General features: G+C 36.1%; 5 protein-coding genes and 1 pseudogene across 6 annotated transcripts; 3 read left to right on the top strand and 3 right to left on the bottom strand.

Annotated features, from left to right (window-relative positions):
* The first annotated feature begins 25322 nt into the window (after positions 1-25322).
* On the top strand, positions 25323-31237 carry LOC135151476 (phytochrome B-like; annotated as a pseudogene).
* A 23152-nt stretch (positions 31238-54389) lies between these two features.
* On the bottom strand, positions 54390-55047 carry LOC108212358 (uncharacterized). The gene is made up of 2 exons (XM_017384082.2): positions 54970-55047; positions 54390-54872 (listed from the first exon to the last, which is right to left on the bottom strand). Exons 1-2 carry the CDS (start codon positions 55045-55047, stop codon positions 54390-54392), a joined length of 561 nt encoding a protein of 186 aa, XP_017239571.2.
* Positions 55048-59344: 4297 nt separating this feature from the next.
* On the bottom strand, positions 59345-60534 carry LOC135151477 (protein MAIN-LIKE 1-like). Its single transcript, XM_064089937.1, has 3 exons — positions 60499-60534; positions 60231-60380; positions 59345-60037 (listed from the first exon to the last, which is right to left on the bottom strand). The coding sequence occupies exons 1-3, from the start codon at positions 60532-60534 to the stop codon at positions 59345-59347; spliced, it is 879 nt and encodes a 292-aa protein (XP_063946007.1).
* Positions 60535-62298: 1764 nt separating this feature from the next.
* Positions 62299-77461, top strand: LOC108215282 (protein LAZ1 homolog 1). 2 transcript variants are annotated; one of them, XM_017387708.2, is made up of 11 exons: positions 62299-62442; positions 62578-62671; positions 62762-62996; positions 63104-63160; positions 63775-63883; positions 72548-72732; positions 72827-72915; positions 73075-73330; positions 76257-76502; positions 76605-76925; positions 77043-77461. In XM_017387708.2, exons 3-10 carry the CDS (start codon positions 62781-62783, stop codon positions 76896-76898), a joined length of 1452 nt encoding a protein of 483 aa, XP_017243197.1. In that variant the 5' UTR covers positions 62299-62442; positions 62578-62671; positions 62762-62780; the 3' UTR covers positions 76899-76925; positions 77043-77461. The 2 variants fall into 2 exon arrangements, with proteins under 2 accessions (XP_017243197.1, XP_017243199.1); XM_017387710.2 differs by having other exon boundaries at positions 62303-62442; positions 62762-63006.
* A 1198-nt stretch (positions 77462-78659) lies between these two features.
* Positions 78660-81297, top strand: LOC108212359 (wall-associated receptor kinase 2). The gene is made up of 3 exons (XM_017384083.2): positions 78660-79637; positions 79755-79928; positions 80003-81297. The coding sequence occupies exons 1-3, from the start codon at positions 78752-78754 to the stop codon at positions 81187-81189; spliced, it is 2247 nt and encodes a 748-aa protein (XP_017239572.2). The 5' UTR covers positions 78660-78751; the 3' UTR covers positions 81190-81297.
* An 899-nt stretch (positions 81298-82196) lies between these two features.
* Positions 82197-86680, bottom strand: LOC108214997 (probable methyltransferase PMT24). The gene is made up of 9 exons (XM_017387291.2): positions 86503-86680; positions 84834-85886; positions 84610-84759; positions 84145-84415; positions 83942-84052; positions 83614-83788; positions 83033-83305; positions 82741-82935; positions 82197-82595 (listed from the first exon to the last, which is right to left on the bottom strand). The coding sequence occupies exons 2-9, from the start codon at positions 85845-85847 to the stop codon at positions 82367-82369; spliced, it is 2418 nt and encodes an 805-aa protein (XP_017242780.1). The 5' UTR covers positions 85848-85886; positions 86503-86680; the 3' UTR covers positions 82197-82366.
* Between the last annotated feature and the right edge of the window lie 30880 nt (positions 86681-117560).

Here is a 117560-nt window from a genome sequence, read left to right on the forward strand (position 1 = left end):
CAAATCATTTTCAAAAAGGGGTCTTGATCAAAGACATGTTATAAGCAAGGGTGTTTTCAAAATACAAGTGATTTTTCAAAGTAAAGGATGTTATTAAGATCGGGGTTCCAAATGAGATAATTCAGTTTAATGTGGGGTATCAAGTTCTCATTATTCATCAAAGGACTATTGGAGTATAATCATGTGGGTGTAGGGTAATAACCTATGAAAAAGGTAATTCAAGTATTAAGGGTATTATTGGAATCCAAAGTTATGATCATGAGGGGTGATGAGGTAATTCAGTTCTAAGCAAACAGTAATTCAACGTCCACAGGGTATACAATCACAAAGCAAGTATAAAGGAAGAGTTTCACTTGCCTGGATAAAGCTTACTAAACTCCTGTATAGATGCTTCTAGGGGTTCCTTGCCTGGCCTCCTACTTGCACCTATAATTAGTAGTATCCTCGTCACTAACTACCCTTTCGCGTATAAATATATATATATATATATATATATAATATATACATATATATACAATATACACTTAAACTTAATTAAAACAAGTAGCATGATCATCAAGTAATACACATAGCAAGTAAGGCATGGTACTTTATCATTTAACTATTATCACTTAAGAATCTCTAACTACACCTAAGTCACTTAAGCATTTAATCAAGTAACACATAAGGTCTAAGACCAATACCTCCTAACTATACTCTACTGACCTCAATTTAACAATTTAATAGTAAGGCACTCTTGTGCCCCACTACCCAAGACTTACAAGTGAAGTGCAACCTAAGTGACTCACTAGTATGCTTACCTTGGCGACACTTGTGTGCCTTGGTAAAAGAATGCATCTACACTAAGTGAATTGACTTAAACTAACTTGCACTCTCTAATATGACTTAACACTAACTCATGGACTCAATATGAGGTCAAGGCCTCACTGATGACACACTCAAATGCAATGCATCCTAAGTTGGTACTAGAATGTGACTCCATGTGTGACACTTGTGTTCTTTAGTGGAAATGAGGCATCTCCACTTAGGGTATTGACTCCAAACCAATTTCTAAAGGTTGACACAATCTTAAACTAATATTATGAAGTGGTGTGACTCAAAGGCCTTGCCTATATGGGTCCTTAAAAACTAGTGTACCAAAGTGACCATTCTGCCTTGGCAGTTTGGCACCTCTTGGGGGTTTTGGCAAAAACAAGTGTTTCCACTATGTGCCTTGGTAAAATTGTGACTCTACTGGGTACTTAATACTTAAATCTAAGTTGTGCACTTGGAATGACACCAAGGCCTTGCTCAGGCCTCCTTGGGCCTCTAAACAAAGTTGGCACAGAGCACCCTGCCCTGCTGTGGGGACTGCCATGAACTTAACAACTTGAGACTCACTAAACTCACTCACTACACCAATCCAGTGACTCAAATAGCTTCCTAATACTCCCCTAAGCTCATCTAAATCAAGGCCCCATGAGGGCCTCATCATTGACAAGGTGTTAACCACTCAAGGACACAATTAATCTTAAAGTGCCCTGTTCTGCCCTATACTCAAAGATGTGTGTGTGCATCTATGTAAATGATGGTTTTTATGACTTCTAAGGCTACTGGAGACTTGTATACATCAAGTCCCAACTCCAGGAGACTTGGGCCTATGGGGGCCTAAGCATGACACATCTATTTCTCATGGTTTCTAAGGTGCAAAAAATCTGCCATGGTGTGTGTGTGTGTCTCCTTCCACCTTAACACCCTTCAAAACTCCTCAAACCAACAAACCAAGCCACAATCCTATGCTACAATATTCATACACCTACTGACTAGCCACACAAAGCAAGATATTACCAAATTTAACCATCCAAGAGCACAAAACCGAGGCATAAATAGAGGTAAAACAGAGCAGAATTTCAGGGAGCATATATGAGCAAATTTTCGAGTATATCAACATGGTATTCACATAATAGCTACTGATTACTACTAGATATCATCATACACACCATAAACTATCATTTTAACACTTAGAACATGGCATGCATTACTCAAAAATCACATACAAAACTCAATTTCAAAGCTTAACACTCGGTTTTCAAATAACTCAACATGCATCACTAGAGTTTCTTATACATAGCTTTATCTCATCATATAACATCAAAATACTAACATGCAAGGGCTGAAATCACACCAAATTCTTACCAAAGCATCACACCCTTCGAATATACAAGAAATCAAACTCAAAAACCATCAAAACTTTCAAGAAACCAAACCATTCCCTCGGCTCTCTTTAAGTTCATTGCCGAGGGTGATGAACAAGTGCTTTTTGGCTAAAATGAGATGTAAAACCTCACCAAAAACACAACAAGATCATCATTTAGGAACCTCCAAAATGGTGACTCTAAATCCACAAGGATCAAAGCCCCATTTCGGCTCCAAATCAACATGCATTACAAGTTTCTAACCTCAAGTGAAGATGCAAGCTTAGAGAGTGAAAGTCTTGGCCTCCAAAAGCTTGAAATGAAAAAGAATGGAAGAAAATGGTGGAGAGAGGGGAGGGTTTAGAGATTCAGCCGAGAGAGAGGGTGAGGGAGAGAGAAGAGAGAGATGAGAGGAGTGGGTTTGCTTGTTGTTGGTGTAAATGAATATGTGAGGTGTGGAAGCATGTGATTATTTGTTTTCTAGTGTTTTGACTTGACCAACTAATGGTAGTGGAGTGTAGAATGACTTGCTTGTCCTCTCTTCAAGTATTAGTGTAAAATGCATGCAAGGATAATGTAGTCTTTTGATAATTAATAAAAGTGTGATTAAAAGAGTATTAAAAGAATGAGTTTTAGTAAATAAAGTACAAATCGATAAATCATGAAATTAATATCACAAATAATATGAGATTTTAGAAGTTTAATAAAATAGTTTTCACAAATTTTGGACAAGAAATGAATTTTAAAAGAAATATTACAAGTAGAGCTCTAATAGTCACATTTCACATAAATATAAAACACGAATATAATACACGTAAAACCTCGAGAAGAATATATACAATGAAACGCTATTTTACAAGCTAAAGTTTATCGGCTACTCGCAATTTAATAAATATCACTAAATCGCATATATCTCTACTATTATTTAATCGGGTAACGGCAACGATCACATTTATTAATATAAAGTCAAAACCGTCGCAACTAGTAATATTATTTAATCGCGTAGCGAGAATTATTCGTCAAATAACATATAAGTACATTCTAACGACATACGAAAGTCATGTAACGATAAACGAGTCAAATTCACATAGTTTGGCAATTAAAACACGAATTTTAATATATCACCAAAATGAAATACTGTAATATATATAAGTCAAATATTACAGGCGTTACATTAAAGGTAAATCCACAGAACACACTGTCACAGAAGAAGGAATTGGAAGAGAAAGATCCAACAAATCATCAAAATGATGATGATCAATCTCAGAGGGGGGCTTCTCCATGAAATCCAAAGATGGAGAATTTACAAGTGTGGTGTGAATTAATTCCACATCCACAGAAGAGGTTGGGGATTGTGTTTGAGTAGTAGAGATGGTAAGATCATGAATATGGGTGATTTGTTGAGATGAAGAAGGGGGCTGTGACTCCACATTTATTGGAGTTACATCAATCTGACTTTGAGAAGTTACAGGCATTAAATCCAGAATGGATGCCTGTGTGTGTGCAGAGTGCTTAAGTTTGTCACTTCTCATCTTCTTTCTCCCATAAGCTTTGATTGGTGAAGAAGTGGTGTCCCTCCCCCTTTTTATCTGTGTCCCTGGTTGGGGACTATTTTCAATAGCAACATCCTTTTGGGAGGATGCTGCTAGGGATGTGCTTACTTCCATATTAACATCTACAGTCTTTTGGGAGACTGCAGAGTGGCTAGGCTGGTCAGCACTCACCTCTCCATCCTTATCCTTAGGGCTTCTTTTATGTTCACCCTTTCCCTCCCCTTACAACCTCCAATCACACTCCCCTCAGGTTTGTTTTTCTTGGATTTTACAACAGATGCCTTTTGGGAGGCACCTGAGGTTGGTTTAAAAGATTTGGTTTTAGAAGGTTTTGCCACTTGTGTGGACTGTTGATGGGCCTCTTCAACAGCCCTGATGGCAGAAAGCAAAGAAGATGAGGGTTGAGAAAGAGTAGTGGGAAAGCCATGTACCTCCTTTTCTCTTCCAGGCTCCATGGTTGGCAGGTACACCACCTCCAAGGAGGGGTATAGATTCATCCTAAAGAGATCTTTAAAGACTCTCTTTTCCTGCACAAAACTGGGAAGCTTGGCTTCCTTGTTAGTGATAACCAGCTTTTTATTGAGATGATTAGCCAGCATCATGAGAAATCTAACATAATAAATATTCCTAGGTCTACCAGTTTTATCACCTAGTTTCTCCCCAATTTCTTGGATCATCAAACCACCAAAGTTGAAATATTCATTAGTCAAGTACATATAAAGCATTTGTAAAATCTGGGAAGTAAGAGCATTAAAATTACTAATTTTACCAGAGAATGCCTTAATAAATGCATCACACAAATAACTCCATTCTCTCTTAAGACCTCTTCTTTCTATTTTACCTAAGGCATCAGTTGGCAAAACATAATTCATGGCATTAAGTAAATTAACCAACTGAATATCACTAGGCAAAGATAAAACAGTGTCTTCAGGAATCTTAAAGCATGCTTTCATAACATCAGCATTAACAGAATGAATTTCATTATTAATAGAGAAGGTTAGAGTTTCATCCTCACTATTAAACTCTGCAGAGGTCCACATCTCCTCCACTATTTCATGGTAGATGGTAGGAGCTTCAAGCATAGCATGAGAGAGCCGGCTTGATTTGATGAAGTTCATCATCTTGTGGTATTCTTTCTCTTCTACCGCCCCAGTGTCAACAAATGACGCGAAGTTGTTCTTCTCATAGATGAAGTTTGTTGGTGAGGAGTATTTCTTCATGGGCGCCATTGCAGTTACAGAAAAAGCTTGAAGAAAAATTAGAGCTTGTTTTTGCACATAGAGTGAAGAGCAGAGGGTTTATGAATTCGAAAGAGTGAGATGAAAAGAAATGAAAATAAATTAAAACACTTAAATACTTTCTCAGAAAATTGCTGTGATTGGCTGAGAAATTACCGTTGAGAAGAAATTACTCTTATTGAACTCTACAAAAATTACACACACGATTGTGTGTATAAAGTAGGAGAGAGACAAGAGAAACTTCAACGGCTCAGATCTGATAATGCTTTCAACGGATGAAATAAGCACCTCTTTAAACTTCCTATTCAACTGATGATGATCAGTTGAAAGTAATCTCAACTGCTGTCATCAGTTGAATGAAAATAAGACAAGAGGATATTGTTTCAAACATCAGTTGAAACAATTTCATTAGTTCATCAGTTGAAGTATTACAGACTTTGTCCAGAATTATAATTAACTTAATTTTGATAAATTAAAATTAATCAAATTCTGGCTGCCAAATTACAGAAAAATTCACTCTAAATTAGGAGAAATTTAACGCATACCTAATTTACTTACCAACCTTGTGAATGTGGATTCATCAAGAGGTTTTGTGAAAATATCTGCAATTTGTTCTTCACTTGGAACAAAATGCATTTCAACGGTGCCAGCCATCACATGTTCTCTTATGAAGTGATATTTGATGTCAATGTGCTTGGTTCTTGAGTGTTGAACTGGATTCTCAGTTATAGCAATAGCACTGGTGTTGTCACAAAATATTGGGATTTTTGAGAGATTTAAGCCATAATCAAGTAATTGATTTCTCATCCACAATAATTGTGCACAACAGCTTCCAGCTGCAATGTACTCAGCCTCAGCTGTAGAGGTTGATACAGAATTTTGCTTTTTGCTAAACCAAGAAATCAATCTGTCACCAAGAAATTGACATGTGCCTGTTGTACTTTTTCTATCAATTTTGCATCCTGCAAAATCAGCATCTGAATATCCAATTAGATCAAATCCAGAGTCTTTAGGGTACCAAATACCAAGATTTGGTGCTCCCTTAAGATATCTGAATATTCTTTTTATAGCAATAAGATGTGATTCTTTAGGATCAGATTGAAATCTAGCACAGAGGCATGTAGAAAACATAATATCTGGTCTACTAGCTGTCAGATATAAAAGAGAACCAACCATGCCTCTATAATTAGAGATGTCCACAGATTTCTCATTAGGTCTTAACTCTAATTTGGTGGCTGTTGGCATGGGAGTCTTAGCTTCTTTGCAATCCATTAAATCAAACTTCTTACGTAGATCATAGATGTACTTAGTTTGATTTATGAATATACCTTCTTTTACTTGTTTAACTTGTAAACCAAGAAAGTAGGTGAGCTCTCCCATCATGCTCATTTCATACTGACTTTTCATTAGATTAGCAAACTTCTTGCAAAGTTTCTCATCTGTAGAACCAAAAATTATATCATCTACATAAATTTGAACCAGAATAAAGGCACCATTTACATTTCTGTAAAATAGTGTTATCCACAGTTCCTCTGGAAAAATGATTATCTAACAAGAATTGAGATAGAGTGTCATACCATGCTCTTGGTGCTTGCTTAAGTCCATAGAGTGCTTTTAATAAAAAGTAAACATACTCTGGAAATTCTGGATCTTCAAAACCAGGAGGCTGACTGACATATACCTCCTCTTCCAGTTCACCATTTAGAAAAGCACTCTTGACATCCATTTGATAAACTTTAAAGTTTGCATGAGCAGCATAGGCCAGGAAGATTCTTATTGCTTCCAGTCTTGCAACTGGTGCAAAGGTCTCATCAAAATCAATTCCTTCAGACTGAGAGTATCCTTTAGCAACAAGCCTTGCCTTGTTTCTGGTGACAACTCCATTCTCATCCACCTTGTTTCTGAATACCCACCTTGTTCCTACAATTGTTCTGTTTTTAGGTTTGGGTACCAGCTTCCATACATTGTTTCTCTCAAATTGATTTAATTCTTCTTGCATAGCAAGGACCCAATCAGCATCTTTGAGAGCATCTTCTATGACTTTAGGTTCATCCTGTGAAAGGAATGCACTATACAAACACTCATCTTGAGTTGCTCTTCTTGTTTGTACAGATGCATTTGCATCTCCAATAATTAGCTCAAAAGGATGATCCCTTGTCCACTTTCTTTGTGGTGGAAGTGATTGCCTTGATGATGTGGCTTCATTGTTGAAGTTCAAGTTTCCATGTTGGAAAGCTCCCCCTAAATTTGACATCTCATTATTTCTAGACTGATTGAAATTTTGAGACATTCTTTCAACTGATGATCCTTGAGGTGTTTCAACTGATCCCTCCAATGTAGTTTCAACTGATGCTTCAGTTGAATTTCCAATAGCAGTTGTTTCTTGCACCAGAGAGTCATCAGTTGGAACATTAATTCCAGGATTAATTCCAACATTCTGAATAATGTCATCACAATCATCATCACTATCATACAGATCACCTTCACCTTCATTCTCAAATATGAGATTATCATGAAATCCTTCATCTGAGAATCCTTGAATCTTCTTATCATCAAAAACTACATGGATTGATTCCATAACAATGTTGGTTCTCAGATTGTATACTCTAAATGATTTTCCATTAGAATATCCAACAAAAATAGCTTCATCTGCCTTGGCCTCAAATTTTCCAAGATTTTCACCTTGATTTCTTAGAACATAACACTTGCATCCAAATACATAAGAAAGCTAATTGTTGGCTTCTTTCTTTTGAAGAGTTGGAAGGGAGTTAGATTATGAGGTTTGGTAATTAGTGAAATGTTTTGAGTAAAACAAGCAGTATTCACAGCTTCAGCCCAAAAATAGGTTGGAAGTTGAGCTTCATTAATCATGGTTCTTGCAGCCTCAATAAGAGTTCTATTCTTCCTTTCAACAACACCATTTTGTTGTGGAGTTCTTGGTGCAGAGAACTCATGAATAATTCCCTCTTCTTCACAAAATTCTTTCATCACAGAGTTCTTGAATTCTGTTCCATTGTCACTTCTTATCCTTCCAACTTTGACATCTGGATTGTTGTTTAATGCCTTGATATGATTGATGATGTTTTTCCCAGCTTCATCCTTAGAGTGCAGGAAGAAAGTCCAAGTAAATTTAGAAAAATCATCAACAATCACTAGGCAATATTTCTTTTTTGAGATGGACATTATGTTGACTGGTCCAAATAAATCCATATGCAAGAGCTGAAGGGGCTTCACAATTGATGAAAGAGATTTTCTTTTGAAAGAGCTTCTCTTTTGCTTTCCAAGCTGACAAGCTCCACACAATCCATCTTTGGAGAATTCCAGGTTTGGTATACCTCTTACCAAATCCTTCTTAACTAACTCATTCAAGGTTTTGAAATTCAGATGAGACAACCTCTTGTGCCACAGCCAACTGTCATCTGAGCTTGCTTTACTGAGAAGGCAAGTGATAGATTCAGACTTTACAGAATTGAAGTCAGCTACATACACATTTCCTTTCCTTTGTCCAATTAGAACCACATTGTTGTCATCTCCTTTAGTGACAACACGGGCTGCAGGAGTGAAATTAACTTTGTAACCTTTGTCACATAACTGACTGATGCTAAGCAAGTTGTGCTTAAGACCAGACACCAATGCAACTTCATCAATGATGACATTCTCTTTTGCAATCAAGCCATATCCCATAGTATATCCTTTGCTGTCATCTCCAAAGGTAATGCTAGGGCCAGCTTTCTCCACAAACTTTGTGAGCAGGGAAGAATCACCAGTCATGTGCCTGGAGCATCCACTATCCAAGTACCACAAATTCTTCTTGTGGTTTCCCTGCACACATTTCACAAACAGATCAAGTTGATTTTGGTACCCAAATTGCTTTGGGTCCAGATTTGTTAGTCTTAACAGCTTTTTCCTCATTCTCAACTTTTCCCTTGGATTGAACTGGTTCAATCTTTGGTTTTGGTTGAGAGGTTGGAATGTCAACTTTGTTCTTAAACACAGGCCTTTGAGGTATGCATACATTGTTCATGCCATGCAAATTTGAATGGAATTGAGGCAAGTTAAAAGCATTGAAATATGGATTGAACATATATGGCATGCTTGGATGAGAATATGGATTGTGAGGCAATAAACCAGGCATCATATTCATGGCAGATAAATTCATGTGAGGAGCAGATGTCAGAGATGTCATAGGAATAGGCAAAGATAAATTAGGAGCAGTCACAGTTTTACAATTAGCAGATAAATGATTTACACTACCACATTTACTGCAGGTTTTCCTAGGAGCACTTGCATTGGGAGTGTAATTGGTGTGCTTGTTAACTCCTATTGTACCATTTCTATTTCCCTTCTTCTTTTTAGTCTCTTCTGATTTATGCTCATTAGCATCCAACTTCTTCTTGTTCTTATTACTGGAATTAAGAGTGCTGTTAACACTATCACTTGTCTCAGAAGAACTATTCTCACCTTTAACAAAATTCTTTTTAATGGGACCATATTTCTTGTTGAGCTTCTTGAGAACTTTCTTGTCAACTGGTGAGTTTTTGTTCAACTGATGACTCTCATCAGTTGAGACTTTGTTCTTCAACTGATGATCATCATCAGTATTCTCATCACTTGAACTGTTCTCAGATATCTCAAGAACTTTCTTATTCCTTTTCCATTCATTCTCCACAAAGGTTTCTCTACCTTGCATGTTGATGATATTAGTGGAAACATCTCTCCCAGATTTCCATTTGGCAATAATCTCTTGTTCCTTATCAAGCTGTTTTCTTATGATCTCTTCTCTTTTCAGAACAACCAAGAGATCATCTTTGGCTGTCTGACACTCAATTTTCAGTTTCTCAAACTCAATAAATTGAGCTTCTAAAGCACTGTTTCTGTCACTAAGAAAGGTGTTAGCTTCTTTAATCCTACTATTTTCCTTAGTGAGAGATTTTAAAGAAACATGCAAATGATACAGTTCTGTAGACATTTCATTTATGGTAGCATTGCATTCATCTTTAGTTAACTCAACTAGGTTTGTAGTGAATACCTGACTACTGCTTCCAGTGTTTTCTTCTTGATCTGTGGAGTTGGCCATTAGAGCTAGATTGACAAACTCCTCCTCTTCATCAGAATCATCTCCAGCTGCCCAATCATCCTTTGTGATGAATGCTCTTTCCTTTTGTTTGAGAAGTTCATAATATTTCTTTTTATAGTCAATGTTTTCACTTGACCTCTTCTCAACTTTAGGCTTTTTGCACTCATTTGCAAAGTGACCTGCATTCCCACAATTGAAGCACTTGAATTTTGATATGTCAACCATGCTTCTATCAGACTTGGGATTGCCTTTGAATGATTTTGCAGAATTGAAATTCTTTTTGAATTTTAGTTTGGAGAATCTTCTTGACAGGAAGGCTAGATGTTCATCAATTCCATCACTTTCTTCACCAGAATCAGCTACATCTTTCTCTTTTCCTTTTACTTTGCTTGACTCTGAGCTTTCTTCTTTGACCAACTTCTCAGTTTCTTCAACTTGAGACTTTCCTTTGTCCTTGACAGTATCATCAAGAGATGCAACCAAAGCCACAGATGAATGTCCTTTCTTTTGGCTTTTCTCAATCTCTTCATCTTGCTCCATTTCAAGCTCATAAGTCTTTAAGGTTCCATACAGTCTCTCTAGAGTATAGTCTTTGAACTCTTGTGTATTTCTGAGAGAGACTGTCATAGGTTTCCATTCTTTGGGAAGAGCTCTTAAGAACTTCAAATTTGAATCATTAACTTGATATACTCTTCCAAAGAGCTTTAGACCATTTAACAGTTTTTGAAATCTGTTAAAAGTATCACTCAAACATTCACCAGACTTGAAATGGAATGACTCATATTGTTGAATCAGAAGCTACATTTTGTTTTCTCTTACTTGCTCATTCCCTTCACAGATGGTCCTGATGGTGTCCCAAACTTCTTTGGCACTTGTGTAGCTGATAACACTATCAATCATTTCTTGATCCAAACCATTGAACAGAAGGTTCATGGTTTTCTTGTCCTTGTGCACTTCTTCAGTATCTTCTTGAGAATACTCATGGATAGGTTTTGGAATCATTTTACCTACCATGTCTTCACCATCAGCTCCCATACTGGTGCAGACCTTCATTGGGACATGGGGTCCTTTTTCTATGCAGTTCACATAGCTTTCATCAATGGACAACAAATGCAAATGCATTCTCACTTTCCAGTGAAAATAGTTGTCTTTGTCAAGAACAGGAATCTTCACTCCAGCATCCTTCTTTCCCATCTTTCTTTAGCAGTGAATACAATCTTTTACGAATTAAAAGATTCAAGGAACAATACACCTAATCACAGTAAAACAGGAAACACCAAGTATTTAAAAATACGGGTGGATTGAATGATCCACCCGTGAGATTTTATATAGAAGAATCTGTGGATTGATTACAATTCGCACAGCTGCTGGTTCATCACTCAAACAAGTTCTAACTCTCAGATTTTTCTCTCAAGTAATTTGAACAAGTTCAACTGATGCTTCTAACTTGGTTATATACTCCAAGTTTTACAAAGCTTTTAGCTAGATTACAAAATGCACTCTAATCTAAAAACAATGCTGCACAACTTTGTCTTATGTATGTTTTCTGAGATGTCTTCATCTTTGACCATCATCTTGATTTGATCCAGATTGCATTGCATAAGTTAAGTATGTTTCTGCTTCTTTTTTATTTTCCTAATCAGGCTTCCATGTTTATTTTAGTGTAATTCGATCCATGTGATTTGTCAGGCTTAAGCTCTAGTCGCTTTCAACTGCTCTTTTGCTCCATCAGTTGAAGGTTCAGGTTGCTTTCAACTGCTCTTGACTTTATCAGTTGAATGTTGTGCTAGGGTCATCGGTTGATCGAATTACAAACTTTATCAGTTGAATGCTGTTCCAGTCTCATCAGTTGAATTCCTTAGCATCATCAGTTGAACACTTTGTCTTCAGTTGAAAGCTTGGTCTTCATCAGTTGAAACATGATCCAGTCTTCATCAGTTGAACAGTTACATCTTATCTGTTGAATATCCTTCACTTAGATGAAATTACATGGCATTGGATATTTACAATTAGCCATCCTATTCTACCCATCCGTTGATAATTCCCAAGAATAAGAAAAATAACAATTACAACTGAAATTTGATAAAGATTCTAAATAAGATATGTTACAAAATGTTTATATTATCATCAAAAATTATTGATTCCTAACATTCCATCTTAAAATTCTTGAACTCAGTGCCATTATCACTTCTGATGATCTTTACTGCATCTTTAGAAATTTTGTCCAGTTGTCTGACATGCTCAATTAACAGAGATGATGTCTCATCCTTGCTGTGTAGAAAATATACCCAAGTATATCTGGTAAATTCATCAACAATGACCAGAGTATATCTCTTCTTTGCAATGGACATTTTATTTACTGGTCCAAAAAGATCAACATGAAGCAGATGATATGGCTCAAGAATTGAGGACTCAGTTTTACTTTTGAATGAAGACTTTCTCTGTTTTGCTTTCTGACAGGAGTCACAGAGTCCATCTGGAGTAAAAACTGATTTTGGAAGTCCTTTCACAAGATCTTTCTTTACTAGCTCATTTATATTGTTGAAGTTCAGGTGAGATAATTTCTTGTGCCAGTTCCAGCTTTCTTCAATACTGGCTCTGCCAAGTAAACATATTGCAGAGCTTTCAGAGTTTAAAGAGAGCTTGGCTTCATAGATGTTCCCATGTCTATATCCTTTCAGAACAACTTTTCCAGTGCTTTTACTAATGATCTCACAGTGTTCTTCCAGGAAATCAACATGATATCCTCTGTCACAGATTTGACTTATGCTCAGCAGATTGTGCTTAAGTCCTGAGACCAGAGCTACAGATTGAATGATGACATTTCCAAGATTGATATTGCCATATCCCAAAGTTTTCCCTATGTTGCCATCTCCATAAGAAACATTTGGGCCAGCCTTCTCCACAAAGTCTGATAGCAGGGCTTTATTTCCTGTCATATGTCCTGAGCATCCACTGTCCAGAACTAGGATGTTTTTCCTGTTGCCCTGCAATCACATACACAACTAATGATTAGTTTTAAGGACCCAGACTTGCTTGGATCCTTTGTTCTTGTTAGGCAGCGGAAGATTTATCAGTGTTTGAATCAGAGTTTGTGCTAACAGACTTTTTTACAAATTTTGAACTAGGAGAATCAATCTTTTTCTTCAAAGAAGGTTTCAATTCATAATAATCATAGTATAAACTATGGTATTCCTTACAAGTGTAAATGGAATGCCATAAACTACCACAATGAAAACAAGGATTTTCTGGTCTAAATCTAGTATTCCTAGTCTTAACTTCTGATTTGGGAGACATAGCATTTATGTCCTTATTTTTCCTGCAAAAAGAAGCAAGATGATTAGGATTACCACAATTATGACAAGTTTTCCTAGGAGCATTTGGAATAGGCATATAATTGTTGCTTCTGTTAATTCCTACCTTCCCATTTCTATTTTTCCTAGGTTCCTTAATCCTGTTTTCTTTCTTAACCTCCTTGAGCTTATGCTTAAGCTGTTTCTGAGTCATTAAACCAATATTGACCTGTTTAGGAATATCAGTCTTTGATTTGTCCTGTTCCTTTGATTCTGCAACAAATCTTACTGGTACTACCTTAGGTTTTTCAATTTTAATGGTTTCTTGTTTATATGACTCAGCTTCATTTTTATCAGTGTATCCTAAACCTTTCTTCCAGTTTCCACTTTCTAAGATATTCTGAGTAGTCTTTCCTGAGTTAGTCCAAGTTCTGATTATCTCTCTTTCCTTAACAAGTTCTGATTCAAGAGAAGCATTTTTCTTTAAGAGTTCATTTTTAACAAAAACAGAGTCATCTCTTTCCTTCTGAACTTCTAGCATCTGAACTAGTTCTTTCTCAAGATAATCATTCCTTTTCTTAACTTCTAAGATTTCAGATTTTAATCTATCATTTTCTAAAGTCTGATCTCTATAACTGACATGCAAAGTTTTAAGGAACAGTCTTAACTCAGTTATATCTTCAGTATCAAAGGCAAGAGTGGAATGAGGTACCTTAGTTTCAACAGTCTTAGTGCTGTTGTCCATATTTGCCATCAAGGCATAGTTGACTTCTTCCTCTGATTCTGATGAGTCTGCCCAGCTTCTCTTCTTTGTGATAAAGGCTTGTTCCTTTTCTTTCTTGGCTTTCTTACACTCAGTTGCAAAATGGCCTTTCTCACCACAATTGAAGCAGGTGTATTTAGACTTATCAGCTTTTCCTGATTTTTCTTCTTTGCCTTCATTCCTTTTGAAGGCCTTCTTATCAGAGTTTCTGTCTTTCCTTGAGAACTTCTTCCCTTTGTTGAAGTTCTTGCAAGCCATCTTCTTGAAGCTTTTCACCATCAGTGCTGCCAGCTGCATCATCTCAGTATCACTGTCATCAGAGTCTGAAGGTCTATCAGTGTCTGAGTCATCATCAGAGTTTGATGACTCAGTATCAGACTTTTTGACATGTGCTTTTCCCTTGCTTTTCACAGCTGTTTCTTCTTGATCTTTTAGAGCAACTGGTTTGGGTTTCCCACCATGTCGTTTGCTCCTTTGCTCCATTTCAAGTTCATAAGTTTTCAATCTTCCAAAGATATCATCCAGAGACATCTCTTCAAGATTATGATTGTCTCTTATAGTGGTTACCTTCAAATCCCACTTTTCAGGAAGAGCAAGTAGAAATTTGAGATTTGAGTCTTCCAGATCATATTCTTTATCCACTAGAGATAAGTCATTCAGCAGCTTGACAAACTTGTCATAAAGATCAGTCAATGATTCACCAGTTTTTGAATCAAAGTGTTCATACTCTTGAGTAAGTATGGTCCTTCTGTTCTTTTTGATGGCTTTGGTTCCTTGACATCTGACTTCCAAAGCATCCCATATTTCTTTTGCAGTTTTGCAACCAATCACCCTATTTGACATAGCATTGTCAAGAGCACTGTGCAATAAGTGTTTTACTTTTGCATCCTTACTGATTGATGAGATGTCCTCAGGAGTATAGTCTTTCTTTTCTTTGGGAATCATCTTCTGGGGTTTATCTCCAACTGCAACAGAGCGCTTTGTTGGCATGTTTGGACCATCATAAATCCTGTCCAGGTACTCTGGATCTGTAGACTCCAGAAACATAGCCATTCTAACTTTCCAGATAGGATATTCAGATGCCCTGAGGACCGGAATCCTAAGTGACTCATATCTACTGTTTGAAGTTTGTGATTTCTCAGACATGATTGTGTGAATAAGATCTCACTGTAGGTATATCAACAGAGCTGGCTCTGATACCACTTGTTAGGCCGAATTAACACACTATATGAATCAATATAGTGAACACAATCAATAACAGAACACCAGTATAAGAGAATAATTCAACTAAACTCTTATTCACAAATCACAGTAGCTTACAAATAATCTCTTAGTGATTTATATTTTATCACTAAGAGCTGCTAGGTTACACGAATGATATTCAATTGATAACTCATCTAGAGTAAACCCTAAGCTGTGATTATATACACAGTTTCACGATATCTACTGATTGATTTACAATTATCTGCTTCCTAAAATAATCTAATCAGTAGCTATCCTTTTCCTGTTCTGATTTGCATAATCTCCTTGATATTCTCCTTCCTTGTTTATCCAGATCTTCTCCTAGAAATCAACCGCCTGCAAACTCTGATCTTCGTTAAACTCTGATCCAGCTGGCAGTCGTCAAACTCTGATTTCCAGATAAACTCTGATATTCGATTCTGCACACTAAACAAGTTAGATACCAGTGACATCATCAAATATGTAACATAGTAAATATTTTATTTGTCTCGCATGCCGAAACTATACGTACTAAGACCCTGGAATTTATTGATACACTAAGAAATATAATAAAAAGCATATTATCATTATTTATAGGTTAGGACCTAAAGCATACCGAAAATGACCCGGAAAATGATTATATTGTATTTATGATTTTCAAGTTTTTAAAGTTACTTAAAAAATACGGTTGTGCTTCTAATATATTTTTATGCTTAGTATAGACAATTCAACTGACTATTAATACAAGAAATATAAGAAATATTAAAAAAATAATTTAAAACAACCCATGCAAAGCACATGCTTTGCACGGGTTGGAAAGCTAGTTATATATAAGACTAGTAGTTTAATAAACAAATTGACTAATTATTAATTTAAAACAAATGATTTTCTACTATATTAAAAACTAAAATTTATGTTTATATAGTTTTTAATATTTTTTTAATTTTTCCAATTATAATACTATATATATGTATATATTTATTTGAGTAAAGTTTTGATTAATTTTATCCTTTTAAATTCAAATTCAAAAAATAATTAGAAAATTATGGTGTATTAATTAATAAATAAACAACTCATTGCAACTTTTTTGCATAACACTACATTTTAGTTGTAATTATTGATTTTTCCGATAGTTTTCATGCATGGGGAAATATTATTCAAATTTGCAAATACACAAGTTTTTATAACAATTTGAAAATTTTGTTAACTCTTCTTTACCAGCATTATATAGTTCTTAATAATATCCAAACTGCACTAATGTTACATTGCATTCTTTTTATGCTATGCTTTCCATGCATGTATGATGTACTCAACTATCTAACTCTGTAAACAAAAATTGAAATTCCATGATTTGGATGATTGGTGATAGCACACTACACCATAGATTGGCTACTGCAACCACATTTTCAAAATTTTATCAAAAAACATTGCTATTGAGAGATGAGTTCATCCAAATACCAAGGGTTTTTAATGGCATTGCAATAGAGTTTAAAAAAGTTGCAATAGCGGTGAAAAATATTGGTGGGAGTTTAAAATACATCCTATTGCAATGCAGTATGTACACGTTGCAATATATTACAAATTTTGGGCCCAAATTTAGGTGGGCTTCCGAAAAAAGAATTAAAAATGAAGCGCGCTTTCTATTGCTTTCTCGGCTATCAAATAAAAAAAAAGAAAATAAACAAAAACAAGAGAGAACTAAAATAGAAACAAAACTCATGTCGGGCTTCAGACAAGACAGACAAGACAAAGCTGAGAGTATACACTGGAGCGCTCGGAGGTGTGTGGAGCTAAATCAGCTGTGTGGAGAGAAGATTAAAGCTCTTAGTGTGACATCCCTCAAATCCGGGGGTCTGGATTTGTTGCCACTAAAAGAAAAACAATTTAAAACCTATAATTTTTGAAAGAGAGTAATAATAGATATTTCAATACCTGGATATTTACAAAGGGATTTAAATTACAAACCCGATTTTTTTTATAAGGTTTTGAAGAAAGACAATTTTGAACCCCTAAAACAGGATCGCATCCAGGTTCAGTATTGAAATTAGAAAACAACCAACCCGATCTCTGATGTATAACTTAACCAGTTAGAATCCTTGCCGCTTAGCATTACTCTAATGGCGCAGTCTAATCAGGTAATTCATCTCTGGCCTTAGCTGAAAGGTTTAGGATTGAAAAGCAAGAATGAGCCAAAAATGCTCAGCAAGTTCTAGTAGTAAAACAGCTTGTATAAAGATAGTTTGCAAGGGTGAGCTATGAAATGCTCAGCAGTACCAATATGAATAAACAAGAGATATAATCGATGTAAAACAGTTTATAAGAGCAAGAGTATAGAAATCATGCATGCTTTGAATATAAATCAGCAAACCATCATTTGATATATAAACTAGAAATCAACTTTTAATAGGATGCTGTAAAATTTGATAATCATAAGGTTTAGTTCCAAATCACTGGCATGCTATAACAGGATTTAGTCTCAAAATGAATTGTCAGATATAATGGACGCTAACAGGTGAAGATAGCTGATCAGTCTATCAACACCGGACGGCGACGAGGCCATCACGAATGAATGTTCCGGAACCTAAAGACTAGCTAAGTCTTTATCACGCTGGATTAAGGGGTTTAACAATGTGCACCACCCGACTTAGCTTCTTACGCAACACATGCTGGGTCGTTATCAAATAACAGAACCTCTTACACAGCTTCAAATAGAGATATTTTTTCCATTTCCAGTTTTCAGTTTGACTCAAATCTATTATATACCCTTTTCAAAACCATTACATGATATTCATGAATCAATACCATGTCTCAAAGAATTATACCACAGGTTTAGCAATGATAATCACTAAACATTTTCAGAATTTGAATCTCACTCGGGATAGATAATCTTATAAGATACTATTCTCCTAAAACATATTTTAAAAGATATCGAAATCCATAGCAACAGCGGAATACGTACTTAAAACATTTGATATTTGACATGAATTCTTGCTCTATGATAAACATATATAATCTGAACCATAAAGAGTATGGTCAAAGGCACTTGAATTATATCAAGAAAGTTCCAGAATATTTGCAGAAAAGGATTTGAAAGAAATATCACTTGAACAATAAGTGAAGATAGGGATACTTGCACTTTCAAATATATAAGAGAGAAATGGGAATACTTGCCTTAAATCTGATTCCTCACTCATAGCTCAGTCCCATCTTTCAACTCTCACAATCTAGCATATCATAACCTCTGAACAATCTCTGGCTATACTTTATTCTCAATATAGCTTTGCTTCCTCGATTCATTCCTTATTCACTTTGTAATACCATTTGAATTTTTGAACATCTTCGAGCGTACACGTCTCGTCCAAATCCTTTACGTGAATAAGATAATACTATGATCACTAAACAATCTATCGCATATACATATCACGTATATCGATACTCACTTATATATTCCTTTAAACCAATTAGATATCACTTAACACATAATCATGCTTTGACTCTACCATATAGTCAAGTCATATTCCACATAACCTATTACAATTCAATAATCATATAGGTCCCATCGAAAATCCGACAGCGTCTCGTCTATTTAAAAGACTATCCACCTGTTAACCTGTTCTAATCAACAACCAATCAATCAAATCAAAGTTCCATCAACCATATACTTATATCCAACGTCAATCAAGACACAATGCTATGCCTCCCAAATCATTTATCGTGTCAGAAATGAACACGTAATCACATAATTATCAAGTCATAGCAATTAAATCACATACTACCTATTTATTAGCACATAATCACATTCTAGACTCGACCATATTGTTAACTTATATTAGATTAAACTTTACAAGCTTCAATCTCTCTTTCATTTCGCTCAATTCTGAATTACAGATCAAAAGTTACGACCAAAACCGTTTCCTGACTCTTCTATCGGCACATAACATGTCAAACAGATAACAGACAATACATTGCACATAAGGTTTCCCATCCCATATATTGTCAAATAAAGTCTTGGGTTGAAAATGATTTTTCGGGAATTTTCTGGAATTTTTAAATAATTTTTAGAATTAAAACAGATAAAAGAATCAAGTTTTGAATAAATAATCAAGTCCAGATACTCGAAACTTGAATTAAAATCATTCATAAATAATTAAAGAACCTCGAACATATTTTATAAAAATAATACAAAGCTCGAAACTATTTTTCAGAATTTTAAATCAAAAAGAATAATTAACTCCAATTAGTTAATCAATTAAAATCAATTAATAATTAATCATATTAATTAATCAATTAATATTTAAATCAACTCATCAATTAAAATAATTAATTACTAATTAAAAATATTTAATAAACTAATTTCGATTTATTTTTGAATAAAGAAATGATTAAAAAGCATTTTTGAAATCAAAATAAATAAATAAAAACAATTTTTGAAAATTAAAAATAAAAGGGTTAAAAGTGTACAGTTCTAAAACTTTGCGGCCAGGGTGGTAGGTGTAAGTTTATGAAACTTGCGTGTACTCACTGTGTCTTTCCCAAACTATGGGGGCAGAAATGGTAATTAACCATCCACCCAGAAACACTCGGAAAGGTGCAAATTTATAGAAATCGACACCAGAAACTCGATTGTGTGCTCAGTTTTTTGAAAATAAGCGGCCAATCGGCCGGCAATCTCATCCAAAGGAATCGCCGCCGTCGAGCTTCGCGACTCCGGCGAGCTCGGCTCCGGGCTCCACTAAATCTAATGATACGAACAGGTTCCTCTTGATCTTCTCTTTCTAATGGTATTAACTACAACCACCCCGAATTCCTAGATCAAAAACGCCTAATTTTCAATTGAAAAGATTCATAAACATTCAAGAACACAACCTCAAGAATCAAACCAACTTTTCGAGGTGTTATTAAACTCAAAAATCGACATATGATATACCAAATCGACGATAAAAATACATACTACAACATGGAATCATCAAAACAACCAAAACAAATCATTTACAAAAATTCATAAATAAATCATATAACTTCGAAATTAAAAAGCTTGATCCGTGAAAATCTGTTGATACTGCACTATTCTAGTTGATAAAACTGGATTCTACGCTTCAATATCTTCGATTTGACTATTCATACGCCTCCATCGGATTCCAATAATATCTTCAAATCCTCGTTTGATTACGAAGAAGACGAAGAACGCAACTCGTTTTCTCTCGATATTTGTGAAATGAAACCGATGAAATGACTATACGTATGAAATAAAGCTATAGAAGGTCTATTTATATTTACGAATAATTGATACCCCAATGGATCATATCGGACATAAAATCAGAATACTTAATAGATAAGTATTAATAAAACAGATTCGTTCGGTACCGATTTTTGAGATAATCATCAAAATAGAGTCTTTTAAATTAATGATTGGTCTGCGAGTACCATTTGAAGATATTTTAGTAAAAAGCAATATAATAATCAAAATATCCGGTTTGCACGTATAACGAAACAACGAGATAATTATTAACTTTAAAAATACTCGCAAAGTCACGCCGGACCAAATACGGGGAAAACCGTACTCCGGATTGAAAAAGTTAAAGCACGAAAATTGCTCGAAATGTACCAAATAGCATAATGGCGAAATTTTCCCGGAAGCCCCCCGAGGTTTAAAAATGCTAAATAAATGATTTTAAAATAAGTATTAATTAAACTCTTAAATCAATTATAAAATCATATAACTCATAAATCAATATGAAAATATCTAAATAATCAATATTTTATCCTGAATGTATGGAAATTGAAATCTCTCAAATACGAACACATATAAGCAGCCGATTAAATAAACCAGGTAACACATAATTCACAAAATTCATATAATGTCACATATCAATCTTTTAAAACAATTATATGAAATTCAGTTTTGAAAAGACAACCTGAGTTGATAATACAATAACCCGGAATTTAAATATAAATTTTGAAAATTAACTAAACTGGAATAAAGTATTAAGTCTTATTCCCTTCCTTGAAGAAAATCATTTTTATAATAATAAATAGATTTTAAAAATTCGTGTCATTACACCTAGGAGATTGTTAACAAAGCTGTGTGAACGGGTATGTGCTTCTCCCCAAATCTTGTTCCCCCAATCTGTTGGATTTTTGTTTGCTCAAATCTGTTCGATTCTTTGTTGTTTATCTTGTAATCTTGCTTAATTTGTCTTCTCTCTTGCTTGTTTTCACTCAACCCGGTTTTACGGAGTTTTTTCCCCTGGTTTATTTGGGTTTTTATTTTTACATATATGTGTTAATTAGGGCTTCTAGGTATGTTATAATTTTACGTATTTGCGTTAATTAGAACTTTTTGGTATGTTTTTGCAGAAGTACTATCAAAGTTAGCTGCTCAAATGGAGGACAAAATGAACAAGAAGCTGGAGAAGATATTGGGAAAATTGGCTGAGCAGAATCCATCGCTGAATATCAACGTGAAGGAGTTGTTGGCTGTTGCTTTTGTTGAGGGCGAAGGCGAGACTGGCACAGATGGAGAAGAAGGAGTAGAGCAAGGAGTAGAAGAAGAAGCTGATGCATGACTTTGGATGTGAAGATGATTAAATTAACTAAGAATATTTTTGTCTGTGTGTGTAATTAACTTAGGAACGCACATGTGCACACTTTAGCCTTCTTTTGCTTGAACTTTTGTGTTTCTCTGTTAGACTTGGTAATGTGCTCATGTTGGAAAAGCAGTAATATATAGGACTATTGTACTGTTTGTTGGCCTTTTGGTTTGGCGAATGTTGGATTGTGTTTTAATATACCAATTAAATTTGGTGGTTGTTAATGAAATGTAAAGGTCATGCCAAATTGTTTTGGTAAATTCGCGTTACATTAGAAGGGTAAATAGTTGCTATATAATTCAAATTGGTTGCTATAAAATTCAAATTGATCAAAAAAAGGTAGTTACTGCAACCAATATAACAAAAACTAATTCTAAAACAGAGTTGCCATAGATATCGTAAGTATTGCAATGCTATTATATGCGTTGCTGTATTATTAAAAATGTTGCCATTAGCTGATTTTGCAACTACAAAACTGTGTTGCAATATAGCCCCAAATTAGTTGCCATAAGGCCCTATGGCAACCAGACCAAACATAACGCCTAATTTTTGCATATTCGTTGCCATATACCTTATTGCAATGGATTTGTGCCATATAGCAATGATTTTTTAGAGTTGCAGTAACCAATCTATGGTGTAGTGGCAGAAATGTTTAGGTAAAATTTCACTGCAAACAGGTATAGTTTAGAAGTCACAGAAACCACATAACAAGCACATGTCCAACACATCGAATTATAAACATTTTAAAGAAGTTGGATAAGCGTTCAAATCGATTCATCTACCTATAATTGGTACGATATGTCTTTATTGTGAGCTCTTATATTTGGTTACATCATTTCAAACGAATTCATATAAAATTAAGTATTCAGTTAGCCGGCGCAAGGCATGTTCCACAATACAATTTGTAAATCCAAAAATTGTCTTAATATTTTTTAAGAAATTATTTTTTGCTCATTAAAATAATGTGTCAATTATTAAACACAACCAGAGAATTTTGTCGGCGCTAAGACCCTCAAAAATATTATAAATCTAATTAAACATGCAAAATTCAGTAAATAATGATTTATTCGGAAAAATAATTCGGAGAACCCACAATTCTCAAAATCGAAGAATTTTCTAATGCTTGCATTATTATCAAATTCTCCAAAAATCATAATCAAAAATTACATAAATAATGATGACAAAAAAACTTCACACTTGGAAACTTGTAACGAATTAATAAATATCTTATTTGTCTCGCATGCCGAAACTATACGTACCAAGACTCTGGAATTTATTGATACACTAAGCAATATAATAAAAAGCATATTATCATTATTTACAGGTTAGGACCTAAAGCATACCGAACATGACCCGGAAAATGATTATATTGTATATATGATTTTCAAGTCCTTAAAGTTAATTAAAAAATACGGTTGTGCTTCAAATATATTATTGTGCTTAGAATAGGCAATTCAACTGACTATTAACTGATTTCTAATTATGCTTGCGCTAAGCGAGCTCCCAATAAAATTTTCTAATTATTAAAATAAAAAAAATTACGATTTTTAACATAAATGGCTAACTTTATGCCAATATGTAGCAGTAAAAAAAACAATCCCATAAAATATGATGACCACACTTAATCTTCTTAACTTGTATAGTGCCAATAATCGATAATGAGGGTTCGAATTTGTTTAAAGTCAATAATGAAAATCCGGTTTAAAACCCTGCCAAAAAGACCATAGATGTTTTAACATATATTTTTCTTCCTTTTAAAAGTAATTTTTCAATTTTTTTAACATATACGTCATCTTACAATATTATGTTATTCTAGTATATTTTACAAGGATTATTGACGAAAATTTATAATAATATATTTAGTAAAAGAAAAGACTAACCGATCATTTAATAAATTGAAATATTATTTTCGCAGTTCTTCGTATTTATGATTGTATAACATGATCGATGCCCTCCAACACTCCTGGCATTTTCTTATATGAAATATTATTGACAAATATTTGGAAAAAGACATAATCAACGAAGTTTTGATATTAGAGATTTAAATTTATATTTGTTTTAAATTACTACTTGATTACTATTCATGTACCAATAAGCCAGGGGTATAAAAATTTAACCAAATCAAATATATTTGGTTATATTAGTGAAATAATTATTATATTTCTATTAATAGTAGTAAAATCTACTATTTATTAAAATTTGGATAGTTGATTAGTTATTTAAGTTTTTTTCAAAAAAAAATAAATTAAAAAGATATTAATAAAACATGTATTTTGAAATTTTACATATATAAAATTTTATTTTATCATTTTAAATATTTAAATGTTATTTCCTCCATCGGCTATCTTTCTATTCGAGCTCAACAATAACAAAATCTGCAAGTACAGATTAATCCTTGCAACACAGATTTACTGGATTGAATAGATCTCCAATGTAAATAAAATATATATGCGCCACAGTAGGAGTAGCAGTTGTTGCATAGTCAGCCCATCTCAAATATTTTCTTAATCTGCCCCTTGAAGTATGGTACAAACTTGAAGCAACTCCTACTCCAATCAATGAAATACGGTTCAGATTATTTCTGCATCATATCAAATAAGGGAGTAATTAAAGCTGCATCCAACCAATATAAAGAGTGTGTACGATATGTGACAATAATGTCAGAATATAGTAAACCATACCTGGGGGTTTTGTATCCCAGAACCTCAAAAGGAATTGATGTGAGCACATTAGCAATTGTTTCTGTAGAGTTCCTGTCACCTGCAACAATAGAGAAGAACCTGTTAGCCGGCGCTTAGAGTTTTTATAAAAAATCTGTACGTCTTCCAATTATATTTAAGACATACATTTAGTACTATCGTCTTGCAGTACTAAAGTGTAATGTAGATGATTAGTTTTAGCATACCATTAGCCGTAAAGGAGAACCTTCAAGAGATTGCAACATCAGTAGCTTTTGGTTTAAATTATATTGTTATCATACTTTTAACACTTTAAACTAGAGATTGTCATCCCGACAAATATTGCAAATAGATATTGCTAAAGGTCTTCAATATTGTTTATATTACCATTCATACAACACCCATGAATGGGCCTAAGACATGAAGGACTTTGCTGCCATATACTCCTGTGAAAAAAATAAAAAAAATAAGAACACTGTGACGCATCCAGTGTATGAAAATAATATTGTACTAATTGGCAGGAACATATGTACTTATTGCACTATCACTATCTATTTAGCTCCAATAATTGCACTCTCACATCTCGACTGATGAATGTCACCCTGCGGATTCATCTCTTCCAAATCAAATGGTCGTGATATGAGAATACACAATGATAGGTCAGGATATTAAAAACAACGTGAAAATAAGCACACTGTAATTGGTTACCTCCAGATACAGAGTTCTGTGTGATACATGGTTGCATTTGATTTTCCTCCTGGACATACTGATGCGCAGATACAAGTATTTCCAGACCACGACCATTGATGTCAAGAGTGCCGAGAGGTTGTGTTGCGTAAAATATTAATGTGCAAGTGTACACAATCGCAAACAAGTCATATAGTAATTAATACCAGATTTCGTTCCTCAAGGACTATCTATACGTGTTAATCACAAATAATCTCTAACAGTTTGATTATCGAACACAATAATTATTGATGGTTTTTATATTAAAACTAAATTTAACCAACTAAAATTATACTAGATAGCTTAACGAGTTTCAAATATGAGAAAATAAGTCAGGATAATTACTTCCCCCTAACACAAGAATATCGGTAAAAGAGTCGCGAAATATTGTAGCAAATCAAAATTTACTAGCTCGAATTCAATTGTCATAGGTTTCTCTCGAAATCACTATGATATAATTCCTACAAATAAACTAACATATGTCTATGCCAATTTATTATTCGGAATTCAATTAAGCATCAATTCACAAAGCTATGCACGGTCACAATATATGTCTATACCGTAACTAAATTATAATCAAAAGATATAATCATGCACCATTCAAGTTTTGTGTCAATTAATCATAACCCTCTCAATATTATAATTAACTCAATAACCCACTAGAGTTGATCAGACAATAGCAAGTATTGACATGAAAAACACTTGAATGAGTAAACCACAAAATCGCATACAATAGTCTTTAACAAAACACCAAAATCCTCATGCTAGGATTCCATAAAAATCCCAACTTTATACAATTAGTTCATAATGAAAGTATCAAAATCAACTAAAGATGAAGAGAACATGTTCATAATAATAAGAGTAAAGGAGAGAATTCTAAACAAAGAGATGAAGGAACAAATCCACTGAATGTCTTCAATGGCCGAAATCTCTTCCGTCTCGCTTCTTCTTTCTCTCTAAGCTTGTGCCTCCTTCTCTATCTCGTCTGATGTCTCTCTCTAATTAGGTCTGAATACTCATCCCTTCATATCTATATTAAAAGTATTTTTAATGAATTAATGAAAATACAAGGAGATTTCCGAATCTGAATAGAATTCCAAAAGAGGAAATTCGCAGTTGACTTTTTGACTCTGATTCTGGGCTTATACGGCTGGGATAAAATTGCAAGTCCGCCTCTTAATTAAAGGCCTTGTTCTAAGCTTCGCGTGGGCTCCTGAATCGCCTGATTTGGACTTCTAGAACTCCAGATATGGCCCACACAGTGAATGCTGCGCAGCTAGCTTCAAAATCCGAATTTTATTCGAATTAATCACCAATCCTTGCTATTTAAACTCCAATCCATATTTGATTAGAATTCCTTGCATCCTACAATAAAACATTAATATTTATTAAATAAAAATCCAATTAAATACAAAATAACTAAAATACAGGGACAATATTAAGATAAAATGCACGCTTATCAGGTTGCCTTTGAGTGAAATCATTATCTGCTAAAACAAAAAATATCAAACAGAGTTCATGTGCAGCTATTAGAAGTTTATTAGTTACAGCTACGTGACATACCAGCCTGAGAATTCATATCGATTCTCTTAATTCTATTGAAAAGCATCATAGATCCTGCCATCATCCCGTCACTGAATTGAGAAGCTTTTTTAAGCCAAGATTATCACATAGCAAGTCCATCAGGTCCTGTGCAAGTTATTATATAACTTTTGCGAAGTCCTTCATTGCTTTCTTGTCATCATTTCAAATCCTTATCATTGTCATGTTTCTCGAATAAACTTAGAACCCTCATGTGTATTGTTTATTACCAAGAGAACATAATATTTGTCATGCCAAGAATATGGAAATGATGAACCTAAATGGTACCTTCTGTTAAGACATGGCTGTATATCCTCGTCTACACATCTAATCTGAGTTTTTAGGATATCATTTTTAAAAGACCTGGACTTGCGGAGAAATTTTCTATATCTTCGGGATTCGGAGTTTTAAGGATATCATTTTTAAAGAGAGTACTGACATTTGGTCCACGACGTCTGAGCACCACCTGACCTGATTTTCCGTTGTCTGAAATTTTAATTTTGAAACCCGTTAGAAAAAAAGATGCAAGTCAAATACACATATGTCTCCATACATCTCAATCATGGCCAACGACAAATTCTAATGTTGCCATTCACTCAGAATCTTAAGACACATGTCAATCATTTTGCATATATATCTCAAAAGCATAGTACCTTTGATCTCAATGTTGTAATTGCTAGACAGACTGTTCAATTGACAGAGAGGAGTGCACACCTCACTTGCAACAAACGCGCAAAAAATATCAGAAAAGCTTTTGTCACCAATGGCGCGGTGGAGTGAATCCCAAGAAATACAATTTGTAGCATTTTAAAAAGAGTATCTACTTCTTGTACCTTGCATTCTCCTTTAAGAAGCCTAAAGAGGTGTAAGCAATTAGCTTTAAACTATCACAATTCTCCCTGGAGAATCATATAAATTGCATACCTTCAACTGTCACAATTTTATAGATATTTATTAATCAATTTGTACCAAAAAGAAATTTAACTCTATTGATATTGTTTCTCTTTTTGAATATTTTGCATCTTTTTATAACTTGTGTGCTGATTGGAGGATTACCATCATTATTGTAAGGAACAAAATTTACAACAAAGTCATATATCTATACATGTTAGTACTCCATCATGGTGTACCTGCATAAAGCCATAATTGGATATTGTGCATCATTCTTAGTAGCAATCTTTGTAGGTTCAGCAAGGATACATGAATCTTTCTGATCTAGGTTTGTAAAATGAATACTCACGTGGGTAAGAACAATTCACGCTCTAACTGGTGGAGAAATTTCCAGTTTCTCCATCAAAATATCCACAATCTTCCTACTCTAATACAATTTAATCTTCTTAAGTGAGTTTTGTTTATATTGAAGTTGATTATATGATTATTTTTTTTGTGAAGAAATGGCATCTGGGAGCAACAAAGCATCAACACATTCACCTAGGAAGCAGAATGAGAGCCACACTTCTCATTATTAGTGGCTCAGTATACTATAAATGTGAGGCTTCATGCTGTGTATGAGCAATCTGGAGAGTCTGGTAAATTTTTCGATTATTCGCCGTCTGTTGGAACTGATAATGATTCTGTACCTGAACAACAAATTGTTGCATATTTGTCTAAAATACAAAGAGGGGGTCTTATACAGCCTTTTGGTTGTATGGTTGCTATTAATGAGTCTACTTTTCGAGTTATTGGTTATAGTGAAAATGCAAGAGATATGTTTTGTCACTCCCCACAATCAGTCCCTAATATTGAGAAACCGGAGTTTATTAGAATTGGAGTGGATGTGAGAACGCTTTTCACTTCTACAGGGACAACTTCGTTAGAAAGATCTTTTAAGGCTCGTGAAATTGCGTTGTTGAACCCAATTTGGATTTATTACAAGAATTCTAGAAAACCATTTTATGCAATTTTACACAGGATTGATGTTGGGATTGTAATTGACTTGTAGCCTGCAAGGACAGAAGATCCTGCTCTGTCTATTGTCGAGGCTGTGCAGTCACAGAAGCTAACTGTGCGTGCGATTTCACATCTGCAGTCACTTCCAAGTGGAGATATCAAGTTTCTGTGTGATGCTGTTGTGCAGGATGTGAAGCAGCTTACTGGATATGATAGGGTTATGGTTTATAAGTTTCATGAGGATGAACATGGCGAAGTACTGGCCGAGAGCAGGAGGCCATATTTGAATTCTTATCCTGGATTACATTATCCGGCAACTGACATTCCTCAGGCTTCTAGGTTTTTGTTTCAGCAAAAATGGGTTAGGATGATTGTGGATTGTCATGCCATATCGGTTCCCGTAATCCAGGATGATTTACTTATGCATCCCTTGTGTTTGGTTGGTTCAACTCTTAGGGCTCCTCATGGTTGCCATGCTCAGTACATGGCTAACATGGGATCAGTTGCGTCATTGGTTGTGGCAGTTATGTCAATGAGACTGGTGCGGAAGGTACGCGGGGAAGGCACTCTACCAGACTATGGGGATTAGTTGTTTGCCATCACATGTCTGCTAGAAGCATCCCATTCGCACTCTGCTATGCTTGTGAATTTTTAATGGAGGCATTTGCACTCTAACTCAATATGGAATTGCGACTGGCATCCCCAATGTCGGAGAAATATGTTCTAAGAACCCAAACCTTTCAAATTTAATCTTTTTGCATATAATCAAGCAGGCTCTATAATCTAATGTGGTACCATTGTCACTGACATATTCAGAAGAACGGTTTAATTCTACAACTATATAATGACACAAAGTGAAATAAAATCTAAACAAATCGGAGATGCACGTTTTACTGCATAACATTCACTTAAGCATTTTATCATACTGCGTAACACAACCTGATAAATACTTGCAGCTACTTTGAAAAATAATAATCTAGCCAAATTGTGACGCAATATTGACTAACTTAAAATTAAAAATCAGATCACACTACTTCACAATATTGACTAACTTATACACTAACAACACACTACAAAATCAATACATCAACTACAGAATACTGCCATCCATGTGCTTTATCTATGTAGTTGGACAAATACTCACTTAATGTTTTAAAAATGATATAAAATTCAATTTAAGCATGCTAACATAAAAAATGATTTACGACAACAATGATAACGCGCCAGATCTGCAACAATATTTCACCCAAATTTCTACTTAAAATTTTAATTTCAGAAGCCCCAACACGATCTCAATTCACCGACTTTAACCGGAAAATGAACTTAAATTCATATCAATATTCAATAGCCGTGCATCTATTCCGAAAAGAACTAAAATTTATGTTTCAACAACATCATCAATCAAGAACTAATTTCAGATCCATAACCACGATTTCCAACAACAACATAACAACACTACACGCACACCAGGTAGAGAGAGAAAGGGAGCGAGGAGTACCTTGAGAGGGGAGAGAGAACATATATGAGACAATACTCGTTCACTATTCTCATTCACCATTTGCAGAGAGACAATGGTACCAAGTGCTTCGTTTGCGGAGCTGCCACTATTCTCGTTCACCATTTTTAATGAGGGAGTGAACAAAAACTGAAGAGACAAACATTACAAATCACATATTATTGATGGCAGTATTCTCTGTTCTTACCAATCACATATTCTCTTTTAACCTGTAATGTGTGGAGAATCCTTCAACCATAAATCAATAAGACATCATCGGTATGACACGGTCACAATTTATAGTGTGAATCGTACAGAGTAAACCGGTGCCATGTTTGAAATCAAATTTAACTAAAATAAGTGAACGATTTCGAGATGTACACGACGAAGTCCATAGTGTTCTTCCATCTATCCATTCAAAAATTAAACAGCCTTCCTTGATTAATGCTAGTCAATAACAGCAAGCAGAAGATATAGCTAATATAGAATATGGGCCATTGATGGATTTATCCAGATGGAGTACTTTGAGAGAGGAGAGAGAGTAAGGGCGTGTTTGCAGAATCTCTTCTAAGCGAAGGTATGAGAATGGCGAGGATGAATAGAGGAGGAGGTGCTTGAAATTTGAATATTCATTTGGAGGGGGAGGAGGTGATCGAGAGAATCAAACATGATCGAGAGACTCAGACGGGTAAAAAGATTATCCAATTGGCTTGGTTTGCACCCGGGTTCTAAATGGATGGTCCATCTAATAAACGGGTTAAATATGGGACGGAGTTAGCCTAAAAAATTACTCAGGAGTAAAATGTTGGTTATTTTCAAAATCCTCACTAGCATTAGTAGGGGTGAGCTGAAAAAACCGAAACCGAAAAAACTCCCGAAAAAACTGAAAAACCATATCGAAAATAAACCCGAAAAAAACTGAAAAATAATGGTGAGGTTTTATTTTCGGTTATATTAAAACTGCACCGAAATTAACCGAAATGAAATATATATATATATATAATAAATATACATATATATATATATGTATATATTAATAAATTATAGTAAAGCATCTCAGTTATTTTATACTTCCCATCTTATTTTATTTATTTTATAAAGCACCTGCTGGCTTATTCTAGAGACTACACACACTGGCTGAGGCACTTAAATAATTGTAAACTCAAGCGTCAAGTTTGCTCTCCAATCTCTACAAATAACCTTATAAGTAAATGATATTAAAACAGACTCTTGGTTTTTCAAAGTTCTTTCTCACTCCTTTCAATTCATATAATACTCCGGTGAATCCTTCTTTATTTTTCTTGCTCTTAATCAGATTCAAACACCAGGTTCTTATAAAACATCTAAGTTCATTTGTAATTTTATTTCTTTACACATAGTTTACTTATTGCTAATTTTTTTAATTGCAGATGGAGTTTAATGATCCATGTTAGGAATATGTGATACTTGATGATACAAAGTTATTTTGTTCTTACTTAGAATAAAATTGAATGTAGCTGATCAATTGCTAGCATGCTAAGGTAGTAGCCATTGATCAGATTCACCCATCAACGGATGATGTGGTACTGTAACAAAGCTGGAGCATCTTAGCAATTGATATGTTAATAATATATACTTTTAGATTAGTAGTTGATCTATCAATAGATGTATAGATAGGGTGACATAATTGTAAATATTTGAAGTCATATAATCTATCCAAGTGAAGTGAAGATCGATCGCTAGTCATGAAGTATCAATGGCTAAATAGTGAGTTTATCAATCGCTACATCAACTCATCAATTGGTAATCAAGGAAGGCTAGCAATCGCTAGTTCAAGAAGGCTATCAATCGCTAGTTCAAGAATGTTATCAATCGATAACTTAGCAATTGATGAAAGCTACAAATCAAGTAAAGGACAAGAAGCACATGGGTTGATGTGACAGATGTTGCACCAGTTTTGGAAGCTAAACCAAAAGCAGTTTAGTCAAATATTGAGAACCTCGAGACCTACCATTTCTGGCAAAGCAACAAGAATTTCAAGCTGCCAAATGTTCTATCAAGTCCAAGAAATTCTACATTTGTAATATCTAGAAATTGAGTAAGAAAATACTTTTGCAGACTAGTTTTGTTTGTAGTAGTATATATTCACTTTGTAATTTTCATTTCAAAGTATCCAAACACTGAGAACTGAAGAGCAAAGCAGTAGAGATAGTAAGCAAGAAATTTTAAGCTTCTGCTCTTCATTCTTTTATAAGCAGGCAAGTAATTTCTCACTTGGAAGGTTCTTAATATAAAAATCTCTCAGGTGGATCAAACAATCCACCTGAAATTTTTAAGATCCTTGTTCTTTAAATTTCTATTTTAGATTTATTTTTCTCTTGTAGATTGAATATAATCTGTTAAGCAAAAATTAGTTAAAATTTTTGTAGATTGTATTCAACCCCCCCTTCTACAATCTAACTTATTGTTTGCATTGTCTGAATAACAATTGGTATCAGAGCTGGTCTTCTAACATACAACAAGTTCAAAGATCCTAAAGATAATCAACAATGGGAAGAAGAGATGAAGGAGTCAAGATTCCAATGCTGGTCAAAGAACACTACTTTCATTGGAAAGTAATAATGAGGATGCATCTTCTCTCCTTAAATCCAAGCTACATCAATTGTATTGAAAAAGGACCACATGTCGCTGTCCAAATCAACACTGCCTTGAGACTTGCTGAAAGTGAAGGTGAAGACATTGAAGTGCCCAGGAATCCATCTGAGTTCACAGAAGAAGATGAGAAAGAAGTGCACAAGGATAACAAAGCCATGAATAATCTGTTTAATGGCATTGATGATGACATGTTTGATAGTGCTATTAATTGCCCTACTGCTAAATAAGTATGGGACACTATTCAAACTCTATGTGAAGGCACTGATCAAGTCAGGGAAAACAAGATGCAGCTGTTTTTTCAACAGTATGAAATCTTTCACTCCAAATCTGGAGAATCTCTGAATGATCTATTTAACAGATTTCAAAAACTGTTAAATAGATTAGATTAAATAGATTAAAATTGTATTGAAGAATCTATATGGTTAAGGACTCAAATCTCAAATTTCTAAGAGCCTTGCCTAGAGATTGGAAGCCCATGACTGTTTCTTTGAGACAAGCTCAAAATTTTAATGAATACTCCCTGGACAAGCTTTATGGCATTCTTAAAACTTATGAGCTTGAAATACAGAAAGATGAAGAGCTGGAAAAGAACTCCAAGAAGGAGAAGATTGTGGCCCTTGTAGCTGAAAAGGAAGAAAAAGAGGAGAAGGCATTAAAGTCTGTGGTTGCTGGTAAAACTTCAAGCAGTAATGCTTGTGAAGGAAAGAATGAAGCTGGAAAGAACAAAGGAAAAATCATTGAAGAAAATGAGGAACCTTCAACTCAAGATGAGCTGGATGATCTTGATGAGCATTTAGCCTTTCTTGCTAGAAAATTCTCCAAACTCAAGTTTAAAAGAAATGATGTCAGCTCTAGACCTTTAAACAGAGGAAATCAATCCAAACCATCTGGTATGGTTGATAGATCAAAATTCAAATGCTTCAACTGTGGTCTAGCTGGACATTTCTCCAATGAGTGCAAAAGACCCTCTGCTGAGAAGAAGGGATCTTCTTCTGAAAATGTAGATTACAGAAGGAAATATTTTGATCTACTCAAGCAGAACAAAGAAAAGGCATTCATAACTGAGGATGGTGACTGGGCTGCTGATGAAGGTGACTCTGACAATGAAGAACATGTCAATCTGGCCTTGATGGCAATTGGAGATGAAGCTGATTCTACCACAACCAGCAATGGACAAGTAAAAACCATCAACACATCTGATCTTACTAAGACTGAATGCAAACAAATCATTGATGACATGTCTAATGAAATTTACAATCTTAGAGTTTCTCTAAAATCTCTAACAAAAGAAAATGTTAGAATTAAAAGGACTAATGATTTGCTTGCTGAAAGAAATGGAAAGCGAGAGACTGAATTGATTCAATTGGATAAATCCAAAAAGTCTGCTGAGCTTGCTAAAGGTGAGTTGTTGGCTGTTATTAAAAGAGAAGAAATTTTCAAAAAGCAATTGGAAAGGGAACAAGAGATAATAGCTAAGTGGAAAGATTCCAGGAATGTTCTTGAGAACATGTGTTCCACTCAAATTCTTGATGAAACCTACAAGAATTCCTGGAAGAAGAACAACAAGTTGTTAGATTAATCCGATCTCTTATTGGATAGTGATCATCCATTGATAGACATTCCATTAACGGATGAAAGCTATCCATCAAAGAATCAGACAGCAGTTGATGAAGAGAAGCTTAAAAAGCTTAACAAGAAATATGGGCCCATCAATAAAAATTTTGTGAAAGAATTTGGTAGTTCTAAGAAGATTGAGAAAAAAGGAATTAGTCATAGTGTTGGGACTGTGGAGGCTGGAAAAGGGAAGAAGAAGAGCTCTAGGAATGGCAAAGTTGGGATCAATAAAAGGAATGATTACACACCTGATAAAAATACTGTTAGAAAAACTTGCTCTAAGTGTGGTAGTGTTAATCATCTTGCTGTTAACTGCAAAACTGTTTTATCTGATCATTGCATACTTAGTCCTATGATGAATGCTCACATACCTTATATTCCTATGTTTCCAAATGCCCCCATTCAATATGTTAACATGCAATTCATGCCTAATCCATATTTTGGTGCATTTAACATGCATGATGTGCCATTTCATAATAATAACATGAATCATGTTTATGTCAATCAATTCCCTGTGAATTCTACCAATGTTGGTTCTTCTAATTCTGCTGTGCTGCCTAAAGTTAAGAAGCATAATTCTGAGGATGGAGTTGTTTCAAAACCTTCTAAATCCAAAGAAAACAACACTTCTAAACCAAAGGTGGTTTCTAACAAAACTGGACCCAAGACTGCTTGGGTACAAAAATCAACTTAAAATGTTTTTTATCTGTGCAGGGAGCAAGAAAGAATATTTGGTACCTTGATAGTGGTTGTTCAAGGTACATGATTGGAGATTCTACCCTGCTCAGTAAATTTGAGGAATGAGCTGGCCCTAGTATCACCTTTGGAGATGACACCAAAGGATTTACTCTGGGATATGGCCTGATTTTAAAAGGGAATGTCATCATTGATAATGTTGCATTAGTTAAAGGTCTTAAGCACAATTTTCTTAGTATCAGTCAACTATGTGACAGAGGACATCAAGTTTGGTTCTCAAATGAAGCCTGTGTTGTTTCTGACAAAAAAGACAACAAAGTGGTGCTCACTGGAAACAGGAAGGGAAATGTCTACATAGCGGACTTCAATTCTACCAATGCAGAATCAATCACTTGCTTGTTCATCAAAGCAAGTTTGGATGATAGTTGACTATGGCACAAGAAATTGTCCCACTTAAGTAGCTATCCTCGACTTTGTGTATTCTTGAGCTTCAAGCTGTAGGCTTGATAGGTCTGCTACCAAACATCTTTTTTGCAGCATTCCTAAGGTTGAACATCTTTATCTGCCACGAGATTGACTTGACGTGGAATCAAATCTAATCCATGATCTCCAGTGACAGTGACATAGAGACACCAGAATTTGCTGTCAAACAATGATTGGAATGATAGTGGCTTCCTGAATACGCTTTAGGTAGGAACGCCAGTTTTCTGCTGTCATGGGAGCGGAAACTTGCTGTCTGCTGAGCTTCAGCCAATGTTGCTGTCAACTGCAAACTTGTTGTCATGACCTTGCAATTGTCTAACTTGTGTGGCACTGCTGTCAACCATCTTGACATTAGCAGTCTTTTATTCTTGATGTCATTTATCATCGCGCCTTGGGGCACGAACAATTGTGAATTGAACTTCTTCCAAGTGTAGAGACATTACAACTGACAGTAATAAAACTACACTACATAGACATACTCTGGCTGTGACAGTATGTTCTACTTAGATATAAATCTAAGTACATGAAAATGTTAAGTTGACTGCTGTCTATCACTCATAAATCCTAACACTAATTATATATTTTATTATACATATAATTTATATATTATATTTAAATATATAAAATAAATAATTAAATTAATATAAATATTATTGCAGTTCGGTTCGGTTTGTATTCGATTTTAAAATTTTTGAAAACCAAAACCAAATTATCGGTGGGTTTTTATTCAGTGCGGTTTTGTACGGTTTTTGGTTCGGTTTGGTTTCTGCTCATCCCAAATCCTAACTATCTAGTAAGTCAGAGTCGTTCTCACAAAGAAAAACGTATAAATCACTAGTTATTTTCAATTTAATCCAACCAAACAAGTAATACAATAAAATATGGAGATATGATTAAACTAAAATTATACTCATACAAAAAATATCTAAAAAACAATTAATAAAAATATTCAGAATCAAGTATCCCCACTAGCATGAATCAATGCAATTATGATTTTCTACCCCAATTAATTATATACATTACTTACGAGGAAAGATGTGCCCTATAAAATATCAATAACCTCTTCCGAGTATTAATGGCTTCTCTAAATTACAATCAAGTCTATTTCCATGATATCATGCAGTTTAGAGACATTAAACTCAACATCCTAACAATCCATTCTACCTATTTCCATAGAAAAGTTGATGTCCTTATTAGACAAATCACAACCATATAAATCCAACTTCCTTTGATAAATAAATACTGGTTCAAATAATACACATAATCACATCTGACATGTTATTGTTAATTAGCACAACTCAATAAGCGAGAGAAAATAACATAATCAATTAGAGATCATCGAAAATCATGCATCAACCATAACTAGGGTTCAACTTAACTATAAAATAAAATCTACTCTATCATAATAAATAAATAAAATATAAAGATGGATTATACAATGTAATCTTCAATCCCAAAGTCTTCAAAAAAGAGGCAAAATGTTTTTAACCTAACATAATTATACAAATAATACCCTCTCTCTATCTAATGTATTTCCTTACAATATATATCTGATTTTAATGCTTAAAAGGAAATACAAATCAATTTCCCAAATGGAATTGGTTTCTCTAAGGAAAATTCTTAACTGACTTTTCTCTCATGTTTCTGGGCTGATTTTGTTAGAATTTTGTATCTAGACCACCTCAGAATCAAATATAAACTTGACCTCTACATGTGGGCTGTTGAATCACCCAATTCTGACTAGAACCCAAGATATGGCCCAAACAATGAGAGTTGTGTGCAACAGTGCAATAAATCCGAACTTCCTTCTAATTCATCTCCAATTTAAGCTTTCTCATTTCAATTCCTTCCAAGTTTAGTAACTTCTTGTTTCCTATAATAAAACATTAAAATTTATTAAATAAATATCTAATTAAATGTAAAATACGATAAATATGAGGAATAAAATATTATTAAATATATGTTAATATATACTCTATCACTTATCAAGCGCAAGTTGACTACTAGGCGCCACTCAGCTTTAGCAGGCACCACTTGAGTATTACTAGCACCACTCAAATTTGAATGCAATGAACTAGTGCCACTTACAAGGGATCACTCACTTAACCAAACATGGTTAAATTGAAAATCTATAAATAGAAGCCAAGTAGTTTCATTTGAAGCTAACAACACACATTGTATTTGTGCACACTACCACCAAGCACTCTACAAAGCTTAGTCAAGACTATTCGAGATCATTTGTTAAGAGTTATAGCGAGTAGTGATTGTTGTCTTGTAGTCAACATAATTGTTGGATTTGTAGCACCCGTCATGGATTCATTCAATATGATTATTCCCCTAGCTTGTCTTGTTTATTAGTTATGACTAAGGACAAACTTGAACAGAACTATTCCGCAAAATTGAATTAAACGAATAATTTCGTAAAGACGTATTTAACCCCTTACGTCTACGTGGACCAACAAAATGACTAATAAAAAAGGAAAGTAATAAAGATAAGATGGAAGTTTTAGAAAAAAACTGAAGAAATTCAAAATTATCATGATGAGATTTGAGAACTAATTGACTCATGAAGAATTCATCGGGATATCATCATTGGCCCGATACATAAACAATATAATAAAAGAAGAAATAAAATTTGCAAACAATAATTTTAAAAATAATTTAAATTTCATTCGAATTCATTCACGGCGATAATACACGTGTACCAAAGCGGGTGTTGACCACATTATCACTATATCCATCATTAATGTCTTAAATATCACGATCCATAAAAATGGTCCCAAATTCTATTTATTAATATCTTGTAAAGTTTTAGATATTCATCAAAAACGCTACATCATTTAACGTTATGTTAGGGTTAAGAGAACAGAACGCTACATCGTTTAACGTTTTGTTGCAATTAAAATAACAAAACGCTACGCGATCTGGCATTTTCTTCCCAAATTGAAAATATTGAATTTTCAGATATTAATAACTGGTATTTGAGATCATTTTTCACAATTCTATCATTCTAACGGGGGTGTATTGGATTTGGATTTTAAAAGATTTTTTTGCATTCATGAAATCCGAGGGTATTCAATTGGCATTCTTTAACATCCATTAAAATCTAGAGGTATTCAATTTGGATTTTAAATTATGTTACAAAATCTAGTGGTAATCAATTAGGATTTTAAATTATGCTTTAAAAACTGAAGGTATTCAATTGGGATTGTTTAAAATCCAATAAAATCAGATGTTATTCAAATGCTAATGGATATTTTTGGATTTCATAAAATGATGGATTCAGTGTATTTTAAGATTATTGAAATCCCATAAAAATCCATGAGATTTTAAAGTATTGTGCTTAAATCCTAAATAATCCATATTAACTCTACCACATTTTATCAAGATTCCGCACAAAATCAAAATCACATCCAATTCATTAAAACCCTTAGACAAAAAATAATTCATTAAAATCTCAATCGAATACACCTCTTCAAGCATTACTTTTAGTTTTGTAATACTTTAAAGAGGTATTTGCAATTCGGACCCCCTAACTTTCATTCAAAAACGATATTGTACAAATACTTTTGGAAACTCAAATCGCACCCCCTATCTTTACATTTCAAGAACGATACGCACCCCCTCCGTTAACTTCTGTTAAAATACTTCCTCCGTCTCAATTTACATGTGCCTTCTGCTTTTCGAGGAGTCAAATTGACTAATTTTTGATCAACTATTAGAAAATATTTATTTATTATTTTAGAAAAATAGAAAGTTACATACTAAAATAGACTAGAATTACTTTTTGATGATATTTTATTAAAATTTTTGTTTGATTAAGTTATCCCAAAATCAAAATGATTTTACATATCAAATGATTTTAAATTTTTAGTGACCTGTGTATCAAGTACTTAAAATATACACTATTTTGAATATAAAAAATAAGAATTATGTGATATGTATTATAAATAATACATTAATTGATATATTGAATAAAATATATAAATTTTAACTATTTTTTTTTGGAAAAATTGATCACAAAAATTTAAAAAAAATATAATCAAAAAGTAAATATTGTCTATTTTAATATGTAACTTTCTATATTCTAAAATAATAAATAAATATTTTTCAATAGTTGGTCAAAAATTAGTCAATTTGACTGCTCGAAAAACAAAAAGACAAGTAAATTGAGACGGAAGGAGTGCGTATCGTTTTTGAAATGCCCCAAATAACTGAATTTAGGTTGAAAATACCCCAAATACCAAATACCCGAAACGTGGCCCTCACTAACCAGTAGAGACGCTACTGGAGTAGCGTTTTTGTTAAAACAACAAAAACGCTACATCGTGTAGCGTTGACATTTTATATATGTGTGCACTTATATATTTATATATGTACAAATATAATTATATATGTATATATGTATATTTAATTAAATATAATATATATAATATATATGTATATATGTTTTTTTAAACATATGTATATGTATATTTATATGTATATATATTTAAATAAATATATATGTATATAGTATATATATTTATATTTTACATAAACGTTTATATATTTAAGTGTATATAAATATATTATATTATGTGCATAAATATGTGTATATTTATATCTATAGATAATTATATATATATATGCCTATATACATTTATATTTATATTTACATATAATTTTATGTATATTATATATATTTAAATATATGAGAATATATTTAAATATATGTATATATATATATTACTATATGTTCATATAAATATTATTTATATACATTTATATATATATATATATCTTTATTTATACTTATATTTATATAATATTATGAATATAATATATAATATATGGATGGAGCAAACTCAAGTCAAGGGCACTTGGGGCAGTCAAAGGAGAGACAACAGAGGAGTTCCTCACTGTATGGAGCAAGTTCAAAATACTTAGAATATTTCTAAGTGTAACACTTTGATACACTGTGTCACAGGGAAATGAATTTGAGGTGCAAGGTTTGACTTCAACAAGTCAAAGGAGTGATATCAGTGGAAGCCTCCACTATAGAAGCGCAACCTTCAGTTTACTTGGAATTTATTCTAAGTTTCTCCACTGTGCACAGGAATGCTTGTAGAGGTCAAAAGCGCAACTTTTGACTTAGTCAAAGTTTGCGCCTTTGACCTCCTCAAGAAGGAAAGCTCTACTTAGAGTTTATTCTCTAAGTGCCATACAGGGGATCACTGTGGAGCGCCAACTTTGACTATCTCTGGCGCGACAATTGACTTCGTCAACTGGCGCAAGTTCAAAGATGTGAAAATACTCTAAGGCATCACTGAGGAACTCTCTATGGCGCAAGTATCACTAGCGCAACCTTTGACTGAGTTGGCGCAAGGTTTGACCACTCAGTGTTAGTGGCGCAAGTTCAAGTTAACTTAGAATTTATTCTAAGTAAATCTAAGTCACTGTAAAACAACCGAGAGGCGCAAACTTTGACCGAAGATCAAAGCGCCAACTTTGACTTCCAGTGATGCACAGTTGTGACATGAATATATATATGAATCTGGGCGCAACTTTGCTATACATATATAGGTATATGTATATGGCGCCACTTCAAGTTGCTGAGGAGTTAGAATTATTTTGGACAATCGAATCCGTCCAGGACGAACTCAATCCGTCCAGGACGAACTCGTTAACCATGGTTAGTTTATGAAAGCCTATAAATATGTGATTGTGGTTCTCACAATTTACACATCATCCTCCGGGATGGATGGCCAAGTGCTTTGCACAAACTCTCTCAAATATACACACACCCTAGCCTAGTTTTGTACCATAAATATTTGTAGTGGATAGGGCTTGTAATATTTAGAGGAGTGGTCATTGTAGCCAACCTTCGGGTTTGGATTTGTAGCACCTTCGAGGTATTTATCAATATATAGATATACCTTGGAAAATATTGTGTGTTGGTTTAATATTTTCATATCCTCAGAAACCGACCCAATAAATATCCGGAAGACGAAACCCATTACAGGATTGCAATTTATTTATCCGCAAGATTCGAAAGAATTTTAAATTGTAGTGAGTATCGTATTCAACCCCCCCTTCTACGATACTTTGGACCTAACAATTGCTATCAGAGCGAGGTTGATTGATATACAAATCAGGATCCTTATCTTATGGAAAATCAAGAACCTAGCTTTTGATATTTGATTAGGGGAAATGTTCTTCCGGTTTGTGTTGCTGAATTTGTCCGTAGGCCTAAGCAAGGATTATCTGTCGGATACTGAACTTTGGACCGGGAATTATAAATTTATACTTTAAATTTTAAAAAAGTTTATTTTATAAATTTGACTTAATTTATTTTAAACTTATTAATTGAGTTTATTATGAATTAATTAAATTTATCTTATAAACTTAATTAAATTTACTTTATAAACTTTACTAAATTCAATTATTAAATTTGTTTAAATTTATTTTAGACTTGTAAAGTTTACTCTTAGACTTACCAAGCTTATCATAAATTTTTATAAATTTATTATTTAAATTTGTATAGTTTATGATATAAATTTAAGTTAAAATCTAGAATATAATCTTAAGAGGATTTTACTGATTATGGATATAAGTTCAAGTTCAAAGGTTCAATTTAGTTTGTTCTGGAAGCTATGATTTAATTGGAGACGAGACACTTGAATATTTTCAAAAATTAAATTTATTTAATAAATTTTAATATATTTACTAAATGAATTTGAAATAAATTTGTTCTAAACTTATTCGGTTTATTATGAATTTATTTGAATTTATTTTTTAAATACAATTAAATTTACTTTATAGATTTAACTAAGTTTATTTTATACTATATTTTCTTTCAGTTTTTAAAAACTTATTTTTAAATTTATTTTCTTTATAATTTAAACTTAGTTTAAATAATCAAGTGTCCCGTAACCTTTTTAATTATTTTACTCCAAGACAAATCAGATTGACATTTAGTTGAGTCGGATCAGGCTGACAAATTACAAGACAAACACCGGACTTTCAAATACCAGATTCTCAGAACCGGTAATGGAAGTACATTGATGACCCAATCCAATTGATTACTCAAAGGATTATTAGAAGTAGTTTTCTATGTTCGACAAAGCTGATTGTGATTCAAAGAAGATTCTATTGAAGACTAATTTGGTACTACTAAAAGTGGATTTTGAAGAAGGTACTTCAGGCCTTGATCTGAGTAATTACTCCGACTTGATTATTAGATCACCAGATCAGGATGGGAATGTGCTACATCTACAATGAAGCATATTTCCAGGGCTCGGAATGTCAACTTTGAATAGCACCACTGGTAGTAGGAAAAGAGAAGTTTTTGCAGAAGAATCTTCAAAGGATTTCAATCTAACTCAGTGATTCAGGGATATACAATTACACAGTGAATTGTATCAATGCTAAATCCATCCAAAATCAACTGAATTAAAGACAGAGAACTGTGGAGGTTTAAGGATATAGTTATCGAGTTACTACCGCACCAAATCAGTTTCATGCATTTATGTCAGAACCTTAGGATTGAACAGAAGAGTTTGTAACTGCTGAATTTGAGGAAGCTCAAGTCGATGAAAGTTAACACTTTTGAAGAATGTGAGGACAGAACTTCAAGGATTAGCATAACACTATCTGAGAGGTTTAGTCATGTCAGATTCAGATGGAATCCATTGGTTTCAAGTGGAGACTCTTCGGGGTTCAGTTCGACAGGTTGTTTGAAAACTGAGTTGGTCAGTACACACAATATTGTTTGGTATCTTAAGCAAAGAAGGGTTGCTATATATTTTGAAGCCTCGACAAACAAGGATGATAGGGCTTGTCTGAAATTCAAGTGGATGTTTTGAAAGAAACATCACAACAAGTTCTTATGCTATTTTAGGAAAGGTGTGAGCTGGATCAGTTGCTGATGAGAAGGATGATTATGGTTATCTGGCTATCCCAGCATTCTCTTAAGATGACTCACCTCGCACTTCTCAGGTACGAATTCTTTCTAACTATGCAATACTTATTTCTTTATATTCAAAGCATGTTATAAATCTCTGAGTAGAATTGTTTAATACACAAGCACAAGCATGATAGCATCACCATAGATAATGTTGAACTAGTATGCTAGATGACTGTTCTGGTAACTAGGATTGATGATAATCTTGTGCATGTGTCTTTAGCAGATTCTTAACATGTGTATGAATATTTAGGATTTGATTATTTGCAATGGTGAGATTAGAAGCTTTCCTTTGGAAAACAACTCTTAGTTTTAGGGGTTATGATCCTAGCATGTATAACTTTGTTAAAACACCTACTTTCAGATTCCCTAGTACAATTAGATTTGCTTATTTATCTGAATTGTTTGTTAAGGAATATATTTGTTCTATGATGGAATGTCTACCTTGTGTCAGTAGAACTTTAGAACTTCATGTTAGATCTAAAACTGACTTTGGTAATAGAGATAGTATAATGCCATATAACAACAGATTGGGATTAGTATGAATTGATAATGTGATTATTAATTTCTTGTGTCTAATCCATATGCTTTTCGAAGATTATTGAATATATGTAATTCTACTTGCTACCTGTTGCACTTGTGTTAATTGGTTTAAGTAGAGAGTACTGAATCTTCTGAAATGCATAACTGCCTGTCTTGCTTTTGTCTTATCTTTGATTGTTTGCCATGTGTATTCAACATCATGTCTGCTTATTTTAATGTCATGAATACATGTCTTTGTACTTGCATTGATTTTAGAAAAGCATGTTTGAGAATCACATTAGGGCAATGTCTAGATAAGAATTAACATGTTAAGGTTGCTTCTGTTGTTACCATTGTTAAAGAAAAATCTCTAATCCATCCGGACCCAGTTATGATTGGGGACCATAGAATTCTTTCCATTTATGATTGCAGGTTACATATGATCCATATGATTTTTGGTGCACTCTGTTTGCTGAGTAGCTGAAATCATATGATTCACAAAAAGTACCCTGTTAGCAAATGTGATCGTGTGAGCAGTTCCGTCAATAATCTTTGAAATATGACGACAAAGATTCTCTTACGGGACATGCCTGTTTTATGGAATGTCATCATGGAAGCATATCTTTCTTGAAAAGAGTTAAAGCACACAAATTCTGAGTATCAGACTGTTCTCTGACAAAGGACATTATGTCAGTTCATGGAATAGTGCTTTATCTCAAATCAGGAAAGATGTGAATCTGCTCGTAGCTAATATGGAACTATAATTAAAGATGGAGTGAGCTGTTTCGATAGTGAAGCTTCATCAGATGAGTATTAGCTATGGCACTTGAAGCTCTCAAACTTGTATGTCAAAACAAGGAGCTCTTTTTATTAGTAAGAAGAGAATTGGTGAGAGGACTACCTCATCTGGAATTCAAATTGGATGAAGGATATGAGTTATGTCAAGATAGGGAAGTCGAAGGAGCATCACAAAGAAGCAAAGATATGATCAACATTATTGAGCCGCTTCAGATGATACATATGGATTTCTACGGATCAGTTAATGTTATATCTACAACAAAGCCAGATATCTTTTTGTGATGATCGCTGACTACTCTAGAGTCTTTTGTGTTGTTCATATGTGTTCGAAGGACAAGATGTCACAAATGAAGGTTGATCAAGATGAACCCTGATCATTGATAAATCCAGAAAGACACCATTCTTGCTAGTGGCCAATTAGAAGCAAACACTAACTCTTGGTATGTGTTTGGAGGAAAATTCCTCTTTGCAAGTCTTGCATTTGAAAGAATACTTTCCTCGGCTACTCAATGGAGTCTACAGTCTACAGGGTGATTATGATTGATCAATAGAAGGTGATTGTAAGTCTAGACGGGACATTGAATGACATTTTGCTCCAAGCTGTTAAAGGTGATATATTGGTTTAATAATGATTCAGATCCAAGCATAATCTCTTTGCAAGGATAAGGATTATTAAAGAAATCTCAGCAACAGCTTAGGGGGAGCATTTGGTGGATCCACTAGTCAAACTCAACACCACAATGAATATGAACAGGACATATCAAGAACGTATCTGCTTAGACAAAGGGTTGGAAGTCAATATCATTCCCGGGTTCTAGTTCTTAAATGTTCCTAATGGTGAAGTGAAGACTGGGAGAGCTATTGTCAAAGAATGTTGTTTCTTTAGGTTTCAATCTAAAGTGAAACTTGAGGAAGATTCAGAAGCTCTTAAAAGGATCCAGATTGAGTGATTGCACAGCAATATGATCTCAATCAAGTTGGAAAGCAGATTGTGTGGATTCTGATACCCTGACCTAAAGACAATTCAGTACCTAGTACTTGTCGGGTATTCAGATTTCAACTGGATGTTTTTGGCTCTGTTACGAGGGACAAGCCAAATTTGGTTGCTAAGAGTTACTACAAAAGAGAAGGTTATGAAGATGATGGAAATAGAATCTTCAAGTTCAGGACTCTACATCTTAGGGGACTCAACAACCTTCATGATTGAACTAAAGCACCATTGACAAGACTCGGGTTCAGGATATTACAGTGATCTAGAGGATGAAGGTTCATACAATATTTCAAGGACTTTGCAGTTGCAGATCCAACAGAATTTGTATGCTCTTTCTTCACCAGCTCTCTATGAGGTCTTATCCAAGACCTGATGATAGTCACGGACATGGTATGACTTCTGACTAGCATATTTTTTTGAATATCTGTTTGCTAGAGTCATATTTGGTATCCAAATTATTACCTCTCATGATACAAGGCACACACAATACAACTATATGTGTTGTGATACCATGATTATATTATATGTGGACTAACGTCACTTGTGCAAGATAATTGCTAAGTGAATGCAGATTAGTGATATGATGAGTTTGTGGAAAGTTGCAATTGTTTATGGTCTACTAGTTAGCCTAAAGAATGATGGCAATAAAAGGAAGTCAAGGATCTTTTAAATATGCGCATTTTGGAAGATTCTAGACCTGCTAAGACTTATGCCAACAACCACTGGACTTGATCAGTACAAGAGAGGTACATCAACTGAAATGTCAAGTCTCAGAGGTATTCAACTTATCACTTTACTTAACTGCAAGTGGATCACATACTATATTTTCCATAAGGTATTACTTATTTCATGAGCATATCTATCGTATTTCTTGAATGAATTCATGAGTATTAAATTGTCTATACATAGGACTTGTGAATTTATTTAAAATCCAGTACCTCGTTCTTTTTGCTACTCTATGTGATTGCCATGTTTATTGCTTTGCATGCTTAAATGGTGATTATATGTTTTAGCATGAGTGTTTGTTATTTCAATTATTTAAATTGTGTTGCATGACAATTAAGTGACTTATTTGTTCATGATTTAAATGATTAGAGATGACATGAAGCATGACTTAATTATGTTATTTTTCTTGATCTATACCTCTTCAACAATTGGTATCTAGTAGAGAACTTTGTCATAATCCAGTCGTGATATATTTGTATTTGTGAACATACTTAGGATTATTTTCTAGGTTGAATTCATTTTTATAGGTATAAAATCTGAAGCATGACTTATTTGTTTCTAGACTTGTGACTTGTATCAGTAATTGGTATGTGGTTAGAATCTAGTTAGAATTTAGTCATGATATACTAGTATTTGTGGAGTTACTTAGATTCTCTCTAGGCTGAATCCATTTATATTAGTGTATATGTTTGAATCATAACTATTTGTGTTAGATATTTGATGATTTATTATTTGGTATCTTATTTCATGTCTAACTGCATATAGTTATGATACTTTTAGTGTTAGTGATTTTTTGAATGCTTATATGTAGATCACTAATATTAATTGTTAATATTTTTCTGCGAGGAGTTGTGTGAATTCACTTGTGTTTAATGATTACATTTACAGGACTTGTGAACTTTTCTTCAACTTTCCCTCGGGCTTGCGAATATCTTTGTATGATTGTCATAATTTTAGTTGTTATATGCTGATGTGATGATTATATGATATTGCGTAGGTAATTATTATTTTATCTTAGTTAGATTGTGATCCATGACAATTATATGCTTATTTGTTTCATGACTGACTTTGATAGAATAATAGAAGCATGATTAATTCATTTTTAAAATATATAATTGGTATCTACTTTTGATGCTTTATTGATGTTTTATTTGTAAATTGATTGTGATGTATTGGCACTGGTGAAATATTGTTGCATATTTCTTAAAACCACTGGTGCTAATATATTTTAGGTGTTTAATATTCTGAGTACAAGGGAGACAACATAATCTTTATTCTGTCTCGTATTTATGTTCTGGAGTGGTGAGTTTCTGTCAAGAAATTTCCTTATCAATTGATTTCAACAATTGGTATCCACTACTCTATTTCATAAATATTTCTTAGAATATTTTGCATCTATACATGAAGCGTCATAGGACGAGACACTGATTATCTTTTATTTGTGTACTTGGTGATCTTTGTCACTTGCAGCGTCTGTTTTGATGATGTGCTAGTATGAGGCCTTTTCACTAATTAGTGTGGCGAGTGCTTTATACACTGTAGCGCATAAATTTTCTTGTTTCCTTTTTAAATTGTAGTGAGGAACAGGAGTCTGTGTCTTTTTCAAAGACAAGTTCATTTAAACCTTTTATGCATAGATTCAGACTCTCATACTCAAACCAGTTTTTTAATGGAAAACTTTGATTCTTTCATCAGTTGTGATTGTCGTTCTTTATGAAAATCATTTTACACTCACAACTGGTTCATTTTTCTCAAAAGATTAAATGCAATTGCTTTCATTCAAAATCATAGATTTTCTAAAGTGCATGTATATCTCTTTCTGTTCTTTGGAACTTAATCAGCCTCTTGGCTTTCCTAGATAGTCATAAGGTTGAAAACCAACAATCTTTATCCCAGACTATAAAACCGAATTCAGAACACATCCCAACTTTTCCCCTGGAGTGATAAGGAACTTATTAGACTAGAGGTCAATGAGGGAGAAACTGTACTTGTTGCAGCAAATAAGGATGTGAGGGATAGTGTACCCACAGCTCTACCTCTGAAGGAGAAAAGGTGTTTTCAAACTTGAGGTAACTGTTGCTCATCTGTATTCTCTCAAAAGAATATAGAGCTGAAAAGGCAATAAAACAGTCTCTGGAATCATTCTCTCAACAGGATGAGTCTATTGAAATTCGCTCGTCAGCAGAGCATCTGGTATTGAGTCAAGCACATCATCAGTAATCACTCTGATGAAGAGCCTAAACAAAAATTTTATGGACACAATACAAGAGAGTGCACAGTAAGGTTAAAGGTTTTGTTCCAGAAGCAACTTCTTCATTTACTATTTTACGGTAGATAAGATGGTTGATGCCTTTACAGGTGTAAGGAGGAAACGAGGATCTCAATTGCCAAATCTTCAGGATTCTCGTCTCCCTCCCCAGATAAGAACAGATCTGGATCCAATCGGAATGGATTTCCTATTTATAGGAGATCGGCAACTCTCTGACTATGAGTCAATTTATTGATGAGTCAGTTGAGGATCGGGGATTTACGAAACCCCATTGCACCGCCAGTGACCTCTCTTGAAGGGGCTATGGTGATTTTCTCATGCAGGTACAGAAGACCATACTTTGAGTGCTGAGAGAAACACTGTGAGCCACACACTGAGAGTTAAACACTTGGTGAGATTCTGAGAAGAACCAGTGAGATATCAGAATGAAAAATATGTGAGCATGAGTGAGTGCAAACACATAGGAAATTGAGAAGAGTGAAACACTTGTGAGGTACATATAATAATAATTGGTATGGAAAGCTCACAAGTTGTTGAAAGAATTGATGGAAGCAACTATAGTTCATTCTATTTCACGGTGTGAACCCATGGTTGATGATTCTCTTGAATCAAGTGTCTTCACAGACATTGAGGGGCCTTTGCCATAATTAAGCCTTTGTATAACCTCCCAGAGCAAACAACTCTGGATCCTTAATTGGATAAGCCACTTAGTGGTTGGCAACTTGTGGACCATGATTCAGATTTATCTGATGAGTCTGTAGGGACTGGGAATTACGAACTCCCATTGCACCACCGGTGACCCCCTTTAAGGGTGGCTAAGGTGATTTTCTTGCAGGTACTCAGCATTTTGGAAGCTCAGTATTTGTGTGGTGGGATACACTTACAGAACTCGTGAGTGACACCCTTACCCAAAAACCGAGAGAAAATTGAGTGTTGAGTGATACACCTGCAGAACATTTTAGTGAGACACCTACTAATTACCAAATTTATACCTAAAGACAAAGTGGATGTTGTTACTAGAATGTTAGTTTTATTCATTACTTTTCTGTTTGGAACCTATTCTTTCAGCATAGGGACCAACCCAATTAAAGTAAACTCTTTCTTCTGAACTCTTTCTTCGACCCCAGCTTTAGTGTTGTTTAGTTCTCTATGGGGAGATTATCTTTTGGTACAGGATGTATTGGACACGTTCCTTGACCTATTTGATACCACATATCCTCGGAGGATTCCACAATTAAGGGGGAGAATATATGAAAGGGGGAAGAAAAAGTAAGTTAGCTTTCTTTAGCTGTCTACAACTAAGGAGGATTAAACTACTCTTTACCTGTGTACTACTGAGGGGGAGATTCTTCTTTCAACTAAGGAGGAGGATTGATCTTTCATCTAAGGGGAGACAACTACTTATCACTAAGGGGAACCTGATCAAGGTAACGGGAGGAGAAGTATAAGGTGATACAATTATTCTTCAGTAAGTGGTAGAAAGGAACTTATTCATTACCACTGAAGAATTCAATGAAGCTGCTGATTGTTCTTTGCATAATGGAATGTTTTGAATTCTCTTCAAGACAGACTATGAGGATTTTCAGGCAGGTAAGCAAGAACAAGAGAAATAAAGGTGATATGCACATTTGTTATTTCTATTCATGAAATCTGGAAATGTATTATATGATCCAGAAACTTTGTAGCATTATTTACTAGTCCAAGACTTTACTTTTTCTAGTGTTAGTTGAGTTATCCTCCAGAGGATTTGCTTGTTGTGGTTAACAAACAAATAGGGGCAGATTGTAAGTCTAAATGTAAAGACAACCCTATCTGTTACATAGGGATGATAACTCAACAATAGAACAGGACAAGTACATAACACTACGCCTGCACCGGAATCGGAAGATACGAAGACAAAGGTTGAAGAAGCCATCTACAGTCTTGAAGGAATAAGTTCACTGGAAGAAGTTCATTAATATGTTCATGCCTCAGTGAAGAATAAAGATTGAAGTATTCAAGATTGTGGAAGCAATGAAGATGTTGTCCAAGCACTCGAAAGATTTCAGTGCAACCCGTGAAGCAAGATATTTTTATATATCTTGGTTGGTTATTTATAATCAACAAACTGAAGCATAAACTAATCCGGAACCGACTGATCAATGTTTGCTGACAAAGACGGTACAATGTTTAACTTCAGTGTTAGTCGCTTGTGAACCAGACCAGTGCACTAAGCGTCAGTACGTACGGAGCTTTGCAAAGTATTTATCGATCGAAGAATTGATCCAGTCATATCAAGTCATTTGTTCCAAAGCCAAGCCAAGTCAAGCCAAATGCCAGCTATGCCAAAGCTTACTGCTCAAATGCCATATGTCAAAGCTTCCACAGAAAACCATATCAGGAAGTGACATTTTATATATGTGTGCACTTATATATTTATATATGTACAAATATAATTATATATGTATATATGTATATTTAATTAAATATAATATATATAATATATATGTATATATGTTTTTTTAAACATATGTATATGTATATTTATATGTATATATATTTAAATAAATATATATGTATATAGTATATATATTTATATTTTACATAAACATTTATATATTTAAGTGTATATAAATATATTATATTATGTGCATAAATATGTGTATATTTATATCTATAGATAATTATATATATATGCCTATATATATTTATATTTATATTTACATATAATTTTATGTATATTATATATATTTAAATATATGAGAATATATTTAAATATATGTATATATATATATATTACTATATGTTCATATAAATATTATTTATATACATTTATATATATATATCTTTATTTATACTTATATTTATATAATATTATGAATATAATATATAATATATGGATGGAGCAAACTCAAGTCAAGGGCACTTGGGGCAGTCAAAGGAGAGACAACAGAGGAGTTCCTCACTGTATGGAGCAAGTTCAAAATACTTAGAATATTTCTAAGTGTAACACTTTGATACACTGTGTCACAGGGAAATGAATTTGAGGCGCAAGGTTTGACTTCAACAAGTCAAAGGAGTGATATCAGTGGAAGCCTCCACTATAGAAGCGCAACCTTCAGTTTACTTGGAATTTATTCTAAGTTTCTCCACTGTGCACAGGAATGCTTGTAGAGGTCAAAAGCGCAACTTTTGACTTAGTCAAAGTTTGCGCCTTTGACCTCCTCAAGAAGGAAAGCTCTACTTAGAGTTTATTCTCTAAGTGCCATACAGGGGATCACTGTGGAGCGCCAACTTTGACTATCTCTGGCGCGACAATTGACTTCGTCAACTGGCGCAAGTTCAAAGATGTGAAAATACTCTAAGGCATCACTGAGAAACTCTCTATGGCGCAAGTATCACTAGCGCAACCTTTGACTGAGTTGGCGCAAGGTTTGACCACTCAGTGTTAGTGGCGCAAGTTCAAGTTAACTTAAAATTTATTCTAAGTAAATCTAAGTCACTGTAAAACAACCGAGAGGCGCAAACTTTGACCGAAGATCAAAGCGCCAACTTTGACTTCCAGTGATGCACAGTTGTGACATGAATATATATATGAATCTGGGCGCAACTTTGCTATACATATATATGTATATGTATATGGCGCCACTTCAAGTTGCTGAGGAGTTAGAATTATTTTGGACAATCGAATCCGTCCAGGACGAACTCAATCCGTCCAGGACGAACTCGTTAACCATGGTTAGTTTATGAAAGCCTATAAATATGTGATTGTGGTTCTCACAATACACACATCATCCTTCGGGATGGATGGCCAAGTGCTTTGCACAAACTCTCTCAAATATACACACACCCTAGCCTAGTTTTGTACCATAAATATTTGTAGTGGATAGGGCTTGTAATATTTAGAGGAGTGGTCATTGTAGCCAACCTTCGGGTTTGGATTTGTAGCACCTTCGAGGTATTTATCAATATACAGATATACCTTGGAAAATATTGTGTGTTGGTTTAATATTTTCATATCCTCAGAAACCGACCCAATAAATATCCGGAACACGAAACCCATTACAGGACTGCAATTTATTTATCCGCAAGATTAGAAAGAATTTTAAATTGTAGTGAGTATCGTATTCAACCCCCCCTTCTACGATACTTTGGACCTAACAAGCGTCTTGGTTAAATATTTTTTTTTAAAACTCAAAAACGCTACACGTAATAGCGTTTAAGTTTTTTAAATTTTTATAAATGGTAAAACGCTACTTGTAGTAGGGACTTTATTTTTATTCAGTTTTTTTAGCACACTGGCGTTTTAACTAAAACGCTACACTAAATGACGTTTTGTATATTAAACACGCTATCTCCATTAGCATTTTCTATTACTGAATTTTTTTAAAACCAGTTAAACGCTATACGAAGAAGCGTTTATGTTGGAGGCTTATTTAAAACGCTACTTAAAGTAGCGTTTTAACCTGTTTCTTGTGCCAAGGCAGAAGCCTTCTGCCTTACTGCCTTCTACCACACAAAAAATTCAATTCAATGTAAAATCCCACCACAACTTAAAAACCAAAACTTTTAAACTACCAATTCAATGTAAATTGCATAGACAATATAAACTAATTCATAACAAGATAAAATTTAATTTATATCATAAATCATTCATACAATTTTCGCCAAATTCAAACAACCATATCAAATTGTACTCCAACAATAGTACTACAACAATAAAAACAACTACAGAACCAACTGTCTCTCGATGAAGTCCCTCCATGCTTTCCCCGGCTCTAGAAATCCATCTCGTTCCTGTATCTCGTTGTTTTTCTTCGCCCCTTCTTCTTTTCCATATCGGGGTCATGCACAACTCTCGGGAAAGCAAGCTCTGTAGGATATCGAGGATCACCCCTGTTTGGAATTGGCTCAAAGATACCATTATAAATCTTCGACTGGTTCTCTAACTTATACCAATCTCCAACAAACGCATGGAAGTTCATCTTCACATTTGAACAACATGCAATTACATGGGAGCAAGGGATTCTATAAGTTTGAAATTTTCCACACGTACAACTAGACTCCATAAGACGAACCGTGTCTGTGTTTCCTCCTTTCAACCCATCCCTCCTTGTAACTACTTGGAATAACCAAGTCCCCCGATCAAATATCTTTACACTATGTCCCATGGAACGTCTTGCAGCACGGTTCAAGAAATGGGATGCATATTTGGTGAAAATCTGACCTTTCGATACTTGTGTTACAATTTCAAGACGACATTGATCAAAGCACTCAACCGTCTTATGTAATAGTACTCGCAACAATGAAGTAAGCGGGAGTCTCCGAGCATCGACAATTGCTTTGTTCCAACTCTCAGCGTGGTTGGTAGTCATGATGCCAAAACGATGATGCTCGTGGTCATGTGCCAATGACCAGTTCCTTACTGGTTTGTCCTCAAACCATGTAAGTGCTCAGGGCTCTAGTGCCAAAAACTCCCCCCATAGTAGTTCAAATTTCTTAGGCTGGACCTGATATGCCAACTCAACCAATCTATCCTTCAATCCAGCTTTGTTGAATTTGGTGGCAAAGTTTGTGGCAAAATGTCTCACACAGTACCGATGATGATTAAGTGGCTCACACCATCCATCCTTCTGCATAGCTGCCATGATCCCTAAATGTTTATCAGAAATGACACATATCTCGTGCCTCCGACCAACCACCAAGCTCCTCAACCTATCCATGAACCAATCCCAGCTAGAGTTGTTCTCCGACTCCACTATAGCAAACACCAATGGTAGAATGTGACTAAACCCATCTATAGCTGTTGCACTCAGAAGAACACCCGGATATGGTCCATACAAATGAGTCCCGTCTATCAGTATGACGGATCTGCAATACTCGAAGCCATCAATGCAGGGCTTAAAAGCCCAGAACAATCTCCTAAATGTCACTTCCTGTTCCAAATAAAAAACAAACATTACATTAGAAAATGAATAACGGCATCCGGGTACTTAATGAAAATGATTTAAATTACACGGTGATAGAACATACCTCTAGTTGCTCTGCATCATCCTCCCTAAAGCACCAATCCACCTTCGTGCCCATATTGAAGGACTGAAGAGCTTCCATCAAATGTGGCAAGTCCTCGTATGATCATTCCCACGAGCCATGAATATCCTCCATTGCAATCTTCTTTCCATTCCTAATCTTCTTTCGTCCCGGCTCATATCCAAACTTATCTTTAGCAGTGGCTAGCAACACCTTCTCCTTAATTGTCGGATCGGCAACAATTTGAGATTTAATCACTCCAGCAATCTCCGAGGATGTCAAGTTGGGATGGTCTCGTGTGATGGTAGTGCTCAAGCAACTATGTGGTCCTACACTCTCCATGATTTGAAATTTACCATGTGAACTCCTCTTTCTAGCTTTCAACTTCCAAATGCAACCATCATTTCTATACTTGCACGCAACATACCAACTACTCGGATCTGATCGTATCACTCCAATCTCTAAGTGATTCTGAATGTGGTATTGCTTCACCACATGCATCAAATCCTCTTTCGTGCTAAATAACCTCCCCTCCTTCAACTCCAACGGGACCTCATTATTCGCAACCTCGACATCATCGAATGAGGTCATCCTCTCTAAATCGGAAGTATCGACCGACATGAAGCTATCAACCACATCATGGTCATGTCTAAAATGACTACCACCCGAATCACGCCCGCTACTCTTCTCCCCCACACTCGAACTACTCCTTAACAAATTCCCATCACAAGACAATTTCTCTACATAAATTTCAACAAAAAAGGGCATCCCTTTTGACACCACAACACCAAACATTAATTCTACATCATCATCATCTTCAATAGGTACAATCCCGAATTTCAAATCATCGGGATTTTTACACCTATAAAATAGCCTCGACTTACTACTACTATCAATCTTCAACTTGGAATGTAACAAAGCACATAAATTAGCGTAATTCATAGACAAATCTAGCCTAAAATGCTTCGAAACAGGTTTATCATAAACAAAACCTTCTAATTGAGATTGGATGATATTACCGTCATTGTATATCCATCCAAGAACCGTATTCTCAGCTTTCGAACCCGAACCCGAACCCGAAGCCATGTTTGTATCTATGGAATGTTTGAAGTATGAATTAGGGCAGATTTTGGGTGAATTAGGGCACAACAATGTTTGGCTGTGTTTGGAGTTGTATGGCAGTGTGTATGGCTGTGTTTAGGTTCTGGGAGTATATTTTAAAAAAACAAAACGCTAGACGCATTAGCGTCTAGCTAATATAACGAATTTATGTTAAACGAAAACGCTACCTTAACAAGCGTTTTTGTTCATTAAATTTAAAACGCTAGACGCAAAAGCGTCTAGGTTATATAATCAACAAAAACGCTACTTCCAGTAGCGTTTTCATCTTATTAATTGTCTTTTTAGAATATTTAAAAAGCTGATTTTGAATAGGCATATTAAATTTCTTTTAATTTTAAAACGCATTTTTTTGAATTAAAAATGATTTGTTTTGATGTATATTGAAATAAAAATAGGTAAACACTAATTTTGTATTTTTGTTTTAATTTGTTTACAAAATAGGTAAACAGTAATTTTGTATTTTGTTTTAATTTGTTTGAATGAAAAATAAAATGGTTTAAAATGAATTAATAATTCTAAAACCCAAAACACTCAATTTGAATTTTGTTTACCTATTTTGGATTTTTTTCATTTACTTCAAAACAAAAATACCAAATCTTTTTTGATGAAAATTTGAATTAAAGCCTTGCATTAATTAAAGTTAAATTAAAGTATAAAATTATCATTCTGCAACCCAAACCTAAACCCTAAATGTTAACAGTTGTAAATTTATTTCTTCCGCCGGCGACTCGGCTTCAGGGCCTTCGGCCCTTCAGCCTCGCTTAATTAGGGTTTAGGCTCGAGTGAGTAGGGCCTACCGGCCCTACACCCTCAATCCTAAACCCTAACCGTCGGCCAATTTAATATAAAGTATGAATTAATCTTTCTAAAACCCAAACCCTAAATGTTAACGGTTGTAAATTTATTTATTCCGCCGGCGTCTCGGCTTCAGGGCCTTCGGCCCTTCAGCCTCGCTTAATTGGGGTTTAGGCTCGAGGGAGTAGGGCCTACCGGCCCTACACCCTCAATCCTAAACCCTAACCGTCGACCAATTTAATATACAGTATGAATTAATCTTTCTAAAACCCAAACCTAAACCCTAAATGTTAACGGTTGTAAATTTATTTATTCCGCCGTCGTCTCGGCTTCAGGGCCTTGGGCCCTTCAGCCTCGCTTAATTAGGGTTTAGGCTCGAGGGAGTAGGGCCTACCAGCCCTACACCCTCAATCCTAAACCCTAACCGTCGGCCAATTTAATATACAGTACGAATTTATCATTCTACAACCCAAACCTAAACCCTAAATGTTAACGGTTGTAAATTAATTTATTCCGCCGGCGTCTCGGCTTCAGGGGGTAGGGCCTACCGGCCCTACACCCTCAATCCTAAACCCTAACCGTCGGCCAATTAAATTATTAAAACAGTAACGCTGTACTAAAACAGAAACATAAGACATGAAATTAAAATATTTACAAGATCCGTGCTATCATAAATCACAAGTTCAGCATCCTATAACTAGAAATGTCATCAAAAACCTACAAATATCATCATGCCCTATGTGAACCAGTACCACAATCAGGAGCCTTCCTATCCCTCTTTGACCGGCGAACATAAATGACCTCAAGATCAGCCTGATGAACTCTAACTGACCTCCTCTACGTACCAGGCTGACTAGGCTGCGTAGACTGTGTAGACTGTGAAGAGCTGCCCAAGTCAAAAGGGGGTACCTCTGGTGTACCATGCCAAGGCCGAATCCGGTGCTGACGCTGTACAACAGGAGGAGGTTGCTCTGTACTGGTATCAGGCATGTGAGAAGTCTACTGCTCAGGTACTGGCTGTGAAGGCCAACTTAGGCCTAGAGAAAAACTAGGAAACCAGTCACCGGCACCAGTAGTAGTAGCTGTGGCGGCAGCAGCAGCAGCAGCAGGGGGAGTATAAGCCTCGGCTATAGTAGCAGTAGCAGTGGCAGCAGCAGCAGAAGCATCACCAACAGTAGCAGCAGCAGCAGTAGTAGAAGACTCTGGTCCTCGATCCTCGCCTGTACCTAGATGATCCTGTTCATCAGCATGATCAGCATCATCATCCGGCTCATCAACTAATCGTCCACCGCCTCGGCCAAAACTGCCACGAGCACGGCCTCCTCTGCCACGAGCACGGCCTCCTCTGCCACGAGCACGGCCTCTCCTGCCACCACCACGGCCTCCTCTATCACCTACATCCTCCCCTCCCCCGTCCTGTCTAGCATCCTGCTCCTCAACTTGACGTGGATCAAACTTGTATGCATTCCGATCTCGGAGATGGTGCAGACTCTGAGTGGCTAGTTGGGACATATCCGGGAGGACGTCTGCTGTCCTGGCTGCTATAGTCTCTAGCACAACTCCCTGAAATACAACGAATACAAATGCAATATCAACTACTAGAACCCATCAAATAAAGCATGACTACTAATACAACTAATACCCCAACTACAGATACGAAAAACACATGACACATATCACAGAAAGTGCAGATATAATAGTCAAAAAATACTTACCAGGTGGGTATGCAGTGCACCCAACTGACTAATGAACCTCACAGTCTGAGGCAAGTACCAATCCATGTACTCTGGGACTGTAGCATGACCATCAATCAGGTCATCAATCCAAATATGCTCTAGACGATGCCGCCAGTGTGTCATACTCGGCTGATGTACGACTGCATAATCCAAGACCTTCTGGCCCCTCAGCGTCATAACGTGATGCTCGTGGGAGTAGTGTGGCTGATCCGGAATACGCTGTATCATGCCAAACTGTCTAGCAACTCTGTCCGGCTGATGTGGCTCGACTATGTAAACACATATCATGGGGCCGCGAAAGCGCCAGAGAGGACGGCCGGCTAAACAATAGTCTGGCAGTGTATCAAGAATCCCAGCATAAGGCTCCCAAATAAACTCATCTGGAGCAAGCGCATCCAATGCCGCCCGAGACGTAGTCACAGTGCTTCCATCACTCTCAACGAATGAATGTCCAACAAGCCACCTATAGACATCATAGGAATACAAAAAAACACATTAGTCAATTTAAAAAGACAATTCACAATTGGAAATGTACAAACCAGTAAAAACACAGCTACTATGTACCTGGCTCCATGTGGTCCTCGAAGCTGATGCTCCTAAAAAGCAACATCCTCTAATGGAACAGTGGTCCGAACAGGGGCAAGAGTGGGCAACCTCTCCCATGCCCATAGCTGCAGTAAGAGAAGGCATCCAGCTACCTCCTTAATACTCGCTTTGCAACCATTTCAAAGCTCCCTGTATAGACGGGCTAGAACAGCTAGACCCCATGCATAACCTCCGAGGGCCTCCAGGTCACGAACAAAATGAACCCACGAGGAGTGTATAAGTCCACCAGAATGGTCGGTGAACAGTGACCCCCCAAACAACTGTAGCAAGTAACACTTGGCGTGAAGCTTGATCTCCTCAATCCCTGCATCATCATGTAATCTTGCTGGAGTGAGATTCTCTACCCATGTGAGCCGTAGCCTCGAGTTATTGAAAGCCTCGGGTGAAGGAATCTGTCCAAATATCTCACCAATGATGGTCGCCCAGCTCTGTCCAGGTGGAGGGCCTACAAGACACATCACGGGCTCTCCGTCAATGGGTAACCCGAGCAAGACACCAACATCCTGCAGTGTAATAGTACACTCTCCCATCGACAGGTGGAATGAATGTGTCTCTGGTCGCCATCTCTCTACCAGAGCACCAAGCAAACTCCAATCAAGCTGAAGAGTGGATACCCGAGCTACCCCATAAAAACCGGCTGCCTGCAGAATGGGGATCAATCGAACATCAATGTTCAAATCAGATTGGTTGGCGTCACGACGCCTGAAATACTGCAAGGGCGCAGCACCAGTTCTCCAGACAGAACGAGACCTATGAGTGGCCTGTAGGTGAAGAAGGCTAGGATCACGAGGTCCCTGGTCTCTAATAATAGTCTGTGAACAAAAACAAGGAAATACAAAGTCAGCACATCATACTAACCTTAGAGAGAAACTAATTAAAACACTTAATATTAAAACAACTAAGCAACTAGTTAATCTTGAAACGGGAACTATAATTTGGAAGTAGCTTATATTCAAAAGCAACTAAATCCTTTTGTTTTTTCCTATCCAAGTATGTGTAACAAACCATGTATATGTCCGTGCAGAGTGTTACTGATGACAGGGAGGGTACAGCTACCAGTATTCCAATTGGCGTTGGGGAAGGCTCACACATACAGAAAGCTATAGTAGACAAGAACGCAAGGATAGGCAAAAATGTTATGGTACTTAATACAACCTGTGTAAGTACACATATATCTCACAAAATAATAAAATATTTCTTCTTCATTTACTGCAGAAAAGTCTCAGAACATGACTACCAGGAACAATCACGATCAACAATTCGACATACATACGTAAATATTTTCACTCTGCTGTGTAGCTTCAAACATACCGGATAACTGTTACTTAAATACACTAAATTTTGCGCAGTGGCCTGCAACTCAAGGAAGCTTTAAAATTGCAGATAGACGTCCAAAAGAGTCTTCATGAGCAACTTGAGGTTTATAATTTCTTGCTTAATGTTCTTTTCACTGGAAAAGATCAATATATTTACGCACATTTTGTTATCATACAAGAGAGGAGTAGATTGAACTGAATGCATAAAAATACAAAAATGATTGTAGTCTAATATGTATTCTTTCCTTATTTATACTCTGTATATACACGCATTAACAAACACATACAACATAGCATGCATACACACATACAACGAACACATAGCAGGACATAGATTAACACAGGAATTTCATCAAACACATAGCAGGCATGTAAAAACAGTGAAGATTAAGACATTTTTGACATTAAAATCGCACAAATATGAAAGAACATACATTGAAATCCATGGGTATTTTCTTCAAGTCGTTGAATCAGCTCGCTTCAGTGGATGGTTGGTATATGTCAGTTTAAGAAATCGCACTCTCCTCTGTATATATCACTCCTCTCTTCTGTGATGTTAGCCGTTGTGTTTAAGAGAAGGTATATATATTAAAGAAAAACGCTACTGCGTGTAGCGTTTGGCTCTATATTAAAAAAGTTTAAAACGCTACACGCGGTAGCGTTTTAGTCTGAGCATAAACGCTAATACAGCCACGTCTCTAATGGTTATTAGGGGCCATTTTATCAAATATTGTTATTATGGGTATTAATATCTAAATATGGTTATTCAGGGCCTTTTTTCGTAAAGATAAGAGGTGCGTTTTGAGTTTTCAAAAGTACGAGTTCAATGTGACTTTTAAATGAACCCCTGATGCATCTAATTCATCATCATGAGCAATTAAGCATTGAGCGTCGCCAATAACTAGGGATGGCAACGGGTCGGATCGGTTCGGATATCTGTGATATCCAAACCCGAACCCGAAAATTTTTATCAAACCCGAACCCGATCCAAACCCGAACGGATTTGAAAAACCAAAACCGAACCCGATCCGACGGATATCGGATCGGGTTCGGGTTTTATCCAAACCCGAAATTGTGAAAAAAATCAAAATCAAAATCAGCAGACAACAATGAAAAGTAGAAGGCAAAGAAGTTGTAGGCGACCAGGCGGAGGCGGAGGTAGACCACGGACTCGGACAACGAACAACGGGGTTTCAGTGCGCAGGCGGTGACCTGAAAGTTGAAGTCGGCGACTATGAAATTAGGGATTCATGTGACTGTCTGGTGTCTATGTGAGAGACTGGGGGAGAGACTATTGTGTGTGTATTGAGTCTATAAAAGTCCACTGCCACTGAATAATTTAATTGCAATTTGCACGGACTGCCTGATGACCCGTAAACTATATAGAGCAGCAACTTAGTACATGTACATTAGTATAATTATAATTATAATATATTAAATAATATATACATCATTGCCCAAAAATATATATATAATATAAATAATATATATAATATTATAATATATAATATATATTATTCGGGGTCTTTTTCGGGTTTCGGGTTTGGATCGGGTTCGGATCGGATTTGGATTTCGGATCGGGTTTCGATACGGAATACCTAATATCCAAATCCAAATCCAAACTCGTGGGTCTAAAAATCAAATCCAAATCCAAATCCAAATCCAAAATATCAGATTCGGTAAAATCCATTCGGATCGAAACGGTCGGATATCCATTCGGATCGGATTTTTCTGCCATCCCTGCCAATAACCAAACCGATTCGTATAATCTTCATCGAAGCGGAGAAAACGCTTGGACGACTTTGCACGAAACCTCCACACACACCAACCCAAGCATCCCCACGCAACAAAACTTATCACACACACTCTCTCTCCCACAACTCTCTCTCCTGATTTCCCAGGTATGTATTTTTCTCCTACATATTGCTAATTACTCATCAATTTATCCTATTCTCACGTGTGAATTACTTTCTATTATGTTTTTCTAGGGTTTATTTTTAACTCATTGATGATTCTGCCATCTCTTTATTAATTAGGGCTTGTTTACGAATTAGAGAACCCTAAGTTTCGTGATCACAACTGTTCAACTCCAAATAAGGTCCTGTAGGTGATATTTAGTAGCTTTTCCAGGTAATTTCATGTGTTTGATTGTTTTAGATTTTTCGAGCTGGAGTATCAACTAAGCGATGATTTATTTGGTTTGGTTTCATGTTTTTTCAGCAATTAGGCGGGTTTGCTGATGGAATGGGGAGGGATTGTGTTGTCTCTATGTTTTATTCTGACTTTAGTTGAATCGTCTCGGATTCCCGAGGCTTTATGGTCAGTGAGTTTGAGTGGCGAGCATAGTTCCATATACAGCTGGACAATCGGGAGCGCTAGTGTTTTTGTAGCTGTTGCGCTTGTTTTGTCCTTGTATCTTATTTTTGAGCATTTAGCAGCCTACAATCAGCCTGAGGTTTGATCTCGTAATCTTCTACCTGGAGACTGTTGAGTTTTCTGTTGGTTTACTTTTTGTATGTTATATGGGACTCTGATGGAAGGAAGCTTAAATTCTTATTTCAGGAACAGAAATTTATGATCGGACTCATTATGATGGTTCCAGTCTATGCTGTAGAATCGGTATGTCCAAGCCTCATTGCTACGGAATATATATGTTAATTTATTTATTTTAATCCATTTATAGCTTAACATAATTAACAAGTCTGGACATATATTTTGGCTGCCTTTTGTATTAAACTGAGAAATAGTAGTTGATAAAGATTTATAGATAGTTCGTTACATGAGAGTGGCGTGCTTGTGTGAGTGCCATCATTTGTTTTTTTGTTTTTTCTTTTGCTGTATAATGCCATCACGCGTTGTGGTTATTTTGCGTGTGATAATAGCTATTGTGTACATTTTGTACGTGTAAAGTTAAAAAACCTTTCATAGTTTGCAAAGTAATGCTACTTGAGATCATTAATTGGATTCTAGGGAGCAGGTATTCTTCACATAGCTCACACTGCGCATCCGCGGGGCGGGGGGAGAGGCATTGCCTCCGGGATATGCCAGCATTATTATTTTGAACTATATCATACGAATTTGTTTTTGTGTATGCATGTTGCTTCATATGAAATTTAAGATATTGTAATGAGAAACAAAGTTATTCCCAGAACCTGTGAACCAGGGGCTGTGATATATTAACTTATTGACTGAACTTATTTGCATTGTTATTAACTATATATTTTTTCCTACAGTTTCTATCACTATTGGATTCAGATGCTGCATTCAATTGTGAGATTATCAGGGATTGCTATGAAGCTTTTGCATTGTACTGCTTTGAGAGATATCTGATAGCCTGCTTGGGTATGTACATGCAGTGGCCTCTTCTTTCTTTTCTCCACCAAAGTTTATTTTGCTACTCTCAGTTAAAGATTTAGCAACTTTGTATCCTACATATATGGTTAATGAACAGTTGCCTAGTGTCTATATTGAAGCATTGTCTGCAGTTGTACTTTTTTAGGATTTGGTGTAAATCGAATTGTGTGATCTGTTGTCAGGTATTCCAGTTTCAATGCTGATTTGCAAATGTTTTGGTGTTTTCTGTTATATTATATTCAAGCCGTTAATGTAAAGTAACAGGTAGATGCATAAAAGAAAGAGAGAAATTAGTGTTCTGAGAGACTGATTGTAGAAGAAGAAAGCTTGAGAGAAGTTAGTTATATAGAGAGATGAAAGAATTTGGTGTAATGAATTCCATTTAGGGGCCATTTGGAAACCTTCATTTCATTTCAAATGATGGATTTCAATGACAGGATTTGAGTTGTCATTTCAAATTCTCAGATTTATACTAGCATTTGAATGTGTGGATTTCAAATGAAATCCAAATCCAAATTCCCAAACAAGTTATTTGATCAAATCCAGGATTTCAAATGAAATCCTGGTTCCCAAACAGGCCATTATGTAAATCAACATAATGAAATGTTTACATCAGCTTAGCTACTTATACGTCCCTACCCTTACTCGTACATATACAAGATGTCCTAAATGCCCTTGAGTGCCAGTTGTCAGTTTGATAGAAAAATGTTTGTCCATTAGGTCAGGACTCCATTTCTTGACAACGGTGACCAGGGCCCAGGGCCAGTTATTTTTTATAGGCTGACATAGCTTGGCCCCGGTCCTTAGAGATTTACTGGAATATGCCATGGCTTACCCCCTAGTCAAGTAGTCAACACACTATAATTAGTTAATCCTAGCAATCCTAGCACAGGAGTGTGGCTGAAAGCTTGTTTCAACTCACGAAGAGCCTCTGCGGCTTTATCATTCCAGTGAAAGTTATCCTTCTTTATCATTCGGGTGAAAGGTATCCTTCTTTAGGAGATCTGTTAATGGTCTTGCAATCAACCCATAGTTAGCAGCCACCTAATCGTAAGATCTCCCCAAGTGCTTTAATATATTTTAAATTTCGGTAGGGGTCATGCCAACATATCCTCCACCTTTGTTTACCTTTGCTACTGTTAGGATATGTGTTTTGCTAGTTCTCGGTGATAGTCTTTTCTGGAGTTGGTTAATAGTCTAGGTGGATAAATAGCTGTAGTAGATGTACTACAATTCTGGTTATGCATCATAATCTGAATATGACGAGAATGGAATATTTTTCACCAATCTCTCTCTCTCTCTCGTTTGTTAGTTTCTCTCTACAACTAACTTTCTGTGCAAGTTAGGCTATCTTCCAAACTGTTCTCAACCTCTCTGAGTTCATCCGTCTAGATTTCTGTGTTCTATCTAAATTTCTGTGTTTTATCTCTACAATTTTGGTCTAATCTCTCTTGTTTCTCACCGTTTATCTGTGATTCTACCTGTTATCTTCAGTATACATTTTGTTCTCACACTTAAACCTATAGTAAAGTACAAAACATTCAGAAAAACTCATTCACGAACTAAAGGTTCCTGCAAATTGGTATCAGATCTCTTCAAATCGACCAATCACTGCTTTGTGTGTGTTGAAGATTAGTAATCACAACTGTAAGTTCATAAATCTGTTGATTCTAGTTCAGGTATTCTGTTTCTCAACTGTAGTCTCAGATCTGTTATTTTTCTGTTAGAATCAGTTGAGATTAAAGTTGTTTTAGTCAATTTAAGGTCGTTTACAAGTACTTTAGTTGAATTCTGCTGTTGAAATTAGAGTTTAGTGTGATTAGAGCGGATTTATAAATGTTTTGGTGCAATACTACTCTGTTCAAATCGTTGTACTGGTAGATTGTGGTGTGTGTGGAATTGTGTTGACTACAGTGAAATTCTTGTAGTGTTCCTGTGTGTGAATTCGTGGTTGAAATTAGTGAAGTTAAGTGTAAACACTCCAAGTGTTTGATTAGTGTTCTAGAACACTGAGTTAGATCAGTTATTATTTGAAGTTTTTCAATTGTCTACTCTTGTTGTAGCATAATTAGTAACTACTTGTGGTGATATTAAGAAAAGGACAAAAATATTCGATCAGTAACTATTTAACTAGTGTAGAACATCTTAACTGGTGGTGATGGATTTATTGATGTTTGAGAAAGAAGTTAATGCCTTAACTGAAGCTGTATTGAAGGTACAACAAAAATTTCTAAATCACAGAGTGGAGACTAGCATTAAGCTCCAAAAGCTTGAGGAGGTATTCAAGTTAGCTATGTAAACTTAAGTAACAAAATAAGGAAGAAGAATTTGAGAATCCTAAATGCATCTGGGCTGTAAATATGCAGGCCCCATACTAATGTTTTTATATAACTTATATTTTAATGTTTCAATATCACAAGCCCAATAAACAATCTAACTATTATGCCCAATCACTGTATAAATCAGTAAATTTACAATACACATGTTATAAATAATAAAATAATTTTATTAATAAATGTGTATATTACCAATTTAAATTGTTTATTATAACATAAATAACATATATAATTATAGATTTTTTTCAGAAGGATCCATCGTACCCATCGTACCCTTATGTTCCATCGAACCTGTACGTTCTGTTGTACCGTATTCACTAAAATTAATTTTCTGTGTATCCAATTTTGTCACCCGTTTCGAGTTGAACCCGGTCCTAACATTGCTCTTGAGGGTATAGCAAGGAGATGTTAGCAGGCCTATGTAGTAGGAAGATCATACATTATCTGGAACGATTTTTCTACAGTGCTAGAACAGAAATTGATGTATGAAAAGCTCAAGCAAATAAGGAAACCCGTGTTCTCTTATGTTTTTTAATGAATATAGAAAAAGAGGAGCTAGAAAATTATCAAGGGCATCCGAGGTATGATAAAGAAGTAGGGGACAACGCAAGAAGGTGTACAAACAAGCCAAAGCAATTGAAGACAAGAGGATGGACCAGCCAAGTAGCTTTACTGGTAGTTCAGTTAGCAACATAAACGAGGGTTATTCCAAGTCTAGAAAATTAGCTAACATACAAGGCGCAAGTACGGCATCCAATGGAGAGAAAGGTAGTTCAATTAGCAACAAAAATGAGGGTTCTTCCAAGTTTGGGAAATTAGCTAACACCAAGGCAAAAGTCAGGCATCTATAAAAAGAATTGGAAGACAGTGTTAAAAGGAGGCTTTTGCCCTTACTGTAACGATAAAGAAGGATCTTTACATGAGTGTATTTTTTTTTTTTCAGTTTGTGATTACTCATGAAGAGATGTCTACTTTTTAAAATTTAGAGCAAAGCTCGGAGGACAAGTCAAAACTCACTTATGCAATCTAAGAAAATCCAATGGTGGATTCAGCACTTATTTTGACACAAGACTTCCTCAGTTTAAAGGGTACCTCATTTTGACTGGAGACGTCCTAAGTTTAACGGAGCAGGAGTTCTGGACTCGACTCATTGCAGGCTTCTGCCTCATTTTGACTCTAGACCTCTTAAGTTTGAAGGGGCAGGAGTTTTCGACTCACTGCAGGATTATGAGCATTGAGCACCCAAGATCCATCTTAATAAACACTTTTGCCCATCCCAGTTTATTTAAAAGCTCCAAATTGAAGGAATATGAAACTTATTTTTTGTTGCAACTTGTAAGTGAATTTAGCTTCCTATAGTCAATGCAGAAGCTCCACCTCCACCTGCCATCCTCCTTCGCTGACACATCTGGAGAAGCAAACGGGGAATTATTTGGCCTTATTACCTTTGATTTCAACATCTCAAATACAAGTTTCTCAATCTCATTCTTATGATCAAATTAATTTCTTTATGAACCAATTGCGAATGATTGAGACTCCTCTTTTTGCTCTCTTCCATACTCCATGCCTGTATTGGGAGGCAGTTCAAGAGGAGCTTAAAATATATCGTCATATTTTAAGAGCTGTTGCAGTGTTTCTTGTAATCTTGTGTCACCTTAGAAATCTGCCTCAGCTGGATAGTAACTCCTCAGTTCTGGTGGCATACAGTGCATGTAGGAACCCATGCTCCTCCCTGTGACAGCATCTCAAGAAAGCATATGCACTCGTTTGCCTTGAGGAAGGTTCTACACCTTAAGGATAGCCCTTTTAACACCTCAAATTTCCTTGATATTGGTATTGAACCAAGAGTTTCCGGAAATTAAATGTGACAGGGTCTTGCAACCAGTCCACCCCCAATACTTAATCATAACTACTCATAGGCAGAGTTCTCATTGGAGTTCGAAATTTTTGCTCACCCATCCTCAATTTGAATCAGGGCATTCATAGTGACTGATCGAATGGTTTCCATTAGCCACAACTACCTTCATTGGATTGGTCTCTTTTAACTCACATTTCAATCTCTTAACAGCCCTTTAATCTATAAAGCTATGAGTACATCCTCCATCAATTAAGTTAGTAAATTCCCTTTTGCCCTTTAAACCAGTCAGATTAATAGTCCTGTTATTGGTAGCCCCCTCAATTGCATAAACAGTGTCTTCCATTCGCTCAGCGCCTTTATTAGAGCCTGCTTCCTCTAGCTGATATGTAGATGTATGCTAACTCAGAGGTATAGGCCTTGACCCCTTGGTGTCTGTATTTTCCTCCCTTTAACCTGTGGACTGGAAGGAGGAATGTCAGTGCCTTGCTGGACAGATACTCAACTTTCATCAACAACATCACTTCTCTCTTATAAAGGCCTTAGCTCCCCAGACTTTTTCATCATTTAAGCGTCTGTTCCAGTATTGTGGTCTTTGGTCTTTTTTGAATCTGCAATTATCTTGGCCTGCCAGAGTGTAAGTTCCAGGTTGCGAGGGCCTACTAACCTCATAATATCCTTCATCTCTGGTCTGAGACCACGCTCAATGTAAAACTCCTCTGTTATATAAGGTAACTTCCTCTTCAGCTGTTTCAGTAGGCGTTCAAATTGATGATATGCTGATATATGCCCTAAGTGAGGCAGTTTGCTCAAGCTGCTTAAATTTGTAGAAAACTAGCTCCTGTTCCCAAAATCTGGCTCTGAATTTCGCAATGATATCCTTCCAATGTATGTTAGCTCTGCCAGCAGCATAAGTCGTCTGGAACCGACTTTACTGCTGATAGATGCATCTATCCATCCCTGCTATTGCAGCCATCTTGTCTGTTTTAACCTCAATTTTTTTTAAAGTATTCTTCACAGCTTCTATCAAATCACTCACTGAACATCTTTATTAAACTTAGGACTCTCAGCTTAAGATGAGTGAGTTGGCTGCCTGAATATTCGTTCCTCTGGTAAGTGTCTGATTTTTCAGAGAAGTTTCTACACTAAACTATTTCACAAATCTTTCATTCTGATTCTTAGCATTCAAGTGCCTGATAATACATAATTACTGGACAGCTATTTCCATTAGCTGCTCAACCTTTTGCAGCTTCAGGTTAGTTTGTTCCGGGCATACCAAATACTGCTGTTGCAATTCCTGCATCAACTCATTATAAGCATTTCCTCGTTCCATTGCTTTGAACATCGAACATAGTCAATGCTCCAATAACTCCTCAAAACTTGAAACTACTCGATTGAGCTTTGACCAATTCAATCATTAACTTTTTCACAGTGAGAGAATCAATACACCTCTACGTGTTACAGTGAGAGAATCAATACACCTCTATGTGTTAGCAACCACAAATGAGCGACACAACTAGTAGAAATGAACTGAAATAGATGAAAGCTACCAGAACTTCAATTGGCTCCAATTTCACAGATTTGCCAACCAACTGAAAATTGAGTAGCTGAGAACTATAATCAAACACCTGGTGTGCAGTTTCATTAATATCAAGATACGTCTGCGGTTTGACTCGCCTAGACACACACGATGTCCCTGAAGCTTCAACTGGATGGAAAAAGAAGCTCTGGTATTAAATATGTTAGAAATCCCAGTTTCAGTGCAGATTCGTAAATGCTTTTTTGGTGTTCTCTGATATTATTAAGCAGTAAATGTGAAGTAACAGCTAGATGTTAAAAAGGGGGAGAAAAGAGACAGATTATATAGCCTTTAGTGTTTATTAAGAGAGATCGTAGAAGAAAAAAGGTAGAGAGAGAGAGACGAGAGAATTTGGTGGAATTTATCCATTCTATGTAAATCAACAATAATGAAATGTTTACATTAGCTTTAGCTACTTATAGACTCCTACCATTACTAGTACCTGTAGAAAATATTCTAAATGCCCTTGACTTATTTATGATATTATTCTGATTTAGACATGTGTGCGTTCTGTAAGAATATGAATATCAACTATCCATAATGGAAACACTTTTCATTGTAAATCTATTAGAAATACATACCTGTTATGCCTAATTTTGTATTTTAGAACTGGATAGCAGATTTTTTGGGTGAAAGTAATTTTAGAACATAGCTTTCTTGAAACATGCATCAAATGGTTATATTCATATTATTTTAAGAAACAAGCTGTGTGGTATACAGTATATAAAAACATAAGATAAACAATTTCATAAACCATAACAAGGGGCTTGTTTTCTACCCATTTGACCAATGAGTGGTTTCACTAAGTTTGCCTGTGATATGTTGTCAGCTGCTAGGGCTGTAAACGAACCGAGCTGTTCGCGAACAAGCTCGGCTCGACTTGTTTAAAGCTCGACTCGGCTCGACTCAGTTCGTTATCAAGCTCGAGTTCGAACAAAAAAATTTAATCGTTAAGAAACTCGAGTCGAGTTTTACTGGTGTTCGACTCGAGCTCCACTCGTAATCGACTCGAGCTCGACTCGGCTCGTTAAACTCGACTCGACTCGTTAAACAAAATATATATGATTTTTTAATTTTTAATGTGTAAAAAAATATGGATGATGAAATATAATTTTTTTTTTCATTTTTGATATTTTCCTAATATCATTAAAATAACTAGATCTTTACTGCTAAATTGTCAATAATTTTTTTGAGAAAAAAATATAACATCAATTCAGGACCAGACATATATAAAGTACTAGTTATTTTACTAGTTGATTATTAAAATTTCACATCAAATATATTTTTGTTTTGTGATATTTTTGTAAAATCATTAATATAAGAATATCCTAACATCTGTGTGGTTGAATCTTCAAGAAATATTTTAAAAACTTTTTTAATATTAATTATTTTTTCCAAAAAAAAAAATTCAAATTTTCGCGAACGGCTCGACTCGACTCGAACTCGATTTGACTCGAATTGTTCGCTACCAGCTCGAGCTCGACTTGGTTCTTAACGAACTCGAGTTCGAACAACAAAAAATGATCGTTTACCTTATCGATCAAGCTCGACTCGTTTAGCAAAATCTCGAACTCGACTCGCAAAAACTCGACTCGACTCGGTTCGTTTACAACCCTATCCGCTGCTATAATGTTGGCCAGAATTGCCATAAAAAATTGGCATGGTTTAAGCATCCTTATGTTCAAGTCATTACCTGCACCCTGCATCCAGTTAATTGTTGTTACATGCTCCACAACAAATGTCCTGGACCTTTCTTTAATTATTTATTTTGACTCATCGTGTCTTACTTTTTTTGTTGGGACTAGATGGATACAGGTAGGGGTGGCAATTTCGGGTAATTGGTCGGGTTTGTTTACCCAGTCCTGTTTTTGAGTCAACCCGAACCCGAAATGGGTTAAATTTTTTGACCCAAACCCGACCTATAATGTCCAGTTTTGACCTGAAATTTATTAAAAAATAATTATTTTAATTATATATATATATATATATATATTGATAATTTAGGCTTAGACGCCTGACACATTAGTATATGTTCTAATACTTATCGGGATGTCCCGGGACATCAGAGGATAAAGTGATAAACCTACCATCGGGGCTATGCGATCGCGCTCAATTATTTTTATTTTAAATTTATATTTATTTGTAATATTTTAAAAAAAATATAATGGTAACTTAATGAGGTGATATGTAAATTAAACTATTTAGATAATAAATGTATGAAATTATGTAATACAACTTTACATATTATACATAATATATTATATATATATAACTTTAGGTCGGGTTCGGAACCCTATTTTTCGGGAAAAATTCACTCAACCCGAACCTGTCCCGGAACACAAAAACCCCAACCCTAGCTCATACTTTTTCAATTCGGGTTCATCATTCATGTTCGGTTTCGGTTTGTGTCAGATTTTGGCAAAACCTAAGTTGACATAAATGAGAGTGTTTAGCTCCTTCCTGAATAACTAGTAGGGATGGTAAGGGTTCTAAACAACTGCTGATGTTCATTCACAGTGGCTCTCTCCTATGGAAGAGTTAAATAATCGAAAGTTACCACCGTTTTCTCTTAATATTCTTAATTAGGCATAATTTACGGAATAGACAATAGACAGAATGGGGATTAAGATGTGCACTCTGATTCTGGAGATGTTCCTTGTATGACAATTGACAAATGCATGCTCAGCTCTCGTAAGATTGCAATATTTTTTTGGGGTCCCTAGCAAAGAGTGCTCCTGTTGTGTTTATCCTCATAAGTGGGGCCTTTTTGTTTGTGATGGATGATGGGAAAATCGTGTTTGATTCTGTTTATTTATTTTTTAATTGTTATGGTTCCCTATTGATCTCTAACTCTATTTTTCTACAAACTGATTTACTTAAAGGTGGTGAGGATAGTACTATCAAATATATGGAAAGTCAAGGCGTTGTCAGCTCTAGCATGCCTCTTCTTGAAGAATCATATTCTTATGGAATTGTTGAACACCCCTTCCCTCTCAATTGCTTGTTAAAGGACTGGCATCTTGGTGCCGACTTTTATCAAGCTGTGAAAATTGGCATTGTTCAATATGTATGTACCGTTTTTGTTATTATTAATTTATTCATATCTTAGTTTTAGCTCCAAATCACAAATATTGTTCACTGAACATCATCAATCTGTCCAGATGATATTGAAGCTTATATGTGCGCTGGTAGCAATGATTACTCAAGTTTTTGGTGTCTATGGTGAAGGGAAGTTTGAGTGGGGATACGCGTAAGGCTCTCTCTGTCTGAGTGTGTGTCTGTTTGGGAGGGTGTCATGGATATATAATTGCAGCATGTACTGATTGGCAGCAACTGTTTTTGTTCCAGTAATATCATCAGAAAAATCTGCTATAATACATTTTTTCATAATTTTGTGGTTTGATTGCAGATATCCGTACCTGGCAGTTGTTTTAAATTTTAGCCAGACCTGGGCATTGTATTGCCTCGTACAATTTTATTCTGTTATCAAAGATAAATTGGCACCAATTAAGCCTTTGGCCAAGTTTCTCACATTCAAGTCCATAGTATTCCTGACGTGGTGGCAAGGCATAGCTGTGGCATTTCTTTTTTCAATGGGAGCTTTCAGAGGGTCCTTGGCAAAGGAGCTAAAAATGCGTATACAAGATTATATCATCTGCATAGAGGTATGATATCTATCATCTAATGGATTTTGTTCATTGTGAACTATATCAGTAGGCACTTCACTTCCAAACTTACAAAGACTAAACACCTGGTGGGTTAAATCTGCTCGATATCAAATTTTGTTGACCCGGAGATGTAGTTTTTGCTAATGGAGTATGATAGCATACAAACATATGAACTTGTTTTGGGAAAAGACGCACTTTATGGGATGGGTTAAGTGGGTTTAGTAATTAAGCACGATATGGGCATTTTTTAGTAAATTTGGAGTTGATGAATTTTAACAGCAGTTATCATTTGAAAGGAGGAACTAAGTTTCAGTCACTATCTGGGAGGATGAAGCAGTTATCCACTAAACTGTGGGGGTGGGTATAGTCAAGCGACCACTATGTAATATTATCCAGTGGTGTTGAAGGCATAGGTGCGCTGAGGTGCAAAGCCTCCTGGAACCTAGATGCGAGGCATGCGTTTGCAATTTTTAGTATATCAAATGACACTGCTAGGGGTAAAAACGTTTCCAGTATAAAGATTCAAAATAGATAATTAGCATAACTGGAGTTTGTGGCTAAATTCGAAAAATCAAATTGTCAAATAAATCTTTAGTGTATGGGTAACTGTTTATATATGGTGGTATATATACATATGTATGGTATGTGTGATATCTGGAAGGCAAGGAGAAAAGTATATAAATAAATATATACTCACCTATATATGTACCTAGAGATAGGATGATAAAGATATGTACACGTGTGGCCTAGTATACATCTGGGGTATATGTATGCATGTATATATTATAGACAAAGTGAAGACACCAGTTGAAGAAGGTGCAGCCGTAATGGTGAAGATCTTCGATTTAATATTTTTGTTTCAGGAGTTTATTGTTAGGCCTTGTAGTGGATCCAAAAGTATAAGGCGTTTTTTTTATTGTCTTGCACTTTCTGTGTCTCACACTTCAAGACAAAAAGCGTGTGCCTGTTTGAAGTTGATGCGCTTCTTGGGGTCCGCTTTTGTGGAGACTAGGAGCACATAGTCGTGCTTTTGACTTGCGCCTAGTTGTGCTTTTGACGATACTGATTCAGAAGGTGGTTTGTCTTGGCTTAAAAGTGATTTTTGCTTTAAAGTTTAAAATTGCATGTTTGTGTGTTAAGTTAAAACATGTTGGTTAAAGTTTAAATTCACAAGTTTGCAAGAGGTACTTCTTTCAACAACTTATGTCATTTTTGTATTTTATTTGATTACAATTAATATCATCGTTTACATGTAGAACTTATAAATTTTATTATTAGTTTTATATTATATATAAGTCATAAGTTCCTCAACAATAAAATTATCCGAACAGATAATAGCATAAACTGAAACTTTCAAATTTCAATTTTAACTTTTCAAAATTAACTTTCTTAAGTTTAGCCTAACGGGCTCTTAAATCTAACTGTAATTGTATATAGGACTGTACTTTAAAACCTATATTTGTAATTGTATTCAGGCTTTATGTAAACTATGTATCTGATGGGTATAGTTCAATAACTTATTTTCTAAAAAAAATTCTTTTTCTAAATAAAAATTTAAATGTTAAATTTTTATTCATAAAAAGGAAATCTTAATAATAAATTAAAGAACTATACTTTGCAGAAGAATTAAAATGTGTGTCACTTCCCCGTCCCCCAATGTATACAATTCAAGGGGACGGAGTATAACCTTTCATTTAAATATCATGTCTTCATCCTTTCCTTAGTACACAAAAGTAGAAGATACAATATTATTGGGTGGAAATAATAACATTGTAAGCATAAAATTATAATTTCCACCCAAATATCATCTCTCACTTTCTTGCATTAAAAAACCAACATGGTCTCAGAGCTTTAATGATCTTTAAGGGATCTGTCAGTGTGAGCGGATTGCTATGACTTCTGACTAGGGATGGCAATTTTATCCGAGTACTCGTCCCGTTTGGATATTCCCTTGGATCTGGATTCGGATCTTTTTTTAGACATGAAAGAGTTTGGATTTGGATTTGGATTTTAAGTATACAGAACCAAAAATCTGTTCCAAACCTGATCTGAACCCGAAAGAATCCGGTAACATATACATATATATAATACATAGATATCATGAATTATTAAATAAATTAATATCTTACATAGTTTTATAATAATAATACATGACTTATATACATTAAATAATTTAATCTAATGGTTATAACCGGTAAGTTGGATAATTGTTGATAATTAAATTTGATATATTTGTCGCTATTATTGAACTCATAAACATATAGAGTACTTCTTTTTTTGGTTAAACACACGTGCAGGCAAGGAGTAAGTCGCATCCTTGACCTACATTTAGGAAATCCAAAACCTGAAATCACTGCACCAACCCTTTATTAGCTACTGCTTTTGAATATAAAGTTGGCAAGAGTAGATCAACAAAATGATTTGATGAGAAGTGCATCGAAAAATGTGATTGTGGGGAGAAGTGCTCAAAGGTGATGACGGGAAGTACATTGTCAGTTTGAAATCTCAAAATTAATATTATAATTTTAAATCAAGAGGGTGATTTTAAATTGTAACTGAATTATTAAATAAGTTGATTGTTGTTTGATATTGTTTAATTCTGTTTTAATATGGTTTGATCATAAAATGTTTGAAATTGATTAGGATATTTAAATGGCACTAATCATGCATGTTTGAGTGTGAGAAGTCTGTAAATGTTTCATGATAATTAAATTATAAGCTTCCATCCGAATATTATATCTTCATCCTTGTACTAAAAAACCAACACTTCTTTTACCTGCTCAGCTTGTCCTTTTCTTAAAATACTTATAATTGTTTTATAAAACAAGTCATGAATTTAAAGATTATAATTTATAACCTTTTGACTTACTATTTTAAATAGTATCTCTGTTTCTATTGACATCTAAATTGAACATGTTAACAGATGGGAGTTTCTGCTATAGTCCACCTTTATGTTTTTCCAGCGATACCATACAAGCTTGGAGAGAGATGTGTACGTAATGTTGCTGTGATGTCTGATTATGCATCTCTTGGAACAGATCCAGATCCAGAGGAAGTTCGAGACTGTGAAAGATATACTAGAGTGCACTTAGGTCGCCATACTGATGGAGAAAAGCGGTTGAATTTCCGGCAGAGTGTTCGTGATGTTGTAGTTGGCAGTGGTGAAATTGTAATATTCTGAACTGCAAACTTTTTTTGGCTGGTTAACTGTAGTTTTTGTCCTTGTAAACTTTCTCATGGTCTATACCTGGTATTTTCATATGTGCCTTAGATCGTTGATGACATGAAGTACACAGTTTCGCATGTTGTGGAACCAGTTGAGAGAGGATTTTCAAAGATAAACGAAAAATTCCATCAGATATCTGAAAATGTCAAGCGGCTGGAGGAGCGGAAGAAGAAGACCAAGGATGATAGTTATGTAATTCCTTTAAATTCCTGGTCAAAAGAGTTCTCGGATGTGCATGATAATCTGGTAGAAGGCAGTTGCAGTGACAGCAATTTGCCCGATGTTAAGAGGAAGTATACCCATTCTAAAGAATTAGCTTCTCAATTTAAACATAGATAGATCTCATCATCATTATTCAATTATCAGGTAAAATATCTTCTTGAGGCATAATGTTAACTTAATTTTTAGTACTCTGTGAAGTTTATTCTTTGCTGGCTTGAATTTGTATTCTCTAGACTGATGTTTGGTTTTCTTTATGTGCAGTGGTAGATGACTCGGCAACATCCCACTTGTAGGTAAACAATCTTTGATACATGACTACTGACGATATTTGGTGAAGATATTGAAAGACCCATAGATTGCGGTTGGCAAATTATGAAAAAGGTGGTGTGTTGTTTTTGACCTAATACTAGATAGGAAATACTTGGAAGAGCAAAATACATGTGCCCCCGTGTAACATGTATTATTCCTCACAAATACAATCAGCATAATCTTACAACTACAACTGTCTTGTTAACAAAACTACTACTTGATAGTGCGACCTTGTAGGTATGATGTATCATTGTATGTACATATAATTTTCAGGGTACAATTGTCATAGGGTACAAACGTCAATTTTCTAGTGAGTTTTTCTTTTGTGGGATATAAGTTAATAGAACTACAGTATATTCAATGGTGTGATATTTCAGTTTATTCAGAGAAATCGTTTTTGACTTTTGAGCAATAAAACAAGTTGTTTAATGAAATTCAAAATGAATTTAATAAATTAATTTTCTGAATTTTTTTGAAGTTAATTAAATAAGAAAATCCATTCTTAAGCATACCTTTCACCTTTGATGACTCAAATGAATCTCATTCTGTTTTTTTGATTTTCAAAACCAATTTTGTGATTGCCTTTATTTCTTATTCTTCTTTATTGCTTTGGATTTGTTTGCGATATTCAATATTCAACACAGCATAATAGCTGCTTCGAAGTAGGAATCAGTTTCCATCTTTGAGTTGGGCGACTTGAAAGACAAAGTTTTTAGTTGTATATTCCAATAAGTGGTTATTTAATATGTCATTTAATTCATTTATTAATTTTTCACAAATTTATTAGTTAATTGCGATTTAATTAATGTCACGAATCGTGTGTTTAATGTATTTTTCAGCCCATAGGTGTGCCATCTTTTGTAGAAACAGCAGACCTTTGCAGACAACTTGGGAAAAAAAACAAAGCCATGAACACCGACAACAATTTATAATATGAAAACATTTATTTCTTATTACCTATTGTAAAAACCTGTAACATACTAATATGTTATGGGCTGCGGTTGAGTTTCACCAACGATATTTTGCCAAAATATTCGTAACTAACAAAGCTGGACCGATACTTACAAATGGTCAGATGTTTCGGAAATGTGGAGAAGTTTACAAAATTCCAAGGAGATGTTTACAAGGTTTTCAGCGTAAAAAGGTTAATAATATATTGCACAAAACCACCCTCTTGGTGACTTGGAGTCATGATTAAGAATATTGAAGGGTGGGTGAAAAATCTTTTGATTTTGTTAGCTACATGAATTTAAATACTTATTTAAAAAACATAAGCTTAGGAACCCATGATTTTTGGATGGTGAACATAGTTTACAGGCTTCATAATTAGTTGAACATGACCACATAAAGTTAATTATATATATGCAGTTAGAACTTAGAACAGTTCAGTGGATTGGTTCTCCCTTTGTCCTTTATGACATGGAAATCAGAAAGAGCAAATAATATTTTGTGGTATAAAAATGAATGGTGTAGTAGTTGTGTAACATATGGCATGGTTTGAAAGATGAGTTTGTGTCACTGAATGTTTGTCAACTCTACTTAACTCTACTCGGCAATGCAACACATCAGATAACAGCTAACAAGAAGTTGATAGTAGATTATGATTATAATTGGTGCCGGCTGGGCAGGGCATGATAAACAAGGATATATAGACATAGAATATGTCATTATCTGCAGAAACAATAATGGGGGGTATGCATGATTTCATTTTGGGGATTTTCATGGGAGGATTTATGTTTATGGGCTTGTTGGGAGTGAAAGTGGCAAGAGCTGATCATGCACTTCCTGGCTGCCAACAGACCTGTGGCAATCTCAGCATTCCATATCCATTCGGGACCCGAGAAGGGTGTTACTTGGATGAATTGTATTTCATCAATTGCAACAACTCCAGGCCTTACCTCAGGCACGGTGTCTCGGGTGTGCTGGACATATCATATGATGGCCAGTTGCGAATCACTTCTCAGGTGGCCTATGATTGCTATGACAGGGAAGGAAACCAGACTCTGCATTATCAGCACGAGCTGGCATTGCTGAGATTTTCAATCTCTAGTAAGCGGAACAAGTTTACAGCTATCGGGTGTGACACAAATGCAATGATTCAGGGGTCGTTTGGACAGAAGTACATGACTGGATGCATGTCTCTTTGTGAAAGCCTGAGGGATGTGAAAAATGGGTCGTGTAGTGGCATAGGGTGCTGCCAGACATCCATTCCAGAAGGTGTCCGGGACTTTTTCATACAAATTGATAGTTTTTACAGCCATTATGGGATTTATGACTTTAGCAGGTGCAGTTATGCTTTTGTAGTCGAAGAAGAAGGCTATAATTTCTCCTCCACTGATCTTTATAAATTGCGGAAAGAAAGCCAGTTTCCTCTGGTACTTGATTGGGCTGTTGGAAATTCGTCGTGTTTGGAGGCCAAAACCAATGCCTCATCATATTTATGTCAGAAGAATAGTGTTTGCTATGACTCTGAGAATGGTCCAGGCTATCTTTGCAAATGCTTGGAAGGTTACTCTGGGAATCCATATCTTGAACATGGGTGTGAAGGTAATGAATTTTGTCATAAGGTTATCATCATTACGATTATTTTCATTAATTTACTTCAAATTTATGCAGTGGTTGAGTTCTATGTTTACTGACTGACTGATCCTTGTGAAATATCAGATGTAAACGAATGTCTTGATCCTTCCCTTAATGTATGTACTGATATATGCATCAATGGCATCGGGAACTATACTTGTTCTTGCCCCAAGGGATACAACGGAGATGGAAGAAGAAATGGAACGAGTTGCATTCTGGACAAACGCGATCAGTCAGTCACCCCGGTTCTGACTGCAGGTAGCCAGATTGAGTGTTGACATGGTGTTGTGAGTCTAAAATATGTGTGATGAGATTTTGTGTTTTGTTTGTAGGAATTGGAGCTGGATTAGTAGGGATGTTTGTGTTTCTTTTAATTTCATACTGGGGGGTCCGACAGAGGCAGAGTATAAAGGTTAAAGAAAACTTTTTCAAGCAAAATGGTGGGATTATGCTGCAGCAACTACTATACAAAAGTGAAAGTATTGTGGAAAGAGCCAAAATATATACAGAGGAAGAGCTGAAGAAGGCTACAAATAACTTCAATGAGAGCAACATCATCGGTCAAGGAGGTTATGGTACAGTTTATAAGGGAGTGCTGGCTGATACGCTTGTTGCTATCAAGAAGTCCAAGGTAGTTGATCGGAGTCAGATCGATCAGTTTGTGAATGAAGTCATCATACTTTCGCAGATAAAACATCCGAATGTGGTGAAGCTCTTAGGTTGCTGCTTGGAAACTCCGGTCCCTCTACTAGTATACCAGTTTGTCACCAATGACACACTCTTTCATCATATACATGATGAGGGTTGTGCCTCGTCGATCCCATGGGATATGCGCCTCAGAATAGCTACAGAGACAGCTGCAGCCCTCGCGCATATGCACTCAGCTCCCATGCATATCATACACAGGGATGTCAAGTCAGCTAACATACTTCTAGACGACGAATACACTGCAAAAGTATCTGATTTCGGGGTTTCCAGGTTGTTTTCTCTTGAAGAAACTCATTTGGCCACATTGGTGCAAGGGACTTTCGGGTATATAGACCCTGAGTACTTTCACTCAGGGCTTTTAACACAAAAGAGCGATGTTTACAGCTTCGGCGTAGTGCTCGTAGAGCTTTTAACAGGAGCACATGTGGTCTCATTCGACAGAGAAGAAAAGGACAGGAATCTAGGCATGTATTTCTTGTCTGCAATGGAAGATGACCGACTGCATAAGATTCTTGAAGCGCGAGTGAGAAAAGAAGGGCATGCAGAGCAGCTAAGAGGAGTGGCGGAGTTGGCTAGAAAGTGCCTGAGAATCAAAGGAGACAAAAGGCCTACGATGAAGGAAGTTAAGGAAGAGCTTGCCAAATTGAGGGAGTTTGAGATTGAAAACCACTCTTGGGTGGAGATTGGGCCAAATGCAGAAGACAGAGAGCCATTACTTGAGGATGTTATGGGGTTTCATCAAAGTAATGCAGTGTCTGATCTTGATAGTATGAAGAACCAGGAAATGCAGATAAATAGTGGTGGAAGATAATTTATTTGGATTGCCTAATGTCAATTTGCAGTACATAGATGGAGAGAATATTGATATAATTTTTTGTAATATTCCTCATTAGTAACAGATATAATTTTGTGAGATCTATGTAGCTGTGTTGTATTAACTTCTTTTTTAGATGACCAAATCTTGATTCTAAACCTAATAATGATAGTAGAGTGCTGCAAGACTGCAAGTTACTCCCTCCATCCTATTTAATAGTCCACTTTGCAAAAATTACACATATTAAGAAATATTACTTACTCCTCCGTCTCAAAATAATTGTCACTTTGATTCTTTACACGTGAGTTGAGATGTAGAAAAAACATACTTTCATATATTATTTTTCAATTTTTCTTTTTCTGAGTAAGAATATATATGTTAAATTTTTATTCAGAAAAAAGAAATTTGAAAAATAATGTGTAGAAGTATGATTTTTTTGCACCTCAAATTTTATTTTGGGACAGAGGGAGTATGATATGTTGTTATCATAATCATAAGTTGGTTATAAAAAATACTACTAAGTTCTCATTCATTTTGTTAAAAGTCAACATAATTTGCATTGTAAATCATGAAAATTGTGTGGGCTAATAAATGTTGTCATTAAAACTTGTATAAATGTACCAACTTGCTAAGAGCTACTCCCTCCGTTCCATTTTAACTGCTTTTGACTTTTTTACACGTATTTTAAGATGTTAAAAAAATCACATCTAAATATAATTATTCTTTATAAAATTTATATCAAATAAAAGTTTAGAATATAAACTTTTATTTGATATAAGAATTGAATTTTTTTATTAAGCGTAGACATTGTCTTTTTACACCTCAATATACGTGTTAAAAAGTCAAACATCAGTTAAAATGGGACAGAGGGAGTATATTTTTTATATTACGCTTAGGAGTTGCATTAAAGACGATCTGAAAACAAGGAACCATCACTACTCCATTATACTTATTCAATATAATTAAATTTAAAATGTTATAAGGAACGAATCAACTCATTCTAATAGATTAAATTTAAAATGTTATAAGGAATGAATCAACTCATTCTAATAAATTATGAACATAATGGGAAATATGTATAGAAACTATTTCTGTTGCATCTGTGAATGTAAGTGTGGAGGAAACAAAAAGATACCTATTTCAGACATGTTCAACTTGACAATATGTATTGTTCCTATGCAATTGCTGACGATATTGTCTCTACCTCTGTGGGACGCCAAAACGACTTCTGTACACACAGCAAGCTTTGATTGTCTTTTGAGTAAGTAAACTGGATCTTCCATTGAAGAGACTTGGCCATGTTCTCTATCTCGTTTATTGTCTCTACATTGTCCCGTACAATTAGTATTCCTTTAGGCCTTAAGATTCTATCTACTTCTGCAATTATACCCACTAACTTGCACCTGTGTAATAATGAAATTATTGAAAACTCATTTGATTAGTTGAAAAGCAAAGGGTGATGACTTATTAATTGTTAAGTGAACGCATTTATTGTGTCAGAGTGGCCTGAAATAACACACAGAATAAAAGCACGAGTAGATAACATACCTCTTCTTGAGATCGGAAAAAAGATGATCTGCATGAACAAGATCATATGTTCTAGGGTATGTGCTGAATGATTCACACCAATCATGATACATACCAAATAGGCCCCGTTCATATATTATTGGAAGAGTGTCTGAAGAAGTTATTGGTACAACGTTCATTACCCACACTTTTACGTCTTTTAGGGCCGCAGCAAATCTACAATTGTACAATAAATATTGACATTGATTAAAATTCAGAACAAAATTGTAGATGGGGGAAAAACATTTCTACCATAACCTATCTATATGCTTACCCTCCATACACAGCCTTCATATCCATGACATTCCTCACCAGAGACCAGTCAATCCCCAAACCAGTCAAATATGATGCAGAGACGACACGTTTCCAGTGCTCATAGTCAGCAGCGAAGTCCTCTGGGGCCGCTTTTCCATATACTCCAATTGCAGAACTACTTAACCAGGACGGTGCACTCTCCAACCTTTGTGGCCATTGCTGAGGCCACTGGTTACCACGTTCTGCCACATTTTCCGGCACTTTGTGCATGCATGCTTGAAGTTCCACATTCCTTACGATGAGAACATTAATCAACAAAGACCATTAGACTTAAGAAGCCTAGTGGCATATATTTGCTACAGGTAGATTACACAGGACAGGGAAAAGAAAATATAAGTAAACTATAATTACAACTAGCATACTCCTAGATGAACCAATGCAGAAACACATAAGGTTTTTTAATATATGAAGGTGTTGTTTACTGAACAGAGCACATGTAGCGCAACTTCTATCCGAACTTTAGAAATGGTAATTAACACTGTTAGAATATGCCATGCCAGTATAGACTAACATAAAACAAGAGGTTACAGGATAACATACCAGACTGCATCTGGCTCATCAGATTCATTGCAGAGTGGTGGTTCATTTAGTGATCTTTGCTCATAGCAGGCATTGGTAACTGGTTTTCTGTATATTGCTGCTGCTACACCATTTAACTTATCACGGCTAATTTTGACCAGGTCCCAGCACATGGACTTTGTGAGCTCAGACATAGCTGCCACACATTTGAGAGAGAATGAGAAAAATACATCCATATAATAACTCACACTCATGACCATTGACCACACATGCTTAGAGTGACACATTCGGGAATAATTATGCAGCTCTTCTTGAAATAAACAGATGAACTAGTTAATGGAAACTATACCTTTCCATATGCCAGCATTTTCGGTATCCTTTCTGTAAACTGGAGTAGCAGACCACACAAAGTAGCCACCAGGCCGCAAAACACGGTTAAGCTCCAAAAGAAGTTTCCCACCTGCAACGATGAACGAACCATACTGTGCATGTAAGATAATGAATGAGTCCAACCCAAGCGACACTTTAATCTAAGTCAGGTAGAGGCATTACCGTCAATGTGCCAAGGGACTCTACAACGTGCACAATGGACAATATCAAAGACTTTACTCGGGAAGGGCAGTCTCTTGGTACCCATTACAGCTGATATAGCAGGGATCCCTCTTTCAAGTGCGAACTGCACTTGAGCTTCATGCTCATCCTTGGGAGCAAATGACATGGTAAGGACATCTCTGTCAAAAAGATAACCTCCCAAGCTGGCCACTCCACAACCAACATCCAATATAACACGACTCCTTTTACCCCAACCAATATCAGGAAGGGCCTGCATTACATGTATTTAAATGTAAGCAACTGTAAAATAATCAACTTTTTGAAGAAGTGCTTTAGATTGAGTACTACTACTGTATCCACAGGTCTCACATATTTAGGTCTCAATAACCCACACACAACAAAAGAAACTCGAAAACAAAGAGAAAATATTATCAGGTAGGCATGACTTAATATAATAAAAATTACTTGCTGAATGAAGTCAATGTAATGAAGAGCGCCATGTATAAATTGAGTCCCTCCACCAGGGAAAGTGAGGTGATCACCATCAACTTTCACCCAATTTTGATGCCCTTTAACCTCTGCGAGCTTGGTGTGGGGTACATTATAGTACCAAATCTGCATATCAGCAGTGATTATTAATAATGTGAACATAATAAAGGTCTAATGAGCCATAATAAATGATGATATACCTGCTCTCTGCTTTTTGGCCACTTGATTGACTGTTTGTAGCCTTCAGGAAGAGGCACGAGGCAGGTCGGGGCTTCATCCGGGCAATGTCTTTCACGATGTTGATAGTGGTCCCTCTGTGGAAGTTTCCTAATAGCCCGCAAATTGTCAAGACATGGAATATAATCTGGACCGGCAGTAACATTACAAACTTTCCATCTGTAGTCACTAGCATCCTTCAGTGATTTATGCTTTTCTAATTTCTTTTCACTTTCTGACTCGGCAACTTGAGTAGACCAAGCCCCACTCTCTGTGGTAGTTTCCTTTAGAATCTCAGACTGATCCCCAGTGGAAATCTCCACGCGTGCCTTTTCGTCTGCCATCTTTTTTGGTTTCTCCACACTTTCCTCAGTCTGTGACCTCTGAATACCCTCATTTGGGTTTGATTCATTCTTACTGTTTTCGTTTTCAGGTTCAGTTTGAGCATTGTCATTTGTTTCGGTACTAATATTTGATTCTTTGCCTTCTGAATTTGCTTCTTCGTTATCTGAAGTTCCATCATCTACTTTTGAATCCCCTTCACCTGTAGGGATTCCTCCAGAACTCTCCCCAACAGCCTTTTCCTCCTGGGTTTCCACCACATTATTGTCAGACTCCTTCTCAGACCAATTCTCAGACTCTCTGACATCAGAATTACTTGCATCCTCCGATTTTATAGGTTTGCTCACTACTTTTGTTGCAACTTCTTCTTGGCCCCCGGAGCTATTTTCAGATTGGCTGGAAAATTTGTCTTCGGCCTCTACTCTGATGTCTTCTTTGGAATCCTGAGAAGAAAAGCCTGCTCTGGAATCTTGGGAAGACAAGTCTGTCTTGGAATATCGAGAAGATAGATCTGTAAGTTGAACAGGATCAACAGATGATGGCATCAACATCCAAACCCCAACCAAACAAAAACCAACAAACACCACAATAACGGTTGGTGAACAATAATTTGTAGACTTCCTCCCATCAACTCGGGAGTATTTTCCCATAGCCATGTTCAATACGAAAGAATTCCTGTTCTATATATTATACACCTGTGGATGACAAATGGAAAAAGAACAACACAATTAAAGAAATAAGTTAAAAAAAACCTAACAATTAACTAAGTTAGAATAGTTGAACTTCATGAGAATGCACCCGAAGATAAACAAAGGACCACACAGTAAGCCAGCTCAGTGTTAATACACTTTCGGCAATTTCACGTTATAGGTACTTGGGTGTAGTAAGTTTCAGTAGACAAGGAATCAATATAACTATAAGTTCTTTCTAAAATGTGACGTAGAATGTGCCATGATCTAATTCAACTTGTCTGTACGCATCGAAACCTGACAGCCATACTTGTACAGAAGAAGCTTGTTATAGAACCTCTTAACCAGTTTCGGCATTGTAACATAAGGCTTTCTACGACAAAATAATCCATTAAAATCTCAGTTGAATACACCCCGTAAATGGCAATTCAAATAGCAGTAAAATCATATAACGAAAATGTTGGGATTTCTTTTCATCCAACTCACATAGAAAAGAGACCTAAACAAAACAAAATCAAGTACATCTGATGAACTAACTCACAAGATAGAAACAAATCAACCAAGAAAACAAATAAATTAAAGAAAGATTTAGTTTTAGTTGAGAATGAAGAAAAGATGGAACCTGGGTCTTCTGGATTTGACTAGAGAACTAGTAGCTCCAAAACCTCATCATCTTTCGCTTCAGATCTTATGGACAAAGATTCGGGAAGATTAGCGGAAACAGGGTTGAATCACATCACACAAATATACCCTTGCCGTTTATTTCTTTACAAATTTTATACTACTCCCTTCTTTATCCTCATTTTGAACCAGGTCTAATTTTGCATTCATATAAAAAGAAATATAAAAATTAGATTAATGATTAGAATAAAATAAATTTTATATTATAAATATCTCGATGTAATACCAATATTAATATATAAAATTGAAAAGTTAGACTATATAATTCATGAGTGAAATATTGAAAATAAATTTTTACATGTAATTAACGATTTAAAGCACAACAAATCGTAATGAAAGTTGTGTTTTTCTTTTTTGAAAAATAATCATGTTCTCGCTAACATTGTCACTTTCCTCCAATTTTTTGGATTGGTTGTACACAAAAACATCATCATCCATGGGATGGCGATCTATAACTACCATTGTTTGCCTTGTTTGCAACAACCTTTGTTTTGTTAATACTGTATAAACAATCTTCACTTAAAAGGTGCTTGAACCGAGCAAATAGATATTGTGAAAATGTTGCATGAATACTATTTTCATGTATACAAAGTAAACCATATAAAAATTAACAACAACAAACATGTCCGATTAACAAATCAAATATTATAAAAGAATAACCAACAAACATATATCACTAACAGTTAATTTATTGACCTTTTCATCCATCAATATCATGTCAAGACTATATTCTTCTTCTATATTTGGATTTGTTGACTTCCACATCCAACAAACTCTTACTCCTATCAACCAATTATCTTTATCGCTATTCAAAGCATATGGCATAGTATAACAGCGTAACTCGTTATTGTATTAGATAGAGAAAATAAATAGGCACAAAAACATTGTTTATGTGAAATTTTATGATGTCTGACCTCAATTTATAGGGGTTGATTTGAGAAAAGACCGCTTATCAAAAATATTTTCTGTTTTTGATATACGCCTTTTTGTAAAGCATAATGTAACGTAAATGTAATTACGATAACTCAACACAACAAAAGACAGGAAACAATACGTAAGTATAATACAGGAATCTACAGGTTGGAGATTCGATACGAACAGACAAAGACAATCAAGATATCTGAGACGAGCATCAGTCCACTGGAATAAGTTCATTTACATGTTCAAGCCTCAGTGAAGAATAAAGCACAATCAGTTTCTGCTATCAAGATTGCCTAAAGATCAAATATCAAAGACCAGAAGATTCCAGTATATTTAATTTGATTATTTATAATCAAATTTATCGAAGCAACGTCTAACCCGGAATGACTGATTAAGTATATTATCAAGCAAAAGAATTCAAGGAATTATTTCAGTTCGAGTCGTTCGTGAACCAGACCAGTGCACAGGACGTCAGGACATACGAAGTTATTCAGTGGATTCGTTCAACGAATTAATTGATCAAGTCAAACAAGTGTTCCTGAATGAGTTGCCAGAGACTTAAATTAATATGTACATATATATGTATATATATTTTATGATTAATTTAAGTCACTTGAATTAAATCAATTCAAGTGACAAACAATTAATATATATATATATATATATATATATATATGTATATGTATATGAAGACAAGGAGCACAAGTTTATCTCAAGAGAATTTGCTCTTAAGTCATGGACATGGCAACACAGTGAACAAAGGCGCCATCTTTGACTTCAGTCAAAGCTTGAAGGTTTTCCGTCAAGAAAATTTTTTAAGTGATAACAATGGAGCTACTATACAGTGGAGTATCAAAGGCGCAACCTTTGACCAAAGTCAAAGGCGCAACCTTTGACTTGTCAACAGTGGCGCCAACTCAACAACTCACTTGAGTTATTTTCTAAGTAAAGTGCCCACAGGGCAACTGAGGGAGTTCACCAGGAGCGCAAACTTTGAATAAGTCAAAGTTTGCGACTCCAAGCTATTCTTTCAGGGGATCAATCCAACTTAGAATATTTTCTAAGTCATACTCTACTGTGAAGCACAAGTCTAGCGCAACTATTGACCAAGGAACTCTAGCGCAGCTTTTGACTTTCAAAAGTGGCGCAACCTTGTGATACATATATATATATATATATATATATATATATATATGTATAGTGTATTGGCTCCACTTCAAGTATATATTTGAGTTAGTTTATTTTGGACAATTCATTTTAACTACAGTTAAAATGAATTCGTCCAGGACGAACCCAAGTCGTCTAGGACGAACTTGTTAACCATGGTTAGATGTTGAGAAGCCTATAAATAGAGCTTGGTGTTTTCATTTGAAAACAACTACACACTTTGTAAAGTGCACACACTATACACATTCTTGAGAGCTAAGTTAGAATATCGATTTTATCGAGAGTTTGTAATAGAGTGATTGTAGTCTCTACAGCCGACACTTGTGTTGGAATTTGTAGCACCCGAGGATTATATCTAATACAAAGAATATTCCCCGACTTGCTGGAGTTGTTTATTTACGATTGATTTAACATGGACTGAAACAGAATTATTCCGCAATTAAATCAAATCGAAGAAATTGGTATAGACGTATTCAACCCTCCCCTCCTACGTCTGATTGGACCTAACAATTGGTATCAGAGCGTCGCTGATCGATATACAGATCTGAGATCCGTTACCAATCTGAAAAGCTAGCGGTCCGTACAATCGTAATTTTATCCGATAACAATGTCGACACACAAGTTAGGAATCAAAGTACCTCCATTTGACAAGGATGACTACAACAACTGGAAAATGAAGATGTTGTTGTACATCAGAGTTGCTAATCCCATGTACATTGGAATTCTGGAAAATGGTCCGTTTGTGCCTATGAAGATTATTCCTGAATCTGTTGAAAATGGTGTTCGCATTCCACAGAAGTCTGTTCCTAAAGAGAAAAGCGAATACACTGAGACTGACAAGGAATATATTGCACATGATCATAATCTGCAACTCATAATTGTTGAATCAATGACCAAGACAATGACACATCTAATTATGAGTCTGAAAACTTCAAAGCAGATGTGGGATACTATAGAGGCATTGATGGAGGGATCTGAAGAAGTCAGGGAAAACAGATACGATATGCTAATTGCCAGATATGAAGCATTTCAGGCAATACCTGGAGATAACATTTCTCAAATCTACGCAAGGTTCATGTTGTTGTTGAATGAACTCACCCTGCATGGAAAGACTTATCCACAGAAAGAGATTAACAGAAAGTTCTCATTTGTGATGCCACCCCATCTAGTTGTGAAGACTGAGACCATCCGTGAAAGAAGCGACTTCAGAACTATGACTTTGGAAAAGCTGTTTGGGAAACTGAAGACGTTTGAGATGGAACTCGAACAAAGAAAGATTATATATGGTAGTGGATCATTTGAAGCCAAGAGTGTGGCCATACAAAAGACCACTGCACTTATTGCTGATCAACCGTACTTTGGTTATCAGCAATTAGTAGAATATGGTATTAATGATCACACTGTTGCTCAGAGTGATTGTTCATCTGACAAAGCTGATTATCCTTCTACCAAGTCTGAGATTGTAGAAGCTGAAATTGATGAAGTTTCTGGTGAACCGGAGGATGAGTTCTATACTCAAGAAGAGCTGGAGCAGCTGGAAGATAAGTCTATGGCTTACATGGCTGCAAGGTTCAAGCACATCAAATTCAGAAAGAACCCCCGGTACAAGAAATCTTCAGGGAACAAGTTTCAGAGTAAAGGAGGATACTCAGGGTCAGGGTCTAGAAGTACTGGCAGTTACAAACCAAATGTACGACAAGAGCAAGGTCAGATGCTACAACTGCAATGACTTAGGGCACTTTGCAACAGAGTGCAGGAAACCCAAGGCAGCTCCTGTCAAAGAAAGAAGCAACTCATATGATAAGAAGAATTCTTATGAGGATCTGAAGAAAGAGAATGAAAAGCTGAAAGCTAAGTTGGAAGCAATGGTAGCCAAGCATAAAGGAAGGGCTTACATTGCTGAGGGAAAAAGCTGGGATGACACGGATTCTGATGATGAACATGTCCAAAGCAATTATGCATTTGCATTAATGGCTGACACTGTCGAGGAATCTCCATCTCAGGGCACAGGAAAGAAAAGTAAAGTTGTGTGGGTTCTTTATAGTGGTTGTTCAAGACACATGACTGGAGAAAAGTCCCTTCTCACAGATGTGGTGATGAGAACTGGCCCAATTGTAATCTTTGGAGATGACAGCAAAGGCTTTACAACGGGATATGGTAAGCTGAAAGTTGGAAATGTCATCATTGAAGATATCTCTCTGGTAGAAGGACTCAAGCACAATTTACTGAGTATCAGTCAGTTCTGTGACAAAGGATACGACGTAATCTTTCAGAAGGAAGTTTGCTTGATCCAGAACCGGAAGAACAAGGATCTTACACTCCATGGTGTAAGAAAATCAAGTTTGTTTATAGCCGACATAGATTCAGCAAGTAAGGGGGAGGTCAAGTGTTTCTACAGCAAGGCCTCTGCTGATGATAGTTGGTTATGGCATCGGAAGCTCTCACACTTGAACTTTAAGACTATGAATTCTTTAGTCAAAAGAGAACTTGTGAGAGGTCTGCCACAGAAAGAATTTTGTCAAGAAGGACTCTGTGATGCATGTGAAAAAGGGAAGTCAAAGAAAGCATCACACATGAGCAAAGGCATGACTGACATTGGTTTACCCCTTCAACTGATTCATATGGATCTGTTTGGACCAGTCAACATTCCTTCTATATCAAGAAAAAGATATGCTCTTGTGATCGTCGATGACCACTCAAAATACACATGGGTATTATTCTTACATTCAAAGGATGAAGCAGCACAAGTCATTATTGATCATATCAAAAAAATTGAAAAGGAAGCAGATTTGCCAGTAAGGGCAATCAGATCAGATAATGGAACAGAATTTTGTAATGCTGTTCTTAATGAATTCTGTACTGATAAGGGCATCTCTCGTCAGTTCTCAGCTCCAAGGACTCCACAACAAAATGGTGTCGTAGAAAGGAAGAACAGAACCTTGATTGAAGCAGCAAGGACAATGATTAGTCAATCAAGACTTCCAATCTATTTCTGGGCTGAAGCTGTGAATACTGCTTGCTATACTCAAAATCGTACCCTGATAAACAAAGATTTGGATAAGACTCCATATGAAGTAATGGCCAACAGAAAGCCATCACTAAGTTACTTTCATGTGTTTGGTGCAAAATGCTTTGTGTTAAAAGAAGAGCATCTAGGAAAGTTTGATGCCAAAGCTAAAGATGGCATCTTTATGGGTTATTCTTTAGAGTCTAAGGCCTACAGGGTTTATCTGATCAATGACGACAAGCTGATTGAAAGCATCAATGTAAGATTTGATGATACCAAGCTCCCAAGTCTTCAAAAGGAAAATGAATCTGATTCTCTGGAATTTGAGAATTTAGAAGACATCTATATAGGAGAAGATGAACCTGAAGCTGATACTAGGGAACTTAATGCAAATGAAGGAACTGCTGATCCTGAACCATCTGGAGGAAGTATTGGCAACAATACAAATGATCATCATGGTCTGTTAGGTCTAGATACGATTGTAGAGGGGGGGTTGAATACAATCGATACCAAATTATCGCGGAAGTGAATCTGATTGAATATGACTTGTTAATCAGATTATAATTAATTAATATAACAATGTTTGAAGTCGTTATAAAATTAAAATGGTTCAGTTTTAATGTCCACTAAAGTTCGTAGAATAAAATTCGACAGGGTATATTCTAGATTTAGTGATTAAAACAACCGGGTTATCAAAGCACAGAAAACTGTGGATATAACGATCAAGCAAGTTACGAACAACTTGAAAGCTTTACAAATGCTTTGAATATCAAAGTGATGAACACTTTCAAATGAAGAAACTAAGCCATATTTATTGGCAAAGCTTTGTACATGAAAGACATTCACTAGACAAGACAATTTCAAGCTAGGAAAGACAAATACAAAGAAGGTATGACAATCTAGGCTTGGGCAAGACAATATAAGGCAAGGAAAGACAATTACAGATTGTCTACCAAGCTTTAAACATGTCAGAAAGACAATAGAAGGGAAGGTATGACAATCCTATTGGCAGAAAGACAATTAGAAGAATCGGCAAGACAATATAGATTGTCTTGCATACCTCCAAGCATTCGGCAAGACAAATGGATTGTCTTGGCAGAGATGAGACTCTCGGCAAGACAAACGAATTGTCTTGTCAGACCATCAACAATTCGGCAAGACAAACCCCAATTGTCTTGCTGCTTCTATTGAACCCACGTGCAGACAATTACGAATTGTCTTGAAAGCTAGATGAAGCCACTCGGCAAGACAATCCTGAATTGTCTTGCTGAGATGGTTTATGTGATTAAATAAAGTAATTTGACATATATAAAATAGAAAATTATCCACTTAATTAAGTTAATCATATAAATTCATAAATTAAATTAATTCGAGAGTGAATTAATTTAATAAATAAATTACATAATTAATATAATTATTTGTGAAGTGAAATAATAATCTATCAAATATTTAATCACCCATTCTTCAGCAGAACTGCTCCCGGTCTTCTTTAAACTTTAATAACTTCTTCTTGATTTGTCGAACGAACGAACTACCACTTCTGCTTGACTTCAAATATTTAATTTGAATAACTGATACACAGATGTACTGTCTGGTTCATCTGTATCTAGTTAAATAAAATATTCTTCGTCAAATCAACATTAAGATTTTGGTTTGTTCGTCGAGTCTTCGTCTTGTAAGTACTTCTTCATTAAATGGAATCTTCTGATAAAATAAAGTATAGAAACTTTATATCTTCTGAACTCTTAGACGTGCCACAAAAGATTATTTGTGCACTGAGGCTTGAACATATTAATGAACTTCTTTCAGTGGTGTGCAGCAGCATCCTGGAACTTATCTGACATATAATTCCCATAAATCATTTGACGTTCTTCGTACGGATTCCGATGACTTGCTATTTACCGAGCTTTCTTATCTGAGTTGAGTTGTACCTCTTTAAATACAAATAGGCTGAACATATGCCTTTCAATCTCCCCCTATTTTTTTGTTAACATAACATGCAAATTTCCTAGAGGATAACTCAACTAATAGATAAGACAAAGATTTAAACATTGGAATGTAAATAGCAAAAGTTTATGGTTTTGCATTAAACATTAAACCATGATCATTAATAGATTACAAAAGGATGTTCTTCGAACATTTCTAATAAATATCCTAATCAATCTATTTCACTCAGAACGAGTGACTTCCCCTTCTTCTATATCTGAGACATGAATGATTGGAGTAGAAGGTTCATTTTGAGAAGGCTCTTCAGCTGGAGTGGATTCTCCACGCTTCTTTCTTTCACAAGCCAGAGCTAGCTGGTGAAGTACTTCCAATTCCACAGAGTCTTCACGGAAGTCTGATGGCTGAGATTTTGTTACACCCTTCATCCTCCGAAAGTATTGAGAAATATTTCTTCGAGTGCAGTAGGATGAGATTACATCATCAGCATCAGACTTGGCTTTAGAAGCGAAGCCCTTGGTCCTTAGTAAGGTGGATGCTAGAGCCAGACGTTTGGCGGGGTACTTTGGCAAAGCCTCTTCATTTAGATAGACAGTGCAGAGGATTTCCTGATGAACGAACTTGACACAGTATGGGTTCTTAACAACCCGAGGACTGTTGAAAACAGCACAATCCAACAGTTTGTCACGAAGAAGTTCATTCAAGTTGGAGCAACGCTTGACTTTGTTGCGAAGTACCCAGAGCTCAGATATAGAGAATGATTTGAGAAATTCGACAGATAGTCTGAATGAACCATTCCTCTGTGTGTAGACAATCAGATCCCACTCTTCTAGCAAACCCCTAACAACAACAGTTACATATTCCAGCTCTAAAGCAAAGGCATGCATAAACACATCCTCATCAGGGTTGACCTCTCAGAGATCATAAATCAGAGATAAGAACTTTCTATCATCAAAAGTTTCCCTTTGAGGTCCATTGAATATTCTTCTTGCAATGTCCCAGCTTTTTCCTTCATTTCTTTTAATCTCAAGATTCTTCTGCTTGATCGCAGCATCATAGATTTTTTGTTTTTCAATCTTGATTTGTTCCTCTGTGATCAACTTGTCTTCCAGAAGTTTCTGATAATCACGAAGCTTACGCTTCCTTGCCTCATTTACTGCTTTGAACTTCCGGACATTCTCCTCGTGTTCAAGATGAAGCCACTCGGCAAGACAATCCTGAATTGTCTTGCTGAGATGGTTTATGTGATTAAATAAAGTAATTTGACATATATAAAATAGAAAATTATCCACTTAATTAAGTTAATCATATAAATTCATAAATTAAATTAATTCGAGAGTGAATTAATTTAATAAATAAATTACATAATTAATATAATTATTTTTGAAGTGAAATAATAATCTATCAAATATTTAATCACCCATTCTTCAGCAGAACTGCTCCCGGTCTTCTTTAAACTTTAATAACTTCTTCTTGATTTGTCGAACGAACGAACTACCACTTCTGCTTGACTTCAAATATTTAATTTGAATAACTGATACACAGATGTACTGTCTAGTTCATTTGTATCTAGTTAAATAAAATATTCTTCGTCAAATCAACATTAAGATTTTGGTTTGTTCGTCGAGTCTTCGTCTTGTAAGTACTTCTTCATTAAATGGAATCTTCTGATAAAATAAAGTATAGAAACTTTATATCTTCTGAACTCCTGGACGTGCCACAAAAGATTATTTGTGCACTGAGGCTTGAACATACTAATGAACTTCTTTCAGTGGTGTGCAGCAGCATCCTGGAACTTATCTGACATATAATTCCCATAAATCATTTGATGTTCTTCGTACGGATTCCGATGACTTGCTATTTACCGAGCTTTCTTATCTGAGTTGAGTCGTACCTCTTTAAATACAAATAGGCTGAACATATGCCTTTCATGGTCACAGTGGTCAAAGTGGAGGATCATCAAATAGAATTAGCATCAGCTCAGGGGGAGCAAGTCAAAGTGGATCTACTAGTCATCACACTCAACACAACTATGATTATGGTGAATCATCAAGATTGAATCTGCCAAGATAAAGGGTATGAAGTAGAGCCCATCCTGTTGAACAAATCATTGGTGATCCAGACACAGGAGTGCAGACTAGAAGAGCAACTCAGAATGAATGCAACTTTGTTGGATTCTTGTCTCAGACAGAACCAAAGAAAGTTGAAGAGGCTCTAAATGATCTAGATTGCGTATCTGCAATGCAGGAAGAACTCAATCAATTCGAAAGGCAGAAAGTTTGGAAGCTGGTGCCAAGACCTAAAGGAAAATCTATAATTGGCACCAGATGGGTTTTTAGAAACAAACTGGATGAAGATGGTATTGTTACGAGGAATAAGGCAAGACTGGTTGCAAAGGGTTATTCGCAAGAAGAAGGAATCGATTATGATGAAACCTATGCTCCAGTTGCTAGGCTTGAAGCAATCAGGATGTTCTTAGCATTTGCTGCACACTCCAACTTCAAAGTATATCAGATGGATGTGAAAAGTGCAATCCTGAATGGTGATCTGGAAGAGGAAGTCTATGTTGAACAACCCCCTGGGTTTGAAGACAAGGAATTTGAAGACTTCGTATACTTTCTCTTCAAAGCACTTTATGGCCTGAAGCAAGCCCCTCGAACCTGGTATGACACTCTTTCCAAGTTCCTACTTGAAAATGGTTTCACCAGAGGTATCATCGATAAAACTCTTTTCTGTTAGGAATCAATAATTTTTGATGATAACATAAACATTTTTGTAACATGTCTTACTTAGAATCTTTATCAAATTTCAGTTGTAATTGTTACATTTCTTGTCTTTGGGAATTATCAACGGATGGGTAGAATAGGATGGCTAATTGTAAATATCCAATGCCATGTAATGTTATCTAAGTGAAGGATATTCAACTGATGAGATGTAACTGTTCAACTGATAAAGACTGGATGATGTTTCAACTGATGAAAATCAAGCATTCAACTGAAGACAAAGTATTCAACGGATAATGCTGAGGAATTCAACTGATGAGACTGGAACATCATTCAACTGATGGAGTTTGTAATTCATTCAACTGATGAGCCAGGCATTCAACTGATAAAGTCAATAGCAGTTGAAAGCAACCAGAACCTTCAACTGATGAAGCAAAGAGCAGTTGAAAGTGACTAGAGCTTAAGTCTGACAAATCACATGGATCGAATTACACTAAAATAGACATGGAAGCCTAATTAGGAAAATAAAGAAGAAGCAGAAACATACTTATCTCATGCAGTGCAATCTGGATCAAATCAAGATGATGGTCAAAGATGAAGACATCTCAGAAAGCATGCATAAGACAAAGTTGTGCAGCATTGTTTTTAGATCAGAGTGCATTTTGTAATCTAGCTAAAAGCTTTGTAAAACTTGGAGTATATAACCAAGTTAGTAGCATCAGTTGAACTTGTTCAAATTACTTGAGAGAAAAATCTGAGAGTTAGAACTTGTTTAAGTGATGAACCAGCAGCTGTGCGAATTGTAAAACAATCCACAGATTCTTCTATATAAAATCTCACGGGTGGATCATTCAATCCACCCGTATTTTTAATACTTGGTGTTTTTCTGTTTATTGTGTTCTTAGTGTATTGTTCTTGAATCTGTTAAATTTGTGAAAGATTGTATTCAACCCCCCCTTCTACAATCTTTCTCATAGTTGGTGTAAAATAACAATTGGTATCAGAGCGAGGTTCCCAACAAACAGGGAAAAAGATCAACACTGCTAGAGAAAGATGGGAAAGAAGGATGCTGGAGTGAAGATTCCTGTTCTTGACAAAGACAACTATTTTCACTGGAAAGTGAGAATGCATCTGCATCTGTTGTCCATTGATGAAAGCTATGTGAACTGCATTGAAAAAGGACCTCATGTCCCCATGAAAGTCTGCACAAGTATGGGAGCTGATGGTGAAGACATGGTAGGTAAGATGATTCCAAAACCTATCCATGAATATTCTCAAGAAGATACTGAAGAAGTGCACAAGGACAAGAAAACCATGAACCTTCTGTTCAATGGTTTGGATCAAGAAATGATTGATAGTGTTATCAGCTGCACAAGTGCCAAAGAAGTTTGGGACACCATCAGGACCATCTGTGAAGGGAATGAGCAAGTGAGAGAGAACAAAATGCAGCTTCTGATTCAACAATATGAGTCATTCCATTTCAAGGCTGGTGAAAGTTTGAGTGATACATTTAACAGATTTCAAAAACTGTTAAATGGTCTAAAGCTCTTTGGAAGAGTATATCAAGTTAAAGATTCAAACTTGAAATTCTTGAGAGCTCTTCCTAAAGAATGGAAGCCCATGACAGTCTCTCTCAGAAATACACAAGAGTTTAAAGACTATACTCTAGAGAGACTGTATGGAACCTTAAAAACTTATGAGCTTGAAATGGAGCAAGATGAAGAAATTGAGAAAAGCCAAAGGAAAGGGCATTCATCTGTGGCTCTAGTTGCATCTCTGGAGGATACTGTCAAGGACAAGGGAAAGTCTCAAGTTGAAGAAACTGAGAAGTTGGTCAAAGAGGAGAGCTCAGAGTCAAGCAAAGGAAGAAGAAAGGAGAAAGAAGTAGCTGATTCTGGTGAAGAAAGTGATGGAATTGATGAACATCTAGCCTTCCTGTCAAGAAGATTCTCCAAACTGAAATTCAAAAAGAATTTTAATTCTGCAAAATCTTTTAAAGGCAATCCCAAGTCTGATAGAAGCATGGTAGACAGATCAAAATTCAAGTGCTTCAACTGTGGGAATGCAGGTCACTTTGCAAATGAGTGCAGAAAGCCTAAAGTTGAGAAGAAGTCAAGTGAAAACATTGACTACAAAAAGAAATATTATGAACTTCTCAAACAAAAGGAAAGAGCATTCATCACAAAGGATGATTGGGCAGCTGGAGATGATTCTGATGAAGAGGAGGAGTTTGTCAATCTAGCTCTAATGGCCAACTCCACAGATCAAGAAGAAAACACTGGAAGCAGTAGTCAGGTATTCACTACAAACCTAGTTGAGTTAACTAAAGATGAATGCAATGCTACCATTAATGAAATGTCTACAGAATTGTATCATTTGCATGTTTCTTTAAAATCTCTCACTAAGGAAAATAGTAGAATTAAGGAAGCTAACACTTTTCTTAGTGATAGAAACAGTGTTTTAGAAGCTCAATTTATTGAATTTGAGAAGCTGAAAATTGAGTGTCAGACAGCCAAGGATGATCTCTTGGTTGTTCTGAAAAGAGAAGAGATCATAAGAAAGCAGCTTGATAAGGAACAAGAGATTATTGCCAAATGGAAATCTGGTAGGGATGTTTCCACCAACATCATCAACATGCAAGGTAGAGAGACCTTTGTAGAGAATGAGTGGAAGAGGAGTAAGAAAGTGCTTGAGATATCTGAGAACAGTTCAGGTGATGAGAATACTGATGATGATCATCAGTTGAAAGGCAAAGTCTCAACTGATGAGAGTCATCAGTTGAACAAAAACTCATCAGTTGACAAGAGTGTTCTCAAGAAGCTTAACAAGAAATATGGTCCTGTTAAAAAGAATTTTGTTAAAGGTGAGAATAGCTCTTCTGAGACCAGTGATAGTATTTATAACACTCTTAATTCCAGTAACAAGAACAAGAAGAAGTTGGATACTAGTGAGCATAAATCTGAGGAGACTAAAAAGAAGAAAGGAAATAGGAATGGCAAAATAGGAATTAACAAGCACACCAATTACACTCCCAATGCTAGTGCTCTTAGGAAAACCTGCAGCAAGTGTGGTAGTGTAAATCATTTATCTGCCAATTGTAAAACTGTGATTGCTCCTAATTTGTCTTTGCCTATTCCTATGACATCTGTTCCTCACATGAATTTATCTGCTATGAATATGATGCCTGGTTTATTGCCTCACAATCCTTATTCTCAGCCTAACATGCCATATATGTTCAATCCTTATTTCAATGCCTTTAACATGCCTCAATTTCATTCAAACTTGCATGGAATGAACAATTTATGCATGTCTCAAAGGCCTGTGTCTGAAAACAGAGTTGATGTTCCAATTTCTCAACCAAAACCAAAGATTGAACCAATTCAATCCAAGGAAAAGGTTGAGAAAGTGGAAAAGGCTGCTAAGACTAACAAATCTGGACCCAAAGCAATTTGGGTACCAAAATCAACTTGATCTGTTTGTAAAATGTGTGCAGGGAAACCACAAGAAGAATCTGTGGTACTTGGATAGTGGATGCTCCAGGCACATGACTGGTGATTCCTCCCTGCTCACAAAGTTTGTGGAGAAAGCTGGCCCTAGTATTACCTTTGGAGATGACAGCAAAGGATATACTATGGGATATGGCTTGATTGCAAAAGAGAATGTCATCATTGATGAAGTTGCATTGGTGTCTGGTCTTAAGCACAACTTGCTTAGCATCAGTCAGCTCTGTGACAAAGGTTACAAAGTCAGTTTCACTCCTGCAGCCTGTGTTGTCACCAAAGGAGATGACAACAATGTGGTTCTGATTGGACAAAGAAAAGGAAATGTGTATGTAGCTGACTTCAATTCTGTCAAGTCTGAATCTATCACTTGCCTTCTCAGCAAAGCAAGCTCAGATGACAGTTGGCTATGGCATAAGAGATTGTCTCATCTAAATTTCAAAACCTTGAATGAGTTAGTAAAGAAGGACTTGGTAAGAGGTCTACCAAAGCTGGAATTCTCAAAAGATGGACTTTGTGGAGCCTGTCAGCTAGGAAAGCAAAAGAGAAGCTCTTTCAAAAGCAAGATTCTTTCATCAATTGTGAAACCCCTTCAGCTCTTGCATATGGATTTGTTTGGACCAGTCAACATCATGTCTATTTCAAAGAAGAAATATTGCCTAGTGATTGTTGATGATTTTTCAAAATTCACTTGGACTTTCTTCTTGCATTCTAAGGATGAAGCTGGGAAAATCATCATCAATCATATCAAGGCATTAAACAACAATCCAGATGTCAAAATTGGAAGGATAAGAAGTGACAATGGGACAGAATTCAAGAACTCTGTGATGAAAGAATTTTGTGAAGAAGAGGGAATTATTCATGAGTTCTCTGCACCAAGAACTCCACAACAAAATGGTGTTGTTGAAAGGAAGAATAGAACTCTTATTGAGGCTGCAAGAACCATGATTAATGAAGCTCAACTTCCAACCTATTTTTGGGCTGAAGCTGTGAACACTGCTTGCTTCACTCAAAACATTTCACTAATTACCAAACCTCATAATCTAACTCCCTTTCAACTCTTCAAAGGAAAGAAGCCAACAATTAGCTTTCTTCATGTGTTTGGATGCAAGTGTTATGTTCTAAGAAATCAAGGTGAAAATCTTGGAAAATTTGAGGCCAAGGCAGATGAAGCTATCTTTGTTGGATACTCTGATGGAAAATCATTTAGAGTATATAATCTGAGAACCAACATTGTTATGGAATCAATCCATGTGGTTTTTGATGATAAGAAAATTCAAGGATTCTCAGATGAAGGATTTCATGATAATCTCAGATTTGAAAATGAAGGTGAAGGTGATCTGTATGACAGTGATGATGATGATGACATTATTCAAAATGTTGGAATTAATCCTGGAATTAATATTCCAACTGATGACTCTCTGGTGCAAGAAACAACGGCAGTTGGAAATTCAACTGAAGCATCAGTTGAAACTACATTGGAGGGATCAGTTGAAACACCTCAAGGATCATCAGTTGAAAGAATGTCTCAAAGTTTCAATCAGTCTAGAAATAATGAGATGTCAAATTTAGGGGGAGCTTTCCAACATGGAAACCTGAACTTCAATAATGAAGCCACATCATCAAGACAATCACTTCCACCACAAAGAAAGTGGACAAGGGATCACCCTTTTGAGCTAATTATTGGAGATGCAAATGCATCTGTACAAACAAGAAGAGCAACTCAAGATGAGTGTTTGTACAGTGCATTTCTTTCACAGGATGAACCTAAAGTCATAGAAGATGCTCTCAAAGATGCTGATTGGGTTCTTGCTATGCAAGAAGAGTTAAATCAATTTGAGAGAAACAATGTATGGAAGCTGGTACCCAAACCTAAAAACAGAACTATTGTAGGAACAAGGTTGGTATTCAGAAACAAGGTGGATGAGAATGGAGTTGTCACCAGAAACAAGGCAAGGCTTGTTGCTAAGGGATATTCTCAATCTGAAGGAATTGATTTTGATGAGACCTTTGCACCAGTTGCAAGACTAGAAGCAATAAGAATCTTCCTGGCCTATGCTGCTCATGCAAACTTTAAAGTTTATCAAATGGATGTCAAGAGTGCTTTTCTAAATGGTGAACTGGAAGAGGAGGTATATGTCAGTCAGCCCCCTGGTTTTGAAGATCCAGAATTTCCAGAGTATGTTTACTTTTTATTAAAAGCACTCTATGGACTAAAGCAAGCACCAAGGGCATGGTATGACACTCTGTCTCAATTCTTGTTAGACAATCATTTTTCCAGAGGAACTGTGGATAAAACACTATTTTACAGAAATGTAAATGGTGCCTTTATTCTGGTTCAAATTTATGTAGATGATATAATCTTTGGTTCTACAGATGAGAAACTTTGCAAGAAGTTTGCTAATCTAATGAAAAGTCAGTATGAAATGAGCATGATGGGAGAGCTCACCTACTTTCTTGGTTTACAAGTTAAACAAGTAAAGGAAGGTATATTCATAAATCAAACTAAGTACATTTATGATCTACTTAAAAAGTTTGATTTATTGGACTGCAAAGAAGCTAAGACTCCCATGCCAACAGCCACTAAATTAGAATTAAGTCCTAATGAGAAATCTGTGGACATCTCTAATTATAGAGGCATGGTTGGTTCTCTTTTATATTTGACAGCTAGTAGACCAGATATTATGTTTTCTACATGTCTCTGTGCTAGATTTCAATCTGATCCTAAAGAATCACATCTTATTGCTATAAAAAGAATATTCAGATATCTTAAGGGAACACCAAATCTTGGTATTTGGTACCCTAAAGACTCTGGATTTGATCTAATTGGATATTCAGATGCTGATTTTGCAGGATGCAAAATTGATAGAAAAAGTACAACAGGCACCTGTCAATTTCTTGGTGACAGATTGATTTCTTGGTTTAGCAAAAAGCAAAATTCTGTATCAACCTCTACAGCTGAGGCTGAGTACATTGCAGCTGGAAGCTGTTGTGCACAATTATTGTGGATGAGAAATCAATTACTTGATTATGGATTAAATCTCTCAAAAATCCCAATATTTTGTGACAACACCAGTGCTATTGCTATAACTGAAAATCCAGTACAACACTCAAGAACCAAGCACATTGACATCAAATACCACTTCATAAGAGAACATGTGATGGCTGGTACTGTTGAAATGCATTTTGTTCCAAGTGAAGAACAGATTGCAGATATTTTCACAAAGCCTCTTGATGAATCCACATTCACAAGGTTGGTAAGTAAATTAGGTATGTTAAATTTCTCCTAATTTAGAGTGAATTTTTCTGTAATTTGGCAGCCAGAATTTGATTAATTTTGATTTATCAAAATTGAATTAATTATAATTCTGGATAAAGTCTATAATATTTCAACTGATGAACTAGTGAAATTGTTTCAACTGATGCTTGAAACAATATCCTCTTGCGTTGTTTTTCATTCAACTGATGACACCAGTTGAGGACGCTTTCAACTGATCTTCATCAGTTGAATAGGAAGTTTAAAGAGGCGCTTATTTCATCCGTTGAAAGTATTATCAGATCTGAGCCGTTGAAACCTCTTTTGTCTCTCACCTACTTTATACACACGATCGTGTGTGTAATTTTTGTAGAGATAAATAAGAGTAATTTCTTCTCAACGGTAATTTCTCAGCCAATCACAGCAATTTTCTGAGAAAGTATTTAAGTGTTTTAATTCATTTTCATTTCTTTTCATCTCACTCTTTCGAATTCTCAAAGCTCTCTTCTCTCTCTGTGCAAAAACAAGTTCTAATTTCTCTTCAAGCTTTCTCTGTAACTGCAATGGCACCAATGAAGAAGTATACTGCACCAAGTGGGTTTATTTATGAGAAGAACAACTTTGCGTCATTTGTGGATACCAAGGCTGTGGAGGAGAAGGAGTATCACAGGATGATGGAGTTCATCAAGTCAAGCCAGCTCTCTTATGCTATGACTGAAGCTCCCATCATTTACCATGAAATAGTGGAGGAGATGTGGACCTCTGCAGAGTTTAATAGTGAGAATGAAACTCTAACTTTCTCTATTAAAAATGAAACTCATTCTGTTAATGCTGATATTATGAAAGCATGCTTTAAGATTCCTGAAGATACTGTTTTATCTTTGCCTAGTGATGTTCAGTTGGTTAATTTACTTTATGCTATGAATTATGTTTTACCAACTGATGCCTTAGGTAAAATAGAAAGGAGGGGTCTTAGGAGAGAATGGAGTTATTTATGTGATGCTTTTATTAAGGCATTTTCTGGTAAAATCAGTAATTTTAATGCTCTTACTTCTCAGATTTTACAAATGCTTTACATGTACCTGACTAATGAATATTTCAACTTTGGTGGTTTGATGATCCAAGAAATTGGGGAGAAACTAGGTGATAAAACTGATAGACCTAGGAATATTTATTATGTCAGATTTCTTATGATGCTAGCTAATCATCTCAATGATAAGCTAGTTATTACTAACAAGGAAGCCAAGCTTCCCAGTTTTGTGCAGGAAAAGAGAGTCTTTAAAGACCTCTTTAGGATGAATTTATATCCTTCCTTGGAGGTGGTGTACCTGCCAACAATGGAGGCTGGAAAGCACAAAGAGGTACATGGCTTTCCTACTACTCTTTCTCAACCCTCACCTTCTTTGCTTTCTGCCATCAGGGCTGTTGAAGAGGCCCATCAACAGTCCACACAAGTGGCAAAACCTTCTAAGAACAAGTCTTCTAAACCAACCTCAGATGCCTCCCAAAAGACATCTGTTGTAAAATCCAAGAAACACAAACCTGAGGGGAGTGTGATTGGAGGTTGTGAGGGGGAGGGAAAGGGTGAACATAAAAGAAGCCCTAAGAATAAGGATGGAGAGATGTGTGTTAACCAGCCAAGCCACTCTGCAGTCTCCCAAAAGACTGTAGATGTTAATATGGAATTAAACTCATCCCTAGCAGCATCCTCCCAAAAGGATGTTGCTATTGAAAATAGTCCTCAACCAGGGACACAGTCAAAAAGGGGGAGGGACACCACTTCTTCACCAATAAAAGCTTATGGGAGAAAGAAGCTGAGAAGTGAAAAACTGAAGCACTCTGCACACACACAGGCATCCATTCTGGATTTTATGCCTTTAACTTCTCAAAGTCAGATTGATGTGACTCCAATAAATGTGGAGTCACAGCCCCTCTCTTCATCTCAACCAATCACCCATATTTGTGATCTTACCATTTCTACTCCTCAAACACAATCCCCAACCTCTTCTGTGGATGTGGAATTAATTCACACCACACTTGTAAATTCTCCATCTTTGGATTTCATGGAGAAGCCCCCATCTGAGATTGATCATCATCATTTTGATGATTTGTTGGATCTTTCTCTTCCATTTCCTTCTTCTGTGACAGTGTGTTCTGTGGATTTTCCCTTAAAATCAATCACCACAGACTCAACTATCACAGCCTCTAAACCTATTTATTCATTTTCTTCAACTGATCTCCCTCATCAGTTGACAAGTGTTTGTCTTTCAACTGATCTGCTTAACAGCTCTCATCAGTTGAATGCCTCTTCTACTCATGTTTCAACTGATGTCTCTCATCAGTTGACAACTGCTGCTACTTCGATTAATTTACCTCTTTCTACAGCAGTTGATCACATGGTAGCACAAACACTTTTAGGATTGAGTGGAGTGAGCTATGGAGTGGAGAGGCAGCCTAGTGAGCTGGCAAAAGGAGAGGGTGTGGAGAGTCTGGCATTTTCTTCTAGCCAGGAAAAAGGAGAGGATAAGAGTGACCCTTTAGTAAGGGTAAGTGAGGGAGAGGTGAGTTGTGTGGTGAGCCAAGGGGAGCCCTTGATGCAAGAAAAGAGAGAAATTGAGAGAAATGCAGGTGTCAATGAAGGGTTTAGTGAACAAGAGTTTCAAGCTGAATACAGATCCATATTGGATGGTGTTTCACTAGACCCTGAGACTTTTACTCATGGGATGTCCTCCATTCAAGACTTTGCCAGATTGGACAATCAAGCAGCTGAGAGGCACCTCAATCTGATTCACACTACATCTTCAATGCTTAGAGCAAAGGAGGCACTCACAGCTCTGCCTGCCAATGCTGGAGATGATTTTCATTATGATGATAGTGATGAAGACCTCAATGATGCTCTTGAGGAATCTCTTGGTGAACAACCTACAACTTCTCTACCTTCATGGCTCTCCATGCAATCTGCAAATGCAATTGTTGTTAGCATGGAGCTGGAAAGGCAAGCCTCCACTCTTCTTCAATCACAACCTGGAAGCTCATCCTCCTCTCAAGCCATCTCTGCCACCATTGCCAGTCAAGCTCTGGAAAACCTCAAGCTTCACAAATATCAATCTCTCCACTTTCAGAAAGAGATAGAGCATCTCAATTCTCTCATTGCCTCTGTTAAGACTGATCTGACCAGACAAATTGATGAAAAGCTTCCAGCTCAGGTCAAATCAGCTCTTTCTGGTTCTGAGCAAAAACAACTGCAATTGGAAAAGCAAGTAGAAGCTCTGGAAGGCAATGTCTATATCTTAAACTCTAGAATGGATGAGATGTTGCAGCATCAAAGAATTCAGACTGGACTCCTTCAACATCTTCTTCTTGCCTCTGGTGCTTCTCTTCCCAGTCCATCCCTTACACTTGCTGCTAACAAAAAGGGGGAGAAAGAATTACCAACTCCTGCAGAATTAATCAGTCAAATTCCTCCTCCTTTCCACACTGAAAGGGAAAAGCAAAAGATTGAAAGGATGAAAGAATTGGACTCCATTGCAAAGAGAGTGGCTCAACTGGGCAAGAAATCATCTACATCTTCTACAGCAACCACAGCTCAAATCTCTTTTCCAACCACAACCACAATTCTCAGGGTAATTACACCTGAGATTGTTATTCCCTCCAAGACAGAAAAGGGTGAGCCATCATTTTTGAATGAGTTCAAGTCAATTCTGTTTCCAAACAATTGTGGTTACTCCAGGCCTGGAAAAGACTCAAGCTCAATCTACTTTCCACTAGCCAGGCCTGACAAAAATGAATACAAGCTTTTGGGCCAAGAAATCAAAAGTTATAAAGATTGTGCAGATGTGGCCTTAAAGGCTCATTTTGCCATCATCCACAGAGAAGGCCAGAAGCTGTTTATTGGAACTGGCCATCCTCACTACTCATTTGCAAAAGCTGAAGAGGTGGCCAGAGAATGTGAAAAAGAGGAGTTTGAATCCCAACTCTCTTTGAACCAAATAGAGGTGGATGAAAGGTATGCTATTGAGCTGGAAGAGGAGTTGGCAGCTGAGTTTTTAAATGAGAAAGGATTGCCTCTTGAATCTTCTCCAAAGAAAAAGAGAGTCAAATCTAAGACTAAGATGCCTGAGGCAGCCAAGAGAAGAGAAGAAGTGCCAGAAAAGCCTATCTCAAAGCCTTCTTCTCCAATCAAGGATACCACAGTAGTACATCCAGATGTCAACTTCCATGATGAGCCAATAATGCCAAAGGAGGAGCCAATTGACTTGGAAGATATCCCAATTCCAGCTTTTCTTGTTCAAGAATCTTCCAAGCCAAAGAAGAAAGTCAAGTCTGTGGCTAAGAGGATGGCCAACCCTCCTAAACCTCCAAAAGAACCTGAAAATCCTGATGACTATCTGATCATTGCTAACATTGAAGAAATTTCTGAGTTGGAGCTGGAGCTGGATGATCTTCAAGAAGTGAGAGGAATAGAAGCAACTTCAAAGTTACCTGAAAGATTGGTATTCTCTTACAAAAACAAGGGTGATGTCATCTGGCCTCTTCACAGAGTTCTGAATTCTGAGGGATTCAGTTCTCTAACAAAAATATATGGATCTATGAAGAGGACTGGAGGATTTACACCACCTGCCAAGCAAATGGTACTAAAGAGAATCCTTGAGATCAGGAAGGAATGGAACTCAGATGCTAGTCTACAAAGAAGGCTGAAAATTCCCTACACTGGAAAGAAAATTCATCATGAACCTACTCCAGTCATGGAATTCAGGGACAATCAAGGTGTTAGGAGATTTTTCAGACCTAAAGATCAACTCAAGGTTGCTAGCTTGAATACTCTGAAGACTCTTCAATCCAAGCTCAACAGACAAGATAGTGATGAAGAATGGTTCTACAGGATCTTTCAGAAACAGATCAATATTCTTGAAGAAAAACTTAAGTCCAGAAGAAGAAGATCTTCTAGGAACAAGTAACTGCTCAGTCTAGAGGAGCATAATCATCTGTAATCTTTTCTAACTCCAGTATTTAAATTCTGCATTTTATTTTATTAATGTTTTGTTATCATCAAGTGTAGAATTTATGTCTGCATCTTCTCCAGTCATAAATTGGGGGAGATTGTTAGGAATCAATAATTTTTGATGATAACATAAACATTTTTGTAACATGTCTTACTTAGAATCTTTATCAAATTTCAGTTGTAATTGTTACATTTCTTGTCTTTGGGAATTATCAACGGATGGGTAGAATAGGATGGCTAATTGTAAATATCCAATGCCGTGTAATTTTATCTAAGTGAAGGATATTCAACTGATGAGATGTAACTGTTCAACTGATAAAGACTGGATGATGTTTCAACTGATGAAAATCAAGCATTCAACTGAAGACAAAGTATTCAACGGATAATGCTGAGGAATTCAACTGATGAGACTGGAACAGCATTCAACTGATGGAGTTTGTAATTCATTCAACTGATGAGCCAGGCATTCAACTGATAAAGTCAATAGCAGTTGAAAGCAACCAGAACCTTCAACTGATGAAGCAAAGAGCAGTTGAAAGTGACTAGAGCTTAAGTCTGACAAATCACATGGATCGAATTACACTAAAATAGACATGGAAGCCTAATTAGGAAAATAAAGAAGAAGCAGAAACATACTTATCTCATGCAGTGCAATCTGGATCAAATCAAGATGATGGTCAAAGATGAAGACATCTCAGAAAGCATGCATAAGACAAAGTTGTGCAGCATTGTTTTTAGATCAGAGTGCATTTTGTAATCTAGCTAAAAGCTTTGTAAAACTTGGAGTATATAACCAAGTTAGTAGCATCAGTTGAACTTGTTCAAATTACTTGAGAGAAAAATCTGAGAGTTAGAACTTGTTTAAGTGATGAACCAGCAGCTGTGCGAATTGTAAAACAATCCACAGATTCTTCTATATAAAATCTCACGGGTGGATCATTCAATCCACCCGTATTTTTAATACTTGGTGTTTTTCTGTTTATTGTGTTCTTAGTGTATTGTTCTTGAATCTGTTAAATTTGTGAAAGATTGTATTCAACCCCCCCTTCTACAATCTTTCTCATAGTTGGTGTAAAATAACATTTTCCATAAAAAGCATAAGGATGATATAATTCTTGTACAAGTATATGTCGACGACATTATATTTGGTTCTACTAATGATCTTTTGTGCGAGAGATTTTCTAAGCTGATGCAGAGCAAGTATGAGATGAGCATGATGGGAGAATTGTCCTTCTTCCTAGGACTTCAAGTTGTTCAAAAGCCTGACGGTATTTTTATCTGCCAATCTAAATACATCAAGGATCTTCTGAAGAAATATGGAATGGAAGAAGCATCTCCTGCCAAAACCCCTATGCCAACTGCTGTCAAACTTGATCAGGAAAAATCTGGTAAGTCAGTTGACATCACGAAGTATCGAGGTATGATTGGCTCTCTCTTGTACTTAACTGCTAGTAGGCCAGATTTCATGTTCGCAACTTGTTTATGTGCTAGATTCCAGGCTGATCCTAAAGAGTCTCATCTTATAGCTGTTAAGCGTATTTTTAGGTATCTTAAGGGAACCACCAATCTAGGGATTTGGTACCCTAAAGATACAGGTTTTAATCTGATTGGCTATACAGATTCTGACTTTGCAGGATGTAAGATTGATAGGAAAAGTACTTCAGGAAGCTGTCAGTTTCTTGGACGAAGGTTGGTATCATGGTATAGCAAGAAGCAACACTCCGTATCTACGTCTACAGCGGAAGCTGAATACATAGCTGCTGGAAGTTGCTGCGCTCAAATCTTGTGGATGAGGAATCAACTACAAGATTATGGACTCATGTTGAACAAAATTCCGATTCTGTGTGATAACACGAGTGCCATTGCCATTGCCAATAATCCTGTTCAACGCACCAGGACAAAGCACATTGATATCAGGTATCATTTCCTTCGCGAGCATGTCATGAATGGAACAGTAGAGTTACACTTCGTACCTACTGATCAACAAATTGCAGACATCTTCACTAAACCACTAGACGAATCCACTTTCTCTAGACTGGTTGGTGAACTTGGGATGTTAAATATGTCTAATTAATTAGACAAGAAATAACTGCAATCTGTTCGTAAGTCCACAAGTTTTAAAATGTACATATTTTCAGGACTTGTGAATTTACAAAGAGCATCCAGTATTTTACATATTTATCTGATAATTAGTTTTAATTATTTGCCATGATTAATATGATTTGCATGATTTTATATATGATTATGTGATTAGTTGCTAAGTGGTAGATATTTAGAATTAATTTTCTTGAATTATTTAAGTGCTCATATTCAATTAATGAATATTAGTATTTATTTAGTTCATATTTTAATTATATTTGATTAATGGATTTGAAGCAATTCAAATTATTTTAAGTTGTCCATTAATTAAATTTTAATTAAAATACTTGCAGCATAATTAATTAATTATTTTTTGACTAATTTTAATTTAGTTTAACATTATTTGAATTAATTGTGATTAATTTATCATAATATTGGATTATTTTGAATCAATCAAAATACATTTGATAAAGTGGTAAGTGGAGCGTGTACTTTTGAGAATTTTTCTTTAAAAAATTCTCTAAGTATAAGTTTTCCCCTGTTAAGGGATGACATTAGCGCAACATTTGACTAAGTCAAATGTTGCGCCAAGTGTTCATGGGGGGCACTGTATGAAGGCTTCGACTTAGAATTTTCTTTAAGTCAGGGTATCAGCGCAACATTTGACTTTTCAGTCAAACGTTGCGCCCCCAGTCCATATATGTGTATCTGTATGTTGCTTATATGTCTATGTACAAATGTTGCGCCTCATACAGTACATGTATGAGGGGCACATTTGTAAATACACATGTTGCGCCTCGGGCTTTTGTTTGTGTATACTTGTATGTATCGACTTAGAATTTTCTTCTAAGTCTATCAAAGTTGCGCCACTCATACACTGTATGTGTATGAGAGGCATTTTAGACTTTTCAAAACCTGCGCCTTGCATCCATACTCTGTGTAGCATGGAGGGCAACTTGGTAATTAACCAAGTTGTGCCTCCCGTCTCTGTGTATGTATAAGTAACACACTTAATCGTTTTTCTTTTTCAATCCTCACAAATACATACACAGATATACACATTCACAAAAACCACCACTGCCATTTTTAAAAAAAAACTCTCGACTTCGAGTTCTTTAAACCCCTTAAATCACCACAAATCCTTGTCCATTTACTGATTTGAGACCAGTTTTAAGGTCCTCTCATGATAAGCTTTCTATACATACCTGAATATTAACGATCCGTCGTTGTTTTTCGTTAGGGCTTTTTCGAAACTCTTGACCTTCTTGGACTATTTTTAACGTGATTTTAGGGTCAATAATTTGCAAGACCGATACCATAATTCTTAGAATTTCGAGAGGAACAACATACTATAATTTCATCGAAATCTAAAATTCTTGGATTTAAGGTTTTTTGGAGCGTTATTAATTAATTATTTTCGTAACATAAGTGAATATTTGTTCGTGATTAATCGTGAAATGAAATTTCTAATCATTTTTAATTTTAATTAAAAATGGCTGCAAATTTTGATATTCCGAAGACAAATTTCACAATTGTTGAAAATAATAATTTAATTACGCAAACAAATTATCGACGCTGGGTTCGATATATGTCTGAGTTTTCCTTTGCTAGATATGCAATGACAGAGTCTGTTATGCTTAATAAATCTCTTCTTCGAGATTTATTGTCTTCTGTTTCTGTTGTAAATGCAGGACAGGTACTTGGGCTTACTTGCAATATTCAGGGACGTACATTGTCTATCACTGAGAACACCCTGAACAATGCTCTACAACTACCTACTGAAGACTTTGAAGCAGTTACTGACAGAGCAGAACGAATTAATTTTTTCTATGCTATCCACTGTCAGAGGGAACCAGACGGGGAACTTCCAGCAAAGTTATATGTCAAACACTTGCCTCGGGAATGGAATTTCTTCTTTAATTCCATCTCTCATGTGTTTGCACCCAAGACTGGTGGATTCCATGGGATTACAACTTTCAATCAAGAAATTGGAATTGCCATTGCTCAGAACACAAGGATCAACCTGGGTCATCTGATTATGGGAGCTTTTCAGGATTCTCTGAGGAAGAACAGTCATGTGCTCCTATACCCTCGATTCTTCCAGATTGTGCTGAATCAGATGTTGACCCCTGCTGAACGTGCCGTCTAACCAAATATAGACAATGTCATCTGTTCCTTCATGACTACAAGGGTTATCTCAATGCTGGAGAATCATCAAAACTACTCCAACAATTAACATGTAGTGCTTCCTGAGGCAATGCAAGAATTTCTCAACAATCAGAACTTGCCTCCACCTCATGTTCAACATGTTGTTGTTCCTGTAGTTGCTGAAGAGGTTCCAGTGCAGCAAGCTGAGCCAGAAACTGAGCCAATCACACAAGTCAATATTCCTGAGGCTCAGACTACTCAAGTAGAGGAAGAAGTGATAGTGGAGGATGCTGCAGAGAACTCCTCTGAGAGTAATGCTCAATCTGAAGGTGAGGATTCCCTACAGGATAATTCCACTGATTCTGAAGATGAAGTGGATAGTCCTGTCCAATCCACTGCAGTTGCACCTAATAATGATGTCATGGTGGATATTGGTGAACTCTTCACCAACACCTACAATCCAATGCTTCAGTCAGGTATCCCTTCTGATCCTGACAACTTGTCTTTCAATGCACCTGAGGATTGGATTCAGAATTTACTGGATTCCAATCCACTATCTTCACCTCTTGCACGTGCCAGTGAATTTGAAATCCCACAAATTCATAACCAAGGCACCACTACACAAATTCCTGAAGCAGAAATATCTCAGCCCCTTAGCCAACCAATTGATATTTCTGAGCGCGAGGGAGAAAGTGCCTTAAGTGCACCACATAAGGAGATTGTTTCTGAATCTGCAGCTCTGTCTCCTAGTCAGGAAAGGAGAATAGAACCTGAGGCATCTGCAGATATGTCTATTTCTTCACCACCTCAACCACATGATATTCCATTGCACAGTGAGGTTGCACACACGATTGAAGAATTGACAATTGCTAACAATTTGTCGTCCATGTCAGGGATAGACACTGTTGTTTCTGATCCTATTCAGGGTCAAGTGCCTTCACAGGCTTCTGGGGGAAACTTGGGTGATTTGCCAAAATCTCCATCCTTGTCTACCCCCTGGGAGGAACATTCCCAGATCCCTTAAGGGACTCTTCACCTCTCGAAGGTGAACGGCAATCTGTTTTTGAGCCCTTCATTTCAGGAAGTGTGCCAGTTACGGAGGACTTGTCACAAAGTCTTTCGCCGTCAAAGGCAGTTGTGGGAAACCAGGGTGCTTTGCCAATTCAAAGATCACATCCTTCGAGCCCTGTGTCTACCCACCCTGAGATTCCAACTCAGGATCCACCTAAGGACTCACTACCTTCGAGTAGTTGGCAACTTGTTTCCTATGAATCAGATTCATCTGACGAGGAAACTGAGGACGAAGGTTCACGAACCTTCATTGCACCTTCTGTGACCTCTCTAGAAGAGGCTAAGAAGATTTTCTCTGCAGGTACAACTTCTCTGGATGCTGGAACTACTTTGAGTGAGAGGGAAACACCAACAGAACTTGATAAACAAACACCCTCTAACCCTCTGAGTGTTCTAGTTATGAGTGAAATGAGAGAAACACCAGCAGAATGAACAAGTGAGCACCCAACAGCCCAACCTACAATTGAATCTACAATTCCACCTGTATTTGTGACAGAATTTGAAGCTATGAAGTTCAAAGTTCAACATCTTGAAGCTGAAAATCTTGTTCAACGGGAGGAGTTAGTGGAGATTAAATCTACAATGGAGCAAAGGTTGGCTGCTCTCGAGGCTAAGTTGCTGGCATCTCAACCTTCCAGAGAGGATTACTCAACTTAGGGGGAGAGAGCAGCAGAAAAAGCACGAGGAAAACGGGTGATCACAGGGGTGTCAGAAGAATTAATTGACTCTGCTCTTAGAGGTCAATTCAGTTACAGTCATGATGAGTACATCCCTGAGTTTGTTGATGACAGGGTAATAACGATGGTTGGTGCTGATGATGATGATCTGGAAGAAGGAGAAATCCCTGACAAAGAAGTCTTTGCAACGAAGGTTCACGAACCTTCATTGCACCTTCTGTGACCTCTCTAGAAGAGGCTAAGAAGATTTTCTCTGCAGGTACAACTTCTCTGGATGCTGGAACTACTTTGAGTGAGAGGGAAACACCAACAGAACTTGATAAACAAACACCCTCTAACCCTCTGAGTGTTCTAGTTATGAGTGAAACGAGAGAAACACCAGCAGAACGAACAAGTGAGCACCCAACAGCCCAACCTACAATTGAATCTACAATTCCACCTGTATCTGTGACAGAATTTGAAGCTATGAAGTTCAAAGTTCAACATCTTGAAGCTGAAAATCTTGTTCAACGGGAGGAGTTAGTGGAGATTAAATCTACAATGGAGCAAAGGTTGGCTCCTCTCGAGGCTAAGTTGCTGGCATCTCAACCTTCCAGAGAGGATTACTCAACTGAGGGGGAGAGAGCAGCAGAAAAATCACGAGGAAAACGGGTGATCACAGGGGTGTCAGAAGAATTAATTGACTCTGCTCTTAGAGGTCAATTCAGTTACAGTCATGATGAGTACATCCCTGAGTTTGTTGATGACAGGGTAATAAGGATGGTTGGTGCTGATGATGATGATCTGGAAGAAGGAGAAATCCGTGACAATGAAGTCTTTGCTGATGAACTTGCATATCATAATGACATCTTCCCTCTTGAAGAGTATGAAATTGCAAATCCTCAAGACATTGCTGATATTTCTAGAGATTTTGCTGAGCAAAGGAGAGCGAGGGAGAAGTTAGAAAATCAAAGACGGATTCGTCGGGAAAGGAGACTTGCTAACTTGCATAAGGAAGGAGAAGAATGGGATGCTGCCAGGGCAGTGTTTAATTTTCCAGAGGTCATTCAAGAAAACAATGATGATGAAGTGAAAGATATCTTTGACTCCTTCAGGAACAACTACAAGGATCTACATGACTATCATGAGGTGTTAAATGATATCATATCTACTGTGTCTGTTGCTGTTCTTCCCAGGAGAGGATGGATGGTAAACATATCATTTGAGCTACAAAGAGAAGGCCATGGACTCAAGCATGTGTCAAGTCAGTTTCTCAGAGATCTCTCTCTAACTGAGCTGTTTGTGGTAAGGAAACAAGATCATCTTAACCGGCAGAAAGCATAATGAAGTATTCAGAGATAGGGGTGTAAATGAGCCGATCCGAGCCGAACTCTAAAGTGCTCGTATATCGTTTGTTAAAAAAATTAGCGAACTCGAACTCGAGCTTGGATCGAGCCAAACATACTGTTTGAGTATCGACTCATTAAGAAATAACTTTGTTCACGAACGGCTCGCGAATCGCTCACGAACATGTCTCACGAGCTGTCTCATGAACTTTTGCTCACGAACTGCTCATTAACTTGCGCTCACGAACATGTCTCACAAATTTTTGCTCACCAACCGCTCATTAATTTTGTTCACGAGCTTGTTTAATAAACTTTGCTAACGAGCTAGCTTATGCTCATAAATTTATTTACGAGCTTGTTTGTTATTTAATTTAATTAAAAAAAATAAATTAAAATTCTAATAGTATTTTAATTTATACTTTAAGGAATCATAAATTAATAATAAATCATCCATTAATAAAACTCCCACATCCACGAGCTAGGTTCATGAGCCAAGTTCACGAATCATGTTCACGAACTCATAATTCGAACTTGTTCGCGAACTATCGAGTCGAACTCTACTGTGCTCAAGTTCAGCTCGTTTATAAAACGAACCTTAAAATTGTGCTCAAGATCGACTTGTTTATGAATCGAACCGAGGTCAAACCGAGCTTTTTTCGAACCGAACACCGAGCGGTTATCGAGCGTATCAACTCATTTACAGCCCTATTCAGAGATATGGTGGAAGAATGGATCACTGATATTGGAGTTGAAATTCACGACAAGCCTTCAGTTATCAAGTATTTCAAGGATGGTATGATTCAGGGTATTGGACTCACTGATGAAGCATTATCAACCTACTCTCCTAGAATACTGAAGTATCTGGAAGCTCAAGTGAGAGAGAAGTGCTCGAGGACCAGCAAGGGAAGACTAACTGCTGAATTGCTATATGCTTATCGTCTGAACTTTGCTGCTATTAGAGACTTGGACTTGTCAGCAATCAATCGTCAACCACCATATCCACTGCCTCCACTCAACCCTGAAGTTCCTGAGAATCCCAACGCACCTGTTGTCACTTACAATTCAACCTCCATTATATTCAAAAAGAAGAAAGATTCTGAGGCCACGGCCATACCACTTGCAGATATTGGAAAATTCTCATCTAAAAGAATTGCTCGTGCAGTTGGTGCAGTTAAGTGGTCAGTGGTAAAAGAAGACAAAAATGTGCTCAAAGATCTGATTGATCTTCTGGAAATAAGGAAAGCTATAGAGACTGTTCACAACAATTCAAGGGTTCGTGCTCATCCATCAAGGGTCATCATGAAAATTGAAGGAATGGAGCTTAATATCACATTCAAGAAAATGGTCCATCTACAAACCTTAGAGAAGATGAAGAAGAATCTAGAGCAACCACCACCTGAGAATACTTTGGAGCAAGTGGCACTAAGCACTATAACTGCCAAGATTGAAGAGATAGAAAACAAACTCACTCAGAAAAGAGAAGAAGATGCTGCTAAAAGAAGAGCTGAGCAGAATCTGATAAATGCAAGAGCCAAGAAAGCAAGGAAAGTGTAGTTGAAAGGCATATGTTCAGCCTATTTGTATTTAAAGAGGTACAACTCAACTCAGATCAGAAAGCTCAGTAAATAGAAAGTCATCGGAATCAGTACGAAGAACGTCAAATGATTTATGGAAATTATATGTCAGATAAGTTCCAGGATGCTGCTGCACGCCACTGGAAGAAGTTCATTAATATGTTCAAGCCTCAGTGCACAAATAATCTTTTGTGGCACGTCCAGGAGTTCAGAAGACATAAAGTTTCTATACTTTATTTCATCAGAAGATTCCATTTAATGAAGATGTACGTACAAGACGAAGACTCGACGAACTAACCAAATTCTTATTGTTTATATGACGAAGAATATTTGATTTAACTAGATACAGATGAACCAGAAAGTACATCTGTGTATCAGTTATTCAAATTAAATATTTGAAGTCAAGCAGAAGTGGTAGTTCGTTCGTTCGACAAATCAAGAAGAAGTTATTAAAGTTTAAAGAAGACAGGAAGCAGTTCTACTGAAGATTGGGTGATTAAATATTTAATAGACTATTATTTCACTTCTCAAATAGTTATATTAATTATGTAATTTATTTATTAAAATAATTCACTCTCGAATTAATTTAATTTATGAATTTACAT

This window comes from Daucus carota, chromosome 3 (genome assembly GCF_001625215.2).
Source record: "Daucus carota subsp. sativus chromosome 3, DH1 v3.0, whole genome shotgun sequence".
Classification (NCBI taxonomy): domain Eukaryota; kingdom Viridiplantae; phylum Streptophyta; class Magnoliopsida; order Apiales; family Apiaceae; genus Daucus; species Daucus carota.

What these genes read in the sequence shown, in the direction of transcription:
- LOC108212358 (XM_017384082.2), bottom strand. Translation starts at nt 55,047, where the DNA reads ATGGAAGCTCTTCAGTCCTTCAATATGGGCACGAAGGTGGATTGGTGC. An exon ending in ATGATGCAGAGCAACTAGAG is followed by an intron (nt 54,873 to 54,969) that starts GTATGTTCTATC and finishes TATTTGGAACAG; the next exon opens with GAAGTGACATTTAGGAGATT.
- LOC135151477 (XM_064089937.1), bottom strand. Translation starts at nt 60,534, where the DNA reads ATGTTTGAAGCTACACAGCAGAGTGAAAATATTTAC. An exon ending in AGCAGAGTGAAAATATTTAC is followed by an intron (nt 60,381 to 60,498) that starts GTATGTATGTCG and finishes GTACTTACACAG; the next exon opens with GTTGTATTAAGTACCATAAC. An exon ending in TCTGCACGGACATATACATG is followed by an intron (nt 60,038 to 60,230) that starts GTTTGTTACACA and finishes TTTTGTTCACAG; the next exon opens with ACTATTATTAGAGACCAGGG.
- LOC108215282 (XM_017387708.2), top strand. Translation starts at nt 62,781, where the DNA reads ATGGAATGGGGAGGGATTGTGTTGTCTCTATGTTTTATTCTGACTTTA. An exon ending in CAGTCTATGCTGTAGAATCG is followed by an intron (nt 63,161 to 63,774) that starts GTATGTCCAAGC and finishes TTTTTCCTACAG; the next exon opens with TTTCTATCACTATTGGATTC. An exon ending in ATTATATCATCTGCATAGAG is followed by an intron (nt 73,331 to 76,256) that starts GTATGATATCTA and finishes ACATGTTAACAG; the next exon opens with ATGGGAGTTTCTGCTATAGT.
- LOC108212359 (XM_017384083.2), top strand. Translation starts at nt 78,752, where the DNA reads ATGTCATTATCTGCAGAAACAATAATGGGGGGTATGCATGATTTCATT. An exon ending in TCTTGAACATGGGTGTGAAG is followed by an intron (nt 79,638 to 79,754) that starts GTAATGAATTTT and finishes GTGAAATATCAG; the next exon opens with ATGTAAACGAATGTCTTGAT. An exon ending in CACCCCGGTTCTGACTGCAG is followed by an intron (nt 79,929 to 80,002) that starts GTAGCCAGATTG and finishes TTTTGTTTGTAG; the next exon opens with GAATTGGAGCTGGATTAGTA.
- LOC108214997 (XM_017387291.2), bottom strand. Translation starts at nt 85,847, where the DNA reads ATGGCTATGGGAAAATACTCCCGAGTTGATGGGAGGAAGTCTACAAAT. An exon ending in ACATTGACTTCATTCAGCAA is followed by an intron (nt 84,416 to 84,609) that starts GTAATTTTTATT and finishes CATGTAATGCAG; the next exon opens with GCCCTTCCTGATATTGGTTG. An exon ending in AGTCCCTTGGCACATTGACG is followed by an intron (nt 84,053 to 84,144) that starts GTAATGCCTCTA and finishes TCATCGTTGCAG; the next exon opens with GTGGGAAACTTCTTTTGGAG.